This window comes from Boleophthalmus pectinirostris, unplaced genomic scaffold (assembly GCF_026225935.1).
Source record: "Boleophthalmus pectinirostris isolate CB_2022bp ecotype Guang Dong unplaced genomic scaffold, ASM2622593v1 HiC_scaffold_7, whole genome shotgun sequence".
Lineage (NCBI taxonomy): Eukaryota > Metazoa > Chordata > Actinopteri > Gobiiformes > Gobiidae > Boleophthalmus > Boleophthalmus pectinirostris.
Window position 1 is genome coordinate 38,430,007 of NW_026571473.1, and position 129,025 is coordinate 38,559,031.

The 129,025-nt window shown below is 41.6% G+C and overlaps 5 protein-coding genes and 1 pseudogene across 8 annotated transcripts; 1 reads left to right on the forward strand and 5 right to left on the reverse strand.

Annotated features, from left to right (window-relative positions):
- Nucleotides 1-640: 640 nt before the first annotated feature.
- On the reverse strand, nt 641-5,940 carry LOC129412125 (zinc finger protein 271-like; annotated as a pseudogene).
- A 352-nt stretch (nt 5,941-6,292) lies between these two features.
- On the reverse strand, nt 6,293-17,507 carry LOC129412133 (zinc finger protein 135-like). Its single transcript, XM_055165205.1, has 3 exons — nt 17,453-17,507; nt 13,751-14,365; nt 6,293-8,384 (listed from the first exon to the last, which is right to left on the reverse strand). The coding sequence occupies exons 2-3, from the start codon at nt 14,341-14,343 to the stop codon at nt 7,787-7,789; spliced, it is 1,191 nt and encodes a 396-aa protein (XP_055021180.1). The 5' UTR covers nt 14,344-14,365; nt 17,453-17,507; the 3' UTR covers nt 6,293-7,786.
- Nucleotides 17,508-23,020: 5,513 nt separating this feature from the next.
- LOC129412128 (zinc finger protein 84-like) lies at nt 23,021-32,124 on the reverse strand. Of its 2 annotated transcripts, XM_055165198.1 has the most exons (3): nt 31,771-32,015; nt 29,631-30,329; nt 23,021-24,154 (listed from the first exon to the last, which is right to left on the reverse strand). In XM_055165198.1, exons 2-3 carry the CDS (start codon nt 30,305-30,307, stop codon nt 23,389-23,391), a joined length of 1,443 nt encoding a protein of 480 aa, XP_055021173.1. In that variant the 5' UTR covers nt 30,308-30,329; nt 31,771-32,015; the 3' UTR covers nt 23,021-23,388. The 2 variants fall into 2 exon arrangements, with proteins under 2 accessions (XP_055021173.1, XP_055021172.1); XM_055165197.1 differs by lacking the exons at nt 23,021-24,154; nt 31,771-32,015 and adding an exon at nt 32,037-32,124 and having other exon boundaries at nt 27,863-30,329.
- A 660-nt stretch (nt 32,125-32,784) lies between these two features.
- On the reverse strand, nt 32,785-34,125 carry LOC129412131 (protein krueppel-like). The gene is made up of 2 exons (XM_055165203.1): nt 34,039-34,125; nt 32,785-33,533 (listed from the first exon to the last, which is right to left on the reverse strand). The coding sequence occupies exon 2, from the start codon at nt 33,509-33,511 to the stop codon at nt 33,077-33,079; it is 435 nt and encodes a 144-aa protein (XP_055021178.1). The 5' UTR covers nt 33,512-33,533; nt 34,039-34,125; the 3' UTR covers nt 32,785-33,076.
- Nucleotides 34,126-35,973: 1,848 nt separating this feature from the next.
- On the reverse strand, nt 35,974-46,941 carry LOC129412122 (zinc finger protein 239-like). 3 transcript variants are annotated; one of them, XM_055165185.1, is made up of 4 exons: nt 42,479-42,859; nt 42,210-42,287; nt 40,063-41,038; nt 35,974-37,071 (listed from the first exon to the last, which is right to left on the reverse strand). In XM_055165185.1, exons 1-4 carry the CDS (start codon nt 42,556-42,558, stop codon nt 36,217-36,219), a joined length of 1,989 nt encoding a protein of 662 aa, XP_055021160.1. In that variant the 5' UTR covers nt 42,559-42,859; the 3' UTR covers nt 35,974-36,216. The 3 variants fall into 3 exon arrangements, with proteins under 3 accessions (XP_055021160.1, XP_055021159.1, XP_055021157.1); XM_055165184.1 differs by lacking the exons at nt 35,974-37,071; nt 42,210-42,287; nt 42,479-42,859 and adding an exon at nt 46,870-46,941 and having other exon boundaries at nt 38,830-41,038; XM_055165182.1 differs by lacking the exons at nt 35,974-37,071; nt 42,210-42,287 and having other exon boundaries at nt 38,830-41,038; nt 42,479-42,869.
- On the forward strand, nt 37,924-89,880 carry tdrd5 (tudor domain containing 5). The gene is made up of 15 exons (XM_055165260.1): nt 37,924-37,979; nt 57,035-57,268; nt 60,857-61,047; nt 63,208-63,690; nt 67,357-67,440; nt 67,539-67,595; nt 68,895-69,060; nt 70,764-70,915; nt 74,048-74,253; nt 75,445-75,654; nt 78,805-78,871; nt 80,506-80,706; nt 83,105-83,200; nt 86,619-86,690; nt 89,635-89,880. Exons 2-15 carry the CDS (start codon nt 57,040-57,042, stop codon nt 89,878-89,880), a joined length of 2,460 nt encoding a protein of 819 aa, XP_055021235.1. The 5' UTR covers nt 37,924-37,979; nt 57,035-57,039.
- The last annotated feature ends 39,145 nt before the right edge of the window (nt 89,881-129,025 follow it).

Sequence of the window (129,025 nt, forward strand, 5' to 3'; positions counted from 1 at the left end):
TTCAGGTGGAAATTTGCTCAAAAATTCTACCCTTCAAATCTGAAGGCATGTTTCAAGGACTGTCGAACGTGCAATTTCAAAGACAGAGGTTTGATATTGAACATACACCTTCCCACACAGGCTGTGTACTTTATAGTTTAAAACTGACCCTCTGTGATGAACGCTCTACAAGATATTAAGTGTTAAAAATGGAAAAAAATAAATTTGGTGCCATCTTTATCACGTTATACCAAAAAAATGACAGCACCCACCAACTAGACCATTTTAGACAGACTAGGTATCAGTTTTTATTATATCCCAAAATTGTGATGGTGTTCTGCTTTAGTTTTGGAAAAAGTATTTTTTGAAAATGTGATGTCCGCATACATGCAGAGCATTTGTGACACACAAATTAAGCAGTCACATTTTATGTAATTTAGTCTTTTGGCTATTAGTATTTGTACTGATAAGAAGCTACCTTATTGATAAAATGCACTAACTCGTCATCGTAATGATTTGCTCACGTTTATTTAATTTTAAGGTACTCTTGCATTACCGAGGTGCGCCAGAAGGTGGCAGTATAGTGACTTAGTCGCATGTCTGAAACCACGGCCCTTCTTGAAAAGTCCAGTGCCGCTCCCCTTCATACAATGAAGCGATGCTGCACTAAAGCGAGGCTCACTGCCTGTTGTGTCTTTATTTTTTCCTGTTTTTTCAGGTTATCTAATGTGAAACACTTACAAAGGGGGCTTGGTTTATAAAAATGTAGATTTTTATTTTCTGAGAAAAATAGCGGGGTTTATTATAATTGAATGTTCATATTTTTAGTGTGTGTTGTATGTGATTATTTATCCTAATGCAGGGAGGGGTATTCATCTAAAATTTTAGGAGGTTGTAGAAAATCTCAAGTGAAGGTCCAGGACCTCATAGACTTACATTATGATTGTGATACAGAAGCAGCATAGTTTTATTATTGTCTGAATGTATGAACATCGGACTGTCAAATCAATGAAAATACAAGTGAAAAACATTTCAACACAATGTATTTTTAACACTGAAACACACAGTAGGTCTACATTATATACAGGGCTGCAGTTTAAAATGAATTAGAGAAAATAAATAAAATGGCTGAATTGTGCATCTTAAAACAAAGGGCTTTATTTCAGAAAAAAAACAAACAGCAGCAGCTTGAGTCTGGTCACAGCTGCAGCTTTTCTCTTCAGACTGGAAGATTTGGACATGTTTCAGACGGTTCCTCACAGACCTGAAAGCCTTCTCCTCTTTCTTCAGTCGTCTGGTTCATCTCCTCAGTGTGTGTTCTGTAGTGACTGGAGAGTTGCTGGGATGTTTTAAAAGCCTTTTCACACTGGTCACACTCATATACTATGTCCCGGGAGTGAGTTCTCATGTGTGATTTGAGATTGGATGATGCAGAGAACCTTTTCCCACACTGGTCACACTCGTATGGCTTCTCTCCAGTGTGGATTGTCATATGTCGAACAAGGGCACTAGATCGTTGAAACGCTTTCTCACACTGGTCACACTCATATGCCCTCTCTCCAGTGTGGATTGTCATATGCGACACAAGGTGGCCTGAAGCTGAAAATGCCTTTTCACAAACATCACATTTGTATGGTTTTTCCCCTGTGTGGATTCTCATATGTTGAACGAGAGCAGAAGAATTCGTAAATGCCTTCTCACACTGGTTACACTTGTATGGCCTCTCTCCAGTGTGGACTTTAATATGTGATACAAAGTGGCCTGGACGTGAAAATGTCTTTTCACAAAAATCACACTTGTATGGTTTTTCCCCTGTGTGGATTGTCATATGTCGAACAAGGGCGCTAGATATTCGAAATGCCTTCCCACACTGGTCACATTCAAATGGTTTCTCTCCAGTGGATTCTCATATGCTGATGGAGATTACTAGAGTGTATAAATGCCTTTCCACACTGGTCACATTCAAATGTTTTCTCTCCTGTGTGAGTTCTCATATGTGATTTAAGGCTGCTTGACTGTGAAAATGCCTTTTCACAAACATCACACTTGTATGGTTTTTCCCCAGTGTGGATTCTCATATGTTGATGGAGATTACAAGATTGTATAAATTCCTTCCCACACTGGTCACACTTGTATCGTCTTTCTCCCGTGTGGATTCTGTAGTGTCTTTTCAGTCCGTAAGGTTTTGGCCACTCCTTTCCACACTGGTCACATGTGAACCCCATTCTGTCAGTGGATCTTGTCGCTCTGCATTAGAACAAAAGAAAGGAAGTGTCAAGTAAAATTACTTTAACTGTTCACACAAAATACACATAAAATCACACATATTAAATCATATGTAAGAATGTAGCAATGTGTGTTTTACAAGCAAGTTACATTTCACTGAAAGCATCAACTAAGTTTGTATTTTATTTTAAAGGCACACTTTTTCTGTCTGTAGCAAAAGAAAATCAAATTACGGAAACATACACAGAGATATTTAACAACGTTTTTGTTCTGAATTGTAATCCACATGTTCAGTGGAAATGATAAATGTAACACACGTGACGACAGAAGCCTGGGCTTTGGTGTAACAGTGCAACTTTAATTCTGTAAGGACAGAAAAACAGCTCTGCTAAGTCATCGGGACCGACCGTTAACAACAGCTTACACTGAACTGCTTCTGCTGTATGACTACGCAGACTAATACTTTAGTAATTACACAGTTATTTCCAAAATTATTTGTTACAGATATTGTAGAAATTCATAAAAATAACCCTGAATGTATTTTCATGTACTGTTCTAATCAGTATCTTGTATCACCAGAAGGGATGGGCATGATCAGTCGATTAATCAATAATTGATTATTAAGAATTTCATCGATTACGTAAATTTTAATCGACAAACCAAATGAAGGTTGCTGTGACCAAACAGGTCTGTACATGTGTCTCTGCATCAGAAGGAGCGAGACACAAACAGTGGGTCAGTCTACAACGTACCAAAGCACAAATGTGTATTTAACGATGATTTGTACAAAAAATTCCACACTTTCCGTTGCGTTCGGGACAAGTGCGAGTCCATGTGCACAGTGTATAAAGCAGCACATATGTTTCGGTGTTCAGTGGGAAAAAGTTTTTCCAGGTGAGAGTCGCTCAATGTGGATGACAAGGCCCCGCCCCCCCTGCCCCCGTACGGTGTCCTGGTTTTGACAAACACAAATCTGGTCACACTAACCTGTATTCACCTGAGTCATGTCTTTTATAGGGGTGTCAAATTATCGCGTTAATTGCGATTAATTAATTACAGTCATATTTAGCGCGTTATGTTTTTTAATCGCGTTAATCTCATTTTTAATCTCTAACTTTACCGTTTCTGTATGCGAGTTGCTTTATTATAAAACCTGTTTTTATGTGTTGTTGGGACAACAACACACACACAAAAAAACACATTTATACATTTTTTTATTTATTTCGGTAATTCCACTCATTGCCGGAAACCCACACAGGCAGTAAGAGTGATGTAAACGTCTTGTTAACGTTGGCGGCGTCAGTCGCACAATGGACGAGGTTGAAGAGCCAGTAGAACAGAGGCAGCAGTGCACAGGGAAAAACACATTCGTGTCTTGGAAATTATTCTCCCGACGTGAAGTATAAAAGAAAATAACAAATATAAAATCGCCTACAACTTAAATGTCACTGGTGAAAACAACCTGCATAGGCTCATGATGTCTGCACTACTGTCCTATAGTGACCTGCCACATGAGGGGACACGCACACAAACAGACACAAACACACACCTTCATCATTGTCATTAACCTGAGAACGCGCGGACCACGTTTCCTTCCGTAGTTACTGCGCGGACACCGACCTGCTCCTGTGAGCCGCGTGTGGATCGTGTTTTCTCGCGTACGCTACGTAAACCGCGCTTCCTCCTGTGCGCCTCTAAACCAGAACTAACACCAAGACTAAAACCAGGACTTATCCAGTCCAGGACTAAACCAGGTCTAAACCAGGACTAAACCAGAACTAAAACCAGGATTAATTCATTCCAGGACTAAACTAGGACTAAAGTAGGACTAAAGCAGGTCTAAACCAGGACTAAAACCAGGACTAAAACCAGTGATCTCATATATAAAGCATTTCTATGTCAATAATATTTTTAATATGGTTAAGGAAAGACTGGACTTTTTATTGTCTTTAAGTAGACAAAAGTTATTATGTTCAGATTTCCTCGTCTTTGCTACTTTACAACAAACAGTTTCTTATTCATGGAGACTTGGGCTCAACAGCCAATTTGGAGAGATTTGTTACACAATAAATTACTTTATAAAGTCACTTTTTTTAATCTATATCAGTCTTTTGATCTGCCACAATAATGTAATAATGAATTTAAATGAAAATACCTCAAATTGAAGGCTTTTCTCAGCAATTTTTAGGTGAGATTAAAATGAGATTAATTAGATTAATTAATCTCTCAATTTTTTTTTATCGCATGACAGCACTAGTCTTTTAATCCGACAGAAGTTGAACCACATCAGTGACACATGAGCTGTAGTTTTATCTTCACGTTTATGCAAATTAGTGATGCGATTTTAAGTTTCGTTTCTGTGAGAGTTGCGCAAAACCGAATTAAACACATTATAATGTCAAACGGATTGATGTGACTCTAGAGTCGTTACGGTTTATATGTCGTAAAGTTGAATTTATTTATGCAGATTAGTAGTGCAGATAGTAATAATAATGATGATCATTTTAATATAAAAACATTAATGATTAATCGATAATCGATCGTTAATTCTTCCGACGATCGATTAAGAAAATTTCATCTAATGCCCGTCCCTAATCACCAGTACTTGAAATAACATATTATAATTGTACACAGCGGTTAACTGCGCATTAATAAACAAAAACATGGCTTATAAACATTTACAGAGCCATGCATTGGAAGTTCGGGCGGCTTTAGCATCTATGCTAGCGGCAGTTAACAGATAGTTTATAAAAGAATAACTTCAAAATACGACTTGGCTCAACAAAACATATTCCTAGATTTGCATAAACATTAAGGGTCTAACGATATCCAAGTCTCACAATACGATATCATCACGGTATGATATTTACTGTGATATCGTGGGAAAGTTCACAATATGGTGGGAAGGTTCACGATTAGGGATGTGACAATATCCAAATCTCTCTGTACGATATTTTCACAATATACATCTCATGGTATAATATTTATTGCAATATTTTGTGAAGGCTGCAAACAAAACGGTTAATATTCTACTTTTTCCTCTTGAAAATACCTTGACAAGACTTAATCCAAAGAACTAAGACTTAAAAGTGCTTAAAACTGTTATTTCTTGTCGTCTGCACTGAAATGGAGCAAAGGATCATGGACTATCTTAGGGCCCGACCGATATATCAGTTGGCCGATACCTGGAAACATATCGGTGATTGGCCTAAATCTTGCAGATATGGGCCGATATTTCATCGTGATAAAGCTTAAACTCTCAATATTATGTTCATTTAATCCAATTTACAGACAGATAAACGTCCTCATATGTGAGTCACTTGTGTGTGTCTGTGTCCGTACTGTCCCTGAACACACCCCCAGAGTCACGTCACTCACATGAGTCCTGGTTTAGTCCTGGTTCAGTCCTGGTTCAGTCCTGGTTCAGTCAGTCTGGGTGCAAAACACAATAACATTCAGTATCACTGACTTACAAAATAAAATCGTTCCTATGAAATGTTTTGCTTTGTTCTTTCGTCTTCTTACTCCGCTCGTTCGTCCCGCATCTGAAACTGTGAAAAACTTTACCTTAAACCAGGGAGACCCCGCACCAAGATGGCGGCTGTATTAACACATTTCAAGGGTCTGAAAACGAGACTCTAAATCTGTGAGTCTTGACACCAAAACATGGATAAATGTGGAGTTAGAACATGGATCTATATTTGTTAAAAGTGTAAAACATAGATCCATGAGTAAAACTTACCGATGGCGGCGGGCGGCTCGGACCAACTGCGGCGGCGTCTTCCAGGTGGTGTCTGCCAAAAGTGCACCGACGGACTTCACTCGGCTTATTTTGGTTCCGCGTGGGAACTTTGAAAAGTGGAAAGTGTGCGGGGGCTTGGTTTATAAAAATGTAGATTCTTATATTCTGAGAAAAATAGCGGGTATAAATGAATGTTCATATTTTTAGTGTGGGTTTTATGTGAATATTTATCCTAATGCAGGGAGGGGTATTCAACTAAAATTTGAGGAGGTTGGAGAAAATCTCCTCAAGTGGACGTCCAGGACCTCATAATGTCAGACTTACATTATGATTGTGATACAGAAGTAGGCAAGGCAAGGCAAGTTTATTTGTACAGCACAATTCGTACACAAAGTGCTTTACAGAATAAGAAATACATTAAAATCATAATAAAAACAGATCAAAACATAAATAATCATAAAGATTAAAATTAAAAAAGAGACACATAAATTGGAGGGAAGAGTGCGGAATGAAAACCTTTCAGTTATTTGCACAGTTAAACAGAAATGTTTTGAGCCTGGATTTAAACAGCGTCACAGAAGAGTCTGTCTCACATGTTCAGACTGTTCCAGGTTTTAGCTGCGTGAACCTGAAACTCTGACTCCCCTTGTTTAGTCGTGACTCTGGGCACCAGCAGGAGGCCGGTCCCTGAGCTCCTCAGAGTGTGAGATGGTTCATATGACACTAACATGTCAAAGATGTACCTTGGTGCTCGGCCATGGAGAGACTTGTACAAGCAGAGCTGCTTTAAAGTCTCTGAGGCACAGGAGCCAGTGCAGTGACCTGAGCACAAGACTTATGTGCTTGAACTTCCTAGTTTGAGTCAGGACCCAAGCTGCAGCGTTCTGGATGTTCTGCAGCGTCTCACAGCTCGTTTGGAGAGACCAGTGAGCAGAACATTACAGTATCTAACCTACTGGAGACAAACGCATGGATAAGTTTCTCCAAGTCTGCTTTAGACAGTACACCTTAGATTTTTGCTATGTTTTTTAGATGGTAAAAGGTTGCAGATGTTATTGATTTGATGTGGCTGTTAAATTTCAAGTCTGAGTCCATTATTACCCCTAGATTTCTTGCCTGATTTGAAAGTTTTAGTGTTTTCGTTTAAGTGTTTCGTTTCGTGATTGTAATTCTTTAAGTCGTAACTTTTCAATTCCTATTCTGATAGATGCTTCAGTTAGAATGATTTTAATCTGTGTGTGATTTATCACAGGCATGGGTGGGTAACAGGTGGAATGTTAACGGGTCCAGGCTGGTGTGGGTCTCCAAAAATTGACCCGAGAAGGACTCTAGGTCGGGTCACGTTGGTCACGTGGTGTGCTGGTGGTGGTCCAACATGCACCGCAGTGATTCATTTTGTGGTTATCACGACAGCCCTAAGTTGGAACACACCCTCCAGTCCCTCTTCTTAAACAGAGAGACCACCCCTGAGCTAAAGTTAGTTCATCTTATTCTTGACTGTAAAAACAATACAGTCTGTTTAAACCTCTGTCTAATAATAATAATAAAAAAAGAAACCTGTACATATCAGCTTAAGCTTTTAATTTTTCACACTACACAGAGCTCAACTCCACAGTCTGGAGTCTCTGAAGCCTGATCTGTACCTTTTTGAGTCTGACTTTAGGTTCACTTGATCCAGTCTCAGCAGCTCTTTCTCCTTTAGTGTGTTCAAGAGGGTGCAGCTTCAGATGAGCAGGTTTTCTCAAAGTCCTTCCACACTGGTCACAGCTGCAGCTTTTCTCTTCAGTCTGGAAGATTTGGACATGTTCCTCACAGAACTGAAAGCCTTCCCCTCTATCTTCATTCGTCTGGTTCGTCTCCTGTGTGCGTTTTGTAGTGACTGGAGAGTTGCTGGGATGTTTTAAAAGCCTTTTCACACTGGTCACACTCATATACTATGTCCCAGGAGTGAGTTCTCATGTGTGCTTTGAGATTGGATGATGTAGAGAACCTTTTCCCACACTGGTCACACTCGAAGGGTTTCTCTCCAGTGTGGATTCTCAAATGTGACATAAGGTGGGTTGACTGTGAAAATCTCTTTTCACAAATATCACATTCATATGGTTTTTCCCCAGTGTGGATTCTCATATGTTTACGGAGGACAGAGGGGCGTGTAAATTCCTTTCCACACTGGTCACATTTGTATGGTTTCTCTCCTGTGTGAGTTCTCATATGTTGACGGAGATTACCAGATAGTATAAACGCCTTTCCACACTGGTCACATTCAAAAGGTTTCTCTCCTGTGTGAGTTCTCACATGTTGATGGAGGCCACTGATGTTTATAAATCCCATCCCACACTGGTCACAGCTGTATGGTCTTTCTCCTGTGTGGCTTCTGTAATGTCTTTTCAGTCCGGAAAGTTTTGGCCACACCTTTCCACACTGGTCACACGTGAACCCCATTCTGTTGGTGGATCTTGTCACTCTGCATTAGAACAAAGGAAAGGAAGCATCAAGTAAAATTACTTTAACTGTTCACACTAAATACAAGTAAAATCACACATAGTAAATCGTATATAAGAATGTTTCAATATGTGTTTTACAAGCAGGTTACTGAAAAGTAACCGGCTGAAAGTATCAACTAAGTTTGTATTTTATTTTAAAGTCACACTTTTTCTGTCTGTAGCAAAAGAAAATCAAATTAAAGCTGCAAGCGGCGTCGAACGGCCCTCGCCCGCCGTGCCCGCAAACACTGCGCCAGCGAACGCCGCGCCTGCAAATGGTGCGCCCCGCCAACACCATACCCTAAATGCTGTGCCCGCAAACTCTGTGCCTACAAACAGTGAAATTACATAGTGGGCCTTAAATGTTCTTTGCGCCCCCTGCTGGCCAACCTTGAAAAATGCCCATGTCAGTAATATATGTTTTTGTTTCTAGTCATTAATTGAATTGAATTCCCAAATTTGGAACAAATCCGACAATGTTGACGTTTCATGTCTATGGTAAGGGGTGCTATAGTGTTCACTTTTCATATGTTTTATAGTGAATTATATTCAGGCTGAGATCATGCATTAGTGATTCAAATTTCAGCATGATCGGACTAAGCATGTGCGTGTAATATATTTTCTTACATTTTTGGGGGGAGTTTTTGCGCCCCTGCTGGCCAACAATGAAAAATTCCCCAGGACTGTAATATATTTTTTTGCTCGTAATCATACATAGAATGTAATTCCCAAATTTGGTGCAGATCTGACAATGTTGACGTTTCATGTCTATGGTAGGGGGCGCTATAGTGTTCACTTTTCATATGTTTTATAGTGTATTATATTCAGACTGAGATCACGGATTAGTGATTCAAATTTCAGCACGATCGGACTAAGCATGTGCGTGTAATATATTTTTTTCTATTTTTGGGAGGAGTTTTAGCACCCCTGCTGGCCAACGGTGAAAAATTCTCCATTTCCATAATATACTTTTTTGCTCGTAATTATGCATAGAATTTAATTCCCAAATTTGGTGCAGATCTGATAATGTTGATGTTTCATGTCTATGGTAGGGGCGCTATAGTGTTTTTTCATGTTTTATAGTGTATTATATTCAGACTGAGATCACGCATTAGTGATTCAAATTTCAGCACTAAGTCTGTGCGAACAGGAGCAAATAATGTCACCTTGAAATTAGGCGAAATTTTTACTGAAATTTGCGGCTTCGCCGCACGTAAACTGTGACAGTTATCAAAAAAAAATAAGCTAACTTTAGATGTTCCACTTCTCTAGATGATGTACGGTGATTTTCAGCCCTGTGGGTGAAGCGCCTTCAGAGGAGTTCGTTCAAATGCAACGTCAGCGAAAACGCAGACTCAAATTTCAATCCAAGATGGCCGCCTTCTGGTTTGTCAGGGGGAGTGGCCATAATAATATTTTTTGTTTTTTTTCACATGATGAATGTCTGTGCCGAATTTCGTGGCTCTACGACAAAGTTGACCGGGACATCTCCCATAGGCGCGAAATTTTTGACTTTTCCAGGTGGCGCTGTGTCGCCATTTTTTTATGCCCATGCACGAAACCTATATTTTATCGAATTTTTCGCCACTTCTGAATATTGTGCCAAGTTTGGTGAGTTTTTGAACGTGTTTAGGGGGTCAAATTAGGGTTTAAAGAGCAGAATAATAATAATAAAAAAAAAAATAAAATAATAATAATTCGAGCAAAAACAATATATACGAAAACATTAGAACAACATATTATACATTTTTTGAAAGCTCTCGACCTTCCCCACGTCACCATGGGGTCATTGGTGAGTGACGGGCGCGTCTGCACCATCTCGTCGGGGTCGCCCCCTGACCTCCCATTGACTTCCATTCATTTTAGCAGTAGTAAATATGAGCCAGGCCTTGGGCGTGGGTTACTGGGATACTGCTGTTCGTGCCGGGGGCGACCGTGGACATAGTTGCATGTCGTCTTGTCGCATTCGGACATGCGCACGTCGCTCCCCATTCGCTCCGCTTAGCGGAAGCAATAGGCCCTACGCCCTGTCGGGGCTCGGGCCTAATTAAGGAAACATACACAGAGATATTTGACAACTTTTTTGCTCTGAATTCTAATCCACATGTTCAGTGGAAATGACAAATGTAACACATGTGACGACAGAAGCCAGGGCTTTGGTGGAACAGTGCACCTTTAATTCTGCAAGGACAGAAAAACAGCTCTGCTGAGTGATTGGGACTGACCGTTCCACATGCACAGCATTAAATTCTGTTCCACCATCTATTTATCCATCTATTTACAGGTCTATGTACAAACATCATTTCAATCCTCAGGTGATGAGCAAAAGGGGCTGTTTAAGTTCAGTTGTGAGGAGAGATCTGATTATCCAACAGCCATGATTTAAGTTGATCAGAGAAGGAGGTGAGTAACAGCTCACGTATAGTCACTGGGATGGTGTTCCCAGATTCACCTGGGCGTAGCGCAGAGGGCTTAAGTCTACCTGGTGCCCTAGAGCTAATATCAATCAATCAATCAAACTTTATTTGTATAGCACTTTTCATACATTTGAAATGTAGCACAAAGTGCTTCACATGCAACAGAAACATTTTTAATACATTAATTAACACCCCCCCCACCCCCCCCCCCCCCCATACCACAATTTAAACAGAAACATAAAAACTACAAAACTAATAAACATAAAGCTCTTAAAAGTTATAGTAAAAATTAAAAGTGTATAGCTAAGACCAGATGGAGACAAAATAAAATAGTAATGATAATTTAATTTAAAACTACCATAATAATAACAATAATAATGATAATTTAAGTTAAAACAGGTAAAAGTTTCAGTTAAAAGCTAAATTAAAAAGATATGTTTTAAGTTTACTTTTAAAAATATGAACACTCGCAGCGGACCTCAGATCCTCAGGCAGACTGTTCCACAGACGGGGGCCGTAAAAGCTAAAAGATGCCTCACCGTGAGTTTTAGTCTGGACTCTTGGGACAGTTAAAAGAAGACTACCTGAGGACCTGAGAGTCCGAGAGGGCTCATATTATAAAAGCAGATCAGATAAATAAATAGGACTAAGACCATTAAGAGCTTTATAAACCAATAAAATAACTTTAAAATCTATCCTGAAGCTCACAGGAAGCCAGTGCAGAGACTTCAGTACTGGGGTGATGTGCTCTCTCTTTCTGAGTCCTAATATGGACTCATGTAACTTTCAGATTTAAGTGGCAAGTGGGATTAGGAGTAGTTTTACAACCAGCTCGTGCATTCAGCTCCAGGACCTTGTATCGCGGACCTGACTGGACCAGGACTTGGACCATGGTTTCATCTCTTCATGTTGGACACTAATTCACTTTTGGAGTCAGAACAGCAGATAGAGGACACACTCTGCTCCTCTGGAGAAGGTAAGAAGCTGGTTTTCATTAGTTTTGGACAAATGTGAGGACAGAGCCTCACAAAAGAACGTAAACATAACGTATTACGTAAATATATTAATACGTAAATGAGCTCGTGGGTGCGATGGAGCCGCTCCGGTGTTCTGCCGTGTGTGCAGACAGAACCCACTGAAAACCACTTCATCCTCATCCTTCAGATATAATATATAAATATATATATATATAATATAAATACATAAAAATATCTAAAAGTCTAACGAGCCAAAGATTTCGCGACCCCCCGTTGAAGACCTCTGCCTTAAACCAGGGAGCCCCCGCACCAAGATGGCGGCTGTATTAACGCATTTCAAGAGGCTGAACGCGAGATTCTAAATCTGTGAGTCTCGATTCCAAAAATGGATAAATGTGGAGTTAGAACATGGATCTATATTTGAGTAACATGAGTAAAACTTACCGACAGCAGCGGGCGGCTCGGACCAACTGCGGCGGCGTTTTCCGGGTGGTGTCTGCCAAAAGCGCTCCGACGGACTTCACCCGGCTTATTTTGGTTCCGGGTGGGAACTTTGAAAAGTGTAAAGTGTGCGGGGGCTTGGTTTATAAAAATATAGATTCTTAAATTCTGAGAAAAACGGTGTGGATTTGTATAATTGAATGTTCATGTTTTTAGTGTGTATTATATGTGAATATTTATCCTTATGTAGGGAGGGGTATTCAAATAAAATTCAAGGAGGTTGGATAAAATCTCAAGTGGAGGTCCAGGACCTCATAATGTCAGACTTGCATTATCATTGTGATACAGCAGTAGCATAGTTTTAACACTGTCTTAATGTATGAACATCGAAGTGAAAAACATTTCATCAAAAATGTATTTTTTACACTGAAACACACAGTAGGATTACATTATATACAGGGCTGCACTTTAAAATGAATTAGAGAAAATAAATAAAATGGCTGTATTCTGCATCTTATAAAAAAATAAAAATAAAAAATACGCAGCAGCTTGAGTTTCCCTTTTTCTTTACCTGTCACATCTCGACTTGATAGTCTCAATCAATTTTTCAACAGATATCTCAAAACATCTTTCCTCTGTGAAAAATATACTAGGGGGGTGTTGCCTGTATTGACCGGAAAAGAATCAGCAAAAAAGAATCAGCCAGATGTCTTAAAAATAAGTTTAACAAGCCATGGTAACATACTTTAGATTGTAAAATTATTAAACCAACGTACAGCATGTGTAGTTAAAATACATTCTCCCAGAGCGTCCCCCACAGGACGCCATGAGGAACACGGTCAAACACCTTCTTCAGATCCACAAAGCACATGTGGACTGGTTGGACAAACTTCCATGAACCATCGAGCACCTGATGGAGAGAGTAGAACTGGTCCAGTGTTCCACGACCAGGACGAATTCCACACTGCTCCTCCGGGATCCGAGGTTCGACTATCGGCCGGATTCTCCTCTCCAGTCCCCTGGAATAGACCTGACCGGTGAGGCTGAGGAGTGTGATTCCCCTGTAGTTGGAACACACCTTGCAGTCCCTCTTCTTAAACAGAGGGACCACCCCTGAGCTGAAGTTTGTCCATCTTATTCTTCACTGTAAAAACAATACAGTCTGCTAAAATCTCTGTCTAATAAAAATAATAATAAAAAAAGAAACCTGTACATATCAGCTTAAGCTTTTAATTTTTCACACTACACAGAGCTCAACTCCACAGTCTGGAGTCTCTGAAGCCTGATCTGTACCTTTTTGAGCCTGACTTTAGTTTCACTTGATCCGGCCTCAGCAGCTCTTTCTCCTTTAGTGTGTTAAAGAGGGTGCAGCTTCAGATGAGCAGGTTTTCTGAAAGTCACAGCTGCAGCTTTTCTCTTCAGTCTGGAAGATTTGGACATGTTCCTCACAGACCTGAAAGCCTTCCCCTCTTTCTTCAGTCGTCTGGTTCGTCTCCTGTGTGCGTTTTGTAGTGACTGGAGAGTTGCTGGGATGTTTTAAAAGCCTTTTCACACTGGTCACACTCATATACTATGTCCCAGGAGTGAATTCTCATGTGTGCTTTGAGATTGGATGATGTAGAGAACCTTTTCCCACACTGGTCACACTCGAAGGGCTTCTCTCCAGTGTGGATTCTCAAATGTGACATAAGGTGGGTTGACTGTGAAAATCTCTTTTCACAAATATCACATTCGTATGGTTTTTCCCCGGTGTGGATTCTCATATGTTTACGGAGGACAGAGGGGCTTGTATATTCCTTTCCACACTGGTCACATTTGTATGGTTTCTCTCCTGTATGAGTTCTCATATGTTGATGGAGATTACCAGATAGTATAAACGCCTTTCCACACTGGTCACATTCAAATGGTTTCTCTCCTGTGTGAGTTCTCATATGTTGACGGACGCCACTGATGTTTATAAATCCTGTCCCACACTGGTCACACCTGTATGGTCTTTCTCCAGTGTGGCTTCTGTAATGTCTTTTCAGTCCGGAAAGTCTTGGCCACACCTTTCCACACTGGTCACATGTGAACCCCATTCTGTTGGTGGATCTTGTCGCTCTGCATTAGAACAAAGGAAAGGAAGTGTCAAGTAAAATTACTTTTTTAACTGTTCACACTAAATATACATAAAATCACACATAGTAAATCATATGTAAGAATGTTTCAATGTGTGTTTTACAAGCAGGTTACATTATGGCTGAAAGCATCAACTAAGTTTGTATTTTATTTTAAAGTCACACCTTTTCTGTCTGTAGCAAAAGAAAATCAAATTAAGGAAACATGGCGTGCACCAGCTCGTGCATTCGGCTCCAGGATCTTGTATCGCGGACCTGACTGGACCGGGACTTGGACCATGGTTTCATCTCTTCATGTTGGACACTAATGCACTTTTGGAGTCAGAACAGCAGATAAAGGACACAGTCTGCTCCTCTGGAGAAGGTAAAAAGCTTGTTTTCATCAGTTTTGGGCAAATGTGAGGACAGAGCCTCACAAAAGAACGTAAACATATCGTATTACATAAATATATTAATACGTAAATGAGCTCGTGGGTGCGATGGAGCTGCTCCGGTGTTCTGCCGTGAGTGCAGACAGAACTAAGGATGGGCATTCGATGAAATTTTCTTAATCGATCGTCGGAAGAATTAACGATCGATTATCGATTAATCATTAACGTTTTTATATTAAAATGATCATCATTATTATTACTATCTGCACTACTAATCTGCATAAATAAATTCAACTTTACAACATATAAACCGTAACGACTCTCGAGCCACATCAATCTGTTTGACATTATAATGTGTTTAATTCGGTTTTGCGCAACTCTCACAAAAACGAAACTTAAAACCACATCGCTAATTTGCATAAACTCAGCGAAGATAAAACTACAGCTCTTGTGTCGCTGATGCGGTCAATTTCTGTTGGATTAAAAGACATGACTCAGTGGAATACAGGTTAGTGTGACCAGATATGTGTTTGTCAAAACCAGGACACTGTATGGGGGGAGGGACATGGGGGAGGGACGTGGGGACTTGTCATCAACATTGCGCGACTCTCACCTGGTAAAGCGTTTTTTCCCACTGGACACCGAAACATATGTTCCTGCATTGTACACTGTGCACATGGACTCCCACTTGTCCCGAACGCAACGGAAAGCCTGGAATTTCTTGTACAAGTCATCGTTAAATACACATTTGTGCTTCGGTACGTTGCAGACTGACCGAATGTTTGTGTCTCGCTCCTTCTGAGTGCAGAGAGACACATACGGACCCCTGTTTGGTCACGCTACGCACAGCAACCTACATTTGGTTTGTCGATTAAAATTAACGTAATCGATGAAATTCTTAATGATCAATTATCGATTAATCATACCCATCCCTAGACAGAACCCACTGAAAACCACTTCATCCTCATCCTTCAGAAATAATACATAAATATACATATAATATAAATTAGAGCCCGACCGATATGGATTTTGTTGTGGCCGATATGAAACGGATATAATGGGAGTTGGAGCTGCCGATAGCCGATATAATCACCGATATATTTAGTGATGTAAAAATTCACTTTAAATCTTGAATTGTTTAAAAAACTTTTTTAGGCAACATTTATTGTTATTCTGACTCTTTATATCATATTTATGTCATATTTACATACAGTAGATTGGCCTAATGGCATTTTTGCATCACATTCTAGCTACTAGTGATGGGGATTCCAGTTTTTTTTTGGAGAACCGGCTCTTTTGGCTCGGCTCACTAAAGCAGCTGGCTCTTTCGGCTCCCAAGTGACTCTTGAGATTGTTTTGTTGCAAGCAGGACTAAACCAGAACTGAACCAGGACTGAAAAAGGACTAAACCAGGACTAAAACAGATTTAAACCATGTGTGAAACAGGACTAAACCAGAACTTAACCAGGACTGAGTGTCGGGACTCGATTTCTATCTCTCTCCCTCACTCGAGCCCAAGATTAGTCCTGGTTTATTTATTTTATACTGAACTGCAGCCAAATATGCACTTTTTTTATCCTATGCACACGCATATTTCTGAAAGTTTCGTTTTCAGCCGCTGCTGCTGTCAAACTACGGGTCTACAAGCGGCTTGAAGAGAAAAAGTGAGAAAAAGAGAAAACACGGCTCCCAATAAGAAACATGCTCCCGTTGTTCGCTTCAAAGAGCCGGATCTAAGAGCCGCTTCGATCGTGACCGACCCATAACTCCTAGCTAGTAAACTATCGCTATTAGCCTTTAGCCGTAAAAACGTGCGCACAGCGGTAATTAATTATATGCATAAATGTGGATTCATTCACACGTCTATTCACAGCTCATTTACATATCAATGCTGGTCCAGTAACAAACGTACGGCCAATACAGTCACTTTACAATAGACCAATAGAAAACAGTCTGTTTATGTGCGGGAGCTACAGCAGCTAACCGCTAACAAAACCTAAACTAGCTTCAAAGTCGATGTATTTCCAACACTCACCGCTCACACAGGCTCCTCCTCACATCACAAGTCTGCACTAATAAATGTCCTTTTAATCCAGACTCAAACCGATTGTCCGTAAAAAGAATATAATCTCAGTGTTGCGCACGGCTGCGGGTGTAAACAAGAACACGTGAGTGAAGTGACGTGACTCTGTGGTGTGTTCAGGGACAGTACGGACACAGACAAATTACACCACAGATAAATACTGATGCGGAGCCACATATTAGGACATTTATCTGTCTGTAAATTGGATTAAATGAACATAATGTAGACAGTCTAAGCTTTATAACGAGGTATAACATGCCCACGTGAAATATCGGCCCATATCAGCGAGCATATCGGCCGATAGCCGATATGTCTCCAGGTGCCCATATTGGCCGATAATATCGGCCAGCCGATATATCGGTCGGGCTCTAATACAAATATATAAAAATATCTAAAAGTTTAATGAGCCAAAGATTTCGCGACCCCCGTTGAAGACCTCTGCCTTAAACCAGGGAGCCCCCGCACCAAGATGGCGGCTGTATTAACGCATTTCAAGAGGCTGAACGCGAGATTCTAAATCTATGAGTCTTGATACCAAAAATGGATAAATGTGGAGCTAGAACATGGATCTATATTTGTTAAAAGTGTAAAACATAGATCCATGAGTAAAACTTACCGATGACGGCGGGCGGCTCGGACCAACTGCGGCGGCGTCTTCCGGGTGGTGTCTGCCAAAAGCGCTCCGACGGACTTCACCCGGCTTATTTTGGTTCCGGGTGAGAACTTTGAAAAGTGGAAAGTGTGCGGGGGCTTGGTTTATAAAAAATGTAGATTCTTATATTCTGAGAAAAATTGTGGTATTTGTATAATTGAATGTTCATGTTTTTAATGTGTATTATATGTAAATATTTATCCTAATGCAGGGAGGGGTATTCAACTAAACTTTGAGGTGGTTGGGGAAAATTTCCTCAAGTGGAGGTCCAGGACCTCATAATGTCAGATTTACATTATGATTGTGATACAGAAGTAGCATAGTTTTATTATTGTCTGAATGTATGAACATAGAAGTGAAAAACATTTCAACAAAAATGTATTTTTAACACTGAAACACACAGTAGGTTTACATTATATACAGGGCAACAGTTTAAAATGAAGTAGAGAAAATAAATAAAATGGCTGAATTGAAGGGCTTTATTTCAGAAAAAATGGCAGCAGCTTGAGTTTCCCTAGGGTCATTCCACGCCATTTCACCAAATGGCCCACACACTTTGATCTCAAAAAAATTTGAAAAAAATACCAAATAGTCCCTTACTATCATGTTCCAACCCTGTGAGGTTTTAGTGATTTTTTATCATTGTTTTTCAAGTTACAGCTCATTTAGTTAGGGGAGTATGTGGCAATTTACGGCTCAACATCGCATAATTCTTTCTCAGCTGTTTTCACAGGTTGATATCTCCGTAAGTATCACACATAGAGGGCTGAAATTTTGTAGGCTTGTACTCCTCCACTCTGTGTTCAAATAACTTTTGAAAGTTTTGTATCTCAACTCATTGTCATTTTATATGAACTTAAAAATGAAAAAAAACAAAACTTGTTCATTTGTGTGGCGTACCATTTTTATCCCATTTTAAAACCTACTTGTAGGTGTCCGAGACTCTTAATTTTTTTTGAGAATCAAGATATGTACTAGGACTGTTAAAAGAAATCACCAAATGTTGAAAATTTGAAATAGGTTATGTGTGAGGGTCCTGTTAAAAACAAGAAAATGCAACATGGTCTGATTTTCACATGTAATTTATGGCATGTGGGTAGTGAAAATTTTTTTGAATAATTTTCTTTGAAAGACCAGAAAAAGACCTTTCATATGGTACCAAACATATGTATTTTATGAAGCTCCTTCAATTTTAATTGTATCTTGAACATTCACATTTGACACAATGACACGAGTATACAGTGACCATGTACTATGTTTTATTCCAGCAGCTAAGGTCACTAAACATTTAAAGACTGAATCAAATGGTTTCATAATAATTTTGATCTGACAAGTTATCTGACATCCAAGATAACAGCTGTCGCTTATTCTCATATTAAAGAAACAATCAAGTCATGTTCAACAATATGATATTGTCTTCTGTTAGTTGTGGACGGCACATTGATGTTCAAGACGATGCAAAACATGACAATAGATTTAGATTTAGATGCGCAAGGAACTCAAACATCCGGAAGCAGCCAAGAAGTGAGGAAACGGTTTCCTATCATGTTTGGATTGCCTGAGCAGGTAAAGAAAGTTTTATGGAGCCTTAAATGGAAAGTGTTAAGGTTGTCCATTTAAGGGAAATTTCAGGATTTGTGGGAATTTATCGCATATAAAAATAATATTCTTCTTTATTCTGGGGTGGACCTATATAGTTCCAAATGCACATTTGTTTTGAAGTTTTTTTTGTTATATATTTTAAGAGAGCCAGTACATGTTTGGATCACCATAGGACCAAGAGCCGACTCCCAAGAAATTAATGAAGTGCACAGATGACAAAGCGCCTGGTACAAGTTACAAGGCCACACCCCAGTCCACATGATCAACTGAACCATCTAAAACCAGTCCACCAGGGATGAAAAAGCCTCCACAGGTTGAGGAGAATTCTGGTGGTCAAGCTTGTGGGGACTGTCCATGCTGCCATGACCTCGGCCAGAAAATCCAAAAGCTTCAGCACCGACTGCGGGTTTATAAAGATGTGCCTACTGATACTGATGACAAATAAGATGTACGAGGTCTGTGTTCTGGGTTTTTAGATATCTTGTAACACATCCTGTTGATTAATTCTTGTTCATGTTTGGGAGCTTTAGCTGCTGGAATAAAACATAGTACATGGTCACTGTATACTCGTGTCATTGTGTCAAATGTGAATGTTCAAGATACAATTAAAATTGAAGGAGCTTCATAAAATACATATGTTTGGTACCATATGAAAGGTCTTTTTCTGGTCTTTCAAAGAAAATTATTCAAAAATTTTTTATCACTACCCACATGCCATAAATTACATGTGAAAATCGGACCATGTTGCATTTTCTTGTTTTTAACAGGACCCTCACACATAACACATTTCAAATTTTCAACATTTGGTGATTTCTTTTAACAGTCCTAGTACATATCTTGATTCTCAAAAAAAAATTAAGGGTCTCAGACACCTACAAGTAGGTTTAAAAAGGGGATAAAAATGATACACCACAGAAATGAACAAGTTTTTATTTCATTTTTAAGTTCATATAAAATGACAAATAGTTGAGATACAAAACTTTCGATAATTGTGATTTCAACACAGAGTAGAGGAGTACAAGCCTACAAAATTTCAGCCCTCTCTGTGTGATACTTATGGACATGCATACTCCCCTCATAAAATGAGCTGTAACTTGAAAAGTAATGATCAAAAATCACTAAAACTTCACAGGGTTGGTACATGATAGTAAGGGACCAGCTAGTATTTTTTTCAAAAAAAAAACATGATGCGTGAGATTTTATGGAAATTTTATGAAATGGCGTGGAATGACCCCCTTTTTCTTTACCTGTCACATCTCAACTTAATAGTAGGGGTGTGCAAAAATATCGGAATATCGATATATCGTATCATTTAATGTGATGATACAGTATCAATATCGTGGGCTACTGTATCGATATATCACCAAGAATATTTTTATGTGTGTTTTACTAAATTATTTTGTTACAATGCTACAGTTTTGTTGCTTGTGGAGTGAAAGGAAACTCATTTATGCGACACATTTGACATTTTGACTCTGTTTTGAGGATTTAAATGTTTGTGTTTCATATGAACTTTGCACAAGAAGTGGTTTAACAAAGACTTTTAGTATCACAGCCATGATTTAGCCTTTATTTTGTATTGAACTGTATCGAATCGATTTGAAATATATCATATCGAATCGAAAGTGCACTGTATCAAGATATGCATCATATCGTGGCCTGCGTATCGAGGTATGTATCGTACTGGCAACTTCTTAATGATACCCAGCCCTACTTAATAGTCTCAATCAATTTTTCAACAGATATCTCAAAACCTCTTTCTTCTGTGAAAAATATACTAGGGGGGTGTTGTCTGTATTGACCTGCTGCAGGGAAAAGAATCAGCACAAAAGAACCTGCCAGATGTCTTACAAAATTTTAATAAGCCATGGTAACATATATTTTATATTGTAAAATTATTAAACCATTGTACAGCACGTGTAGTTAAAATAAATTCTCCCAGAGCACCCCCCACAGGACACCACGAGGAACACGGTCGAACACCTCCAGATCCACAAAGCACATGTGGACTGGTTGGACAAACTTCTATGAACCATCGAGCACCTGATGGAGAGTGAAGAGCTGGTCCAGTGTTCCACGACCAGGACAAAAACAACACTGCTCCTCCTGGACCCGAGGTTCGACTATTGGCCAGATTCTCCTCTCCAGTCCCCTGGAATAGACCTGACCGGGGAGGCTGAGGAGTGTGATTCCCCTGTAGTTGGAACACATCCTTCAGTCCCTCTTCTTAAACAGAGGGACCACCTCTGAGCTGAAGTTTGTCCATCTTATTTTTCATTATAAACAGTGAAGAATAAGATGGACAAACTTCTCCTAAAACCTCCTTCCAGGGTATCCTCAGGTTTGACTACTCCAAATTTAAGACTTTTTAAAAAAACATTTTAAGACCATTCAAATGAAAATTAAGACCAATACTGCACCCATTATGCAGGCGAAAAACTCCAGATCCAATTCTAATAATGACCAACCAACTACTATCCCTACCCTTTTAAATCTTTACATGCTGCCACTAGGACAGGTCATCAGGAGACACGGTGTTAACTTTCATAGCTACGCTGATGATACCCAGCTCTATATCGCCATGTCTCCTGATGACCTGAGCCCGATTGATATCCTTTTAAACTGCATTTTAGATATTAAGTCCTGGATGGCAGCAAACTTCCTCCAGCTCAACCAGGGCAAAACCGAGGTTTTAATTATTGGTCCTGAAGCTCAGAGAGAGAGGCTCAAAGCTAAGCTCCAAACCTACTCACTGAACCCCTGTGAGAGGGTCAAGAGTTTAGGAGTTATTCTTGATAGTGAGCTTAGCTTTGAGCCACACATCAGGTCCATCACTAAATCTGGTTTTTATCATCTAAAAAATATTGCCAGAGTCTGACCATTTCTCTCTCAAGCCAATGCAGAGATTTTAATACATGCTTTTATTACAAATCGTGTTGATTACTGCAATGCTCTCCTTTCTGGTCTTCCAAAGAAATCTACAGCTCCATTGCAGCTCCTTCAAAACTCTGCAGCTGCTGACGAGGACCAGGAAGCGAGAGCACATCACCCCAGTACTGAAGTCTCTGCACTGGCTTCCTGTGAGCTTCAGGATAGATTTTAAAGTTCTTTTATTGGTTTATAAAGCTCTTAATGGTCTTAGTCCTATTTATTTATCTGATCTGCTTTTATCATATGAGCCCTCTCGGACTCTCAGGTCCTCAGGTAGTCTTCTTTTAACTGTCCCAAGAGTCCAGACTAAAACTCACGGTGAGGCGTCATTCAGCTTTTACGGCCCCCGTTTGTGGAACAGTCGACCTGAGGATCTGAGGTCCGCTGCGAGTGTTCATATTTTTAAAAGTAAACTCAATATCTTTTTAATTTAGCTTTTAATTGAAACTTTTATCCGTTTTAACTTAATTACATTTATTCTAAATTAAATTATCATTACTGTTTTGTCTCCATGTGATTTTAGCTCTCCATTTTGATTTTTATGATAACCTTTAGGAGTTTTATGTTTTTGTTTAAATGGTTGTATATATGGATGAAACACTGGGATGGGGTGGGGGGTTGCTCTTGTTTTTAATTATTGTATTGTAATTTTTCTGTTGCATGTGAAGCACTTTGTGCTACATTTCAAATGTATGAAAAGTGCTATACAAATAAAGTTTGATTGATTGATTGACTATATCTAGAATCTAAAAGCCACTGTGGATTAAACCTGCACTTCCCCATGATCCATCCAACGTCTTCCTCCACTCTACTGACTGTTTACTCATTGCCGCCGGCGCCAGAAATCCAAGTGTTTGCGCATACTCCAAATTAGACGTTCATTCATGTTACATGATTTCACATTGTTTTTTTCCTCCCTCCTCTGACCAGCCCAGTTGAGTAAACAAAAAAACAATCTAATGAAATTTAAGACCTTTGTGAATAACGACTTCGAAAACATAATTTAAAACTTTTTAATTTAGGAACATGACATTTAAGACCTTTTTAAGACTTTTAAGACCCCATGGCTGCCCTACTTTCTAATAAAAATCATACCATTTTAAAATTAAAATTTTTGAAACTACACTGTGCTCAACTCCACAGTCTGGAGTCTCTGAAGCCCGATTTCCAACTTTTTGAGTATGAATTTAGGCTCAATTGATCCAGCCTCAGCAGCTTTTTCTCCTTCAGTGTGTTCAAGAGGGTGCAGCTTCAGATGAGCAGGTTTTCTCAAAGTCCTTCCACACTGGTCACAGCTGCAGCTTTTCTTTTCAGTCTGGAAGATTTGGACATGTTCCTCACAGACCTGAAAGCCTTTCCCTCTTTCTTCAGTCGTCTGGTTCATCTCCTGTGTGCGTTCTGTAGTGACTGGACAGCTGCTGGGATGTTTTAAAAGCCTTTTCACACTGGTCACACTCATATACTATGTCCCAGGAGTGAGTTCTCATGTGTGCTTTGAAATTGGTTGATGTAGAGAACCTTTTCCCACAATGGTCACACTCGTGTAGCCTCTCTCCAGTGTGGATTGTCATATGTCGTACAAGGGCATAAGATCCTCGAAACGCCTTCTCACACTGGTCACACTCGTATGGCCTCTCTCCAGTGTGAGTTCTCATATGTGATACAAGGTGGGATGACTGTGAAAATCTCTTTTCACAAACATCACATTTGTATGGTTTTTCCCCGGTGTGGATTCCCATATGTTGACGGAGGCCAGCCGGGCTTTTATATTCCTTTCCACACTGATCACAGCTGTATGGTTTCTCTCCTGTGTGAGTTCTCATATGTTGACGGAGATGACCAGATTGTATAAACGCCTTTCCACACTGGTCACATTCAAATGTTTTCTCTCCTGTGTGAGTTCTCATATGTGATTTAAGGCCGCTTGAGTGTGAAAATTCCTTTTCACAAATTTCACATTTGTATGGTTTCTCCCCTGTGTGGATTCTCATATGTTGATTGAGATTACAAGAGTGTATAAATTCCTTCCCACACTGGTCACACCTGTATGGTTTTTCTCCCGTGTGGATTCTGTAATGTCTTTTCAGTCTGGAAAGATTTGGCCACACCTTTCCACACTTGTCACATGTGAACCCCATTCTGTTGGTGGATCTTGTCACTCTGCATTAGAAAAAAGGAAAGAAAAGTGTCAAGTAAAATTACTTTTTTAACTGTTCACACTAAATACACATAAAATTACACATAGTAAATCATATGTAAGAATGTTTCAATGTGTGTTTTACAAGCAAGTTACATTTCACTGAAAGCATCAACTAAGTTTGTATTTTATTTTAAAGGCACACTTTTTCTGTATGTAGCAAAAGAAAATCAAATTAAGGAAACATACACAGAGATATTTAACAACGTTTTTGCTCTGAATTCTAATCCACATGTTCAGTGGAAATGACAAAAAAAACACACGTGAGGACAGAAGCCTGGGCTTTGGTGTAACAGTGCAACTTTAATTCTGTAAGGACAGAAAAACAGCTCTGCTGAGTCATCGGGACTGACCGTTATCAACAGCTTACACTGAACTGCTTCTGCTGTATGACTACGCAGACTAATACTTTAATAATTACACAGTTATTTCCAATATTATTTGTTACAGATATTGTACAAGTTCATAAAAATAACCCTGAATGTATTTTCATGTACTGTTCTAATCAGTATCTTGTATCACCAGTACTTATGTTATTTCAATTGTACACAGCCGTTAACTGCGCATTAATAAACAAAAACATGGCTTATAAACATTTACAGAGCCATGCATTGGAAGTTCAGGTGGCTTTAGCATCTATGCTAGCAGCAGTTAACAGATAGTTTATAAAAGAATAACTTCAAAATACGACTTGGCTCAATAAAACATATTCCTAGATTTGCATAAACATTAAGGGTCTAATGTCTCACAATACGATATCGTCACGGTACGATATTTATTGCGATATCGTGAGAAAGTTCACGATATGGTGGGAAGGCTCACAATTAGGGATGTGACAATATCCAAATCTCTCTGTACGATATTTTCACAATATACATCTCACGGTATATATATTTTGTGAAGGCTGCAAACAAAACTGTTAATATTCTACTTTTTCCTCTTGAAAATACCTTGACAAGATTTAATCCAAAGAACTAAGACTTAAAAGTGCTTAAATCTGTTATTTCTTCTTATAGTCTCTCGACATTATGTTCATTTAATCCAATTTACAGACAGATAAATGTCCTCATCTGTGGCTCCGCATCAGTATTTATCTGTGGAGTCATTTGTGTGTGTCTGTGTCCGTACTGTCCCTCAAGACACCACAGAGTCACGTCACGGCACGTGAGTCCTGGTTCAGTCAGTCTGGGTGCAAAACACAATAACATTCAGTATCACTGACTTACAAAATAAAATCGTTCCTATGAAATGTTTTGCTTTGTTCTTTCGTCTTCTTACTCCGCTCGTTCGTCCCGCATCTGAAACTGTGAAAAACTTAACCTTAGACCAGGGAGACCCCGCACCAAGATGGCGGCTGTATTAACACATTTCAAGAGTATGAACGCGAGATTCTAAATCTATGAGTCTTGATACCAAAACATGGATAAATGTGGAGTTAAAACATGGATCTATATTTGTTAAAAGTGTATAACATAGATCCATGAGTAAAACTTACCGATGGCGGCGGGCGGCTCAGACCAACTGCGGCGGCGTCTTCCGGGTGGTGTCTGCCAAAAGCGCTCCGACGGACTTTGTTAGCAGGGTCCCTTTTACGCAGCGTTGTCGTGAGCATTAAAACACAGTACACTTCGTATTCTCTTTTTGTGTGGTTACCGCATTCCCCACGGGCACACACTTTTATTCACAGGTGCAGGCCATTCATAATTTTGTGCCTCACGTGATCAAGTGTTCTTACACGCCATTGGTTAAATCATAAGTCTCTATCATAATACAAATAATAAAATGAGGGCACAACACAACAGGCTTCACCCATCTTATTTTGGTTCCGGGTGGGAACTTTGAAAAGTGGAAAGTGTGCGGGGGGCTTGGTTTATAAAAATGTAGATTCTTATTTTCTGAGAAAAATAGCGGGTATAAATGAATGTTCATGTTTTTAGTATGTGTTTTATGTGAATATTTATCGTAATGCAGGGAGGGGTATTCAACTAAAATTTGAGGAGGTTGTAGGAAATCTCCTCAAGTGGAGGTCCAGGAGCTCATAATGTCAGATTTACATTATGATTGTGATACAGAAGTAGGCAAGGAAAGGAAAGGAAAGTTTATTTGTATAGCACAATTCGTAATTCACAATTCAAGAGACATATATTGGAGAGAAGAGTGCGGAATAAAAACTTTTCAGTCATATGCACAGTCAAACAGAAATGTTTTGAGCCTGGATTTAAACAGCGTCACAGAAGAGTCTGTCTCACATGTTCAGACTGTTCCGGGTTTTAGCTGCGTGAACCTGAAACTCTGACTCCCCTTGTTTAGTCGTGACTCTGGGCACCAGCAGGAGGCCGGTCCCTGAGCTCCTCAGAGTGTGAGATGGTTCATATGACACTAACATGTCACAGATGGACTTTGGTGCTCAGCCATGGAGACACTTGTACAAGCAGAGCTGCTTTAAAGTCTCTGAGCCACAGGAGCCAGTGCAGAGACCTGAGACCAGGACTTATGTGCTCGTACTTCCTAGTTCGAGTAAGGACCCGAGCTGCAGCGTTCTGGATTTTCTGCAGCGTCTTACAGCTCGTTTGGAGAGACCAGTGAGCAGACCATTACAGTAGTCTAACCTCCTGGAGACAAACGCATGGATAAGTTTCTCCAAGTCTGATTTAGACAGTAAACCTTTGATTTTTGCTATGTTTTTTAGATGGTAAAAGGCTGCAGATGTTATTGATTTGATGTGGCTGTTAAATTTCAAGTCTGAGTCCATTATTACCCCTAGATTTCTTGCCTGATTTGAAGATTTTAGAGAGAGAGACTGGAGGTGACTGCTGACACTGTCCCTTTGTTTCTGTGGACCAAACACTATGACTTCAGTCTTGTCAGAGTTTAGTTGGAGAAAGTTGTTCATCACACACTGATCTGTTGGATGCAATGGCAGAGTGAGTCCACTGGTCCATAGTCTCCTGCTGCCAGAGAGACGTAGATCTGAGTGTCGTCTGCATAATTGTAGTAGGACACATTATTGCTGCTTATTAACTGGCCTAATGGCAGCATGTAGAGATTGAACAACAGGGGGCCCAGGATTGACCCCTGAGGCACCCCACAGGTCAGGGCCATGTGATCTGAGACACAGTTTCCAATTTCAACATAATACTTCCTGTCTTCTATATAGGACTTGAACCAGTTTAGTGCAGCACCAGAGATGCCCACCCAGTCCTCTAGTCTCTGTAAGAGGATCCCATGATCGACAGTGTCAAAAGCAGCACTCAGATCTAACAGGATCAAGACTGAGACTTTGCCTGCATCAGTGTTCAGGCGGATGTCATTTGTCACCTTGATCAGAGCAGTCTCAGTGCTGTGGTGGGCTCTAAAAAAGGCTGGAAAACATCAAAGGAGTTGTTCATTTGGAGAAAGTTCGTAAGCTGTTGGTAAACAGCTTTTTCAAGGACTTTGCCAAAAAACGGCAGATTTGAGATGGGTCGGAAATTGTTCAGTACTGTGGCATCAAGACTGCTCTTCTTTAAGAGAGGCTTAATGACCGCAGTTTTCAATGCGTTTGAGAATGTTGATTGAAGTGACATGTTAAGTAGTAGCATAGTTTTATTATTGTCTGAATGTATGAACATCGGACTGTCAAATCAATGAAAATACAAGTGAAAAACATTTCAACAAAATTTATTTTTAACACCGAAACACACAGTAGGTCTACATTATATACAGGGCTGCAGTTTAAAATGAATTAGAGAAAATAAATAAAATGGCTGAATTGTGCATCTTAAAACAAAGGGCTTTATTTCAGAAAAAAAAACCCGGCAGCAGCTTGAGTTTCCTTTTTTCTTTACCTGTCACATCTCGACTTGATAGTCTCAATCAATTTTTCAACAGATATCTCAAAACCTCTTTCCTCTATGAAAAATATACTAGGGGGGTGCTGTCTGTATTGACCTGCTGCAGGGAAAAGAATCAGCACGAAAGAATCAGCCAGATGTCTTACAAAAAGTTTAATAAGCCATGGTAACATACTTTCTATTGTAAACTTATTAACCATCTTACAGCATGTGTAGTTAAAATAAATTCTCCCAGAGCGCCCCCCACAGGACACCACGAGGAACACGGTCAAACACCGTTGGACAAACTTGCACGTGATGGAGAGTGTAGAGCTGGTCCAGTGTTCCACAACCAGGACAAAAACCACACTGCTCCTCCTGGATCCGAGGTTCAACTATCGGCCGGATTCTCCTCTCCAGTCCCCTGGAATAGACCTGACCGGTGAGGCAGAGGAGTGTGATCCCCCTGTAGTTGGAATAGGGCTGTCGTGGTGAGGCAATTTCTCCTGCGGTGCATTATAACAGCTCAACAGCAAAACCACAACTAATCTTGGACTTAAGAGAGAGAACTCCGAGCTTGCGGAGCAGGGTGTCTGCAAAGCGCGATCGGGTGATGGTTGTCCTTATCTCCATGGGGCGTGGAGCTCTACACCGGCCCTTTCATCTGTGGTCACCCAACAGTCTCAATGGCCACAACTCTGAGCCCGTCCCAACAGTCAGTCCTGGGTCAGTCCAGGAATCAGTCCTAGATTAGTCCTGGTTCAGTCCATAGCGTGTGGTGGAAAAGTGCAGCATCTCGATGAGTGTTTCTTCTGCTCAGTGAAAAAAGCCTGTGAAGTGATGATTGTCGAGTCGTGTCTGTGAATTTGTATTTGTACTGAAGAAAACGTAAGTGTTTCCTTTCGTGATTGTAATTCTTTAAGTCGTAACTTTTCATTTCCTATTCTGATGGATGCTTCAGTTAGAATGATTTTAATCTGTGTGTGATTTATCACGGGCACAGGTGGGTAACAGGTGGAATGTTAACGGGTCCGGGCTGGTGTGGGTCTCCAAAAATTTACCCGTGCAGGACTCTGGGTCGGGTCACGTTGGTCACATAGTGTGCTGGTGGTGGTCCAACATGCACCGCAGTGATTCATTTTGTGGTTATCACGACAGCCCTAACTTGGAACACACCCTCCAGTCCCTCTTTTTAAACAGAGGGACCATCCCTGAGCTAAAGTTAGTTCATCTTATTCTTCACTGTAAAAACAATACAGTCTGCTAAAACCTCTGTCTAATAATAATAATAATAAAAAAAAAAGAAACCTGTACATATCAGCTTAAGCTTTTAATTTTTCACACTACACACAGCTCAACTCCACAGTCTGGAGTCTCTGAAGCCTGATCTGTTCCTTTTTGAGTCTGACTTTAGTTTCACTTGATCCGGCCTCAGCAGCTCTTTCTCCTTCAGTGTGTTCAAGAGGGTGCAGCTTCAGATGAGCAGGTTTTCTCATAGTCCTTCCACACTGGTCACAGCTGCAGCTTTTCTTTTCAGTCTGGAAGATTTGGACATGTTCCTCACAGACCTGAAAGCCTTCCCCTCTTTCTTCAGTCGTCTGGTTCATCTCCTGTGTGCGTTCTGTAGTGACTGGAGAGCTGCTGGGATGTTTTAAAAGTCTTTTCACACTGGTCACACTCATATACTATGACCCAGGAGTGAGTTCTTATGTGTGCTTTGAGATTGGTTGATGTAGAGAACCTTTTCCCACAATGGTCACACTCGTGTGGCCTCTCTCCAGTGTGGATTGTCATATGTCGTACAAGGGCATTAGATCCTCGAAACGCCTTCTCACACTGGTCACACTCGTATGGCTTCTCTCCAGTGTGAGTTCTCATATGTGATACAAGGTGGGATGACTGTGAAAATCTCTTTTCACAAACATCACATTTGTATGGTTTTTCCCCGGTGTGGATTCTCATATGTTGACGGAGGACAGCAGGGCTTGTATATTCCTTTCCACACTGGTCACAGCTGTATGGTTTCTCTCCTGTGTGACTTCTCATATGCTGACGGAGATGACCAGATTGTATAAACGCCTTTCCACACTGGTCACAGCTGTATGGTTTCTCTCCTGTGTGAGTTCTCATATGTTGATGGAGGCCACTGATGTTTATAAATCTCGCCTCACACTGGTCACACCTGTATGGTCTTTCTCCTGTGTGGCTTCTGTAGTGTCTTTTCAGTCTGGAAAGATTTGGCCACACCTTTCCACACTTGTCACATGTGAACCCCATTCTGTTGGTGGATCTTGTTGCTCTGCATTAGAACAAAGGAAAGGAAGTGTCAAGTAAAATTATTTTTTTAACTGTTCAGATGAAATATACATAAAATTACAAATAGTAAATCATATGTAATAATGTTTCAATGCGTGTTATACAAGCAAGTTACATTATGGCTGAAAGCATCAACTAAGTTTGTATTTTATTTTAAAGTCACACTTTTTCTGTCTGTAGCAAAAGAAAATCAAATGAAGGAAACATACTGTACAACCCAGTGCTTGGGACAAAGGAAAGTAACACAAACCAGATATGATGTAAAGTAAATGTTTTTTATAAAGTGAAGGTAAGTTAGAACAATAACACAATAAACTCGTTAAATCAAAAATTCCAAAGTTAATTAAACAACTCCTCAAATGGGATCTCTCTCTCTTTTTAAACGAGGCCGTTTCATTTATAGTTTGCTTCCGTCATGCGATCATTTTCCGCATGTAAGTGTTGTTTTGAGTAGGCTCACTCTACTCTCCCACATAGTACGTAGTGATCAAATGAGTAAAAGTTATTGTAGTAACTTCTAATTGCGCTGCTGAGCATTCCGGTGAGTGAGGTGAGTGTTTACGGAGAAGAAGCATGGCTCCATTTACCGCTGTTTTGAACATTAGTATGCTTATTGAGTCATGTTAGAGCACACAATAAAATTCTACAGCCTACAACAATTCATGACGCTTCTCCAATGCCAGTAAAATGTTATAAATATAAATATATCATTGGACTACATATTATCACTGGGTTTTTTATCAGCAAAATGTATTATTATGATGAACTGGAAGGAACGCAAACATAAGTGCTTCGAGATAGACAATTGGTACAAAGATTTTTTGGATTTAATTTCTATGGAGCAGGCGGCTCAATCGTTGGACACAAAAAACAAACAGACTGTTGACCTGTGGACTGCGGCAAAACCCTATTTGGACAAAGCACAGTAAAATAAGAACATCATACTCTTGGACAATGTCAAAAAATATGTGTATGTAAATATTTGTGTCACTGCATTGAGAAACTCTGTAGAGAATTGAGGGTCTTATTTATTTGATAAATGTAACCACTGAGTGTGACGTTTTAAATGAAACATGATCCCATTTGGTTTCTCTTTTTACATGTGTTACATTTTTTATCCACAAGATGGTGGAGTTGAACATATTGAATCACTTGGCGAGGCACTGACTCTTGTACAACTGCCTAAAAGCCTCAGATGGTTCGTGGGACTTCATTTGTCCATCACTAGCTGAACGCGAGATTGTAAATCTAATCTATCTATAAATTTAGTTGTAGCGACATCAGTCCATCAGGAACAGTGAGAAAGCAAAGCCAAACAATAAACACACTCTCGCGCTCTCTCTCTCGAGCTCTAAGTCCAACATTAGTCCTGGTTCAGTCAGTCTGGGTTCAAAACACAATAACATTAAGTATCACTGACTTACAAAATAAAATCGTTCCTATGAAATGATTTGCTTTGCTCTTTCGTCTTCTTACTCCGCTCGTTCGTCCCGCATCTGAAACTGAAAAACTTTACCTTAAACCAGGGAGACCCCGCACCAAGATGGCGGCTGTATTAACGCGTGCCAAGAGGCTGAACGCGAGATTCTAAATCTGTGAGTCTTGACACCAAACTTGGATAAATGTGGAGTTAGAACATGAATCTATATTTGTTAAAAGTGTAAAACATAGATCCATGAGTAAAACTTACCGATGGCGGCGGGCGGCTCGGACCAACTGCGGCGGCGTCTTCCGGGTGGTGTCTGCCAAAATCGCTCCGACGGACTTGACCCGGCTTATTTTGGTTCCGGGTGGGAACTTTGAAAAGTGTAAAGTGTGCGGGGGCTTGGTTTATAAAAATGTAGATTCTTATATTCTGAGAAAAATGGCGGGGATTTGTATAATTGAATGTTCATGTTTTTTAATGTGTATCATATGTGAATTTTTATCCGAATGCAGGGAGGGGTATTCAACTAAAATTTGAGATGCTTATAGAAAATTTCCTCAAGTGGAGGTCCAGGACCTCATAATATCAGACTTACATTATCATTGTGATACAGAAGTAGCATAGTTTTATTATTGTCTGAAAGTATGAACATTGGACTGTCAAATCAATGAAAATACAAGTGAAAAACATTTCAACAAAAATTTATTTTTAACCCTGAAACACACAGTAGGTCTACATTATATACAGGGCTGCAGTTTAAAATGAATTAGAGAAAATAAATAAAATGGCTGAATTGTGCATCTTAAAACAAAAGGCCTTATTTCAGAAAAAAAAAAAGAGCAGCAGCTTGAATTTCCCTTTTTCTTTAACCGTCACATCTTAACTTAAAAGTCTCAACCAATTTTTCAACAGATATCTCAAAACCTCTTTCCTCTGAAAAAATATACAAGGGGGGTGCTGTCTGTATTGACCTGCTGCAGGGAAAAGAATCAGCACAAAAGAATCAGCCAGATGTCTTACAAAAAGTTTAATAAGCCATGGTAACACACTTTATATTGTAAAATGATCAAACCATCGTACAGAATGTGTAGTGAAAATAAATTCTTCCAGTGCGCCCCCCACAGGACACCACGAGGGACATGGTCGAACACCTTCTCCAGATCAATCAGTGTCAAGAGGGTGAAGCGCTCAGATGAGCAGGTTTTCTCAAAGTCCTTCCACACTGGTCACAGCTGCAGCTTTTCTCTTCAGTCTGGAAGATTTGGACATGTTCCTCACAGACCTGAAAGCCTTCCCCTCTTTCTTCAGTCGTCTGGTTTGTCTCCTGTGTGCGTTCTGTAGTGACTGGTGAGTTGCTGGGATGTTTTAAAAGCCTTTTCACACTGGTCACACTCATATACTATGTCCCAGGAGTGAGTTCTCATATGTGTTTTGAGATTGGATGACGTAGAGAACCTTTTCCCACAATGGTCACACTCATATGGCCTCTCTCCAGTGTGAGTTCTCATATGTGATACAAGGTGGGCTGACTGTGAAAATTCCTTTTCACAAGCATCACATTTGTATGGTTTTTCCCCTGTGTGGATTCTCATATGTTGATTGAGATTACAAGATTGTATAAATTCCTTCCCACACTGGTCACAGCTGTATCGTCTTTCTACTGTGTGGATTCTGTAGTGTCTTTTCAGTCCAGAAGTGTTTGGCCACACCTTTCCACACTTGTCACATGTGAACCCCATTCTGTTGGTGGATCTTGTCACTCTGCACTAGCAGAAAGGAAAGGAAGTGTCAAGTAAAATTACTTTTTTAACTGTTCACACTAAATACACATAAAATCACAAATAGTAAATCATATGTAAGAATGTTTCAATGTGTGTTTTACAAGCAAGTTACATTATGGCTGAAAGCATCAACTAAGTTTGTATTTTATGTTAAAGTGACACTTTCTGTAGCAAAAAGACAGAACCCACTGAAAACCACTTCATCCTCATCCTTCAGAAATAATATATAAATATACATATAATATAAATATATAAAAATATCTAAAAGTCTAATGAGCCAAAGATTTCGCGACCCCCCGTTGAAGACCTCTGCCTTAAACCAGGGAGCCCCAGCACCAAGATGGCGGCCGTATTAACGCATTTCAAGAGTCTGAACGCGAGATTCTAAATCTGAGTCTTGATTCCAAAAATGGATAAATGTGGAGTTAGAACATGGATCTATATTTGTTAAAAGTGTAAAACATAGATCCATGAGTAAAACTTACCGATGGCGGCGGGCGGCTCGGACCAACTGCGGCGGCGTCTTCCGGGTGGTGTCTGCCAAAAGCGCTCCGACGGACTTGACCCGGCTTATTTTGATTCCGGGTGGGAACATGGAAAAGTGGAAAGTGTGCGGGGGCTTGGTTGATAAAATGTAGATTGTTATTTTCTGAGAAAAATGGCGGGGATTTGTATAATTGAATATTCATATTTTTAATGTGTATTATATGTGAATATTTATCCTAATGCAGGGAGGGGTATTCAACTAAAATTTGAGATGGTTGTAGAAAATTTCCTCAAGTGCAGGTCCAGGATCTCATAATGTCAGACTTACATTATGATTGTGATACAGAAGTAGCATCATTTTATTATTGTCTGAAAGTATGAACATCGGACTGTCAAATCAATGAAAATACAAGTGAAAAACATTTCAACAAAATGTATTTTTAACACTGAAACACACAGTAGGTCTACATTATATACAGGGCTGCAGTTTAAAATGAATTAGAGAAAATAAATAAAATGGCTGAATTGTGCATCTTAAAACAAAGGGCTTCATTTCAGAAAAAAACAGCAGCTGCTTGAGTTTCCCTTTTTCTTTTCCTGTCACATCTCAACTTAATAGTCTCAATCAATTTTTCAACAGATATCTCAAAACCTCTTTCCTCTGTAAAAATATACTAGGGAGGTGCTGTCTGTATTGACCTGCTGCAGGGAAAAGAATCAGCACAAAAGAATCAGCCAGATGTCTTACAAAAAGTTTAATAAGCCATGGTAACATACTTTATATTGTAAAATGATCAAACCATCGGACAGCATGTGTAGTTAAAATAAATTCTTCCAGAGCGCCCCCCACAGGACACCACGAGGAACACGGTTGAACACCTCCAGATCCACAAAGCACATGTGGACTGGTTGGACAAACTTCCATGAACCATCGAGCACCCGATGGAGAGGGTAGAGCTGGTCCAGTTTTCCACGACCAGGATGAAAATCACACTGCTCCTCCTGGATCCGAGGTTCGACTATCGGCCGGATTCTCCTCTCCAGTCCCCTGGAATAGATCTGACCAGGGAGGCTGATGAGTGTGATTCCCCTGTAGTTTATTAAAGATTGATTTCAACTGTGACTTTTGTTGTACCGAAATAGAAACAATCACTCACCTGTTTTACCACTGTACATACACTAAGAACATCTGGAACCATATACAACAACTCATCCAAACCAAAACCAAACACCTGATCAGCCTCCAGGAAAGTGACGCCCTATTCTCTTTCACCAGCCCCTCCAACCCCAAAGATCTCAGATTCCTCATCCAGACTCTCATGATGCTGGCAAAATATCACATGCACAAAACCAAATGGTCTCAAAATAAACCAAATATTCATCAATATAATAACGAAATACAACAATACTTTCAAACGATAAAACAGGTCCAAAACAAAAAAGCAGTTAAAACTTACAATATCTATAAAAAATCTAGTATAGCTTTATTTAATTTATAACATTGTTTTGTTTTGTTATTCTGTTGTTTAGTTTTGGTTTCATTCCTTCTGCTCCCCTGTATGTTAATTTGCAAACCACCCCCCATGTTGCAGTGTGTATATATGTTTATGTATATTTATGTGTATGAATGTATTTTCCATACCTCACTCTTGCCATAACTGACTTTGCATTGATGCAACAACAATCCAATCTGCACCTTATACTGTATATACATTTGTTGTTTTGTCTTGTTGTTATGTGTTTGTAATAAAAAAATAAAAAAAAGATCCCCCTGTAGTTGGAACACACCCTCCAGTCCCTCTTCTTAAACAGAAGGACCACCCCTGAGCTAAAGTTTGTCCATTTTACTCTTCATTGTAAACAGCAAAGAATAAGATGGACAAGCTTCTGCTCAAACCTCTATCGAAATAAAAAAAATAAAAAATCTTGACATATAATTTTAAGCTTTTAATTTTTGACACTGCACAAAGCTCATGTTCACAGTCTGGAGTCTCTGAAGCCCGATCTCCAGCTTTTTGAGTCTGATTTTAGGTTCACTTGATCCGGCCTCAGCAGCTTTTTCTCCTTTAGTGTGTTCAAGAGGATGCAGCTTCAGATGAGCAGGTTTTCTCAAAGTCCTTCCACACTGGTCACAGCTGCAGCTTTTCTCTTCAGTCTGGAAGATTTAGACATGTTCCTCACAGACCTGAAAGCCTTCTGCTTTCTTCAGTCGTCTGGTTCGTCTCCTCAGTGTGTGTTCTGTAGTGACTGGAGAGTTGCTGGGATGTTTTAAAAGCCTTTTCACACTGGTCACACTCATATACTATGTCCCAGGAGTGAGTTCTCATGTGTGCTTTGAGATTGGATGATGTAGAGAACCTTTTCTCACAATGGTCACACTCATGTGGCTTCTCTCCAGTGTGGACTCTCATATGTTGAACAAGGGCATTAGATCGTAGAAACGCCTTCCCACACTGGTCACACTTGTATGGCCGCTCTCCAGTGTGGATTCTCATATGTGATACAAGGCAGCCTGAAGCTAAAAATGTCTTTTCACAAACATCACATTTGTATGGCCTCTCTCCAGTGTGGATTCTCATATGTCGAACAAGGGCAGCAGAATGTGCAAATGTCTTCCCACACTGGTTACACTTGTATGGCCTCTCCCCAGTGTGGATTCTCATATGTGATACAAGGTGGGTTGGCTGTGAAAATGTCTTTTCACAAACATCACATCTGTATGGTTTTTCCCCAGTGTGGATTCTCATATGTTGATGGAGATTACTATAGTGTATAAATGCCTTTCCACACTGGTCACATTGAAATGTTTTCTCCCCTGTGTGAGTTCTCATATGTGATTTAAAGTGGGCTGACAGTGCAAATCTCTTTTCACAAACATCACATTTGAATGGTTTCTTCCCGGTGTGGATTATCATATGTTGATGGAGATTACAAGATTCTATAAATTCCTTCCCACACTGGTCACACCTGTATGGTTTTTCTCCCGTGTGGATTCTGTAGTGTCTTTTCAGTCCGTAAGGGTTTGGCCACATCTTTCCACACTGGTCACATGTGAACCCCATTCTGTTGGTGGATCTTGTCGCTCTGCATTAGAACAAAGAAAAAGTGTCAAGTAAAATTACTTTTGTAACTGTTCACACTAAATACACATAAAATCACAAATAGTAAATCATATGTAAGAATGTTTCAATGTGTGTTTTACAAGCAGGTTACAATTGACTGAAAGCATCAACTAAGTTTGTATTTTATTTTAAAGGCACACTTTTTCTGTCTGTAGCTAAACAAAATCAAATTAAGGAAACATACACAGAGATATTTAACAACTTTGTTGCTCTGAATTCTAATCCACATGTTCAGTGGAAATGACAAATGTAACACATGTGACAACAGAAGCCTGGGCTTTGGTGTAACAGTGCAACTTTAATTCTGAAGGACAGAAAAACAGCTCTGCTGAGTCATCGGGACTGACTGTTCCACATGTACAGCATTAAATTCTGTTCCACCATCTATTTACAGGTCTATGTACAAACACCATTTCAATTCTCAGGTGATGAGCAAAAGGGGCTGTTTAAGTTCAGTTGTGTGGAGAGATCTGATTATCCAACAGCCATGATTTAAATTGATCAGAGAAGGAAGTGACTAACAGTTCATGTATAGTCACTGGGATGGTGTTCCCAGATTCACCTGGGCGTAGCGCAGAGGGCTTAAGTCTACCTGGTGCCCTAGAGCTAATATGGACTCGTGTAACTTTCAGATTTAAGTGGCAAGTGGGATTAGGAGTAGTTTTACAACCAGCTCGTGCATTCGGCTCCAGGACCTTGTATCGAGGACCTGACTGGACCGGGACTTGGACCATGGTTTCATCTCTTCATGTTGGCCACTAATGCACTTTTGGAGTCAGAACAGCAGATAGAGGACACACTCTGCTCCTCTGGAGAAGGTAAGAAGCTTGTTTTCATTAGTTTTGGACAAATGTGAGGACAGAGCCTCACAAAAGAACGTAAACATAACGTATTACGTACATATATTAATACGTAAATGAGCTCGTGGGTGCGATGGAGCCGCTCCGGTGTTCTGCCGTGTGTGCAGACAGAACCCACTGAAAACCACTTCATCCTCATCCTTCAGAAATAATATATAAATATACATATAATATAAATATATAAAAATATCTAAAAGTCTAACGAGCCAAAGATTTCGCGACCCCCCGTTGAAGACCTCTGCCTTAAACCAGGGAGCCCCCGCACCAAGATGGCGGCTGTATTAACGCATTTCAAGATCCAAAACATCCAAAAATGGATAAATGTGTTGTTAGAACATGGATCTATATTTGTTAAAAGTGTAAAACATAGATCCATGAGTAAAACTTACCGATGGCGGCGGGCGGCTCGGACCAACTGCGGCGGCGTCTTCCGGGTGGTGTCTGCCAAAAGCGCTCCGACGGACTTGACCCGGCTTATTTTGGTTCCGGGTGGGAACTTTGAGAAGTGGAAAGTGTGCGGGGGCTTGGTTGATAAAATGTAGATTGTTATTTTCTGAGAAAAATGGCGGGGATTTGTATAATGGAATGTTCATATTTTTAATGTGTATTATATGTGAATATTTATCCTAATGCAGGGAGGGGTATTCAACTAAAATTTGAGATGGTTGTAGAAAATTTCCTCAAGTGGAGGTCCAGGATCTCATAATGTCAGACTTACATTATGATTGTGATACAGAAGTAGCATCATTTTATTATTGTCTGAAAGTATGAACATCGGACTGTCAAATCAATGAAAATACAAGTGAAAAACATTTCAACAAAATGTATTTTTAACACAAACACACAGTAGGTCTACATTATATACAGGGCTGCAGTTTAAAATGAGTTACAGAAAATAAATACAATAGCTGAATTGTGCATCTTAAAACAAAGGGTTTTATTTCAGAAAAAAACTGCAGCAGCTTGAGTTTCCCTTTTTCTTTACCTGTCACATCTCAACTTAAAAGTCTCAATCAATTTTTCATCAGATATCTCAAAACCTCTTTCCTCTGTGAAAAATATACTTCTTAAACAGAGGGACCACCTCTGAGCTGAAGTTTGTCCATCTTATTCTTCATTGTAAACAGTGAAGAATAAGATGGACAAACTTCTGCTAAAACGTCCTTCCAGGGTATCCTCAGGTTTGACTAAAAAAGTCTTAAATTTAGAGTAAAGACCATTTTAAGACCAATTAAACAAAAATTAAGACCAATATTGCACCCATTATGCAGGCGAAAAACTCCAGATCCAATTCTAATAATGACCAACCAACTACTATATCTCGAATCTAAAAGCCACTGTGGATTAAACCTGCATTTCCCCATGATCCATCCAACGTCTTCCTAAACTCTAATGATGGTTTACTCATTGCCGCTGGTGCCAGAAACCTAAGTATTGTTTGCGCATACTCCAAATTAGACGTTCATTTACGTTACATGATTTCATGTTGTTGTTTTTTTTTCCTGCCTCCACTGACCAGCCTGGGTGAATATACAAAAAACAATCTAATGAAATTAAAGACCTTTGTGAAAAAAATAAACATAATTTAAGACTTTTTAAGGACTTAATTTAGGAACATGAAATTCAAGACCTTTTTAAGACTTTTAACACCCCATGACTGCCCGACTTTTTCATAAAAAAGAAATAAAATCTTGACATATCATTTTAAGCTTTTAATTTATGACACTACACAGAGCTCAGCTCCACAGTCTGGAGTCTCTGAAACCCAGTCTCCAGCTTTTTGAGTCTGAATTTAAGCTCAATTGATCCAGCCTCAGCAGCTTTTTATCCTTTAGTGTGTTCAAGAGGGTGCAGCTTCAGATGAGCAGGTTTCCTCAAAGTCCTTTCACACTAGTCACAGCTGCAGCTTTTCTCTTCAGTCTGGAAGATTTAGACATGTTCCTCACAGACCTGAAAGCCTTCCCCTTTCTTCAGTCGTCTGGTTCGTCTCCTCAGTGTGTGTTCTGTAGTGACTGGAGAGTTGCTGGGATGTTTTAAAAGCCTTTTCACACTGGTCACACTCATATACTATGACCCAGGAGTGAGTTCTCATGTGTGATTTGAGATTGGATGATGTAAAGAACCTTTTCCCACAATGGTCACACTCGTATGGCCTCTCTCCAGTGTGGATTCTCATATGTGGTATGAGGTGGCTTGACTCTGAAAATCTCTTTTCACAAACATCACATCTGTACGGTTTTTCCCCAGTGTGGATTCTCATATGTTTACGGAGATTACCAGATTGTATAAATGCCTTCCCACACTGGTCACATTGAAACGGTTTCTCTCCTGTGTGAGTTCTCATATGTGATTTAAAGTTGGTTGACTGTGAAAATTTCTTTTCACAAACATCACATCTGTACTTTTTTTCCCCAGTGTGAATTCTCATATGCTGATGGAGATTACCACAGTCTATAAATTTCTTCTCACACTGGTCACATTCAAATGGTTTCTCTCCTGTGTGGATTCTCATATGTTGACGGAGGACACAGGGGCTTGTATATTCCTGTCCACACTGGTCACAGCTGTATGGTTTCTCTCCTGTGTGAGTTCTCATATGTCGATGGAGGCCACCAGAGTATATAAATCCCTTCCCACAAACATCACAGCTGTATGGTCTTTCTCCGGTGTGAGTTCTCTTATGTCGATAGAAGACACTGGAATGTCTAAATTCTTTACAACAAAAATCACATCTGTACGGTTTTTCCCCTGTGTGGATTCTCATATGTTGACGGAGATTATTAGATAGTGTAAACGCCTTTCCACATTGGTCACATTCAAATGGTTTCTCTCCTGTGTGAATTCTCATATGTTCATGGAGGCCACCGATGTTTTTAAATCCCTTCCCACACTGGTCACAGCTATATGGTCTTTCTCCTGTGTGAATTCTGTAGTGACATTTCAGTTTGGAAGCATTTGGCCACACCTTTCCACACTGGTCACATGTGAACCCCATTCTGTCGGTGGATCTTGTCGCTCTGCATTAGAACAAAGGAAAGGAAGTGTCAAGTAAAATTACTTTTTTAACTGTTCACACTAAATATACATAAAATCACACATAGTAAATCATATGTAAGAATGTTTCAATATGTGTTTTACAAGCAAGTTACATTTGGCTGAATGAATTAACTAAGTTTGTATTTTATTTTAAAAGCACACCTTTTCCTTTTTTTTAATTATTATTTTTTTTTATTATTTATAATTTGTCACATCCACAATAAGACGGACTTAACTAAACACGCATACAAAAAATAAAAATAAAAATAATAATAAAAATAAATAATAATAATAAGGATAAATAAATAAAATAAATAAATAAATCAATAATAATAATAAAAAATAAAGCACACCTTTTCTGTCTGTAGCAAAAGAAAATCAAATTAAGGACACATACACAGAGATATTTAACAACTTTGTTGTTAAATATTTCTACAATATTTATTGTGATATCATGGGAAAGTTCACGATATGGTGGGAAGGTTCACGATTAGGGATGTGACAATATCCAAATCTCTCTGTACGATATTTTCACAATATTCATCTCACAGTATAATATTTATTGCAATATTTTGTGAAGGCTGCAAACAAAACTGTTAATATTCTACTTTTTCCTCTTAAAATACCTTGACAAGACTTAATCCAAAGAACTAAGACTTAAAAGTGCTTAAATCTGTTATTTCTTCTTGTCGTCTGCACTGAAATGGAGCAAAGGATCATGGACAATATAGTTCCTTTGTCTTTTTGTTTTGTTTTTAGCCGTTGCTGCACCATAACTCTTAATTTACACAAAGAGACTTATAATTCTATATCTTGTGATGGTCCACGATATTATTGTGAGAACTTTGACAATACGATATCATGATATTTCGGTTACTGGTACATCCCTAATAAACATCATTACTGTAATTCCAGTGTCTGGTTTCAGGGTTTCTCTAGTGGCGTCGTGAAATATTGCTTTGGCTGTTTGCTTGTAGGTGCAGTTATCTTCACCAGACTTTAGTTGTAGCGACATCAGTCCATCAGGAACAGTGAGAAAGCAAAGCCAAACAATAAACACACTCTCTCTCTCTCGAGCTCTAAGTCCAACATTAGTCCTGGTTCAGTCAGTCTGGGTTCAAAACACAATAACATTAAGTATCACTGACTTACAAAATAAAATCGTTCCTATGAAATGATTTGCTTTGCTCTTTCGTCTTCTTACTCCGCTCGTTCGTCCCGCATCTGAAACTGTGAAAAACTTTACCTTAAACCAGGGAGACCCCGCACCAAGATGGCGGCTGTATTAACGCGTGCCAAGAGGCTGAACGCGAGATTCTAAATCTGTGAGTCTTGACACCAAACTTGAGATAAATGTGGAGTTGGAACATGGATCTATATTTGTTAAAAGTGTAAAACATAGATCCATGAGTAAAACTTACCGATGGCGGCGAGCGGCTCGGACCAACTGCAGCGGCGTTTTCTGGGTGGTGTCTGCCAAAAGCGCTCCGACGGACTTCATCCGGCTTATTTTGGTTCCGGGTGGGAACTTTGAAAAGTGGAAATTGTGCGGGGGCTTGGTTTATAAAAATGTAGAGTCTTATTTTCTGAGAAAAATACATGGATCTATTAAAATAACTGGATACAGTATTGCTAGCTTGTAGCTGCCTCGAGTTGACGTAGTGGCCACTCAGTGGTTCTACAGTCGAAAAAATCCCATGGGCCGAGAGAAGATTTTTCTCATAGAGCGCAATGTAATCACAACCTGCTCGTGTTCGGCTGACAGGGCACCTACAACTTTCAAAAATGTCGGGTTTTGTGGCGATTTTTACCTACTTTTAGATTATAAACTTTTTCTCGCTCAAAATCCTTCAGTTGTCTTAAAAAACGCTTTATATTCGTTAGCTCCGGCTCCGCTCTGCTCACGTTCCTCTCGCTCTGATTGGTCAAAGCGATCACGTGATACACGAGCCCGCGCTCCGTGCGTGTGGTCGCGTGTGCCCATGGGAGAAAAGAGCACTACTGCGCATGCTCGGTCGGCCCCCGGCCACCGGAAGTACCTAGCCGGGCTAGGCTAATCTGGGATCATGCGCCATTGAGCTCAGCCCATTGACTTGAATGCGCGGCCATTTTGGAACCTGGGGGCTTGGAAAAATAGCGGAGATTTGTATAATGGAATGTTCATGTTTTTAGTGTGTATTATATGTGAATATTTATCCTAATGCAGGGAGGGGTATTCAAATTAAATTTGAGGTTGGAGAAAATCTCAAGTGGGGATCTAGGACCTCATAATGTCAGACTTACATTATGATTGTGACACAGAAGTAGCATAGTTTTATTATTGTCTGAAAGTATGAACATTGGACTGTCAAATCAATGAAAATACAAGTGAAAAACATTTCAACAAAAATGTATTTTTAACACTGAAACACACAGTAGGTCTACATTATATACAGGGCTGCAGTTTAAAATGAATTAGAGAAAATAAATAAAATGGCTGAATTGTGCATCTTAAAACAAAGGGTTCTATTTCAGAAAAAAACAGCAGCAGCTTGAGTTTCCCTTTTTCTTTACCTGTCACATCTCAACTTTTAAAAGTCTCAATCAATTTTTCATCAGATATCTCAAAACCTCTTTCCTCTGTGAAAAATATACTTCTTAATCAGAGGAACCACCTCTGAGCTGAAGTTTGTCCATCTTATTCTTCATTATAAACAGTGAAGAATAAGATGGACAAACGTCTGCTAAAACGTCCTTCCAGGGTATCCTCAGGTTTGACTACACCAAATTTAAGACTATTTGAAGACCATTCAAATGAAAATTAAGACCAATATTGCACCCATTATGCAGGCAAAAAACTCCAGATCCAATTCTAATAATGACCAAACAACTACTATATCTAGAATCTAAAAGCCACTGTGGATTAAACCTGCACTTCCCCATGATCCATCCAACGTCTTCCTCCACTCTACTGATTGTTTACTCATTGCCGCCGGTGCCAGAAACCTAAGTATTATTTGTGCATACTCCAAATTAGACGTTCATTCACGTTATATGATTTCACGTTGTTACCTCCGCCAAGGAGGTTATGTTTTTGCCGGCGTTTGTTTGTTTGTTTGTTTGTCTGTCTGTTTGTTTGTTTGTCTGTTAGCAACATAACTCAAAAAGTTATGGACCGATTTTGATGAAATTTTCAGGATTTGTTGGAAATGTGAAAAGGAAGAACTGATTTCATTTTGGGGGTGATCCGGAAGAAATCCTGGATTCTGGATCACTTTGAAATTTTAGTTAACACTGTGGTAAATGGGGCCAAAAATTTTGTTTCTCAATATCTCGGTTAATTATTGACCAAACCCCATGAAATTTGACTCAGGGATGGACAATCGGATCCTCTTTCATATTCCAAATTGAAAGATACGAGACAAATATTTATGGAAAACACAATTAATATGAGGGGGACTGTAGTCCTTGGCGGAGGTCTGCGCTCTCTGAGTGCTGCTCTAGTTGTTTTTTTTTCCTGCCTCCACTGAACAGCCTGGGTGAATATACAAAAAAACTATCTAATGAAATTTAAGACCTTTGTGGAAAAAATAAGACTTGGAAAACATAATTTAAGACTTTTTAAGGCCTTAATTTAGGAACATGAAATTCAAGACCTTTTTAAGACTTAACACCCCATGGCTGCCCGACTTTTTAATAAAAAAAGAAATAAAATCTTGACATATCATTTTAAGCTTTTAATTTTTGACACTTCACAGAGCTCAGCTCCACAGTCTGGAGTCTCTGAAGCCTGATCTCCAGCTTTTTGAGTCTGACTTTAGGTTCAATTGATCCAGCCTAAGCAGCTTTTTCTCCTTTAGTGTGTTCAAGAGGGTGCAGCTTCAGATGAGCAGGTTTCCTCAAAGTCCTTTCACACTAGTCACAGCTGCAGCTTTTCTCTTCAGTCTGGAAGATTTAGACATGTTCCTCACAGACCTGAAAGCCTTCCCCTTTCTTCAGTTGTCCGGTTCATCTCCTGTGTGCGTTCTGTAGTGACTGGAGAGTTGCTGGGATGTTTTAAAAGCCTTTTCACACTGGTCACACTCATATACTATGTCGCAGGAGTGAGTTCTCAGGTGTGCTTTGAGATTGGTTGATATAGAGAACCTTTTCCCACAATGGTCACACTCGTATGGCCTCTCTCCAGTGTGGACTCTCATATGTGGTATGAGGTGGCTTGAATCTGAAAATGTCTTTTCACAAACATCACATCTGTACGGTTTTTCTCCTGTGTGAGTTCTCTTATGTCGATAGAAGCCACTGGAATGTCTAAATTTTTTACAACACAAATCACATCTGTACGGTTTTTCCCCTGTATGAATTCTCATATGTTGACGGAGATTACCAGATAGTGTAAACGCCTTTCCACATTGGTCACATTCAAATGGTTTCTCTCCTGTGTGAATTCTCATATGTTCACGGAGGCCACCGATGTTTGTAAATTCCTTCCCACACTGGTCACAGCTGTATGGTCTTTCTCCTGTGTGAATTCTGTAGTGACATTTCAGTTTGGAAGCATTTGGCCACACCTTTCCACACTGGTCACATGAACCCCATTCTGTCGGTGGATCTTGTCGCTCTGCATTAGAACAAAGGAAAGGAAGTGTCAAGTAAAATTACTTTTTTAACTGTTCACACTAAATATACATAAAATCACACATAGTAAATCATATGTAAGAATGTTTCAATGTGTGTTTTACAAGCAAGTGACATTTGGCTGAATGAATTAACTAAGTTTGTATTTTATTTTAAAGGCACACCTTTTCTGTCTGTAGCAAAAGAAAATCAAATTACAGAAACATACACAATATTTATTGTGATATCATGGGAAAGTTCACGATATGGTGGGAAGGTTCACGATTAGGGATGTGACAATATCCAAATCTCTCTGTACGATATTTTCACAATATTCATCTCACAGTATAATATTTATTGCAATATTTTGTGAAGGCTGCAAACAAAACTGTTAATATTCTACTTTTTCCTCTTAAAATACCTTGACAAGACTTAATCCAAAGAACTAAGACTTAAAAGTGCTTAAATCTGTTATTTCTTCTTGTCGTCTGCACTGAAATGGAGCAAAGGATCATGGACAATATAGTTCCTTTGTCTTTTTGTTTTGTTTTTAGCCGTTGCTGCACCATAACTCTTAATTTACACAAAGAGACTTATAATTCTATATCTTGTGATGGTCCACGATATTATTGTGAGAACTTTGACAATACGATATCATGATATTTCGGTTACTGGTACATCCCTAATAAACATCATTACTGTAATTCCAGTGTCTGGTTTCAGGGTTTCTCTAGTGGCGTCGTGAAATATTGCTTTGGCTGTTTGCTTGTAGGTGCAGTTATCTTCACCAGACTTTAGTTGTAGCGACATCAGTCCATCAGGAACAGTGAGAAAGCAAAGCCAAACAATAAACACACTCTCTCTCTCTCTCTCGAGCTCTAAGTCCAACATTAGTCCTGGTTCAGTCAGTCTGGGTTCAAAACACAATAACATTAAGTATCACTGACTTACAAAATAAAATCGTTCCTATGAAACGTTTTGCTTTGTTCTTTCGTCTTCTTATTCCGCTCGTTCGTCCCGCATCTGAAACTGTGAAAAACTTTACCTTAAACCAGGGAGACCCCGCACCAAGATGGCGGCTGTATTAACGCATTTCAAGAGTCTGAACGCGAGATTCTAAATCTATGAGTCTTGATACCAAACTTGGATAAATGTGGAGTTAGAACATGGATCTATATTTGTTAAAAGTGTAAAACATAGATCCATGTGTAAAACTTACCGATGGCGGCGGGCGGCTCGGACCAACTGCAGCGGCGTCTTCGGGGTGGTGTCTGCCAAAAGCGCTCCGATGGACTTCACCCGGATTATTTTGGTTCCGGGTGGGAATTTTGAAAAGTGGAAAGTGTGCGGAGGCTTGGTTTATAAAAATGTAGATTCTTATTTTCTGAGAAAAATAGCGGAGATTTGTGTAATTGAATGTTTTTAATCTTTTTCTTTCTCAGAGGGACAAAGAAAGAAAAAGATTCGGTCCGTGTGGCATGGTTTAGTCCTGTTAAATCCTGGTTTCGACCTAGTTTAGACTTGGTTTTAGTCCTGGTTTAGGCCTGGTTTAGACCTGGTTTAGACCTGGTTTAGACCTGGTTTAGTGTCCGGCAATTAGTGGAATTACGGGGAAAAAAAGAGATATAGCCCAGTGTAATCCATTTATTTCAACAAAGTAACTGTAATCCAATTACCACTCTCTGAAACAGTAACTGAATACAGTTACTCATAATTTGTACTCTGATTATGTAACTCCGGTACATGTAATCTGTTACTCCCCAACACTGGTCATATGTTGGGTAGCGCAGTATTCTTGCGTCCCTTTCGACAGACTCATGTTTGAGCTCTTTAAGACAAACATTCAATTTGTTTATTCCAAATAAAATCTGAAATCATTCTGTTCCATTCGGTAAACTGCCTGGAGGGCACTTCAACCGGTAATGCCAGAAATAAATAAAGAAGTTTTGGTAATACAGTCATTTTTATCAGTTCAATTCTGTTGTGTAGATTCATTGGGAGTAGCAGCCATCGCTCCAAATCTGCTTTCATATTAGATGTTATGTTAGGTACATAATTGTTTTTAAAAATTGAGGCAGATTCTTTGGGTATTTGGACTCCTAAGTATTTAATTATGTGGTTATTCCAATTACACTGTAAACATTTTAAAAGATATTTGTTTGGTTTATAATTATAGGCAAGGGTTTTATGAAAATTTAGTTTGTAACCAGAGTGCTGACCAAATGTGTTAAGCAAAGATAATAATGCTGATAAATAAACTGGTTTCAGTTAAGGGTAAGTCATGATCAGTGTTGGGAAGGTGACTTTTAAAATGTAATCCCCTACAGATTACAGATTACATACCCCAAAATGTAGTTTGTAACGTAATCCATTAAATTACTTAAAGTGACAAACGTAATCTGAATACTTTGGATTACTTGATATTGTTATGCTTTTGAAAACAACATGAATGTAACAACCACATCCTGAAAATTCTTGTTTGTTCTCTTCAAACAGACGACTGTTTACTGTAGAGAAACAAAGACCAGGAAATCTGAACATGAGATATTTGTTTTGTCTGATAAAAGAAAATAAAAAGCCCCGTCTTTACTTAAGCATTTTAAAAATATTATTGATAGAGAAATGATTTCTATATGAAATCACTGCTGCCTTAAATTATGTCCACCTACTGTTAGTGTCATATTGTCTAGACCAGGTTTAGTCCTGGTTTAGTCCTGGTCTAGTCCTGGTTTAGTCCTGGTTTAGGCCTGGGTTTAGTCCGGGTTTAGTCCTGATGTAGTCCTGGTGTAGTCCTGGTTTAGACCTGGTTTAGTCCTGGTGTAGTCCTGGTGTAGTCCTGGTTTAGTCCTGGTGTAGTCCTGGTTTAGTCCTGGTTTAGGCCTGGGTTTAGGCCTGGGTTTAGTCCTGGTTTAGACCTGGTTTAGTCCTGGTTTAGTCCTGGTGTAGTCCTGGTTTAGTCCTGGTTTAGGCTTGGGTTTAGTCCAGGTTTAGTCCTGGTTTAGTCCGGGTTTAGTCCTGGTGTAGTCCTGGTTTAGTCCTGGTTTAGGCCTGGGTTTAGGCCTGGGTTTAGTCCTGGTTTAGACCTGGTTTAGTCCTGGTGTAGTCCTGGTGTAGTCCTGGTTTAGTCCTGGTGTAGTCCTGGTTTAGTCCGGGTTTAGTCCTGGTGTAGTCCTGGTTTAGTCCTGGTGTAGTCCTGGTGTAGTCCTGGTTTAGTCCTGGTTTAGGCCTGGGTTTAGGCCTGGTTTAGACCTGGTGTAGTCCTGGTGTAGTCCTGGTTTAGTCCTGGTGTAGTCCTGGTTTAGGCTTGGGTTTAGTCCGGGTTTAGTCCTGGTTTAGTCCTGGTTTAGTCCTGGTTTACTCCTGGTGTAGTCCTGGTTTAGTCCTGGTTTAGTCCTGGTTTAGGCCTGGGTTTAGTCCTGGTGTAGTCCTGGTTTAGTCCTGGTTTAGTCCTGGTTTAGTCCTGGGTTTAGTCCTGGTTTAGTCCTGGTGTAGTCCTGGTGTAGTCCTGGTTTAGTCCTGGTGTAGTCCTGGTGTAGTCCTGGTTTAGTCCTGGTGTAGTCCTGGTGTAGTCCTGGTTTAGGCCTGGTTTAGTCCTGGTTTAGTCCTGGTTTAGTCCTGGTTTAGTCCTGGTTTAGTCCTGGTTTAGTCCTGGTTTAGTCCTGGTTTAGGTCCTGTTTAGTCCTGGGTTTAGTCCTGGTTTAGTCCTGGTTTAGTCCTGGGTTAGTCCTGGTTTAGTCCTGGTGTATTCCTGGTTTAGTCCTGGTTAGTCCTGGTGTAGTCCTTGGTTTAGTCCTGGTTTAGTCCTGGTGTAGTCCTGGTTTAGTCCTGGTTTAGTCCTGGTGTAGTCCTGGTGTAGTCCTGGTGTAGTCCTGGTGTAGTCCTGGTTTAGTCCTGGTGTAGTCCTGGTTTAGTCCTGGTTTAGTCCTGGTGTTGTCCTGGTGTAGTCCTGGTTTAGTCCTGATGTAGTCCTGGTTTAGTCCTGGTTTAGGCCTGGTTTAGTCCTGGTGTAGTCCTGGTTTAGTCCTGATGTAGTCCTGGTTTAGGCCTGGTTTAGTCCTGGTGTAGTCCTGATGTAGTCCTGGTTTAGTCCTGGTTTAGTCCTGGTGTAGTCCTGGTGTAGTCCTGGTTTAGTCCTGGTGTAGTCCTGGTGTTAGTCCTGGTTTAGGCCTGGGTTTAGGCCTGGGTTTAGTCCTGGTTTAGTCCTGGTTTAGGCCTGGGTTTAGGCCTGGGTTTAGTCCTGGTGTAGTCCTGGTTTAGTCCTGGTTTAGTCCTGGGTTTAGTCCTGGTTTAGTCCTGGTGTAGTCCTGGTGTAGTCCTGGTTTAGTCCTGGTGTAGTCCTGGTTTAGTCCTGATGTAGTCCTGGTTTAGTCCTGGTTTAGTCCTGGTTTAGTCCTGGTGTAGTCCTGGTTTAGTCCTGATGTAGTCCTGGTTTAGGCCTGGTTTAGTCCTGGTGTAGTCCTGGTGTAGTCCTGGTTTAGTCCTGGTGTAGTCCTGGGTGTAGTCCTGGTTTAGTCCTGGTTTAGGCCTGGTTTAGGCCTGGGTTTAGTCCTGGTTTAGTCCTGGTTTAGGCCTGGGTTTAGGCCTGGTTTAGTCCTGGTGTAGTCCTGGTTTAGTCCTGGGTTTAGTCCTGGTTTAGTCCTGGTGTAGTTCCTGTTTAGTCCTGGTGTAGTCCTGGTTTAGTCCTGGTTTAGTCCTGGTTTAGTCCTGGTGTAGTCCTGGTTTAGTCCTGGTTAGTCCTGGTTTAGTCCTGGTTTAGTCCTGGTTTAGTCCTGGTTTAGTCCTGGTTTAGTCCTGGTTTAGTCCTGGTTTAGTCCTGGTTTAGTCCTGTAGTCCTGTAGTCCTGGTGTAGTCCTGGTTTAGTCCTGGGTTTAGTCCTGGTTTAGTCCTGGTCCTGTTAGTCCTGTAGTCCTGGTGTAGTCCTGGTGTAGTCCTGGTTTAGTCCTGGTGTTGTTTAGTCCTGGTGTAGTCCTGGTTGTAGTCCTGGTTTAGTCCTGGTGTAGTCCTGGTTTAGTCCTGGTGTAGTCCTGGTTTAGTTCCTGGTTTAGTCCTGGTTTAGTCCTGGTTTAGTCCTCCTGTAGTCCTGGTTTAGTCCTGGTTTAGTCCTGGTTTAGTCCTGGTTTAGTCCTGGTGTAGTCCTGGTGTAGTCCTGGTTTAGTCCTGGTTTAGGCCTGGTTTAGTCCTGGTGTAGTCCTGGTTTAGTCCTGGTTTAGGCCTGGGTTTAGTCCGGGTTTAGTCCTGGTGTAGTCCTGGTTTAGGCCTGGGTTTAGGCCTGGTTTAGTCCTGGTGTAGTCCTGGTTTAGTCCTGGTGTAGTCCTGGTGTAGTCCTGGTTTAGTCCTGGTGTAGTCCTGGTTTAGTCCTGGTTTAGGCCTGGGTTTAGTCCGGGTTTAGTCCTGGTTTAGGCCTGGGTTTAGTCCTGGTTTAGTCCTGGTTTAGTCCTGGGTTTAGTCCTGGTTTAGTCCTGGTGTAGTCCTGGTTTAGTCCTGGGTTTAGTCCTGGTTTAGTCCTGGTGTAGTCCTGGTTTAGTCCTGGTGTAGTCCTGGTTTAGTCCTGGTTTAGTCCTGGTGTTAGTCCTGGTTTAGTCCTGGGTTTAGTCCTGGTTTAGTCCTGGTGTAGTCCTGGTTTAGTCCTGGGTTTAGTCCTGGTGTAGTCCTGGTGTAGTCCTGGTTGTAGTCCTGGTTTAGTCCTGGTGTAGTCCTGGTTTAGTCCTGGTTTAGTCCTGGTTTAGTCCTGGTGTAGTCCTGGTTAGTCCTGGTTAGTCCTGGTTTAGTCCTGGTTTAGTCCTTGGTGTAGTCCTGGTGTGTTTAGTCCTGGTGTAGTCCTGGTGTAGTCCTGGTTTAGGCCTGGTTTAGTCCTGGTGTAGTCCTGGTTTAGTCCTGGTTTAGGCCTGGGTTTAGTCCTGGTGTAGTCCTGGTTTAGGCCTGGGTTTAGGCCTGGTTTAGTCCTGGTGTAGTCCTGGTGTAGTCCTGGTTTAGTCCTGGTGTAGTCCTGGTGTAGTCCTGGGTTTAGTCCTGGTGTAGTCCTGGTTTAGTCCTGGTTTAGGCCTGGGTTTAGTCCGGGTTTAGTCCTGGGTCCTGGTTTAGTCCTGGTTTAGTTCCTGGTGTAGTCCTGGTGTTTAGTCCTGGTTTAGTCCTGGTGTGGTTAGTCCTGGTTTAGTCCTGGTGTAGTCCTGGTCTAGTCCTGGTTTAGGCCTGGGTTTAGTCCTGGTTTAGTCCTGGTTTAGTCCTGGGTTTAGTCCTGGTGTAGTCCTGGTTTAGTCCTGGTTTAGGCCTGGGTTTAGTCCGGGTTTAGTCCTGGTGTAGTCCTGGTTTAGGCCTGGGTTTAGTCCTGGTTTAGTCCTGGTGTAGTCCTGGGTTTAGTCCTGGTTTAGTCCTGGTGTAGTCCTGGTTTAAGTCCTGTTGTAGTCCTGGTTTAGTCCTGGTGTAGTCCTGGTGTAGTCCTGGTTTAGGCCTGGGTTTAGTCCTGGTGTAGTCCTGGTGTAGTCCTGGTTTAGTCCTGGTGTTAGTCCTGGTTGTAGTCCTGGTTTAGTCCTGTAGGTGTAGTCCTGGTTTAGTCCTGGTGTAGTAGTCCTGGTTTAGTCCTGGTGTTTAGTCCTGGTGTAGTCCTGGTTTAGTCCTGGTTTAGTCCTGGTGTTAGTCCTGGTTTAGTCCTGGCGTAGTCCTGGTTTAGTCCTGGTGTAGTCCTGGTTTAGTCCTGGTTTAGTCCTGGTGTAGTCCTGGTTTAGTCCTGGTTTAGCCCAAAATGTGAAAACAGTAAAATCCCTCTGTGTAATCCATTTATTTCAACAAAGTAACTGTAATCCAATTACCACTCACTGAAACAGTAACTGTAACTGAATACAGTTACTCATAATTTGTACTCTGATTACGTAAGGTACATGTAATCCGTTACTCCCCAACACTGGTCATGTTGTTGTTTTGATGGAGTTTTCTCCACGACGCTCGCGCAACTTCCACATCATTATTATTATTATTAAAGTCGTGTTCACTTCCTTTAACTTGTGATGACATTTTGGCTTTACATTTCTGAGGTGCAAAGTGCAGTTTTGCAGGTTTAATCAACTAATTTCCGTCCATTTGTATTTTTCTAGTGGAAGCAAGAACTTTTATCTATTTAGTTCTGCGATTGATCGGACTTCCCGGGTCGCCATCTTGTTGCCCTCCCCGTTTGTCTGGAGTTGGTGAGGAAATATTCTCGTTTTAAATTCATACTCGTTGTTTTTTTTTGTTGTTGTTGTTGTTTTTTTTAATTTTACGGATGGGATTCAATGCGTAGATGTGTTTTAATTTGTTGCGTTTAGTTTAGCAAAGCGTTGTCCGTGTTTGAAGATCGTGGAGAGTTGTTTGACCGCTGCAAAATCCGGAACAAAAAAAAAAAAAAAAAAAAAAAAAAAGTCAGGTGTTTGTGTAGTTTTACAGAGCGACGCTGGACAAAACACGAGGTAAACCAGGACTAAAACAGAACTAAACCAGGACTAATCCAGGTCTAAACCAGGACTAAACCAGGACTAATCCAGGTCTAAACCAGGACTAAACCAGGACTAATCCAGGTCTAAACCAGGACTAAACCAGGACTAATCCAGGTCTAAACCAGGACTAAACCAGGACTAATCCAGGTCTAAACCAGGTCTAAACCAGAACTAAACCAGGACTAAACCAGGACTAAACGAGGACTAAAACAGGACTAAACCAGAACTAAACCAGGTCTAAACCAGAACTAAACCAGGACTAAACCAGGACTAAACGAGGACTAAAAACAGGACTAAACCAGAACAAACCAAAACCAGAACTAAACCAGAACTAAACCAGGACTAAACCAGGACTAAAACAGGACTAAACCAGAACTAAACCAGGTCTAAACCAGAACTAAACCAGAACTAAACCAGATCTAAACCAGAACTAAACGAGGACTAAACCAGGACTAAAACAGAACTAAACCAGGACTAAACCAGAACTAAACCAGGACTAATCCAGGTCTAAACCAGAACTAAACCAGAACTAAAACAGGACTAAACCAGGACTAAAACAGGACTAAACCAGAACTAAACTAGGACTAAACCAGGACTAAACCAGGACTAAACCAGAACTAAACCAGAACTAAAAGAGGACTAAAACAGGACTAAACCAGAACTAAACCAGGTCTAAACCAGAACTAAACCAGAACTAAACCAGATCTAAACCAGAACTAAACCAGAACTAAACCAGAACTAAACGAGGACTAAACCAGGACTAAAACAGAACTAAACTAGTACTAAACCAGAACTAAACGAGGACTAAACCAGGACTAAAACAGAACTAAACCAGGACTAAACCAGAACTAAACCAGGACTAAACCAGGTCTAAACCAGGTCTAAACCAGAACTAAACCAGGACTAAACCAGAACTAAACCAGGTCTAAACCAGGACTAAACCAGAACTAAACCAGGTCTAAACCAGAACTAAACCAGGTCTAAACCAGAACTAAACCAGATCTAAACCAGAACTAAACCAGAACTAAACGAGGAATAAACCAGGACTAAAACAGAACTAAACCAGGACTAAACCAGAACTAAACCAGGACTAATCCAGGTCTAAACCAGAACTAAACCAGAACTAAACCAGGACTAAACCAGGACTAAACCAGGACTAAAACAGGACTAAACCAGAACTAAACTAGGACTAAACCAGGACTAAACCAGGACTAAACCAGAACTAAACCAGAACTAAACCAGGACTAAACCAGAACTAAACCAGAACTAAACCAGAACTAAACCAGAACTAAACCAGAGCTAAACGAGGACTAAACCAGGACTAAAACAGAACTAAACCAGGACTAAACCAGAACTAAACGAGGACTAAACCAGGACTAAAACAGAACTAAACCAGGACTAAACCAGAACTAAACCAGGACTAAACCAGGTCTAAACCAGGTCTAAACCAGAACTAAACCAGAACTAAACCAGGACTAAACCAGAACTAAACCAGGTCTAAACCAGGACTAAACCAGAACTAAACCAGGTCTAAACCAGGTCTAAACCAGGTCTAAACCAGAACTAAACCAGAACTAAACCAGGACTAAACCAGAACTAAACCAGAACTAAACCAGGACTAAAACACGATTAAAACAGAACTAAACTAGGACTAAACCAGGACTAAAACAGAACTAAACCAGGTCTAAACCAGGTCTAAACCCGAACTAAACGAGGACTAAACGAGGTCTAAACCAGGACTAAACCAGGTCTAAACTAAGACTAAACCAGGTTTAAACAGTATGACACTAACAGTAGGTGGACATACTCTAATCATGTACGTTTCTCATTTCTCATATAAAAATAATTTCTCTATCAATAATATTTTTAATCTGGTTAAGGAAAGTCTGATCTTTTTATTTTCTTTTAAGAGATAAAACTTCTTATGTTCAGATCCTCGTCTTTGTTTCTCTACAGTAAAACAAAAGTCTGTTCATGGAGACTTGGGCTCAGACAATTTGAAGAAAACAAGCATGAATTTTCAGGATGTGGTTGGTACTTTCATGAAACAAATTTACCTACGGGTTTGAATAATTAACCCAACCGAACCTAATCTAACCTATACATTTAATGCTGTACTGTGGAACATTCTAGGCAAAGCAATAACATCTCCATGGAGACAAGCAGGCGATGGATTCACACCAGAAAAATTAAATGAAAGTGAAATGAATGTTTAAACTAGGGATGGGCATTCGATGAAATTTTCTTAATCGACCGTCGGAAGAATTAACGATTGATTATCGATTAATCATTAACGTTTTTATATTAAAATGATCATCATTATTATTACTATCTGCACTAATCTGCATAAATAAATTCAACTTTACCACATATAAACTGTAACGACTCTAGAGCCACATCAGCTGTTTGACATTATAATGTGTTTAATTCAGTTTTGTTCAAATCTCACAGAAACAAAACTTAAAACCACATCACTAATTTGCATAAACTAAGTGAAGATAAAACTCCAGCTCTTGTGTCGCTGATGTGGTTCAGTTTCTGTTGGATTAAAAGACATGACTCAGGTGAATACAGGTTAGTGTGACCAGATTTGTGTTTGTCAAAACCAGGACAGCGTACGGGGGGAGGGGGGCGGGGCCTCGTCATCCACATTGAGCGACTCTCACCTGGAAAAACTTTTTCCCACTGGACACAGAAACATATGTGCTGCTTTATACACTGTGCACATGGACTCACACTTGTCCCGAACGCAACGGAAAGTGTGGAATTTCTTGTACAAATCATCGTTAAAAACACATTTGTGCTTCGGTTCGTTACAGACTGACCCACTGTTTGTGTCTCGCTCCTTCTGATGCAGAGACACATGTACACACCTGTTTGGTCACGATACACAGCAACATACATTCAGTTTGTCGATTAAAATTAACGTAATCGATGAAATTCTTAATGATCAATTATCGATTAATCGACTAATCATGCCCATCCCTAGTTTAAACCGTTCCTTTTTTATATTAAACTTATAAATTAGGTATGGGCATGATTAATCGATTAATGGATAATTGATCATTAAGAATTTTATCGATTACGTTAATTTTAATTGACAAACTGAATGTATGTTTGTGTGTGTCGTGACCAAACAGGTGTGTACATGTGTCTCTGCATCAGAAGGAGCGAGACACAAACAGTGGGTCAGTCTGTAACGAACCGAAGCACAAATGTGTTTTTAACGATGATTTGTACAAGAAATTCCACACTTTCCGTTGCGTTGGGACAAGTGTGAGTCCATGTGCACAGTGTATAAAGCAGCACATATGTTTCTGTGTCCAGTGGGAAAAAGTTTTTCCAGGTGAGAGTCGCTCAATGTGGATGACGAGGCCCCGCCCCCCTCCCCCCGTACGCTGTCCTGGTTTTGACAAACACAAAATCTGGTCACACTGACCTGTATTCACCTGAGTCATGTCTTTTAATCCGACAGAAGCTGAACCACATCAGCGACACAAGAGCTGGAGTTTTATCTTCACTTAGTTTATGCAAATTAGTGATGTGGTTTTAAGTTTTGTTTCTGTGAGATTTGAACAAAACTGAATTAAACACATTATAATGTCAAACAGCTGATGTGGCTCTAGAGTCGTTATGGTTTATATGTCGTAAAGTTGAATTTATTTATGCAGATTAGTGCAGATAGTAATAATAATGATGATCATTTTAATATAAAAACGTTAATGATTAATCAATAGTCGATCGTTAATTCTTCCGACGATCGATTAAGAAAATTTCATCGAATGCCCGTCCCTATTATAAATAGAGACAAGACCCTCACAAAATCCTTCTATTCAGTAAAAATATTGTCTGTGTTTTAGACCTTTTTTTTTTCACAAACTGTTACTTGAAAAACACTAAAATGTTCGTATTGTTCAGAGGAGATGGACCAGGAGGAGGTGTTGTCCAAACTCAAGAAGGACGTGCGCTCTCTGCTGCTCTCGTCCAAAGTGGGACTGGACCCAGAGCAGCTGAGGAGAGACTACGGCGCCCTGCTGGGACACCCCATGCCCCTGCGCTCGCTCGGCTTCAGAAACGTCCTGGACATGATCAGAGAGATGCCAGACGTGGCCTCCATCCAGTACAGACCGGACGGATCTCTGTATCTGAAGAGTGAGCAGTGCCATGTCTAAACCAGGACTAAACCAGGACTAAACCAGGACTAAACCAGGACTAAACCAGGACTAACCAGGACTAAACCAGGACTAAACCAGGTCTAAACCAGGACTAAAAAACCAGGACTAAACCAGGACTAAACCAGGTCTAAACCAGGACTAAACCAGGACTAAACCAGGTCTAAACCAGGACTAAACCAGGACTAAACCAGGTCTAAAACCAGGACTAAACCAGGTCTAAACCAGGAAACCAGGACTAAACCAGGTCTAAACCAGGACTAAAACCAGGTCTAAACCAGGACTAAAACCAGGACCTAAACCAGGTCTAAACCAGGATAAACCAGGACTAAACCAGGACTAAACCAGGACTAAACCAGGACTAAACCAGGACTAAACCAGACTAAACCAAGACTAAACCAAAACTAAACCAGGAGTAAAACCACTAAAACTTAACCAGGACTAAACCAGGTCTAAACCAGGACTAAACCAGGACTAAACCAGGACTAAAACCAGGACTAAACCAGGACTAAACCAGGTCTAAACCAGGACTAAACCAGGTCTAAACCAGGACTAAACCAGGACTAAAACCAGGTCTAAACCAGGACTAAACCAGGACTAAAACCAGGTCTAAACCAGGACTAAACCAGGTCTAAACCAGGTCTAAACCAGGACTAAACCAGGTCTAAACCAGGACTAAACCAGGTCTAAACCAGGACTAAAACCAGACTAAACCAGGACTAAAACCAGGTCTAAACCAGGACTAAACCAGGACTAAAACCAGGACTAAAACCAGGACTAAACCAGGACTAAACCAGGACTAAAACCAAAGGACTAAACCAGGAGTCTAAACCAGGTCTAAACCAGGACTTAAACCAGGACTAAACCAGGTCTAAACCAGGACTAAACCAGGACTAAACCAGGACTAAAACCAGGACTAAACCAGGACTAAACCAGGTCTAAACCAGGACTAAACCAGGACTAAACCAGGTCTAAAACCAGGACTAAACCAGGTCTAAACCAGGACTAAACCAGGACTAAACCAGGTCTAAACCAGGACTAAACCAGGTCTAAAACCAGGACTAAACCAGGACTAAACCAGGTCTAAACCAGGACTAAAACCAGGACTAAACCAGGACTAAAACCAGGACTAAACCAGGTCTAAACCAGGAGTAAAACCAGGTCTAAACCAGGACTAAAACCAGGACTAAACCAGGACTAAACCAGGACTAAACCAGGACTAAACCAGGACTAAACCAAACTAAACCAGGGTAAAACCAGTCTAAACCAGGACTTAACCAGGACTAAACCAGGTCTAAACCAGGACTAAACCAGGACTAAACCAGGACTAAACCAGGACTAAACCAGGACTAAACCAGGGCTAAACCAGGTCTAAACCAGGACTAAACCAGGACTAAACCCTAAACCACTCTAAACCAGGACTAAACCAGGACTAAAACCAACTAAACCAGGACTAAACCAGTCTAAACCAGGACTAAACCAGGACTAAACCAGGGACTAAACCAGGACTTAAACCAGGACTAAACCAGGACTAAACCAACCACTCTAAACCAGGACTAAACCAAGTCTAAACCAGGACTAAACCAGGTCTAAACCAGACTAAAGGACTAAAACCAGGACTAAAACCAGGACTAAAACCAGGACTAAAACCAGGACTAAACCAGGACTAAAACCAGGACTAATCTAAACCAGGACTAAAACCACAACTAAACCAGGACTAAACCAGGACTAAACCAGGTCTAAAGCAGGACTAAAACCAGGTCTAAACCAGGACTAAACCAGGATTAAAACCAGTTCTAAACCAGGACTAAACCAGGACTAAACCAGGATTGAACAGGACTAAACCGTGCTGTGTGGACGTGTCTCCTCCTCTTCTATTAATAATATTTTTAATAAGGTTTAGTAAAGTCTGGGCTTTTCATTGTTTTTTTAGCAGACAAAACATCTCATGTGAAGATTTCCTCGTCTTTGCTTCTCTACAGAAAATCAAGTAATCCGTAGTACTCAGATTACGTTAGTCACTTGAAGTAATTTAATGGATTATGTTACAAACTACATTTTGGGGTATGTAATCTGTAATCTGTAGGGGATTACATTTTAAAAGTAACATTCCCAACACTGCAAAAGTATTAATGTAAAAGGGTTAGGGTTTTTCGCACTTCTGGCCGTTGTGAAAAAGGTTTATATTAGGGACGGGCATGATTAGTCGATTAATCGATAATTGATCATTAAGAATTTCATCGATTACGTTAATTTTAATCGACAAACTGAATGTATGTTGCTGTGTGTCGTGATCAAACAGGTGTGTACATGTGTCTCTGCATCAGAAGGAGCGAGACACAAACAGTGGGTCAGTCTGTAACGAACCGAAGCACAAATGTGGATTTAACCATGATTTGTACAAGAAATTCCACACTTTCTGTTGCGTTCGGGACAAGTGTGAGTCCATGTGCACAGTGTATAAAGCAGCACATATGTTTCTGTGTCCAGTGGGAAAAAGTTTTTCCAGGTGAGAGTCGCTCAATGTGGATGACGAGGCCCCGCCCCCCTCCCCCCGTACGCTGTCCTGGTTTTGACAAACGCAAATCTGGTCACACTAACCTGTATTCACCTGAGTCATGTCTTTTAATCCGACAGAAATTGAACCACATCAGCGACACAAGAGCTGGAGTTTTATCGTCACTGAGTTTATGCAAATTAGCGATGTGGTTTTAAGTTTAGTTTCTGTGAGATTTGAACAAAACTGAATTAAACACATTATAATGTCAAACGGGCTGATGTGGCTCTAGAGTCGTAAAGTTGAATTTATTTATGCAGATTAGTAGTGCAGATTGTAATAATAATGATGATCATTTTAATATAAAAACGTTAATGATTAATCGATAATCGATCGTTAATTCTTCCGACGATCGATTAAGAAAATTTCATCGAATGCCCGTCCCTAATCCAGGGTATCTCCAGGTTTGACTTCCCCAAATTTAAGACTTTTTTAAAGCCCTTTTAAAGACCACTTAAATGAAAATGAAGACCAACATCATTATGCGGGCGGAAAACACCAGATCCAATTCTAACAATGACCAACCAACTACAGCACTGTATCTAGAATCTAAGAGCCACTGTGGATTAAACCTGCACTTCCCCATGATCCATCCAACGTCTTCTTCCACTCTACTGATTGTTTATTCATTGCCGCCGGCACCAGAAACAAAAATATTGTTTGTGAATACTCCAAATTAGACGTTCATTCCAGTAACATGATTTCATGTTGTTGTTTTTTCCCTCCCTCCATTAGTTTTGTTTCTGTGAGATTTGAACAAAACTGAATTAAACACATTATAATTTCAAACAGCTGATGTGGCTCTAGAGTCGTTACGGTTTATATGTCGTAAAGTTGAATTTATTTATACAGATTAGTGCAGATAGTAATAATAATGATGATCATTTTAATATAAAAACGTTAATGATTAATCGATAATTGATCGTTAATTCTTCCGACGATCGATTAAGAAAATTTCATCGAATGTCCATCCCTAGTTTATATTAAGTTCATGTTTGTGTTTCCGTGCAGCTGTGAGCGACGAGACGACGCGTGACCTGGAGGAGCTGGTGTCCCGGCAGCGCACGTCTCCGGCCGACAGGAAGCGACTGCAGAAGAAGTTGGGGAGCTTCTTCTCCTCTCGATACGACCCCGGCCCCAACCAGCTCCTGCCGCTGCCCAGGAGGGGGCGCACTCCTCCCGCTCTGCCCGCACAGCTCCGGGCACAGCTGCGCACACACACACGCTCACACGGACTCTACACACACACACGGACAGATACACACACACACACACACACACACAGCACGGACAGATACACACACACACACGGACAGACACACACACGGACAGATATACACACACACACACACGGACAGATACACACACACACACGGACAGATACACACACGGACAGATACACACACACACACACGGACAGCACACACACACACACGGACAGATAACACACACACACACACGGACAGATAACACACACACACACACACACACACACACGGACAGATCGGACAGATACACACACACACACGGACACACGGACAGATAACACACACACACACACACACACACACACACACACACACACGGACAGATAATACACACACACACACACACACACACACGGACAGATACACACACACACACACGGACAGATACACACACACACGGACAGACACACACACACGGACAGATACGGACAGATACACACACACACACACACGGACAGATACACACACACACACACACACACACACACGACACACACACACACACGGACAGATAACACACACACACACGGACAGATAACACACACACACACGGACAGATACAGATACACACACACACACACACACACACACACACACACACACACACACACGGACAGATAACACACACACACGGACAGATAACACACACACACACACACACACACACGGACAGATAACACACACACACGGACAGATACACACACACACACACGGACAGATACACACACACACACACGGACAGATACACACACACACACACGGACAGATACACACACACACACACGGACAGATACACACACACACACACACACACGGACAGATAACACACACACACGGACAGATAACACACACACACACACACACACACACACACACGGACAGATAACACACACACACACACGGACAGATAACACAACACACACACACACGGACAGATACACACACACACACACACACACACGGACAGATACACACACACACACACACACACACACACACACACACACGGACAGATAACACACACACACACGGACAGATAACACATACACACACGGACAGATAACACACACACACACGGACAGATAACACACACACACACACACACGGACAGATAACACACACACACACGGACAGATAACACACACACACACGGACAGATAACACACACACGGACAGATAACACACACACACACACACACACACACACGGACAGACACACACACACGGACAGATACACACACACACACACGGACAGAACACACACACACGGACAGATACACACACACACACACACACACACACACACGGACAGATACACGGACAGATACACACACACACACACACACACACACACGGACAGATACACACACACACACACACACACACACACGGACAGATAACACACACACACACGGACAGATGGACAGACGGACAGATACACACACACACACGGACAGATAACACACACACACGGACAGATAACACACACACACACACGGACAGATAACACACACACACAGGCACACACGGACAGATCACACACGGACAGATACACACACACACACGGACAGATCACACGGACAGATACACACACACACACACACACACACACGGACAGATAACACACACACACACGGACACACACACACACACGGACAGATAATACGGACAGATAACACACACACACACGGACAGACACACACACACGGACAGATACACACATACGGACAGATAACACACACACGGACAGATAACACACACACACACGGACAGACACGGACAGATACACACACACACACACACGGACAGGTAACACACACTATCGCAGTGATTTTAGTGAATTTGCATGAAGAAAAACGAAAAACCCACCACTTCAATCCAGGTTAAAAAAGCTTTGTAACACGTGTTACTCACATTTGTACCGAGTAAAATATTACATTTTTCCCCCTGTAATGCCACATTACTGCGTTACAGCAAAAAGCAACACATTACAGTAATTTGTTACTTTTATAACATGTTACTCCCAGCAGTGTTAAGCAATACGATATATCGATATTTAGATAATTTTGCAAACCCTTAATCCTCTTTGCACAGGGCCCGGTTCTTCTCTCTCAGCTGGAGTCCTGTTTCCTGTTGCGTTTTGGTCTCCCCCTGCGCCTCCACTCTTACGGCTTCTACTCCACGGCCGAGATGCTGGAGGCTGCGTCGGACCTGCTCGCCGTCAGCCAGAGCCGACTGGGCTCCATGGTGTCGCTGCGGGGACAGATGCTCCCCAGGCCCCTGTGCGTCGTGAACACACCCACCCCACCCAAACCGGCGCTGGGGAGGGTCCTCAAACCGCAGCCAAAACCTCCAGGAACCAAAGCACCCGTCACAGACTCACAGGTGTCCGAGGCCCGACCCGGTGCCGCGGAGACAGCGCCCGCCCCCACAGAGTCTGAGGGGGTGGAGCCGGAGAGGGCGGGGCAGGCGAGGTCGCTGAGTGAGCCGTCGTCCGGAGGCGGGTCCATGCCTGAGCTCATAGAGAACATCACAGAGAACCAGGAGGAGCCGTGCTTCAAGGACCGAGTGCTCAAGGTAAGAACCAAACTACTTCCTCATTTTCAGCTCTGAACATACACACTATAGAGGCTTTGCACCGTCACGTGTCCCCTATAACAACAGTACCTACACCGCCATGACACCGGACAACACTATGTCATTGACTTCAGCAGCATCGGAGAAACATGGGCAGGTTTTGTTGTGTATTTGGTTGTTCTAGATCTCAGGTGTCAAACATGTGGCTCGGGGGCCAGATCCGGCCTTTAATCTGGCCCTCGGCTGATTTTCTACTAAAATATTTTAATTCTATTTTTTCTATTAAAATCTTATTATTTTTCTGTGGTGTTTATCACAGCAGCGTCTCCAGCGTCTCTGTACGTGGCCCCTCCCACCAGAGCAGCACAAATGAAGACTTGTCTCTTTCCAAACGCTCTTAAAGGACGATCGTTTTGACTGTTGACCGTGACACCCTCATCAGAAAAATGTCCAACATGAGAAAAGTGGAGCCGAGTGCAGGATTTTATAAGAAAAATTTACTTATTCCTATTTATACAAGTTAATGTTAAACAAGTTCATGTTAAAACTTTGTGTTGAAATTTTATTTTTCTTAAAGTTTCAGGTTGTTCATAATATTATAATATTTTGTAAAAGAAAGAGTTCATCAATTAAAAAAGATTTCTGTAATAGATTTGTGTTTCTCTGCACAAATATTTGAACTTACTGTTATTTTTGGGGTTTATATGACATGAGTTTTCTGATCCGGCCCCTTTGGGATCAAAGTCGGTTGGATACAGCCCCCAGACCAAAATGAGTTTGACACCCCTGTTCTAGATGCTCTGAAAGGGATAAAATGAATTGTTTCTTCACTGTTCCTCTGGAAACGACTCATCAGGATCAAACAAGGGAATTATCGAAAAAAAGACGCGGATTATAGCTAGCAAATGTAAACCGCAAAGAGATTTCCTATTGTACCATCAAGACACCCGAAGTTTCATCAAGGTATTTGTTATTTAAATAGTTTCATAACTTATTTAATGAAAGAAGCACATTTACTGAACTAAAATGTCATTAATTTATCCAGGAAAACTCGCACTAGTTTACGATTCAACGAACCCACACTGGGCTCCTGTGATCAACATGACGCACGAGTCGAAGAGTCTGAGCTGAACCTCGAAAGAATCGGCCATGAAAAGATCCTCGCGAACGTTAGAAAGATCCACTCGCAAAAAACAATTAATTCTAGAAGACATAGTTGTGGATAAACAAGACAATAAAGAAAACATGGGTCCTACAACGAGTGACATGTTTATATGTGCGCTGGAAGATACAGTTTCTACTGCCACTCACACTGCAAATGTTTTCTTTTTACATTTTAGTTCAGTAAATGTGCTTCTCTCATTAAATAAACTATGAAACAATTTAAATAACAAATACCTTGATGAAAGTGACGTGAGTGTGTCTTGATGGTACCATTGGAAATCTCTTCACGGTTTATGTTCTCTAGACATAATTCCCATTTTTTTCCCCAATAATTCCCTTGTTTGAGCTCCTGATGAGTAATTTCCAGAGGAACAGTGAAGAAACGAATCGTTTTTATCTCGTTCAGAGCGTCTAGAAGAACCAAATACACAACAAAACCTGTCCATGTTTCTCCGATGCTGCTGAAGTCAGTGACATAGTGTGCCCGGTGTCATGGCGGCGTAGGTACCGTTGCTGTAGGGGACACTTGAAGGTGCAAAGCCTCTATTCACCTGTGGACGTTTGGTGATTTGTAACAATTGTGGAGGATGCCTGAGATCTTGTCCAAAATCGCCATGTCTGTAATTTGTAAAGTAGAAATTCTGTCGCAAATTATCTACTATATTTCACCAAAAGGCCTATTCATACAGGATAAGTACAACCTGGGGACGTCTGGTCATTTGCAAATTACCGCCTCACCTCTGTGCTAAACAAAGTCCGTGAATTACTCTTTTTTTGCTGACATTGACACAGAGATTGAAAAAGAAAAGAACACAGAAAGAAAAGAAAGAGACAGAAAAGGCGCAATTACAACAACAAACACTGAGATACAGATTCACACAGGACTCGTATTATCACCGGACGTCTGTGTTTGGCGAAATGCAGCGGGTCATTTGCAGCGGAATTTTTACTTTACAAATTACAGACATGGAGCATTCGCACGGGATTAAGATCTCAGGCGTCCTCCGCAATTATTACAAATCACCAAAAGTCCACAGGTAAAACTAATCCCAGTGCAAATAGGGCTTATGTTTTCTTTCAGTCTCAGTCAGTGTCAGTAAAATAGAATGATTTACAAACTTTTCTTATCCCGTGGAAATGTGCTGCAGGCGTTCCCCCGTGCAAATAGGGTTGTAGGCTGTAAATCTAAGTGGTCATCTCTAACCCGCTAGTCGCCGCGTTCCATATAGAACATGAGCATGGGCGCACCTCCGGCTCCACCGATTCTGGTACCAATTTACTTTACACTGAAAAACCATCGCCTCATTGGTCGATTTATAACAGAATGAGAACTTCACGCGTCAGTTACTTGAGACGGGTGCGTTGGAGGAGAAGGAGCAGCCCAAGAACAAAGAGAAAAATCCCTCGCTCCGTCTTACTTGCAAAGACGGTGTGTGGGATCTTTCTCTATGTTCGATTTACAACAGACCAACAAACGTTTCCGGTGGAGGGTCCGCTACCTACTTGTCTCCAAGGAGGTGTTATTGCTTTCCCTGGTATGTTCCATGGTATGACTTTAAACACTTCCATCTAGGACTGTCGCAATAACCGCAAAAATGAATCACATGACCAACGTGACCTGACCCAGAGTCCTGCACGCGTCCATTTTTAGAGACCCGCACCCACACGGACCTGTTAATATTCCACCCGTTACCGCCCGCGCCCGTGATAACCCAGCACTAACCTAGGACTAACCTAGGACTAACCGAGGACTAAGGTGCACCCGCGTAGACCGCCAGGTGACCGCAGGCGAAAGGACCGGCGTAGAGCTCCGCGCCGCACGGAGGTAAAAGCTGCTATCACCCGATTGCACTTTGCAGACACACTGCTCCGTGTGCTCTTTCAAGTCTGCAGGTACCTGACCTGGTGCAGGACTCTGACCCGAACCGCTGCAGGACCCGAGCTGCCACTGTGAGAGCTGGAGAGATGCAGCAGCACTTGTTCCAAAGCCAAATGTTACTTCTCCCACACACACACTACACACACTGTATCCACACGACAACCAAGGTACATGTGCATCTGCAACAAGCGCAACATCAGAGCCACTGAAAATATTACAACTCCGGGGGATGTGGGGTGGAGGAGGGGTGCGATATCACCGCATACCGCGCTGTTGAGCCACAATACTTCACCGCAGGAGAAATTCCCTAACCGCGACAGCCCTACTTCCATCTAGCATTTATTTATTACGGGTGTTTCTATTGTTCAAATAATACAGTCATCCCTTCTATGAACAGGCACGACTCTCCACAGATTTGAACTGTAATAGATGGGTTTAATTTATACTGTGGAACATTCTCTAGAAAGCAATAACATTCCATGGAGACAAGCAGGTGGCAGATCCTCCACTAGAAATGTTATACGGTGCACCTCTTAAGAAAGCAAAGTAAATAAAAGCTGATTATAATAACACTGAACAAACAGGAATATTGAAAACTCTGATCCGTAACGTGTTTGTTTCAGCTGGAGGAGGAATTTCGCAAACAAATCCAGGAGAATGGAGTCGCCGGAACCATAAGTCAGACTTTAAAAGACAAACTCCAGAAGGTGACAGCAGCTGACCTTTTAAAATAACATTTACGTAACAAAAAAAATGCAGGAGTAGAGGAGAGCGGCGACCGTAATCTGAAACACGACTGTTCCAGGTGGTAGCGCAGTGTCCCGGCGGAGTGTCCGTCCACGACCTCCCGGCGAAGTACCAGGTAACTCCTCCTCTGCCCCACTCTGTGCCCGAATGTCTCGCCCAGCCCTAACCCCCTCGCTCACTACACAGACCTGAAGACCTACACAGAACATTCACAATTGAGCCTCACTCGCAGAGAGATTCAGACACGCAGCTCACCTGCAGTCAGGTCACGAAAGGCTAAACTCTGATTAAACTTAATTTCTAACTGACAGCGAAGATGACCGAGCTTGTAGTACAAAAGCTTACTGCAATAGAGTAAAAAGCAGTAAAAAAAAAGTCTGAGGCAATTATAATAAAAGTCATAATTACATGGGATTGCATTAACATTGTTTGTGCTTTTAAAACTTTATTTCTGTCATAAATAATCATTAGTTCAGACACAAGTGTTTATGGACTAATAATAACCAGACAGGTTTTTGTCATGATGGATTTCACGTAAACCGACTTGATTATTTGCTTTTAGACCATCGGGGGTGACCGCAGGGTTCACTGTTCAGTCCAGTTCAGGGTTTCCAGGGTTCAGTCCTGTTTTAGTCTTGGTTCAGCTCTGGTTCAGCTCTGGTTCAGCTCTGGTTCAGCTCTGGTTCAGTCCTGTTTTAGTCCTGTTTTAGTCCTGGTTCAGCTCTGGTTCAGTCCTGGTTTGGTTTTGTCCTGGTTCAGCTCGTTTTCAGTCCTGGTTCAGTCCTGGTTCAGTCCTGTTTCAGTCCTGTTTCAGTCCTGTTTCAGTCCTGTTTTAGTCCTGGTTCAGCTCTGGTTCAGTCCTGGTTTAGTCCTAGTTTAGTCCTGGTTTAGTCCTGATTCAGTCCTGGTTTAGTCTTGGTTCAGTCCTGATTTGGTTTAGTTCTGGTTCAACTCTGGTTCGGTCCTGGTTCAGCTCTGGTTTAGTCCTGTTAGTCCTGCTTTAGTCCTGTTTTAGTCCTGTTTCAGCTCTGGTTCAGCTCTGGTTCAGTCCTGGTTCAGTCTTGGTTCAGCTCTGCTTCAGTCCTGTTTTAGTCCTGTTTTAGTCCTAGTTCAGCTCTGGTTCAGTCCTGGTTCAGTCACTCTGGTTTCAAAATACAATAACATTTAGTCTCATAGTCCTTCAAAATAAAATCGTTCCTATGAAATATTTCGCTTTGCTTTTTCATCATCATCACCTTCATCTTCGCTGAAACTGTGAAAAACTTTACCTTAGCCCAGGGAGCCCCCACACCAAGATGGCGGCTGTATTATCACATGCAAAGAGACATTTAGATATTTAATGTGACTGTAAGACACTCCGCCGGTCTCTTTTCAGTCTGTGGATCATAAACTGTGTTAAATCTGCGCTCCTCAGATGCTGTTTGGAGAAGAGCTCCCCCTGCTGGAGAGCGGCTTCGTCAGCGTCACAGAGATGGTGGGGGCCATGACGGACGTTTTTCACCTCCGGTCGGTCGGAGAGAGAGGAGTTTCACACAGCTGGACGGTGACGATACAGGAGGAGGAGGAGGGCGCTCGCACAGGTAACAGCTGAGAAACTACTGAAAATGGATCGGATTAGGGGTGTGCAAAAATATCATGGGCTACTGTATTGATATTAGGGATGGGCATTCGATGAAACTTTCTTAATCGATCGTCGGAAGAATTAACGATTGATTATCGATTAATCATTAATGTTTTTATATTAAAATGATCATCATTATTATTACTATCTGCACTACTAATCTGCATAAATAAATTCAACTTTACGACATATAAACTGTAACGACTCTAGAGCCACATCAGCTGTTTGACATTATAATGTGTTTAATTCAGTTTTGCACAACTCTCACAGAAACAAAACTTAAAACCGCATCGCTAATTTGCATAAACTAAGCGAAGATAAAACTCCAGCTCTTGTGTCGCTGATGCGGTCAATTTCTGTTGGATTAAAAGACATGACTCAGGTGAATACAGGTCAGTGTGAACATATTTGCGTTTGTCAAAACCAGGACAGCGTACGGGGGGAGGGGGCGGGGCCTCGTCATCCGACATTGAGCGACTCTCACCTGGAAAAACTTTTTCCCACTGGACACAGAAACATATGTGCTGCTTTATACACTGTGCACATGGACTCACACTTGTCCCGAACGCAACGGAAAGTGTGGAATTTCTTGTACAAATCATCGTTAAATACACATTTGTGCTTCGGTTCGTTACAGACTGACCCACTGTTTGTGTCTCGCTCCTTCTGATGCAGAGACACATGTACACACCTGTTTGGTCACGACACACAGCAACATACATTCAGTTTGTCGATTAAAATTAACGTAATCGATAAAATTCTTAATGATCAATTGTCGATTAATCGATTAATCATGCCCATCCCTAATCGATATGTCACCAAGAGTATTTTTACGTGTGTTTTACCAAATTATTTTGTTACAGTGCTACAGTTTTGTTGCTTGTGGAGTGAAAGGAAACTCATTTATGCAACACATTTGACATTTTTACTGTTTTGATCATTAACATGTTTGTGTTTCATATGAACTTTGCACGAGAAGTGGTTTAACACGCACTTTTAGTATCACAGCCATGATTTAGCCTTTATTTTTTATTGAACTGTATCGAATCCATTTGAAATATATCTTATCGAATCGAAAGTGCACTGTATCGAGATATGTATCTTATCGTGGCCTGTGTATCGAGGTATGTATCGTATCTAGGGCTGGGTATCATTGCCGATACGATACACACCTCGATACACAGGCCACGATACGATACATATCTCGATGCAGTGAGCTTTTGATTCAGTATGATATATTTCAAATCGATTCAATACAGTTCAATAAAAAAAAAGGCTAAATCATGTCTCTGACACTAAAAGTCTTTGTTAAACCGCTTTTTGTCCAAAGTTCACATGAAACACAAACATTTTAATCATCAAAACAGTGAAAATGTCAAATGTGTTGCATAAAAAAGTTTCCTTCCTCTAAACAAACAACAAAACTGTAGCACTGTAACAAAATAATTTAGTAAAATATACCAAAAAATACTCTTGGAGATATATATTGATACAGCAGCCCACGTTATCGATACTGTATCATCACATTAAGCGATACGATATATCGATATTTCAATATTTTTGCACACCCCTAATTGTATCGGCAACTTCTTAATGATACCCAGCCCGAGATCGGACGTTGAAGTTATTATTTATTCTGTCCCTGATTTCCCTCTCCTCCAGCGTCTGAGAGTGAAGGGTTCGAGCTGCCTCCCGTCAGTTACTACTTCAGCAGTGGAGCGTCTCTGTGGGAGGCGGAGGAGGGCGAGGAGGTCCCTGCTCTGGAGCCAATCGAAGACCAGGACACAGACCGCAGCGCTAAGCCTCTCGAAACAGTTAAGGATTCAACTTTATACCTTTATAAACAGTGATGGGCGAATGGAGCCTCGTGAAGCATTGACACCTCAGTCGCAATAGGCGAGTTTCAGCTGACGTCATTGTTATTAAAAGCCCGCGTTGCTGCTGGGAAATATTTTGGTCGGAGGCAAGAAACACGGTAGTGGTCAAACACAGTGCGTAACCTCGCGTATTTCTCCCCGATAATGGTAAATTCCTGCTGCATTATCGGATGCACAAATAGAAGCACGGAAGAAGGAAAATGTCTTTTTCGTATTCTGAGTGAAAAGAACCGCTAACGGTGAATTAAACGACTTTCAAACATCCGCAGAGCAAACGTAGAAGATCCTAACAAACCGTGGACTCCAACAAGTTCAACAACACATCGAGACTCTTGGAGGTTTTCATCTTTTCTGCTGTGAATGGCCCAGGAGTTTCCACCAAGTCATTGAAGTGAATATTTGTCCAGGTAGTTGGCGATTCTGACCAGAAATTTGGTTTGGTCCACCTTTTGTCGGCGTTGAAAAGGGTGATTTGTCGTCCGTCGATGCTTATGACCAATTTCTGGTCAAATGGTCTTGGGTCCTCTGCCGTTAGAGTGGATAAATAACCGGGATCAATACCCTTTACGTGCTTTCTCGCTCCGTCCGTCATGTTGAATTAGTGTTTATTGCCGCCGACCAAAATAATTCCCAGCATGCAACGCGCACTTTTGTCAACAATGAAACTCGCCTATATTGTCTCAAATGGTTCGACGTGTCTGAGGCCTTGGAGAAACACTGACCTCTAGTGGACAAATTTAACCATTGTCACGCAGGTGTCTCAGCGTCGATGAAGTATTGTTAGTGTAAGACAATACACCGTACCTAACAACAACAATAATAATGATGATTTAAAATAATATGTAAAGAGCAACATAAATATCATGCTGTAAATAAGAAAATAGGTGTGACCTTGTGAGGTGGAATTAGATCAAACTGATCCCAAACCATGGATCGCTTTTTTCCACTTGTAGATGCCATCGAAAATGAAACAAATGCCAAAAGTCGCCAAAATCAGCACAAACGTCACACAATACTCCTCACTACCCAACATTTTTTATAAATATTGGTGCATCTTTTATACTGTAGCAGTTTAGCGCTCGTCAAACCACGGAAGTGCGCCGAACACTCTGAAGCACTCTGAACCAATCACAGAGCGGAACATTCACCGAGCCAATGAAACGCTTCGATACACTGAAGCATTGATCGACACGCAGAGCGAAGCAGTAGGGGGAGGGACCGACACTTTCACACTTTGGTGACGTGAGCGGCTGCTGCGAGACGAGCTCCGAGGCAGCGCTCCGGAGCAATTTGTTTCAGAAAGAACGAGACGTGCTCTGGAGCTCCGTCTCATTTGCCCGTCACTAGTTATAAACAGTCCCGTGTCTCTAGAATAGCTCGCATTAACCAACAGTTTTTCACCGTAATTTCTGGACTATTAAGCGCACCTGAATATAAGCCGCATCAACTCAATTTTAAAAGGAAAAAAAAAAGTACATATACTGTCCGCACTTGTCTTTAAGCCGCAGGTGTGTCCACGTCTTCAAGAACGTTTTCAAGTTCGGTCGTCTGCTTTTATCGTCCCTGAAGCTTTTGTCGTCTTTTTGCGTTGAGTCAGTTCGTCACGCTGCCGTCGCCAAAGTCTCACCATCGACTCACTGATGCCGAGCTCACGTGCAGCGGCTTCTTCCACAGCCACATCAGTCGCCATTAACTTCAAAGGTGTATGAAGAGAAAAAGAACTGTTCAAAACACAAATCAAACGAGCATCTTCCTCTGTGCATCACCCTGTCTCTCCCCGCGCTCTTCATGTCCTCAATCATGTCAGTGTCTTGGAGGATTTCAGCAATTTTAGGCTCTCCAGGGGGCGGGGATAGGTGCATGAATCAGGTCTGAGTGGACGTCCGGCTACTGAAGTTTGAGACGTTTCTTTTTGTGATTCACGCGCTCACCTGAGTTAACATAAACAGGTCATTAAGACGTGTCCCACTCACTAATGTTCATTTAGCATCAGGACTTATTTAATCACACGATGAACTGTTTTAGTGCTGACAACAGAGCAAGCCAACACTGCAACTTGATGTTAAGTGCAACGACAGCGGTGCTTTCTACTCATCCACTGTGTTGATAAACAAATAATCCGTCCTTATATTCACCGCATCTTTGTATAAGCCGCAGAGTTCAAAATGTGAGAAAAAAGTAGCGACTTAAGGGCCGTTCAGCCTCCAGTTTATGTGTAAAGTCTATGTGGACACGCGTCTATGGCCTTCCGTGTTTTTGCTGCGCGAATCTGGTGTCGTCAATGTCAGAAGTTGAAAATGCTGAACTTTTCGCGTCAGATGCGTCACGTCAACCAATCAGGGACGAGTATCCAGGGACCTAATGACGTTATTATCAGGAAGATAAATAAAGACCCAAGAACCAGAGCGAGAGCCACAAGCATTAGCAGAGTTTAAATATATACGCCACAATCACCGAGCCGCCAGAGCTAGACCAAGACGGGACCAGGACTAGACCAGGACTAAACCAGGACTGGAACAGGACTGAACCAGTGTCATTAGCGGAGTATACATATATATACACCAGAGTAGTCGACCCGATCCCCTCCGCTGATGGTTTTATGTAATAAAAACACTAAAGTCTCTCTCAGTCTGGTCCGCCATCGTTTCGGGAAAAGACCGGGACCGGGCTCTTGTTTCCAGGGCAACGGACGCGTATCAAGTGTTTTTCTCCCATTCGTCCACGGCGTCCAAGATGCACGTCGGGGGTGTCTAAACTCAAATGCAAAGGTGTCCAAATAGAGGCGTATAGGTTTTTTTTTGACACCCTGGTCTGAACGAGCCTTTGGAGTTCGAAATTAAGGTAGTCACTCTCACCATGAACCAGGACCATGAACTGGACTGATCACACGCTCCTGAAAATGTTTTAATCCACTGTTGAATTTTCAGACTATCTTAAAACTTTTTAGCAGTGTTCGCTGCCTGTTGTCACCATTAGATATACATGCAGAACAGCCCCAGCATGATGTCACTGCAAAATATCAATATGACCCATCCCTGTTTAACCCCACCGCCTCTCTCTCTGCTGTAGCCCTACCCCTCCATCCAGGTGCACAGTTGCCCCCTGGTGCCGCTGGACGCCCTGCAGTGCCAGCGCCTGCGGCCGCCCACGCCCCACGCCCCTCGGGAGCTGGCGGCCGTGTTCGTGGAGGAGGTGGAATCTCCCGGAAACTTCTACATCCGCTTCAGTGACACGGAGGAGGCCCGCGCCTTGGAGGACATGATGATCGAGATGAGGTGAGGACACGAGAGGAGGCGGCCGTGCTCTGTGTGTAGAGAACATGTGAAAGTACAGGTCCAGACTGGAGACACACACCAGGAGACGATGCAGTTAATAACATTTAATCCATAATATTGTGACCAGATTTTCTTTTTTTATGTATGATTTATTTATTCTTTTTCAAAATATAAAAGACAAATTACATAAAGGTGTATAATATTCAAGGCTGGTATACAATGTAAATAGTTCACAATTTACACACCTTGAAAAACAAAAACAAAAAAAAAACAGAAAAAGGGCCTACAAAAAAGGCCAAAGACAAAAAAAAAACAAAAAAAAACACAGCATATGTGCTACTAAAACATTTATCTTAGATTATATCAATCACTTGATACCCATGAATACATGCTATAGGACAGCACAGCTCATCGGGTCACCTGTCAGAGACATTACATGATCAATAAAAGGTAACCAGGCTTCAGTAAATTTAGAGCCAGAGCCTTTGAGAGAGTGTCTTATTTTTTCCAGTTTCATAAATGAAAGGGCGTCTTTTATCCACTGGGAGTGAGTGGGTGGGTGAGGGTCTTTCCAGCGCATTAGGACAAACCGCCTGGCCAACAGCGTAAGAAAAGCCACCAGGTCAACAAAACAGGGTGACAAGGAGTGACCGGCTGGAAGAATCCCAAAGAGAGCAGTCAGTGGGGACTGGCAAACTCTAGCATTGCAAACAACTGATAGAGACTCAAAAATAGTTTTCCAATATGTTGATAATGCAGGACAGGTTAGAAACATGTGAGTGAGATTAGCTGGGCCCGATTTGCATTTTACACAGTTAGGATCAGTGCCTGGGAAGATTCGGGCACGCTTACTCTTTGACCAGTGCACTTCACTCTATGGACCACTTTACATTGAATGGTGCAGTGTTGGGCGCAGATTGAAGAAGAGTGGACGTGCCTGAGGACGGACCTCCACTGTTCCTCATCAATCTCCACACCAAGTTCCTCAGACCAGACCACACGAAGATGATCAGATGTTACTTTGAGAACGGAAAACAGTAGGCTATATATTTTGGAAACTGGTGACCAGATTTTCAAAATAAAAAACTGGGACATGCGTGGTTTGGGTTGGTTGGGTTGATGGGGAGAAAGAGGCGAGTGTGCTTAACGGCCTCTGACCAGCAGCTGTCCCGTTGTACTCCCCTGTTGCAGACGGTGCTACTCGTATACGGAGGTGTCCAAGCGTTACCGTCTCCCTCCTCCGTTGGTGCGTCGGGGGCAGGCGTGCTGCATCTCGCCCAAAGGGATGTGGTTCTACCGCGTGGTGATCCATCGGGTGCTCAGCTCGTCTCAGGTCGAGGTTTATTACGTCGACTTCGGGGCCATCATGGCGGTCCAGACCTCGCAGCTCAAACTCCTCAAGTGAGAGAACGGGGAAGACAACACAAATACACAACATCTGTATTCAGAAACACATTTAAATACAGTTTATGTGATGTATTAAAATAAACACAGCCTTTACTCACAAACACACGGGTCAAATACGGGATCTGTGATGTATTAAAGGTCCAATAATACACAAAACTGATTCTTATAATGTCAATACCTCCTCAAAAACAGACCTGGAGTTGTGTTTTGTTTCATTCACACATGTCTGAGTAATCATCTTTTATTAGTCTGTCTGCACCTCCAAAACTCAGAATGCTCTGTTCAACCTTGTGATGTCATGAAGTGGTAGTCTTCAAGTGAACAGCTCCTTTTTTACCTGTAGTTCAGTAGAGATTCCAGGGATTCCATTAAGAAGTTGCTGATTCGATACGTATCCCGATACACAGGCCTCGATATACCGTATTTTCCACACTATAGGGCGCACTCTTAAGCCTCCAACCGCATCAAAAAACGACTGCGCGCCCCACAATCCAGAGCGCCCCATACACGAATCCACTCAGGCGTCCCAGCACGACTTCTGTGAACTACAAAGCCGCAAACACACACGGAGCAGACAGCGACCGCGCGGCGAAACACACCCACAGACGCACTCATCACTCCACGCCGGTGAGAAACAGAACGGAGGAACGAACCGAAAAAGCGAGCGCGATGTGCCGCTTCTAGACACAACTGAACAACTGAGTCACTGCGTACACGCCGACAATCCGTTGGTCCCAGACGGCACCCTCCCTACACGCCACAACTGAACAAAGCCCAGAGTCACCGTGAACGAACAAACAAACAAAACCACTCACCCATCACACTGTTGTGTTTCCTTTAAAGTCCCACGTGGTTTATTTGTGAAAAAAGTTCAAAAACAGACCATTCTATGACAGTGCGCCATATAATCCAGAGCCCCTAATAGTGCGGAAAATACGGTAATACATTTTTCGATACAGTGCACTTTCGAATCAGCACGATTCGTTACAATATAGTATTTCAAATCGATTCGATACTGTTCTGTGAAAAACAAAGGCTAAATCATGGCTGTGATACTAAAAATCTACAAAGTCTGTGCAAAGTTGATGTGAAAAACACCCATTTTCTCATCAAAACAATGATAATGTCAACACAATTGTAGCTCTTAGACAAAATAATTTAGTCAAATACACCTAAAATTATTCTTGGAGCTATATTGACACAGCCTATGGAACCTTTTTTATGCGACACCTTTGACATTTTCACTGTTTTGATGATTAAAGTGTTTGTGTTTCATGTGAACTTTGAACAAAAAGTGGTTTAACAAAGACTTTTAGTATCACAGACATGATTTAGCCTTTATTTTTATTGAACTGTATCGAATCGATTTGAATTATATCGTATTGAATTGAAAGCTCACTGTATCGAGATATGTATCGTATCATGGCCTATATATCGAGGTATGTATCGTATCGGCAACTTCTTAATGATACCAGCCCTAAACGATACGATATTGGGGTAACTGCGGGGTCTTAAAAGTCTTAAAAAGGTCTTAAATTTCATGTTCCTAAATTAAGGCCTTAAAATGTCTTAATTATGTTGTTCAAGTCGTATTTTTTTCATAAAAGGTCTTAAATTTCATTAGGTTATATTTTGTTTACTCAACTTGGCTGCAGTGCAACGTTAAATGGAGGGAGGGAAAAAACAACAATATGAAATCATGTTACTGGAATGAACGTCTAATTTGGAGTATTCACAAACAATATTTTTGTTTCTGGTGCCGGCGGCAATGAATAAACAATCAGTAGAGTGGAAGAAGACGTTGGATGGATCATGGGGAAGTGCAGGTTTAATCCACAGTGGCTCTTAGATTCTAGATACAGCGCTGTAGTTGGCTGTAGTTGGTTGGTCATTGTTAGAATTGGATCTGGTGTTTTCCGCCCGCATAATGAGTGCGATGTTGGTCTTCATTTTCATTTAAGTGGTCTTTAAAAGGGCTTAAAAAAAGTCTTAAATTTGGGGAAGTCAAACCTGGAGATACCCTGGATTAGGGATGGGCATTCGATGAAATTTTCTTAATCGATCGTCGGAAGAATTAACGATCGATTATCGATTAATCATTAAAGTTTTTATATTAAAATGATCATCATTATTATTACTATCTGCACTACTAATCTGCATAAATAAATTCAACTTTACGACATATAAACTGTAATCACTCTAGAGCCACATCAGCTGTTTGACATTATAATGTGTTTAATTCAGTTTTGTTCAAATCTCACAGAAACAAAACTTAAAACAGCATCGCTAATTTGCATAAACTCAGTGAAGATAAAACTGCAGCTCTTGTGTCACTGATGTGGTTCAGTTTCTGTCGGATTAAAAGACATGACTCAGGTGAATACAGGTCAGTGTGACCAGATTTGTGTTTGTCAAAACCAGGACAGCGTACGGGGGGAGGGGGGCGGGGCCTCGTCATCCACATTGAGCGACTCTCACCTGGAAAAACTTTTTCCCACTGGACACAGAAACATATGTGCTGCTTTATACACTGTGCACATGGACTCACACTTGTCCCAACGCAACGGAAAGTGTGGAATTTCTTGTACAAATCATCGTTAAAAACACATTTGTGCTTTGGTTCGTTACAGACTGACCCACTGTTTGTGTCTCGCTCCTTCTGATGCAGAGACACATGTACACACCTGTTTGGTCACACTACAGCAACCTACATTCAGTTTGTCGATTAAAATTAACGTAATCGATGAAATTCTTAATGATCAATTATCGATTAATCGACTAATCATGCCCGTCCCTACCCCGGATATATTGATATTTCAATTTTTGTGCACACGCATAAGGATGAAATAATCCAAATGATTCTAGTGAAGGTGTATGGAGTCTAAAAACACAGTGGAGCCCTTCCTGTATCGCCCCATGACCCCCCATGATCCGAAGGTGGGGTTTGTGTATTAAACATGTGTGAATGAAACAAAACAAAACTCCAGGTCTGTTTGTGACATTATAACAAAGATCAGAAAATAGAGTAATATGGGACATTTATTAAAATAAACACGAACTTTACTCACAAACACAGAGGTTAAATACGGTTTATCTGAAATATTACAGACAGTATTATAACGCAGAGTTCTGGTGTGTGCTCAGGTCGTGTTACTCGGTGCTTCCCGCTCAGGCTGTGCCCGCTTCACTCGTCGGAATCAAACCAACAAACGTGAGTCGGAGTCGTCTTTTCTCACTGTAGCAGCCTTTGCTGAATAAAAGTTCATACAGACAGACGAATGTGCCTTTTACATGTATTTATTTGCCACGCACATAGTCACCGTAAGAGCTAAAAACAAATACCGTGATTAATTTACATCAAAGTCACAATATATTTATAAGTCATATCAACATACAGCAAACAAACACCTTTTTTCCCCGATATATTACTTGACAGATTCTGTTTTTAGTTAAAGTACAACAACAGACAAGACAATAAATCAATAATAATAAATCAATAATAATAATAATAAACACAAAAGAGAAAAAAAACTAACAAAAACAAATTTACGTAAGTGAGAAAAAACTGAAAAAAAGAAAAGAAAATTTAATAATAATTTAATAATAAAATGAAAAAAAAAAAAGATATCATTGGATGGTAAAGCTGTTTAATGTCACACTGTGGAACATTCCAGGCAGCGCAGTGACGTATCCACAGTGTTGGGAAGGTGACTTTTAAAATGTAATCCCCTACAGATTACAAATTACATACACCAAAATGTAGTTTGTAACATAATCCATTAAATTACTTAAAGTGAGTAATGTAATCTGAATACTTTGGATTACTTGATATTGTCATGCGTTTTAGTTTAGTTCTGGTTTAGTTCTAGTTTAGTTCTGGTTTTAGTCCTGGTTTAGACCTAGTTTACTTTTAGTTTTAGTCCTAGTTTAGTTTTAGTCCTGGTTTAGTCCTAGTTTAGTTCTGGTTTTAGTCCTAGTTTAGTCCTAGTTTAGTTCCAGTTTAGTCCTAGTTTAGTTCTAGTTTAGTTCTAGTTTTGCCCTGGTTTTAGTCCTGGTTTAGTCCTAGTTTAGTTCTGGTTTAGGTCCTGGTTTAGTTCTAGTTTAGTCCTAGTTTAGTTCTGGTTTAGGTCCTGGTTTAGTTCTAGTTTAGTCCTAGTTTAGTTCTGGTTTAGGTCCTGGTTTAGTTCTAGTTTAGTCCTGGTTTAGTTCTAGTTTAGTCCTAGTTTAGTTCTGGTTTAGGTCCTGATTTAGTTCTAGTTTAGTCCTGGTTTAGTTCTAGTTTAGTCCTAGTTTAGTTCTGGTTTAGGTCCTGGTTTAGTTCTAGTTTAGTCCTGGTTTAGTTCTAGTTTAGTCCTAGTTTAGTTCTGGTTTAGGTCCTGATTTAGTTCTAGTTTAGTCCTAGTTTAGTTCTGGTTTAGTTCTAGTTTAGTCCTGGTTTAGTTCTAGTTTAGTCCCAGTTTAGTTCTGGTTTTAGTCCTGGTTAAGCCCAAAATGTGAAAACAGGAAAATCCCGCCGTGTAATCCATTTATTTCAACGAAGTAACTGTAATCCAATTACCACTCACTGAAACAGTAACTGTAACTGAATACAGTTACTCATCATTTGTACTCTGATTACGTAACTTTGGTACATGTAATCTGTTACTCCCCAACACTGCGTATCCATAGAAACAAGCAGGTGATGACCCCCCCCCCCAACGAAAGCACCTTTTCACAGCAGTTTTTAAGATGACGTGATAATAATGGCGACACTGCCCCCTCCTGGTCTCTAGCATCAATAATAACTCAACTCCAGCTGAAATTGTGTCTTCTCGTCCCTCCTCTCCCTCTGCGTTTCTGTTTCAGGGGGTCTGGAGCTCCGAGGCCACGGAGTACTTCGAGAAGCTGTGCTCGGACAAGAAACTAGTGGGCGCTCTGGACGGCTACAGCGGAGACGTGCTGCTGTTGTACCTGTGCGACACGAACACGGACCAGGACCTGTACATCCACTCGGCTCTGCTGGAGAAGGGCCACGCGACGCCCTGCAGCCTGTCCGTCAGCGCCGCGGTAAATATCTACTTGATACGAAGTGAAAATTAAACTTATCAAAACTAGAAACTGGAGTGAGCTGGTATCGATACGGAAAGAACATTACGTAACTAATAATTATTTTGTGAATTGATGGTAATAATACCGTGGGCCAACACTAGGGATGCACCGATATCACTTTTTGAAAACCGATATGAGTACGAGTATAATCATTTCTATACTTGCCGATACTGAGTATTAGGGATGGGCACGATGAGTCGATTATTCGATAATTGATCATTAAGAATTTCATCGAGTATGTTCATTTTAATCAACAAACTGAATGTAGGTTGCTGTGTGTATCGTGACCAAACAGGGTCTGTACAAATCCGTGTATCATTCCTTCATTCGTTTTTCAATATAAAACCAAAAATAAGAAAACGAAAAAAGAACAGTTTTCTTCGTTATTTGTCTCCAAAACCAAAATTTAAAAAACGGATAACGATTCGTTTTTTCAGTTTTCGATTTTGTGTTTAAATGAAGAATGGAAAAAACGGATAACGGCCGTTTCCTGTTTACGTGACTTGTGTGACGGCGATGCCGGACTTTTGCACCACATACGGACTGAATCAGGACGGATCCAGGTCTGAGACCAGAGCGGGACTGAGACCGGGACCAGACCGGAGGCTCAGAGCCCACGGCAGGGCCGGAGATCGAAGCTGAGGCTCGGACCCCGTCGAGACTCGGAGTCAAAGCTCGGAGTCCGCTCTGATCTCGGTCTGGTCCCGGTCTGTCCCGGTCTGGGTCCCGGTCTGGTCCCGGTCTGTCCCAGTCTGTCCCGGTCTGGTCCCGGTCTGGTCTCGGACCTGGATCAGTCCTGGTTCAGTCCGTATGCGGTGCAAAAGTCCGGCATCGCCGTCACACAAGTCACGTAAACAGGAAACGGCTGTTATCCGTTTATTCCATTCTTCATTTAAACACAAAATCGAAAACTGAAAAAACGAATCATTATCCGTTTTTTCATTTTGGTTTTGGAAACAAATAATGATGAAAACTGTTGTTTTTTCATTTTCTTATTTTTGGTTTTATATTGAAAAACGAATGAACGAATGATACACGGATTCGTACATGTGTCTCTGCATCAGAAGGAGCGAGACACAAACATTCGGTCAGTCTGCAATGTACCGAAGCACAAATGTGTATTTAACGATGACTTCTACAAGAAATTCCACACTTTCCGTTGCGTTCGGGACAAGTGTGAGTCCATGTGCACAGTGAATAAAGCAGCACATATGTTTCAGTGTCCAGCGGGAAAAAGTTTTTCCAGGTGAGAGTCGCTCAATGTGGATGACGAGGCCCCGCCCCCCTCCCCCCGTACGGTGTCCTGGTTTTGACAAACACAAGTCTGGTCACACTGACCTGTATTCACCTGAGTCATGTCTTTTAATCCGACAGAAATTGAACCACATCAGCGACACAAGAGCTGGAGTTTTATCTTCGCTTAGTTTATGCAAATTAGCGATGCTGTTTTAAGTTTCGTTTCTGTGAGAGTTGAACAAAACTGAATTAAACACATTATAATGTCAAACAGCTGATGTGGCTCTAGAGTCGTTACAGTTTATATGTCGTAAAGTTGAATTTATTTATGCAGGTTAGTAGTGCAGATAGTAATAATAATGATGATCATTTTAATATAAAAACGTTAATGATTAATCAATAATCGATCGTTAATTCTCTCGACGATCGATTAAGAAAATTTAATCGAATGCCTGTCCCTACTGAGTACCGATACCGATACTTTAACCCCCACCCCCATGAACATACGAGTGTGTTTACATGCACATCAGTGTCCCGGTTATGGCAGTATTCTGGATCTGCTGTTTATGTGTATAGATCTGTGACGATAACAGAATTTGCTGGACGATTAATTGACAAAGAAATTATTGCTATAAGCGATCATACTGACATTTTAAGACCAATTTCAACTATTATAATGACCATGTAATAAAAATGCAAATAAACCCTTTCAAAGATCAATAAACCTTTCTAAAGAACATTTAACACAGGAACTGTAAAACAACCAAACAACAGGTCTAAATAAAATAGACTTAAAATTAAAATATATATATTATTAAGTCTCTAACAAAATTGCCCTTAAAAGTGATTTTAATCATTGACTTGCATAAGAATATTGTGTCTCGTCTCTCTGTGGCTGCTGCTGTTGCCTCGTCATGTTGGTCTTGAAGTGTTCATATTAACCCGCGACACAGGATCCTATTTTGCTATTTTGTCAGTTTATTGATCTTGCAAATCAATAAAATCTGTCAAAGTCCAAGTTTACATTTAGTTTATCTCCTCTTGTGAAATCAGCACCTGATTTCAGACCTACATGTGTTTACTCTGTATTACTGTTAAGTTTTCCTCGTGTTTCTTCCAGCTGCGTCCCCCCGTCACACCTGTGAGTCTGTACCTGGGGGAGGGGATGGTGGACCTGCCCGAGCCTGAGTTCACCGAGCAGCCGGGACCCGCCCAGGTAAGTCCATAAGTCTGTGTTTAGAACGAGAGCCCGTATAAGAACAAGAGGAGAGCCAAATGTTAAAAAAAAAAAAAAAAAAACATTTCCGCATGTGCACGGTTTTGCAATGTCCAGTGACACAAGACCTTGTCCCATCTCCAGTGTTTAGAGCACTGTTCTGTTATGTCCCCTCAAGTCTCCTTTTATTTTTCTGTGTATGATTCTGAAATATGTACTAGGGGTGGGCGATATTTCGATATTTTAAATATATTGAGATAGTTTTTAAACTCGATATGGATTCTGACATATCGTATATATCGATATAATGCTTATATTCAATTCTGATTTCACCGCTTCGCTTGTTTACCTTCTTTCTCGTCACCTCTGCGCGTCCCCGCCTCCCTGATTTTATTCTCTCATGTCTCCTTCTCTCCTCACTATCGCCGTGAACGCCGAAAATTGGTGCCAGTGAAAAGCTTCAAGCACCACGAACCTTTTCCACCATTTACAGACAAAACCATCAGCAGCACATCCTCATATTCCACCGAGTCGCGTCCTTTAGTCCGAAAGAAGCTTAATGAGCTGAGCTGCAGGAGAAGTGCACTGTTTATGCAAATGAGCCATGCACTTAAGTTTAGTTTCTGTAAAATGTAAACACACGTGCGCAAAACTGCATTAAACTGCATTATGTCAAACGGGCTGATGTGGCTCTAGAGTCGTTATGCTTTATATATTGTAAAGTTTAGCAATGTAAAGTTTATTTATGCAGAAGATTTTAATGAATAATCTGCTGCAGTGTAATTTGTACAATAGTGTTTGGAAACGTTGGGTTTGATCTGCAGTGGATTGTGGGATTAAACCTCAGAGCTCCTCACTGCTGGATAAGAACATGGATCTATTAAAATAAGGAACATCCTGAGCTTCTTCTGCTGAAGGAGTTCATGGTTCTGTTTATGGTTTGGATAACAGAGTTAATGCAAAGATGAGCTTGAGTTGAGTTGTTTTATTTATGAATGAAAAGAAGGAAATATGTATTATTTATTTCATTTTACAGTTAAATTATTATTTATGTAATTAGGTTTTTTTGTAATCTTAAATGTTCCTGTATGAACTGCCGACCTCTGACACTTTAATAAAAAAAAAGACCTTGTGGAATTTGGCAGATTTGTTTTTGCAGTTTTCAGTTTTAGAGGGTTATTTTTTCTTGAACATAATATCGAGATATATATCGTATATCGAGATATAGCAAAATATATCGAGATATATTTTTTGATCCATATTGCCCAGCCGTAATATGTACTGTATTTTCCAGACTATAAGTCGCTCCGGAGTATAAATCACACCAGCCAAAAAATGCATAATAAAGAAGAAAAAACATATATAACACTTGACAATAAGAGACTAAGAACAGACATTTCATCTCGTAATGTGTATATGTCATGTAGTAATAACAGTAGAAGAGAGAAGAACAGACTGTTAACGTCACATATGAACAGTTCTTCAGATAAATTATAACATAAACAACAGAACAGAACAAGTTTAACAAACTCTCCATCTCACTCCAAATCACTAAATCCATTCAGTTCTTCATCCTCGGTGTCACTTCTGAACAACTCTGCCAAGTCGAGCTAAATCTCGCTTTTAGTCTGCGATGAGCTTTTGTTTTTTTTGTTTTCTTCATTGCAGTTAAAGTTTCCTCCGCTTTTCTCCAGTCCCACACACGTTTCTTTGCTCACTCCAAACTTTCTTTCTGCTACTCGATTTCTGTTTTCAGCTGAATATTTCACGACTTACAGTTTGTTAATCTGCAGAATATGATTAACAGTAGGGTGACCAAACGTCTGTTTTTCCCTGGACATGTACGTATTTTGCATCATGTCCTGGGCGTCCGGGTTTTTTTTATAAAGTGATGCAAATGTCCGGGTTTTCAGTACCGTTCATTGGGGCATTAAACTGAGCGTCTCTCGTAGCATCTGTGACTCAGAAGGAGCGAGACACAAACAGTCGGTCAGTCTGTAACATACCGAAGCACAAATGTGTATTTTACAATGACTTGGACAAGAAATTCTCCGTTTTCCGTCCCGGTCGGGACAAGTGTGAGTCCATGTGCACAGGTTGTGAGGTGAGAGTTCACTGGTCCCTCGTTTATTGCAGGGTTACGTTCTAAAAATAACCCACGATAGGTGAAATCCGCGAAGTATCAACTTTATATTTTACAATTATTATATCTGTTTTAAGTCTGTAAAACCCCTCACCACAAACTTTATACACTTTTCTCACACAGGACAGTTACAACACTTTTTACATCCTTCTTAAAACTTATTGCTGCTGTCGTCCTTTTGTTATTTTCCTCCTTCTTTATGTAATGAACTGAAGATTCATTTATTCCGTAATGGAGTCTGCAGCGCAGAGTCCTGCATGAGTCCATTTCTGGAGACCTGCAGTACAACACCGCACCCGCCAGGACAGGACCGCACCTGCCTGTTAACCCTAGATTATATCAAGCTTTTGCACTGCCTACACCACGGACTGAACTAAGACCAAACCAGGACTAACCCAGGACTGATTCCAGGACTGAAGAGGAGGACTAATCCACGACTGAACTAGGACAAAAACCAGGACTAAACCAGAACTGAAACAGGACTCACCGTCAGGACGGACTTGGAGGTGACCGCAGGAGAAAGGACCGGCTCAGCTCCGCACATCACGGACGTAAACGCGGCAATCGCCGGCGTTCTCTCTCTTAAGTCCAAGATTAGTCCTGGTTTAGACCTGGTTTAGTCCTGACTCACACATGTGTAATACACAATACGCTTTCATACACTGTAAAAAAAAAAAAAAGGTGACCTGCCCCCTTTCCCCCCAAGGTGTCCGGGTTTTCATAAACGGAAATATGGTCACCCTAATTAACAGTTTATCACCGTTAGTGAGTGGGGATTCGTCTTGATGACTCGTATGTGTTAAATGCAGGTAAGTGTGTAAATGACGAGAAAAAATGTGTCAAACCTCAGTAGCCGGACATCCAACTTATAGTCTGAGCCTGAAAAATACTGTAATTTATTGTGTTGAGATCAGGTCTACTTCTGTCTAAGGCTCATCTCTGCGTTTGACTTTGTGTATTGTTCCAGTTTGGAGGTCAGTGTCTGATGTTGGTCCATAAATTACACGGTGACCAAACAGAAGCACTTTTAATGAGCTCAGATATTTATTCCACGGGTGATGAACGGACCTGAGCTCAAAGGCCACTGTGTAGTGCAGAGGAACTACAAAGTACGAGAGGTTTAGCCAAAAACTGGACTTGAGGTTTTGTTCATTGCCAAGTTTCTGTGAGCGTTGCCTTGCATCTCCACAAACCCGAGGTGTAACATTTGTATTTTATTATGTCGGTGATGTGGACGTGAGTTTCTGTTGTACTGATTTATCTGTTTCTTCTCAGCAGGAGGAGGAGGACGAGGAGGTTCCAGGTCTGGAGTTAATTGAAAACAGTGAGATCGTCTGTCCAGTGCAGGTCTCTGTACCCACATATTTATTGAATATACTCAATTTACAACATTAGATTAATTGTTTTATTAGTTTAATCTTAAAGCTCTGTCTCTGGGTTTGTGATCAATAAAATACTTAATATTTATGTGCAGATTATTAGCACTGATGCTTCAGCCTTGTACAATGCATCTCTCCTGCTAAGGTTAATGTAAAAATTGTGCGCTGTCCCTGTCTGAAATAAATAAATAAATAAAATAAAATAAATAAGACAGAGGGGCGTTTACAATATAAAGGTCCATTCATACTGAAGCGTCAAAAAAATGCACTGGGCGCCTTTGCATTTGAGTTCAGACGCCCCCAACCCGCGTCTTGGACATTGTGGACGTCGTAGAAAAATACTTGATGCTCGTCCACGGCGTTCGTTGCCCTGGAAACAAGTGCCCGGTCCTGGTCTCGAATGATGGCAGGTCACGTTGAGAGAGAGACTTTAGTGTATTTATTACTTAAAACCATCAGCGGAGGTGATCGGCTCAGCGGCTGCAGTGTGTTTATATTTATACTCCACTAATGACACGCTAATGACTAGGGATGGACATGATTAGTTGATTAATCGATTATTGATAAGTAAAAATTTCATCAATTACATTAATTTTAATCGACAAACTGAATGTATGTTGCTGTGTGTCGTGACCAAACAGGTGTGTACATGTGTCTCTGCATCAGAAGGAACGAGACACAAACAGTGGGTCAGTCTGTAACGAACTGAAGCACAAATGTGGATTTAACGATGATTTGTACAAGAAATTCCAGGCTTTTCTGTTGCGTTGGGACAAGTGTGAGTCCATGTGCACAGTGTATAAAGCAGCACATATGTTTCTGTGTCCAGTGGGAAAAAGTTTTACCAGGTGAGAGTCGCTCAATGTGGATGACGAGTCCCCGCCCCCCTCCCCCCGTACGCTGTCCTGGTTTTGACAAACACAAATCTGGTCACACTGACCTGTGTTCACCTGAGTCATGTCTTTTAATCCGACACAAGTTGAACCACATCAGCGACACAAGAGCTGTAGTTTTAGCTTTGCTTAGTTTATGCAAATTAGCGATGTGGTTTTAAGTTTTGTTTCTGTGAGATTTGAACAAAACTGAATTAAACACATTATAATCTCAGATGGATTGATGTGGCTCTAGAGTCGTTACGGTTTATATGTGGTAAAGTTGAATTTATTTATGCAGATTAGTAGTGCAGATAGTAATAATAATGATGATCATTTAGTATAAAAACGTTAATGATTAATCGATAATCAATCGTTAATTCTTCCGACGATCGATTAACAAAATTTCATCGAATGCCCATCCCTACTAATGACACTGGTTTAGTCCTGGTCCAGTCATTGTCCAGTCCAGGTCTTTCTCTTTCTTCTCCTTCTTCCAGCTAATAAAGTCTTTTAAGTCACTGAATACTCATCCCTGATTGATCGACGCAGCACATCCAATGCCAAAAGTTTTTGACTTTTGATGCCGATGCCCTGGACACGTGTCCGGAGCACTGACGCCTGACGTCACATTCACGCTGCGCTGATGCCTGAAGACGCGCCACAAAAAAGCAACACGCCCTAGATGCTCGTCCACATAGACTTTGCAGATAAACTGGACGCCTTGACACTGCGATCTGAACGGACCTTAACCCATGAAGGAAAAAAAATACATGTTTTTGTTTACAAGAATAAAGTCAGGTGTCCTGCCTTTGAACGCATGGACCTTGATAAATAAAATAATTTAAAGCATTCCTTTCATCAGACCTCATATTTCTTTTCTTAAATTGGTCAATTTTCAAATTTTGTTGATCTAAAAAACATATACCGTATTTTTCGGGCTATTAGGGGCTCTGGATTATAAGGCGCAATGTCATTAAATGGTCTATTTTCAAACTTTTTTCACAAATAAACCGCGTGTGACTTTAAAGGAAACACAACAGTGTGATGGGTGAGTGGTTTTGTTTGTTTGTTTCGTTCACAGTGACTCTGGGCTTTGTTCAGTTGTGGCGTGTAGGGAGGTGCTGTCTGGGAGCGCTGGATTGTCGGCGTGTTCGCAGTGACTCAGTTGTTCAGTCGTGTCTAGAAGCGGCACGTCGCGCTCGCTTTTTCGGTTCGTTCCTCCGTTCCGTTCCTCGTCGGCGTGGAGTGATGAGTGTGTCTGTGGGTGTTTGTCTCTGTGCGGTCGCTGTCTGCTCCGTGTGTGTTTGTGTGTTCTGCCGGTGGTGCGGCTTTGTAGTTTACTGAAGTCGTGCTGGGACACCTGAGTGGATTCGTGTATGGGGCGCTCTGGATTGTGGGTCGCGTGCAGTCGTTTTGGAGGCTTAAGAACGCGTCTAATAGTCCGGAAAATACTGTAAAAACTTGCCTGGGACCCAGAATAGACACCTCTTTAATACTTTACAAAGATATGAGTCTGGTCACCGCTGAATCTCTGAAGTTCAGATTGGAGTGATTGACAGGTGGATCGGCCAATCAGGGACATGCACTGATTTCTGTTGAATCAGTGTACGAAGCATTAAACCCTGTTAATCTTGGGTGTGAATGTGAATTTGTTTGTAAATGAAGGTGACCAATGAGCTCCTTTGTTTCACATGCGTCACCGAAATAAACAAATCTGATTGGACGGTCTCGTTTGGTTCTGGCTCGAGGTGCGACAGAGGGACGGGGGACCAGAGTAAATATACAAATACTGTATAAATCTGTATAAAAATTTGCCTGGCAACAGTAAGAAAGCTTTTTTATAACATACCTATAAACATTTTAAATCTGTGCTCCAAACCATATACTTTTATTGACAGAAGATTGGCTGTAGAGCTCTGCATTAAAACGACCCCTTAACGACAAACCGTTACAGAAATACTTTTGTCAGCTGGTGAATAAAACGCTGTGTGTGGATTTCCTCTTGTTGAATCTAAACTCCTGTGTCTCTGGTTTCAGTCCTCTGTGTTGAACAGTCTGCTGACCGAGCAGACTCTGGCCTGTTCGGAGCTCCGCTGGGCCCTGAAAGATGAACTGCCCCGTGTGGACCCCCCCACGTCCCCCTCCACCCGCCTGCCCCCCCTGGACCTGATCCTCACCCAGACCCCGCCTCCTCACGGCGCGACCAAGGACAACAACAATGTAAGGGACAGTAGACAGGAGTGTGCGTCGATCTGTAGAGAGCACGCTGAAGAAACACTGTGATACTGACAAAAGTGACTCAAAATGAAACGCTGGTGACATGTTTAGTTTCCCAATAACAATATTTAGATCATTTCACAACAATCTAACACAGAGGTGGGCAAACTGCGGCCCTTTAATCTTCTTAATCCGGCCTGCCGAACTTGATAATATTCAGTGTTTTTCAAAGTAACTTCAATAAATAGTAAATATCGTGGGACCTGAAAGACAGATATTTTGTTATAATGCTTTGTGATGATTTTCATTTATGCGATATTTCAATAACATGGGATATATTTTCTACATATCCCATGTTATTTTTTTCTCTTATGAGGTGGATTACCAAAAAACTCCATCCATCTGCTCCCCTTTGTGGCCCTCGAGTCAAAAAGTTTGCCCACCCCTGGTCTAACAGAAATGTGCTGAAGCTGTAAGCAAAAGACGTGAGGGAAGTTTAGGGATCAAAGGTGAAATTACTGTAAAATTACATACTGTATTTTCCGGACTATAAGTTGCACCGCAGTATAAACCGCACCAGCAAAAAAAAAAAGCACAGTGAAGAAGGAAAAAAACATATATAAGCCGCACTATATGTCGGAAATTTATTTTACAAAATCAGAGACCAGGAATCGACATTTCCTGTGTAAAGTGAAGTTGTAGTAATAAGAATAGAAGAGAGAACAACAGACTGTTAACGTCACATATGAACTGGGGATGAGACATGATTTTCGAATAGTCGAATATTCGTCATACGTGCAAATATCAAATAGTAATTTCGAATAAAGACGTTTCCTAACCAATATTTCATGTACGGCATTCGGCCAGAAGGTGGCGCTAACAGACTGTAAAACTCCCTGTAGGTAGACTAGGCCGAGTGTAGAGGCTGCTCCGGAATAACAGAAGAAGAAAACTTATCGCGCGGCATTAGCAATGCAGAAAGCAAGTAAAAGTTCCGTATGGTCATTATTTACTTTGTTAAATGACAAAGAGGTTCAATGTGAAATCTGTCAGGTGAAGCTCGCAAACCATAGATCAACCACTACCATGCAGAGCCATCTGAGAGCCAAACACGCCCAAACACGCCCAAACACGGGAACATGCGCAAATGAACTCAGTACTGCCAGGAGATATGCCCACCGCTCCACACTGACCCGATGACATGGTGGAAAACAAACAAACAGAAAAACCCCCGACTGGTAAAGTTAGCGAGCGCTTACTTAGGTGTGTGTGCGACGTCTGTGCCATCGGAGCGAGTCTCTGCAGCGGGCAGTTCAATGAAAGTAGTGCAGTGGGCTACAGTATGTGCAGTGGGCTACAGTATGTGCAGTGGGCTACAGTATGTGCAGTGGGCTACAGTATGTGCAGTGGGCTACAGTATGTGCTTGGTCATGCGTTTTTAAAATTGACAGAGCCTTGAATATAATTTCATATTGTTTCATAGGTGGGTTGCTCAATTAAGATGTTCATTTCTGATTTGGAAGGTTGTTGTTTGATTAAACCTTTTGCGCTTAAATACCCCATCTGTCATCTCGTATATGTGCGTGCGTGTGTGCGGGTGGGGGAAGGGAAGGAGGGGAGGGGTCGATTTTCGAATAATATTCGAATAGCTGTTATTGATTTTCGAATAGTGTTTTTGCCAAATATTCACATCCCTAATATGAACAGTTCCTCAGATAAACAAACAGCATAAACAACAGAACAGAACAAGTTTACCAAACTCTCCATCTCACTCCAAATCACTAAATCCATTCAATTCTTCATCCTCGGTGTCACTTCTGAGCAACCAACTCTAACTAAATCTTGCTTTTAGTCTGCGATGAGCTGTTTTTTTGTTTTGTTTTGTATCCTCTGCTTTTCTCCAGTCGCTCACAAGTTCCTCGCTCGCTCCAAACTTTCTTTCTGCTGCTCGATTTCTGTTTTCGGCCGAATATTTCACGACTTGCAGCTTGTAACCTGCAGAATACGATTAAACAGTTTATCCCCGTGTGATAAAATAAGTTCTGTCGCTAAATGAACATTAGTGAGTGGGATACGTCTTAGTGACCCGTATGCTGGGTGACGAGAAGAAACGTCTCAAACTTCAGTAGCCGGACATCCACTCATACCTGGTCCATGCACCTATCCCCGCCCCCTGGAGAGCCTGAAATTGCTGAAATCCTCCAAGACACTGACATGATACAGACAGGACAGAGGCTCTTTCTGCAGGAGACATGCGCAGTAGAGCCAAGTGACAGTGGTACAGGAGGAACAGGAGCAGCAGATACTCACACACAAGACTAGAGCGCCCCCTCGTGGCTTCAGTGTGAAAATAATGAACATGAGAAATTATGTATTTTAATATAAAAGTTGCACCTGAGGATAAGTCGCAGGAAAAGCACAAACCATGAAAAAAGTGCCACTTATAGTTGGAAAAATATGGTACTTAGAAGCGCAGAAATCAAATTTTGAAATCTCTATTTTTAATTTAGAATCAGCTCTTTTTGCTTCATTTTGTGCTTTATTTTATTGTGTTTTTATTATTATAAATTATACACCTGTTATCATTGTGGACTTTTAAAATGTATTCCCCTACAGATTACAGATTACATATCCCAAAATGTAGTTTGTAACATAATCCATTAAATTACTTAAAGTGAGTAACGTAATCTGAATACTTTGGATTACTTGATATTGTCATAATTTTTAAAACTACATGAAAGTATCGACCACATCCTGAAAATTCTTGTTTGTTCTCTTCAAATTGTCTGTTAAGCCCAAGTCTCCATGAACAGACGTTTGTTTACTGTAAAGTAGCAAAGACCAGGATCTGAACATATCTGCTTAAAGACAATAAAAATTCCAGTCTTTCCTTAACCTTATTAAAAATATTATTGATAAAGAAATGCTTTTTATATGAGATCACTGCTGCCTGAAACTATGTCCACCCTAATGTTAGGTATCATATTGTTTAGATCTGGTTTAGTCCTGGTTTTGGTCCTGGTTTAGTCTTGGTTTTAATCCTGGTTTTAGTCCTGGTTTAGTCCTGGTTTTGGTCCTGGTTTTAATCCTGGTTTTAGTCCTGGTTTAGTCCTGGTTTTGGACCTGGTTTTAGTCCTGGTTTTGGTCCTGGTTTTAATCCTGGTTTTAGTCCTGGTTTTAGTCCTGGTTTAGTTCCTGGTTTAGTCCTGGTTTAGTTTAGTCCTGGTTTAGTCCTGGTTTAATCCTGGTTTTAGTCCTGGGTTTAGTCCTGGTTTAGTCCTGGTTTTAGTCCTGGTTTAGTCCTGGTTAAGTCCTGGTTTTAGTCCTGGTTTTAGTCCTGGTTAAGTCCTGGTTTTAATCCTGGTTTTTGGTCCTGGTTTTAGTCCTGGTTTTGGTCCTGGTTTTGGTCCTGGTTTTAATCCTGGTTTTAGTCCTGGGTTTAGTCCTGGTTTACTCCTGGTTTAGTCCTGGTTAAGTCCTGGTTTTAGTCCTGGTTTAGCCCAAAATTTGAAAACAGGAAAATACTGTCCTGTAATCCATTTATTTCAACAAAGTAACTGTAATCCAATTACCACTCACTGAAACAGTAACTGTAACTGAATACAGTTACTCATAATTTGTACTCTGATTACTCCGGTACATGTAATCTGTTACTCCCCAACACTGCCTGTTATTCAAATTTCAAAACTACTGTTGTGTTGTAGGGAGTGGTTGATATTGACGCAAAATCACACTCAAATTAAGGGATGGAATCATATTTTATACAACTGTGTTTTACAAAAAGTTAATTGTTTCAGATTTTTTTTATCTATTCAGGTTTAATCAACTCAAAATTATGAATACAGTTTCCGTTTTGAGTCTGAACGAGCCCTTATCGACCACAAACGTGCCACTGATTTCTCTTTTTAAAACGGTTCTTTTCTCTCTTTTTCTTTCAGACTTTGATCCCGGCCTCTCCCTTCTCCGCCCCAGCGTCCAGCCCGAGAGGTCAGGGGTCATCGGGGGTCACGGTGTCGCCCCTGGTCCCTTCTCTTGTTCCGCACGCTCAGTCTGCACACGCCTGACCTGGGACAGATACTGACCAGATCTCCAGGTAACGCCACAGAGCAAACATCGCCGTGGAAACTAGGGTCTGGACATGTTATATGATTTTTAAAGAACACATTTTATTCATTATTGCGGCTTCAGTTCGCTTTTAAACATGTTTTTTGGTCACTTTGGGGTAAGTAATCTGAAATGACGTCACATTTTCTAACTTGAAATAATGTCTACTGATGGAAAAATTTACTTTACAAACTGTTTCCAATGAGGTACCGTATTTTCCGCACTATAGAGCGCACTTAAAAACCCTTTAATTTAATCAAAAAACGATATTATAATCCAGAGCGCTTTATATATGAATTTATTGGGGTGTCTTAGTACGACTTTAGTAAACTACAAAGCCGCTCCACGTGCAGCGTTACGGCTCTCATAGTCAGGGCATCAGGAGTAAAACATACTGTCAAGAGACACGCTCACAACGCCCACTTTAAACTCAAGGCTGTTATAAAGTGAAAGAGCGTTTAGCTGCGTGGGAGCAGTGGATGAGAGAAGGAGAACACACATTCACCGAGACAGAGAGACAGCGCCGAGCGACTTACCCCACGATCTGCCGACGGATCGTGGACGCCCGGGCTAAGGATCAGGATCAACTGTGGTCCGAACTTTCACCAAGACCAGAATCATCATTGAACTGAACTCCAGGGAACAGTAACCACACTGACTCGGATATTGACGAGAGGGATGCTGCAATCGCCCAACTGTTTGAAAATTCTGACTTATTGTGAATACTCAACAATTTAGCGTCTCAAACAGGATTTTTTTTTCACGTTACAATTGAACAAAGTTGACAGTTATTGTGAACTTGTTAAATAAAGTTTGACTGACTGATCTAACTGTTGTGTTTTCGTTTAATCCGCCTTATAGTCCGGTGCGGTTTATTTGGGAAAAAAGTTCAAAAATAGACCATTCAATGCGCCCTATAGTGTGGAAAATACGGTAATTAAGCGTTAGAGCTCCCTCTGCTGTCAGCAACGAGAACGAACAATAGAAAAGTAAACAAACCCTCGTGAATGCAAAAAGAGCCGTGCATTTGCCGTGAACACAATTTGACCACAGAACGAGCCCGATGAGCCCAGACAAGCTTAAAAACGGCACAGGAGAGGTTCAATCCTGGCCAAATGTGAACAGATAAGACGACTCTGGATTAATGTATTAAAGAAATAAGTGTGAATGAAGCAAAAATATAACTCCAATGTGTGTTCTTTAATTCAAAAGTCAGATAAAACCAAGAATAGAAGAAGGTTAATTTAGGACTTGGAGAATAATGAATAAAATCTGCCTTTTTTAAAACATTTTCATTGAGAGAAAACCACTGCCCGCTGTGTCCAACTCTGTGTCCCCCTCTGTGTCTTCACTGGTCAGAGAGCAGCTCAGTGTTCCGTGCACACAGAGGACTTATCGATTTTTGCCGTGTCTCACAGTTCGGTGGATGTTGCTGCTCTAAGGACCCGACGTGGATTCAATTAGACCTGTTAGCGGAGCAGTTCCAGCCAAACACAGCCTCCCTCCTCTGTCCGTCCTTCTGTCTCTGAATACAGTGTCCTTTATGTTTTATAGCTACAAAACTCCAAACCACAGCTAACATCATGGCTCTTTTCTAAAAGTTGGTTTTATACAAGGGTGGAAAGTAACAAATTACATTTACTGACGTTACTGTAACTGAATACCGTATTTTTCAGACTATAAGTGGCTTTTTTTTCATGGTTTGGGTATTTCTTGCGACTTATACTCCGGTGCAATTTGTATATTAAAAATTTTCAGACCAACAGCCAGGAGAGGGCGCACTAGTCTTGTGTGTCAGTATCTAGTACGACTATTACTCCTGTACCACTGTCACTTTGCATTCTACTGCGCGTGTCTCCTGTAGAAAAAGCCGCTGTCCTGCTGCAAAAAGTGAAATATTCAGCCGAAAACAGTAATCGAGCAGCAGAAAGAAAGTTTGGAGTGAGTGAGAAACTTGTGAGGGACTGGTGGAAAGCGGGAATGGAGAACACAGCTTCACAGGAAACAGGAGGATGCACCATGACACTTTCCTGAAGTCACTGGATGGATGGACAAAGCCTGGACTTCAGTGACACCGAAACCATCCTGTCGGGATTCAGAAAGGCCCGAATAATTCTAACTGGAACTGATGCTGAGTCTGACGACAGCGACGCAGAAGAGGAAGCGGTGCATCTTGGATCTATGGTTTATCTTCGGAGGTCGCGCAGAAGTGACACCGAGGATGAAGAATTGAATGAATTTTGTGATTTGGAGTGAGATGGAGAGTTTGTTAAACTTGTTCTGTTCTGTTGTTTATGTTATAGTTTATCTGAAGAACTGTTCATATGTGACGTTAACAGTCTGTTGTTCTCTCTTCTATTGTTTTTACTGCAACTTCACTTTAACACTCGGTTCCTGGTCTCTGATTTTACAAAATACATTTCCCCAAAAAGTGTGACTTATATATGTTTTTTTCTTCTTCATTGCGCATTTTTTTGGCTGGTGTGACTTATACTCCAGAGCGACTTATAGTCCGGAAAATACTGTAGTTTTATGAGTAATTTGTAATTTTTTAAAGTAGTTTTTGAAATAGCAATTTTACTTTTACTCGAGCACATTTTGACCCAGGTATTTTACGTCATTACATTGGAACCCACCCTCGTCACAGAATAAAATCAGACCGATAGAAAATTTAAATTAAAATTAAATCTGAAAAAAAAATAAAATAAATAAATCTGCCGGAAATGAAAGGAAATTGTCCGGGTACCGTCCGTCTGTCTTGGCTCAACTTGGATGATGCTGGTGCCGAGCCACAGATCGAGGTCGACGAGGACAATCTTAAAGAGGAAGGTGCATTGAATAATTCTCCAGAGAGTAACATAATAATGCAAGTGTTAAAATAGTAAGTGTTCGGGAGCTCAGTTTTTCTTTAAAATGTACAAAGTTTACGCTGTATCACCTAAAAGTTGATTAAAACTGGAAGTGAGATTTATCAGGACATGCAGTAAGTCCTAATAAATCTCACATTTTGCAAGTAAGACGGGATTTTTCTGTGTGGAAGTTTACGGCGACGTCAGCTCACTTCTTTTTACGAAATTGTGACTTTTTTTTTAGATCAATATTGCGATTTAAAATGTCCAAACTGTAACAAAATGATTCACAGGGGTCATGGATTAGAGCTAAGCAGCAGATAAACATGACTGACTGGTGTTTTGTGTTTTGTGTTTTGCTCCAGGCTCTCTGCTCCAGCACAAGGGCTTCCAGTTCCCCGTGTTTGGCAGCAGGTAGGACCCTCTCATCCGCCTCGCCCGCTTCACCCGCTTCACCCGTACCCTCCAGGATGCCGCTCGTCACCGTTTTATCCTCTTCAGTCAGTCTTTTTAACGTGGTCTGCGTCCAGTTTGTTTTCATGCGGACGTATCTCGGTTTTACCACGCGTACGGCCGTTTTTATTTAGTACAATGTGATGTTTGATTTGATTTTAATTTTTTTTTACGCCGTGTTTTTCTATGAAACTGTTAAAATCTGTTGTGAACTTAATGAAAATCTAAATATTGTTTTAAAGACACGAGCAGCAGACTGTTAAAGCGCTTTGTAAATAGTTTGATTTGCAAATAAACGGATTGAATTTGTTATGAACGTTTTTTTTTTACTCACTACTCAAACTGTCAGCTTCCCCAGAATCGTTATAACATGAAAATACGGTGGAAATAGGAAAGAAATAAAGAGGCGTTTTTGTAATTTAAGGCTGCGGTATTGAACGATTTTTAAATGTGGGACAAAAAGCCCATGAGGAGAATCTTACGAGACTTAAAATCTCCGATCGCAAAGACTGCAGTGGGATTTGTCTGCGGACCACAGGATGAAAGGTTTTGAGCCTGATCACATCTGTTGTTTCCTGTCGAGTAAAACCACTCGCTCTGAGACTCTTAAGTGTTCACTTTTAGTTTAGACACGAGTCAAAACTGTGTTATTATTATTAGTGCTGTCAAGTGATTAAAAAAATTTAGAGATTAATTAATTACAGATCATAATTAATTAATCTAATTAATCTCTTTTTTAATCTTACCTAAAAATTGCTGAGAAAATCCTTAAATTTGAGGTATTTTCATTTGAATTCATATTACATTATTTTCATACTATCATTAACGTTTTTATACAAGTATCATCATTATTACTATTACTAATCTGCATAAATAAACTCAACTTTACAACATATAAACTGTAACCACTCTAGAGCCACATCAGCCCGTTTGACATTATAATGTGTTTAATGCAGATTTGTGCAAGTCTTACAGAAATTAAACTTAAAACTGCATGACTAATTTGCATAAACTAAGCGGAAAAAAGGAGAAAAAAAAAAACGCTCTTGTGCACTGATGCGGTTCAGCTTCTACTAAAGGACACAACTCAGTGGAATATAGATGTTCTTTCTGTGACAGGGGTGTTCTGATGAAGGTGAGTCTGTTCTGTGTCTGTGTCGCGATGTTTTCAGAGATCAGACGTGTGCAGGATTATCGCAAATGCGGCGAGAACGGGAATGAAAATTAGGCTACAATTCTTTGCGGGAGCGAGCGGAGCAGGACTGCACAGTGCGGGACTGTGTCCTAACAACACATACAAACAGATTTTATAATAAGGCAACTCAAATACAGAAACAGTAAAGTTAGAGATTAAAAATAAGATTAAGGTGATTAAAAAACATAACGCGCTAAATGACTGTAATTAATTAATCACAATTAAGGTGATAATTTGACACCCCTATTAAACTTATCCATAAAATACGTCCACTCCTCATTATTTCTAAAACTGTGTGGCGCGGCTCCACAGTCTTTCCATTGCTCGTGTTTCGTGTTGTGTTTTTTCTGTAGGCTACAATCATCACTACTTCGATTAACTTCGGAAAAAATCGGCGAAAACATATCCTTGAATCCTATTGGTCAGTCTGGTGTGGGTTGTAGTGGCCCCCACCTATCGCAGACTCTGTTTAAATGTGAAAAACCGAGTAATTTCTAATGGTCGTCAACTCACGTCTTTAGTGAAACAGCGGAGGTGTCAAAAGACGTCATTAAGGAGACAAATGTCAAATGTCGAGGGAAAGAGTTAAAACGCTGCTAAAACAGCTGAATAAACATAAAACTAAACCAGGATTTGCAGTGTTTCCTTTCAGACAGGGGGGTAAAGAATTATATTTTTGCACTTTCTGTTTAATTATAGAGACAATTATTCATCAGAACCCAAATCTGCACTTTTAAATCTGAATGTATAACAATAAAACAGTCCAACCAGAATACAGAGGAATGTATTTGTACGTGTCCCAAATAAAACAGTGTGATGTTCAGGTCTCTCTCCAGTGTTTTCCAGTAAATTCTCTTCTTATTTTAGCCTGTTCTCCGAGCTGAGTTCACTGTTGGCCTGTAGTTCTTGTGCTGAAGTCAAACTCTTTGCTCAGCTCCGAGTCTTTCATTATAATTAATTAAACATTGATCACATTGAACCGAGCTCCACCTTAAATCCCAACAGTGAAGTGTGAGGGCTGCATCCTGATCTGTGCCAAACAAAAGGAGACAGCACAGGGCCGGCCGCGAGAAGGCAAAACAGAACCTACAAATACGCTGCAATTTCTATTAAACCTCCCTCTGTAAATAACAAAAAATATGCGTGTGTCTTAAAGCTGCTAACCGCGTATTTAAACCTCTACAAACATGCTCTGAAATACATGAAACACATACAATTATTAGATTTCAGTCTTCTCTCAAATCTTTAAGCTGGGAACAAAAAAATATCACTTCCATCATGGAGACAGCAGATGCCTATAACATCACAAACTCAAAAGAATCCATCCTGAAACGGTCAGTGGGCCTGAGACTGGATCTATTCTCTATTCACATTTACGTCACAAACCAGGAAGACGTTTGGAAACATGTGACGATGAGCAGTGTTGGGATTAACGTTTATAAAAGTAACAAATTACTGTAATGTGTTGCTTTTTGCTGTAACGCAGTAATGTGGCATTACAGGGAATAAAAAATAGTAATATTTTACTTGGTACAAATGTGAGTAACGCGTGTCACAAAGCTTTTTTAACCTGGATTGAAGTGGTGGGTTTTTCTTCATAGAAATTTGCTAAAATCACCGCGATATCAGCAGCGATGAAACACTGGAGATGCGGCCGTGTAGACCTTCAGGTAACCACGGGCGAAAGGACCGACGCAGAACTCCACACTGTTTAGACCTGGTTTAGACCTGGGTCAGTTCTGGTTTAGACCTGGTTTACAGTCGTCTCTCGTTCTATCGAGCTTTCACCTTTCGTGTTCTTGCTGTTTCGCAGATTTTTTTTTGTGCAATTTTGTTTTTACAGTGTATGAACACATATTGCGTACCTCCCGCTGCGTCCTGATTGGCTGAGGGACGCCTGTCTCCTGTACAGTACAGAATGTGTTCAACTGCCAAGTTTAAATAAATGTTGGATCTGTATCAGTGTGATTCTGAAGTGCTGTTTGTTTGCAAGTTTTCTCCTCGACAAAACCCACAATGTCGACGAAATGTTCTGTACTGACAAAGGCTCCTGTGGTCACACCCAAAAGTCAGAGGAAGATGTAACCATCGCACAAAAAGTTGGACTTCTGGACACGCTGAAAGAACGGAGAAGTTACACGGCTGTAGCAAGAGTCTTGCACCGGGTTGAGTAGCCACAAATATTTGCTGAAACCAGGACTTAAGAGAGAAAAACGCGAGCCCACGCAGCTCCTGGTTTAGTCTCGGTTCAGCCCGTGATGTATGCAGTGCAAAAGTTTGATATAATCTCAGGTTATTGGGCAGGTGCGGTCCTGTGCTGCGCGGATGCTGGTCTCCAAAAATGGACTCGTACAGGACTCTGCTCTGTAGGACTCCATTACGGAATAAATGAATCTTCGGTTCGTTACATAAAGAAGGAGGAAAATAACAAAAGGACGACAGCAGCGATAAGTTTTAAGAAGGATGTAAAAAGTGTTGTAACTGTCCTGTGTGAGAAAAGTGTATAAAGTTTGTGTTGAGGGTTTTACAGCCTTAAAACAGATATAATAATTGTAAAATATAAAGTTGACTACTTTGCGGATTTCACCTATCGCGGGTCATTTTTTGAACGTAACCCAACGCGATAAACGAGGGACCAGTGTACAGCAAAAAGAAGGATGTTCCCCGAGGTCACACGAGTACCTCCTGGGATCGCACCACTATCTGAGAAGGACTCGTGCAGGAAAAGAAGTTTGTGCTTTTCTCTCAACTGGAATGAACTCAAGTTAGTCAGACTGGAGTTTTCTCAGATGGATCAGGACCTTGAAGAGAAAGGTTTACACATTGCACCATTAATGCTCCCGGACGTGTTTGAAATGTAATTCAGGGTTTTTCAGAGTCGTGGTTTTATCGGTGTCCAAAAACCTCAGGCCTCTTGCTTTCGTTTCATCTTTTCTGTGACCGTGAACTCCCGTCTGCTCCACGCCGACCTCCACTCTTCAGATCAGGTTTAATTAGCGTCAGATTGTTAGCTCCCGGTGTTCTGCTGTGACCTCTGACCTTTACACACCCAGCCCATTAGCTCTTTGAGGCTCGAGCTAATGACGGCCCTCCCTCCTGTCGCCCCCTGCTGGTCGGACTATTCTGAGTTAACCTTTTCTGTCACAGCTCGGCTAATAGACTATAAATGAGTCTAAATGATTTCAGAAGTGTTTTTTAGAAACTGCTGGAGTCACGAGCAAATGGTGTTGTAGTCAAGACCAAACTAATCGAGATCGAGACGAGACCAAGACCTGAGACCACGGCCCATCGAGACCAAATCGAGACCATCTTTGTAATTTTAGACATTTATTTGTATTTTACAGTTATTCTGGCACAAATATATCAATGTTTTTATAAATCTATCTCCATTTTATCACTTGTAAAATGTCAGACCTCGAGACCGAAACAAGATCGAGTCCAAGCACCTTCAAGACCGAGTCCAAGCACGTTCAAGACCGTGACAAGACCGAGTTCGAGCATCTTGAAGACCAAGACAAGACCGAGTTCAAGCGTCTTGAAGACCAAGACAAGACCGAGTTCAAGCACCTTCAAAACTGAGTCCAAGCACCTTCAAGACTGTGACAAGACTGAGTCCAAGCACCTTCAAGGTCGAGATAAGATCGAGTCCAAGCGCCTTCATGACCGAGACAAGACCGAGTCCAAGAGCTTTCAAGACCGAGTTCAAGCGCCTTCAAGACCGAGACAAGACCGAGTCCGGGCGCCTTCAAGACCGAGACAAGACCGAGTCCAAGAGCTTTCAAGACCAAGTTCAAGCGCCTTCAAGATCAAGACAAGTCCGAGTCCAAGAGCTTTCAAGACCGAGTTCAAACGCCTTCAAGACCGAGATAAGACCGAGTCCGGGCGCCTTCAAGACTGAGACAAGGCCAAGTCCAAACACCTTCAAGATCAAGACCAGACCGAGTCCAAGCGCCTTCAAGACCGAGACAAGACCTAGTCCAAGCGTGTTCAAGGCCGAGTCCAAGCACCTTTAGGACTGAGTCCAAGCACCTTCAAGACCGAGACAAGACCAAAATTATAAAAAAGACGAGACGAAGACCGGTCTTCAACACTCTGAGCCAGTGTACGCTTTATGCTGCTTTCGGACGGAAGGGCATCTGATATAAAACCTACAACAATTTTTGAGCTCAAGTAAAGTTTTTTGGGTTTTTTTCTCAACCATGCAGGTTATTAAAGGTCCATTGTGTAACTTTTCTGGTGGAAGGATCCATCAAACGCTTTTCTTCATGGAGATGTTATTGCTTTGTCTGGAATCAAAACTTTTGTCTGGAATCAAACCTTTCTATCTTCATGGAGACCAAACCAGACCCAGTTACAGGTCGGGTCTGTGGAGAGGTGTTAAAACCACAGCTCCTGAAAAAGGGGGGTAAAACTTGAGTAAATAAAACTGCGGTCGTTCAGGTCTAAAGTCGTTGGTTTTAATGACCCGAGACTGAACCAGAGCCCCTCCTGCTTTATGTTGATTACTGCTGGAACATAATGCAATTTATCATTCATGCAATATCCGAATAAACGTATTATTCTTATTTAATTTTACACTGTGGAGCACTGAACATCTCCATGGAAACGAGCAGGTAGCGGACCCCCTGCAGACGCACACAGAGCACAGATGTGTAGAGGGCTGTGTTTGTGCAGACTGGCAGCAGGTCTGTGTCGTCTGCCGCTCGCTGTTTGTGTTTTGTTTACAGAAGTTGGGAGGGAGTCGGGTCCAAACGTCGTTACGAGCAGCTCTAATGTGGTTGTGTTGAATTAGCCTCAGACAGAAGAGGGCATCTGCACACGGACCGCTCACTGTGAGCTCCACACGGCAACACGACAGAGAAACCACAGATCTGGCTTCACTGCAGTATGTGTTTTTGTTTTGTTTTTTTAATTGTAAAACCTGTTCACCTGTTTTTCTCAACCTTGCATGTTATTAAAGCTTCATGTAACTTTTCTGGCGGAGGGTCCATCAAATGCTTTTCTAATTATAGTTTTCAAATGATAGCGTCGACTCAACGCACGCTGCCGCCATTATTTTTGATTTATGGATCTGCGTTGAGGTCTATGCGCCACGAAGTAATTCAACGCCACAATACGAGGAGGTTAGGATTTAAAAATGGTGTCCGTGTTTACAAAATGAATAACCAAAAAAAACAAGTTGGAGAATGGAATAAATTAAGTAATGTTTAATCAACAGGAATATTAAAGGGTAACTTAAAGGTTGTATGGAGGATTTTTTTTTTGTTTCAAACTGTCAGTGAAAGATTAAAATACCATTACAGAAACGCAGCAGCTTTGTAATTATGATGACCAAAAAAAAAAAGAACGAAAATCTATCAACTGTGGACGTGTTGAGGCCAGATAAACATCAGCCAATAGAAAACGAGGCTCCCTCATTTTTTATTGGCTGTTAGGTTGTCAATCAAACTCCCTAGTGTAACTGACTCGTCGGAGCGCGGGGATTACGTGGTTTACGCAGCGGTTCTTAGAGGCTTTTTCGAACTGTCGCTTCCTCGCATTTCGCACAAAGTTTGTCGCGACGGCGGACGAGAATCCACGACCGGTTCGCCGCAAAAGAAAGTCCGTTTTTGAGGTCGCTGAAAGAAGAAGAAGAAGAGAAGAGAAAAAGGAGCAAAGCCAAACTGAGGTGATTCTTGGAGATCTCGTCCAGCGATGGCGCGACCGAAGCAGACGAAGGGTCTAAAAACTGACGCGTCGGTCGCTGAATTACTTCTAGACAGGAAACTTCAACAGTGATTCTGAACGCGCACAAGGACTGTCGCTGTATTTCTCTTCCCTTAAAAAAATCCTCTATACAACCTTTAACAAAACTTAAAAAATAAAAAATGTACAGAAAATAACCCAAACCTAGAAACAAAATAACATGCAACCAGTTTTGTACCAAAAAACACGCAGGTCTATACAAAAACTGATTACACTAAGGAACATACAACAAAACTAACTCACAAGTGTCCCAAAGTAAAACCACAAACAGAATCAAGTGACAAAATTAAAAAAGGCACAAAACAGAACTAAACTAAACAAGTGTCTCAACAAAACAAACAAAGTCAGACACGTACAAGTACAAAAACTGACACCAAAGAGATGCACTGAAACACAAAATGGCGGACTGGGCACCAAAGCCAGCAGCCCCGAACACGTGTGGAGTATTTTAAATCGAGGGAGGAGGCTGGAGGTGAGGCAGGATTGGCCCAGGTGTAGAATAATCCACCAACCAGGGACCGAGGATCTCACAGCAGATCAGAAGAAACATTAAAACACGCACAAAACAAGTCCGAAGTGGAGACCTGGGGCCGTAACAGCAACGCAGATGCAGACGATTTGACGCATACCATAAACTGGGCATAAGAAAGTTAGTTTTTAGGGACTTGTTAATGTTAAAATGTTAAAAAGTTTATGTTGGGAAAATAAAAAAGACTGAACACGGGCAGTTTGAATTCCCAAAAAATGCAATGTGCTTCTACGGGAGAATTCTTTCTGGACTGGCATGGTTTGATCAGAAAGCTGCAAATTTACCTAATTTGCACTAAAATGGTTAAAGTGAGGAACAGCAGTAGTGATGGGCATTCGATGAAATTTTCTTAATCGATCGTCGGAAGAATTAACGATCAATTATCGATTAATCATTAACGTTTTTTATATTAAAATTATCATCATTATTATTACTATCTGCACTACTAATCTGCATAAATAAACTCAACTTTACGACATATAAACCGTAACGACTCTAGAGCCACATCAGCTGTTTGACATTATAATGTGTTTAATTCAGTTTTGTTCAACTCTCACAGAAACGAAATTTAAAACAGCATCGCTAATTTGCATAAACAAGCAAAGATAAAACTCCAGCTCTTGTGTCACTGATGTGGTTCAATTTCTGTCGGATTAAAAGACATGACTCAGGTGAATACAGGTTAGTGTGACCAGATTTGCGTTTGTCAAAACCAGGACAGCGTACGGGGGGAGGGGGGCGGGGCCTCGTCATCCACATTGAGCGACTCTCACCTGGAAAAACTTTTTCCCACTGGACACAGAAACATATGTGCTGCTTTATTCACTGTGCACATGGACTCACACTTGTCCCCAACGCAACGGAAAGTGTGGAATTTCTTGTACAAATCATCGTTAAATCCACATTTGTGCTTCGGCGTGTTTCAGACTGACCGAATGTTTCTGTTTGTGTCTCGCTCCTTCTGATGCAGAGACACATGAACAGACGCTGTGTGAAAGAATTTCTGTGTTAAAAACATGTTGATTTAGTGTTGAGTTTATGTATTTAAATAAACAGAGATACCTAACCTACAAGCCGCCCATCCCAAATAGGAAGTGTTCATGGGGACACTTCCCGGCTCCATCGACTCTGGTTCCAACTCACACTGGCCATGTTTCATTCCGAATTAATTGCTCTGAATTAAATAGTTCTACTTTATAATATTCTCCTTTGAGTTTACATGGAAGTAATAATTCTGAATTGAGGTTTACATGGAAAATTCGTTAAATCGTCCTTATTTAATTCCGTTCAGCGTCTGGGGGTGGGGAAGGTTCTGATTGGACAGAAACACCAACGTATTTACATCGACCGGAAGAAAACACACACTTCAGCTGCTCCCGGCTTTTCTGTCATCTCGGTTTGTCGTTACTCCACGGACACAAACACGATCCAAACTTTTCCCGCGGTGGTTCCGATGATAAGTGCGAAGCGGCAGCTGGAGAATTGTCTCATCACGCTTTACTTTACGTCTGTGGGCTGAGGAGGAGAAGGGAAGAGTGTCGGAGAAGAGAGGAAGAAGACAAACCTCTACCTCAGCCCACTCCCACATCCCGCTCACAAATCCAAAGACACGTGGAGGAAAGTCCGAAGCCAGGACTGGTGGAGCCGGATCAAACAGCGACACAACGAGCATGCGTAGAACCACAGACATTATTTTAAGAAGAATAAATGTTTACATGATCGAGGAATGAATTAATTTGGCTTTAAACTCAGAATAAACCACCCACTTAATTCAAATAATCATTTTCAACAGGAATTAAGTGTTTACGTGGTTCTTTTTAAAGCAGAATTAATTTTTATTCAGAATTAAATTATTTTTATCTGAAATTAAAGCTCTCATGTAAACGTGGCAAATGAAAAATGTCTCTGTAACGTCATTTTGGTCTTAAACTGTTCGTATTAACCCGCTCTACGTGAATCCTGGAGTTTTTATTTCAGTATTTTCAGTTTTGTGGTGGAGTTCCACTTTAAATCTGCAGGGTTCGTTCCTCCTGACAAAGCCGGCGTCTCTCTCCTCTGTGCTCCTCTGTGCTCCTCTGTGCTCTTGTGTGCGCTGGGCCATCCGGGGATAAGGGTGAAACCAGGCTGCAGCTCCGCCTCTGGCCCTCTAAAGGAGACGTTCATCCAAACCCATAAATCTCACGTCCACAAACTGCCCCGAGGTTTTAAAACGCTCCGAGTCACGAGCTCAGCGCCGTCTTCAGCATCTGATTAAACACCGGCAATAACAACGGTCCGTTTGGTTTCTGTTCAGTTAATGACCCTAGCTGTGTGCAGTTGTTGGAGGTGTTACGAATAATATGAAGCTACTTGATAGTTAATGTTAATATTTGGTCAGTTGATGGGCTTTATTCAGGCTTGCGTCGCAAAACCAGTGTGGTATATGATTTTGACCACACAGTGATGTGACCCCGGGGTCAACATACCATATAGTATTTTGACCCCGGGGTCAGAGTCTCTGCCTCAAGTGGAGGAGTTCAAGTATCTCGGGGTCTTCTTCTCGAGTGCGGGAGGACGGAGCGTGAGATTGACAGGTGGATCGGTGCAGCGTCGGCAGTGATGCGGTCGCTGTATGTTGTGGTGAAGAGGAAGCTGAGGCAAAAGGTGAAGCTCTCGATTTACCGGTCAGTCTTCGTTCCTCCCCTCACCTCTGGTCATGAGCTCTGGGTAATGACCGAAAGGACGAGATCACTGATACAAGCGGCACAAATGAGTTTCCTGCACAGGGTGGCTGGGCGCTCCCTTAGAGAGGGTGAGGAGCTCAGTCACACGGGAGGAGCTTGGAATAGAGCCGCTGCTCCTCCATGTCGAGAGGAGCCAGTTGAGGCTCGGGCGTCTGTTCTGATGCCTCCTGGACGCCTCCTCGGGAGGTGTTCCGGGGAAGACCCAGGACAGGCTGGAGGGACTATGTCTCTGGACTGGCCTGGGAACACCTCAGGGTTCCCCCGGAGGAGCTGGAGGAAGTGTCTGGGGTGAAGGAAGTCTGGGAGTCCCTGCTTAGACTGATGCCCCCTCAACCCGACCCTGGATAAGCGGAAGAAAATCTATATTTTATTAATAAACAACTTGAATTCTATAGAAAAACTTTGAATATTAATACTATATCTGCAAATTAAAACATATTGACATATTTAAAAGTGTTTTTTGAAGAATATATAAGCTTTTATGACTTTTGAATGTTAAAAATGACTTAGTTGTTTAAACACATATTTGTGTTTATTAATGAGTTATGTAATCAAAGTGATGTATAATGATTAGAATCTTGTTCAAATAAACAGGTCTGATCAGTTGAATAGTTAAATAGGGGAAACCTATGACTATAATAATCTGACCCCCAATATGTTTATATAACACAACATGACTAAATTCAAGGTCGTTATTCTTACAAACCGTTGCCTAAATTGTTCATTTTAAACACGTCCAGAAGAAGTGATGAAAAGACTGAAATCTGAAGTGTTCCTGTAAAAATCTAATCAAAACTTGTCGTATATTTGCCCCCGGTTAGAGTCGTGCCCGTGCCTCCTGCCCCTCCTGCTCCGGCGGCCGCTCCGATTGGCCCGGAGCGATCACGTGACCGCATTGTTTGCCAGGCTCTGCAGCTGAACTGTGTTAATATGCGATGGGCGCGGTGACACTTCCATTAAAGCATATTTATGGAGCCAAAGAGGTTTGATCAGCCCCGGGCCTCTTGAATCCTCCGAGTCCTCTGTCCTCACTGCGCCACGAGCAGAACCACTCCTCTGTCCTCACGTCCAGACACGGAGCGTTTGGACCAGACACTCTCACCGTGCAGGACAAAATGAGACAAAAAAGGATCAAGACTTAAGTAAAATAAAACGTCATAAATCAAACAGAGCGCAGGAGTTTTTATTAACTCTAAGATTAAGACATTAAGCTCGTCCATCCAGGCAACGTGAGGCGAGAGAAATGAATCTTCTGCATTTCATCCAAACCAGGAGCAGTGAGTTTCTCCTGAACAGCACCCAGGGGACCCATCCTGAGCTCGTCTTGGTCAGGACCGTAAATGAGTGAGACGTCAGCACAGCGTTCAGCTCCAGTCAAATGAAGCTCAAGAGGACAGAGGTTACAGGGGGCCATTCTACATATAAGTGACAAAATAGTGAAATAAAAAACCTCAGGATCATGTCGAGAGGGTTAAAACGAACATTTAAAAAAACAAAATGACAAGATTCACGCTGCAGTTACACAGAGAGGAGCCACAATATTCCATAATTGAATGTAAGTCGATGGGAGCCAGGGTCAGTAGGAGCCGGAAGCGTCTGCATGTGAACTTCCTATTTGGAATGTGCCGGTTCTGGCATTAACAGTGTTGGGGAGTAACAGATTACAAAGTCAGAGTACAAATTATAGTAGAGTAACTGTATTCAGTTACAGTTACTGTTTCAGTGAGTGGTAATTGGATTACAGTTACTTGGTTGAAATAAATGGATTACACTGCGGGATTTTCCTGTTTTCACATTTTGGGGTATATCGATTTTTTTTTTTTCTTTTTTTTTTTTTTTCGGTAATTCCACTCATTGCCAGACACTAAACCAGGTCTAAAACCAGGTCTAAACCAGATCTAAAACCAGTTCTAAACCAGGTCTAAAATCAGGTCTAAAACCAGATCTAAAACCAGTTGTAAACCAGGTCTAAATCAGGTCTAAAACCAGTTCTAAACCAGGTCTAAACCAGGACTAAACCAGGTCTAAACCAGGTCTAAAACCAGTTCTAAACCAGGTCTAAACCAGGACTAAACCAGGTCTAAACCAGATCTAAACCAGGTCTAAACCAGATCTAAAACCAGTTCTAAACCAGGTCTAAAACCAGTTCTAAACCAGGTCTAAACCAGGACTAAACCAGGTCTAAACCAGGTCTAAAACCAGTTCTAAACCAGGTCTAAACCAGGACTAAACCAGGTCTAAACCAGATCTAAACCAGGTCTAAAACCAGTTCTAAACCAGGTCTAAACCAGGTCTAAAACCAGTTCTAAACCAGGTCTAAACCAGGACGTGTCTCTTCTTCTTCTATCAATAATATTTTTAATTTGGTTCAGTAAAATCTGGACTTTTTATTTTCTTTTATCAAACAAAACATCTTGATGTGAAGATTTCCTCGTCTTTGTTTCTCTACAACAAATCAAGTAATCCAAAGTATTCAGATTACATTACTCACTTTAAGTAATTTAATGGATTATGTTACAAACTACATTTTGGTGTGTGTAATCTGTAATCTGTAGGGGATTACATTTTAAAAGTCACACTTCCCAACACTGTCAGCGGACGAGAACAAATATTTGCTGTATGTGTGTTCTCCTGGTGAGGTTACATGTTGACGATGTTGTGAGATGTGATCCATGATTGTTATTTTCCGCTTTTGTTTGGCCTTGTTTTTATTCTGTGGTAAATCCACTCTCTCTGTCGATGACACATCGTGAGTTCGCTTAAAAAGAACTTCGGTTCCCGGTGTAACTGGAGCGGGAACTGGCACGGTTCTGGCTGGTCTGAAAACACCTACAGAGAGGAAACATGTGAACTCCACTGTTGACGTCACCAGGCCAAATTAAGGGTAAAAAAAAAATACTGTAAGAAAATGTGTGTAGAGAAATGCAGTTTGCCTTAGTTCAAACTGAGAGAGAGAGAGACTTTATTATTGATTTGAAGAGAGGAGGAGCCAAAATTGTCCCTTCCTCTTCTCTGTGTCCTGCAGTATCAGAGCAGCCTCCAGGGGGCGCCAGGGGAACACAACAGGAAAGACCTCGTTTTTATTCTGCTCTGGTGTTTCAGTTTGTCCGTATCAAAACAAATATTGCTTCTTACGAGGAAAAAAAGAAAGAAAAAAGGCACTGAACTCTGACAATCTGAGGTGAGAGAATTTTGTTTTTGTTCAAAATGACGAGTGACCAATGAGCTCCTTCGTTTCACACGCGTCACTGAAATAAACAAATCTGATTGGATGATCTTGTACGGTCGGACTCGAGGCACGACGGAGGGAGTGGAGACCAGACTGTGAGGACCAGACTGCGGAGACCAGACTGCGAGGACCAGACTGCGGAGACCAGACTGTGAGGACTAGACTGCGGGGACCAGACTGTGGAGACCAGACTGCGAGGACCAGACTGCGGAGACCAGACTGCGAGGACCAGACTGCGAGGACCAGACTGCGGGGACCAGACTGCGGGGACCAGACCAGACTGTGAGGACCAGACTGTAGGGACCAGACTGTGGAGACCAGACTGCGGAGACCAGACTGTGAGGACCAGACTGTGGAGACCAGACTGTGAGACCAGACTGTTGAGGACCAGACTGTGAGGACCAGACTGTGGAGACCAGACTGTGAGGACCAGACTGCGAGGACCAGACTGCGAGGACCAGACTGCGGGGACCGAGACCAGACTGAGGGACCAGACTGTGAGGACCAGACTGTTGGGACCAGACTGTGAGGACCAGACTGTTTGGAGACCAGACTGTGAGGACCAGACTGTGAGGACCAGACTGCGAGGACCAGACTGCGAGGACCAGACTGTTGGACCAGAGGACCAGACTGTGAGGACCAGACTGTGGGGACCAGACTGTGAGGACCAGACTGCGAGGACCAGACTGTTGGACCAGACTGTGAGGACCAGACTGTTGGGACCAGACTGTGAGGACCAGACTGTGACCAGAGAGGACCAGACTGTTGAGGACCAGGACCAGATGCGAGGACCAGACTGTGAGAGGACCAGACTGACCAGACTGGAGACCAGACTGTTGGGACCAGACTGACTTGAGGACCAGACTTGAGGACCAGACTGACTGAGGACCAGACTGTGAGGACCAGACTAGACTGTGAGGACCAGACTGCGAGGACCAGACTGTGGAGACCAGACTGTAGGGAGACAGGACAGACTGAGTGAGGACCAGACTGTGAGGACCAGACTGTGAGGACCAGACTGATGTGAATCTCATTAAGTTTTTCTGGACTTTTTCCTTGTGAAGCCAAAACTGCTGCTGACGGAGAGAAAGAGTCCAGCCAAAAACAGACGAGTGAAGAATCTCTCCTCCTCCTCCTCCTCCTCCTCCCTCTCTCTCTCTTTCCTTCTCTGTCTTACTCTTTTCTCTCACTCTCTCCTCCTTTTCTCTCTTTCCTTCTCCCTGTCCTCCCTCCCTCTCTCCTCTGTCTCCTTTTTCTCTCTCTCCTCCTTTTCTCTTCTCTCTTTCCTCCTCCCTTTTCTCTCTCGTCTCTCTCCTCCTCTTTTTTCTCTCCCTCACATTCCTCACTCCTCCTCTCACTCTCTCATCCTCTCTCTTTCCCCTCTCTTTTTCTCTTCTCCCTCTCTCTCACATCTCCTCTCTTTCTTCTCTGTCTCTGTCCCCTCCTTTTCTCCTCCCTTTCCTCTCTGTCTTCTCTCTCTCATCCTTTTCTCTCTCTTTCCTCTCCCCGTCTCTCTCTCTCTCCTCCCCTCTCCTCTGTGTCTCTCTCCTCTCTCCTTTTCTGTCTCTTTCCTCCTCCCTTTCTCATTCTCTCTCTCTTCTCTCCCTCTCCTCTGTGTCTCTTTCCTCCCTTCTCTCTCTCTCTCTCTCTCTCTATGTCTCTCTCCTCTCTGTCCTCCTCCTCCTTCTGTTCTCTCGCTCTCTCTCATCCCTCATCCTCCTCTCTTTCCTCACTCTCCTCTCTCGCTGTGCTCTCTCTGTCCTTCTATGTCTTTCTCTCTTTTTCCTTTCCCTCCTCCCCTCTCTCCTCCTTTTCTCTCTCCTCCCTTTTCTCTCTCTCGTCTCTCTCCTCCCTCTCTGCTTTCTTTCTTCTGTTTCGCTCTCTCCCTTTCCTCTCTTTGTCTCCTCTTTCTTTCCTCTCTCTCTCCTCTCCCTGTCTCTCTCATCTCACCCTCTCCTTTGTGTCTCTCTCCTCTGTCTCCTTTTCTCTCTCTCTCTCCTCCCCCTCTCCTGTCTCTCTCTCCTCTCCTTTCTCTCCCCCTCCTCCTTTCTCTCGTGCCTTGTCCCTTTCTCTCTCTTCTCCTCCTTTTCTCTCTCTTTCCTCCTCCGTTTCCTTCCTCCTTTCTCTCTCTCCTCCTCCCCTCTTCTCTTTCTCTCTCGTCTCTCTCCTTTCTCTCTCTTCCCCTTTTTTCTCTTCTCCCTCTCTCACTTCTCCTTTCTCTCCTTCCTCCTCCTTTCTCTCCTTCCTCCTTTCCCTCTCTCCTCCCTCGTGTCCAGTGGATTTGGACAGAACAAAAGCCGCTGAGCTCGTCCACATATCTGCAGCTCACAGACGCGGAGTCTCTGTCACAGAAACAAAACATCAGCGTCCAGAGCGTCCGTCACACATCAGGACCGCGGCGGCGCGAGCGGCGGCGCGAGCGGCGGCTTTAAAACCCGCACTGTAAATGCCAGAGCACGAAACCGTTCTGATGTCGCTTCCTCGTCACAAACAGACCTGGAGCTGGGGTTTATTTTTGTTTCAGTCGCACGTTTAAAACAAACAGCTTCAAGAAATGAACAGAAACGATGCAAATTCACAAACTCAAACGCGAGATTAAACGACACACAAACAAAGAACGTGTGTGTGGGGAAAAGTGTCACAAATCAAAAGTGTGTGGAATCGAAAGAGCGTCTTTGGACATACAGAAGTTTTCACGTCGCCCACTTTAAACTCAAGGCTGTTATAAAGTGAAAGTGCGAGAAGGAGAACACACATTCACCAAGACGAGACGAGACGGCGCCGAGCGACTTACCCCACGATCTGCCGACGGATCGTGGACGCCCGGGCTAAAGATCAGGATCAACTGTGGTCCGAGCTTTCACCAAGACCCAAATCATCACTGAACTGAACTCCAGGGAACAGGAACCACACTGACTCGGATCATGACGAGAGGGATGTGGACGTGTGGACGCCGGAATCACCCCAACTGTTTGAACTTTTATGACTTATTGTGAATACGAAAACAATTTAGATTCTCAGACAGAATATTTTTTTACACGTGAAGGCTGTATCAAGCGGTGGTTTGAATATTGTTTAATGAAGTTACACATTGAGTTGAAGCTGTTGAACAGTACCATTGTGTTTCCTATATAACCTATGTGCTTCTAAGCAATTTCCTTTGCAGAACTGGGACCGTGGAGATAACCAACTGGCTTATCTAAACAGACTTGGTGTGATTTACAATGGTTTGGAGGGGGTTGTCACTTCCCCCTGTGGGTTTTTTCGGAAGGTTCAATGCGTGTCCTAAAAAGAAGCACGAGAGATGGAGAATCCGAGAGAACAGGCCACTTTATTTCGTCATTTTCCATTGAGAGGGATTCAAGTTGATTACCAAGTACAACTGCCACCCCGGAACGACACCTCATGACCAACTCAAAATCAGGGGTAGCTTTATACTACATCTTGACAAAACATTAACTTGTTGATTTAGCATATACAGCAAGAAAATGAACAATACTGCTGACCCAGTGCACCTTATCATGGGTGGAAACATGCCACGGGGTCCACATATGTCAGTTTTGCTGCTCCGTGGCATCTCAAAGTCCAGAAAAACATGTTCTTTATGGCACTCCAAGTACAGAAATAACATGTTATATAGACCTATAGATAATCATACGTGTTTTCCACCCTGTTGTCATTCCAAAGTCCATAATATTAGGTGAATTTAACATGATCAAACACACACCCCAAAGAAGAAATGCTGACACTTCAAGGCAACGATTCAAGGCGGGAACCTGCTCCACTGGATTGAAGTATTCAGAAGGGGTCAGATGCCTGATGTAAGCCCCATGTAACTTTGTAGGCAGTTAGGGACAACGATCTGACCCAGAGCTCTGTATTAGAATTGTATTGTCAAGGGAATAAATTTTTGTAACTTAAATTGATTGAGTCTAGTCATTTTTTATAGAACGGGCCTAACACACGTTACAATTGAACAAAGTTGAGAGTTATTGTGAACGCGTTAAATAAAGTTTGACTGACTGATCTAACTGTTGTGTTTCGTTGAATATGCCTTATAGTCCGGTGCGGTTTATATGTGAAAAAAGTTTGAAAATAGACCATTCAATGACAGTGCGCTTTATAATCCAGAGCCCCTATAGTGCAGAAAACATGGTAAATGATACGTACCAAAAGTATTTTTGTCGCTGGTGTACCTAGTTCCCACATGAACACCTAAACAAAAGCGACAGCATAAGCTCATTGTTCTACACTGCACTGAACACAATATAATAAGTTTATCTACTAGTGTTTATTAAAACTTTACCAATCAGTCATGTTCAGTTGATGTGGACGCGGTGCTTGAGCTTCGTGTTCCTCAAAGTCCTCGTCCGATTCCGGGTCCAACACATGCGGCTGAACGCGCTGTATCTCCATGATGAATAAAAGTTTATTCCTGCCGCTATCAGGGTCACGTCTGTCTCCCCCTCCCTCCCTGAGACGGCAGAGGAAGGGCGGCTCACTCGTCGCCTACGTCACGTTTGGAGGGCGGAGCCTGTGTTTTCTCAGGACGGGCGGGGGGAGGAGCAATAGTCGGACTTTCATAGTTCCTGGTCTGTGACGCCTCCAAGAAATCAGTAAGATTTTAGAACTATTGTGTAATGGATGTTGCAAAACCCAAATTGTGCTTGTTTATGTGCAGAAGATACAATGTGAAAAGAGTTATTTTACATCAGATGGGACCTTTAAATCACGTGACAGACACAATATGCACTAACATACCAAAATAAGGCCAGGGATAAGTGCACGCGTCTATTTTAATGGTTCTAGTGTTTAGTGGCTCTTTAAGACAGAGCAGTGCCTACAGTTAGCACCCCCACTCCTTCAGGGAACAGCTTTTATGTATATTTTTGATAACTGCGTTCGTTGGTTTTGTGTGTCAGCGACGGCGGACGTGCAGACTCAGCACTGAGCCCCGCGAGCCGAGCGGCAGATCTCTATCAGATCACTGTAATGCCTCACGGAGCAGGAAACAGCATTAGCCTCCACCGCCGTTGCCGCCGGCCCGCACGCTGACCTCGCCGTGACCTCCGCAAGGCCGGGAAGCAGCGGGTTACCATGGCGACGGGCTTCTCATCAGACGCGCGCGGAAATGAATTGCGTGTTGTATTGTGCGTTCGCTCGTTCTCCACCTGGGACCTGCCGTCAAAATGCAATAAAAAAACACTGTTTGTCTCAATGTTCTGCCTCCTAACCGATATTTGATGATGTCATTTAAAGCTTCACTGCGTAACTTTTCTGGGTCTTCCCCAGGACCACCTCCTCTATTATTAATAATGATAGTAGTATATTGATTATCATTTTATTATTATTATTATATTATGTGACGCTACTTGTATTTCTTCATATTTACTCAAGGTTTGGGTGATTTAAAATAAAAACATGTTTAATGTTTTTTCTACATAAAACATGTCTTTTACTTTAACTCATGTATATAAATGTAGTTAATATGATTACGTGAGATTCAGCCGCCCTCTCCTCTCACCAACGAACCACAACTCACCTCGACCGCGCCTCGAATTTCCCAGAAGTCTGTATGTAGCAGCATTTCCCATCATCCCAGTTTGTCTCGGTGAACTCGACCCCACCCTCCCATCCCCTGTTTTGTCTTTCAGTCATAAGACGCCTACGAGGACGGTCCCGTTTGAAGATTGAGACGGAGCCGTCACCCAGAGTCTCAACCATCCATCTCTGCCTCGCTTCGTACATTATCAATAAACTTCTTAAACACTATGTCATTGTTGGCTTGGTCCTAGCTCGTGAAGTAACATTTATTTGCTCAATTCAAGGCAAGATGAATTTACTCTTCTAATCTACCAAACTTTTTTCTCTGTCGGGGTCGGGGTCGGGTCAGTCGTATAACAATTGTTTGACCCTGACGACTCAGATTATATTCTTTGAAAACCGCGACGTCAGACAAACTGCACGCTCCAAAGACTGAAGAAAAAAATAATCGGTCGTCCACTGTTCTTTGAAAACTCTGCACCCTCTGTCAACTTTTTGTACTTTAACACAAGTCATTTTTCTGTCTTTAACTTCACTCCAGAACTCTGCACGTGTCGCTGTTTGATCTTGAGTTTGTCAAGTGATGAAAATTCAGCATCAAATGTAAATATGTCATATAAACAGTGTCAGGAAGGTGACTTTTAAAAGGTACAGATTACAGATTACACACACCAAAATGTAGTTTGTAACATAATCTATTAAATTACTTAAATGGGTAATGTAATCTGAATACTTTGGATTACTTGATTTGCTGTAGAGAAGCAAAGACGAGGAAATCTTCACATAAGTTTTGTCTGATAAAAGAAAATAAAAAGCCCTGAATTTACTGAACCGTATTAAAAATATTATTGATAGAAGACGAGGAGCATGATTTAGTCCTGGTTTAGTCCTAGTTTTAGTTCTGGTTTTGATCTAGTTTACGACCTGCTTTTAGTCCTGGTTTTGTCCTGGTTCTAGACCTGGTTTTAGACCTGATTTTAGACCTGGTTTTAGACCTTTTAGACCTGTTTAGATCTAGTTTAGATCTAGTTTAGATCTAGTTTAGATCCTGGTTTTAGTCCTGGTTTACTGGTTTTAGACCTGGTTTAGATCTAGTTTAGATCTGTTTTAGTCCTGGTTTAGTCCTGGTTTAGACCTGGTTTAGACCTGGTTTAGTTTCCGGGAATGAGTGGAATTACAGGGGGAAAAAAAAAAAAAAAAGAAGGGGTTTAGCCCACAATATGAAAACAGGAAAATCCCGCCGTGTAATCCATTTATTTCAACAAAGTAACTGTAATCCAATTACTGAAACAGTAACTGTAACTGAATACAGTTACTCATCATTTGTACTCTGATTACGTAACTCCGGTACATGTAATCTGTTACTCCACAACACTGCATATAAATATTTCATATAAATATAATTTTAAATGGTGAGGAGAAAATTCAGTTTGTCGACTGGACAAAAGTTAGTTTGGTTGAAGATGTTTCTCAGATCATCCAAGCTGCTTCTTCAGTTCTGGTCAGACGCTGGTGGACACTTCCTTATATCAACAGGGAGGAGCTAACTACACTGAAACTACACTGAAACTAACACACACACACTTGTTAACAGAAGCCATTTTTGTTAAGAAAGAGAATCCTTCTCTAAACAGAAATGGAGACTCAGACACCATCTGTCTCCTGTTTACACGTCCGTCCTCAAACCTAAAACAAAACAAACAAGAGAACAACAGGTGTATCCAGGTCAGGTCCAGACGTGTGGAAGCTCCATGAATTGTTCTGTTAATTAGACCCCACACCCTGCACAGATCAATAGGCCGAACTAACAAACACAAACTGTAAACAAGTGTGTGTGTTAGTTCCAGAGTAGTTTCAGTGTAGTTAGCTCCTCCCTTCAGGCAGATATAAAGAAGTGTCCACCAGAACCAGAACTGAAGAAGAAACTTGGATGATCTGAGAAACATATTCGACCAAAATAAACTTTTGTCCAGTCGACAAATTGAATTTCTCCTTTTTCAATATTTTCTACCTGAACGACTGAGGGATTTTACACACAGAAGTATATTAATTATCATTTTATCGTTATTATATTATTGGACACTACTAATATTTCTTCATATTTACTAAAGGTTTGGGTGATTTTTATTTATTTTTTTCTCCATAAAACCAGTTTTTACTCTAACTTGTGTATATAAGTAACATTTGCTCATTTCAAGACAGTCGGTTTCCATGGTTTTATCAAATGAGATGAACTTACTCTTGTAAAATTAAAAGTTACGACATGTTTCAGATTCGAGGAACTGACTGATTCGTTGGCTCGGCTTCGCAAAATGATTCTGTGAAGGAAAACTAAAGTTCACTTCACTTCCTGAGCCGAATTTGATGAAAGAGAAATTGACTGAGGAATGATTTACAAACTCAGCTTCCACTTCAGTCGGATTTTTCAAGGCGATCGGGTTTTCCTGGGTTTTCTTCAAGTGAGTTCGACTTATTACATTTACTCAAACATGTGTGAACGAAGCGAAACGTGAGTCCAGGTCTGTTTGTGACGACGTTCGGACATGGTTTAAATCTCTCGGCCGCGTACACGACCTGCAAATGATCTGGACTCTTTTATTTCCCGCTGAGTAAATCCGAGGTTTATTTTTTACGTGTTTTGTTTTGGTGCAGATAAAATCCACTCGTCTGTGAAACGAGTTTTTCCGAATGATTCTAACCCCACAGTCACACGCTCCCTCCCTCCCTCCTTCTCTCTCTCTTCTCTCCTCCCTCTTTCCCTCTCTTTCTCTCCCTTGTGCATGCCCCTATATCCTCCTCTTAATCCGCCCTCTCTCTTTTCTCTCTTTCTTCTCTCTCTCTCTCTCTTCTCTCCTATCACTCCCTCCTCTCTCTCCTGTTTATTCCCTTCTCTCTCTCTCTCATCTCTCTCCTCTCCTCCCTTCTGTCTATTCTCCCTTCTTCTCCTTTCTCCACTCTTCTCCCATCTCTCGCTCCTCCTCCTCTCTGTCTCACACTCTTTATCTCTCTCCTCTCTCATCTCTTTCCCCTCTTCCCTCCCTTTTCTCTAACTCAGTTCCCCTCTCTCCATCCTTCTCCTCTACCTCATCCTCCCATCTCTCTCCCTGTTTCCTCTCTCCTCTCTTTCCTCTCTCTCACTCTCCCTTTATCCTCTTTCTCTCTCTCTCTCTCTCTCCTTCCATTCTCCTCTCTCTATCCTGTTTATTCCTTTTTCTTCCTCTCTCCTCTCCCTTTCCCTCTCTCTCTCCCCTGTATCCTCCACTCACTCAATATACATCTCTCTCTCTTTCTCTTTTCTCTCTCTTTCTGCTCTCCCATCTCTCCTCCTCCTCTGTCCCTCCCATCTCCCTCTTTGTTCTCTCATCTCTCTCTCTCTCTCTCATCTCTCTCTCTTCTCTCTCTTTTCTACTCTCTCTGTCTCTCGTCTCCCATCTCCCTTTCTTCTCTCTCTCTCTCATCTCTCTCTTCTCCCATCTCTCTCTTCTCTCATCTCTCCCTCCCATCTCTTCTCTCTTCTCCCATCTCTCTCTCCCTTCTCTCTCTTTCTCTCTCTCTCTTCTCCATCTCTCTCTCTTCTCTCTCTTCTCTCTTCCTCTCTCTCTCGTCTCTCTCTCTCTCTTCTCCCATCTCTCTCTTCTTCTCTCTCTCCTTCCATCTCTCTCTCTTTTCTCTCTCTCTCTCTCTCTCTTCTCTCCATCTCTTCTCTCTCTCTCTCTCCTTCTCTCGCTCTCTCTTCTCTCCATCTCCCTCTCTTCTCTCATCTATCTCTCTTGCTCTCTTCTCCAATCTCTCTCTCTACCTTCTCCCATCTCTCTCTCTTTCTCTCATGTCCATCTCTCTCTCTCTCTCTTCTCTCTCTTCTCCCATCTCTTCTCTCTCTCTTCTCTCTTCTCTCTCTCTCTCTCTCTCTCTCTCTCTCTTCTCCATCTCTCTCTCTCTCGCTCTCTCTTCTCCCATCTCTCTCTCTCTCTCTTTTCTCCCATCTCCCTCTCTTCTCTCATCTATCTCTCTTGCTCTCTCTTCTCCAATCTCTCTCTCTCTTCCCATCTCTCTCTCTCTCTTCTCTTCTCTCTTCTCCCATCTCTTCTCTCTCTCTTCTCCTCATCTCTCTCTCTCTCTCTCTCTCCTCTTCTTGTTCTCTCATCTCTCTCTCTCTCTCTCTTTCTCCATCTCTCTCTTCCTCCTCTCTCTCTCTCTCTCTCTCTCTTCTCTCTCTCTCTCTCTCTCTCTCTCTCTCTCTCTCTCTTCTCTCTCTCTCTCTCTCTCTCTCTCTTCTCTCTCTTCTCTCTTCTCTCTCTCTCTCTCTCTCTTCTCTCTCTCTCTCTCTCTCTTTTCTCTATTTGTTCTCTCATCTCGCTCCCTCTCACTCTTCTCCCATCTCTCCTCCTCCTCCTCTCTGTCCCGCTCTCTTCATCTCTCTCTCCTCTTCCCTTTTTCCTCTCTCTCTCTCTCTCTCTCTCTCTCTCTCCTCTGCCCGTGCCTGCTTCGGTCTCCTCCTCCTCCTCTCACTCCGCCCCTCCCTCTCCCTCTCTTCTCTCTCTCTCTCTTCTCTTCTGTCCAGCTGCGCTCCATCACTCCACATCCTCGCGCTGAACTTGTTGGATGCTTTTCCTCTCCTCCGTTTCCACTTGGCACCGCTCCGACGCCCTCGAACTGTTTCCGTCTCTCCGTGCGTAAAAGCGAAATCCTCTCCTTCTCTTTCTCTCTCATTCTCTCTCTTTTTTTCTCTCCGTGTCTCCACTCCTCCTCCGCCGCCTCTCTCGTCCCATCCCGGGCTCGTTCCCCTTTCTATCGGACTCCAAACTCCTCGCATCGCCGCCGTTTCGCCCCGTGCCAAAAAAAAAAAAAAAAAAAAAAAAGGATACTGTTGGTTTTACGCACGACGCCACGGGGATACGCGCTCGGACGCACGGACCATGTAACCAAATGAGGTACGTGTTTGCTTTTTTTTCCCCTTTTACGCGTTACCCAAGGCTTCACCACGAGAGCTTGCGTGACATTTGAAGACTTTTGATCGTGTGTGTTGATTTTGTGGTCTCGCGAGGCCGTCCCACGAGGCTGCCAGAGCCGAGGAAAAAAAAACAACAAAAAAAAAAACAGCGACTCAGCACAAATTGCATTCTGGGATATATGGCGAATTCTTGATCGGTTGTTCTGAGGGTTTGGTCGCAGAGAACTCGTCCTGCTGACACGCTGTAGGTCACGTTTGTTGGCATGTCTGTAGTTATTAAGTCATTTGCATCTTTATTAATTAGTCAGGGTGACCAGATTGACCCGGGACAGTCCTAGTTTTGAGCTCTGTGTCCCCTGTCCCGGCAGATTTATCCAAAACCACTGATTTGTCCAAGTTTTATGCAAGAAATGTCCCTATTTTTGACCAGTTTGATCTAAACCAGGACTAAACTAAGACTAAACCAAGACTACATCAGGTTTAAAACAAGACATAATCACATTTTTTGACTAATCTGATCCCTGCCAACAGTAAAGAGGAGCATAAATTGTCAAAATTGTGTTTCCGAATGACCATAAAGCAAAACAATTGTCTGCTGCATGTAAGTTAACGTGACCAGGCGACGCTTTTACCCGGGACAGTTCTAGTTTTGAGTCTGTGTCCCAGCAGATTTATCCAAAACCATTAAAAATGTCTCTGGTGTCTCTGTTTTTTGACACATTCGATCTGAACCAGGACTAAACTAAGACTAAACCAGGACTACATCAGGTTTAAACCAGGTCATAATCACAATTCTTGACTAATCTGACCCCTGCCAACAGTAAAAAGGAGCATAAATTGTCAAAACTGTGTTTACGAATCACCATAAAGCAAAAAAAAAAAAAAAAAAAAACGACAAAATGACGAAAGTTCCTCAAGTCATGACTGACATGAGAATGCACAATGTTACATGTTCTTTTCACAATTTTATTTATACCAACCGTCCCAACGCGAGTGTGTCCCAGTTTAGAATTTTGAAAATCTGACCAGGCGTCACATTTTATCCAGGACAGTCCCAGTTTTGAGCCCTGTGTCTCCTGTCCCAGCAGATTTATACAAAACCAGTGATTTGTCCCAGTTTTATACAAGAAATGTCCAAAGTGTCACTAGTTTTGGACACACTTGATCTAAACCAGGACTAAATTAAGACTAAACCAGGACTACATCAGGTTTAAAACAAGACATAATCACATTTTTTGACTAATCTGATCCCTGGCAACAGTAAAGAGGAGCATAAATTGTCAAAACTGTGTTTGCGAATGACCATTAAGCAAAAAAATATCTGCTGCATTAGGGTGACCAGACGTCGCTTTGACCTGGGACAGTCCCAGTTTTGAGCTCTGTGTCTCCTGTTCCAGCAGATTTATACAAAACCAGCTGATTTGTCCCAGTTTTATGCAAGAAATGTCCAAGGTGTCCCTATTTTTGGACACATTTGATCTAAACTAAAACTAAACCAGGAAAACATCAGGTTTAAAACAAGACATAATCCATTTTTTGACTAATCTGATCCGTGCCAACAGTAAAAAGGAGCATAAATTGTCAAAATTGTGTTTGCGAATGACCATAAAGCAAAAAAATTGTCTGCTGCGTGTAAGTTAGGGTGACCAGATTTATCAAAAACCATTAATTTGTCCAAGTTTTATACAAAAAAAAGGTCTCTGGTGTCTCTGTTTTTTGTCTCATTCGTTCTAAACCAGGACTAAACTAAGACTACATCAGGTCTAATCACAATTTTTGACTAATCTGATCCCCAAAACCATGTTTGTGAATGACCATAAAGAAAAAAAAATGCAGCAACAGAAGTCACTCAGATCATAACTGACCTGAGAATGTGCAATGTTACATGTTCTTTTCACACTTTTATTTATACCGACCATCCCGAGGTTTTATCCGGGACAGTCCCAGTTTTGAGCCTCTGTCTCCTGTCCCAGCAGATTTATCTAAAACCAGTGATTTGTCCCAATTTTATACAAGAAATGTCTCTATTTTTGACCAATCTGATCTAAACCAGCACTAAACTAAGACTAAACCAGGACTACATCAGGTCTAAACTAGGACTTGACTTCTTGACTTTGATCCCTGCTAACAGGAATTATTTGTCAAACCGTGTTTGCGAAAGGACCAAAAAAAACCTGTCTAATTGTGTGTTGATTTCAAGTTTTTAACTAGAAGTTCCCTGTCCCAGCAGATTTATCAAAACCACTGATTTGTCCCAGTTTTATGCAAGAAATGTCTCTATTTTTGACCAATCTGATCTAAACCAGGACTAAACTAAGACTAAACCAAGACTACATCAGGTCTAAACCAGGACTTAACCACAATTCTTGACTAATCTGATCCCTGGCAACAGTAAAGAGGAGCATAAATTGTCAAAACCCTGTGTTTTAAAATGAGCATAAAGCAAAAAAATGCAGCAACAGAAGTCACTCAGATCGTAACTGACAGGAGAATGCACAATCTTACTCGTTCTTTTCACAGAATGGTCTGTCCCAGTTTAGAATTTTGAAAATATGACCAGACGTCCCATTTTACTTGTGACAGTCCCATTTTTGAGCTCCCCTGTCCCAGCAGATTTATCCAAAACCACTGATTTGTCCCAGTTTTATCCAAGAAATGTTTCTATTTTTGACCAATCTGCTCTAAACCAGGACTAAACCAAGATTACATCAGGTCTAAACCAGAACTTAACCACAATTTTTGACTAATCTGATCCCAGGAAACAGTAAAGAGAAGCATACATTGTCAAAACTGTGTTTACAAATGAGCATAAAAAGCAAAAAAATGCAGTGACAGACAGACAGACACACAGCTCTTTTCACAGAACGGTGTGTCCCAGTTTAGAATTTTGAAAATCTGGTCACTCTAAGTCTGATGCGTGGAAGTTTGAGTGACCAGACTTCACTTTTACCCGGGACAGTCCCAGTTTTGAGCTCCCCTGTCCCAGCAAACAGTAAAGAGGAGCATAATTTGTCTAGTTTTTGTTTTGTTTTAGGTTTTTGTTCAGGTAAAATAACGAAAAACACAAAGAAAATCTGACTATACTGACTCATGTTATTGTGAATAAGTCATGACTAGTCCGAGTGCGTAACAGTTTTCTTTAATTACGCACTCGTTTCATAGTTTTATCATCACCAACCGTGACTAATCCTGATTCTGAAAATGTGCTCACCCTGTACTTAGTGTAAATGTATCTTACCAGTTTGTATTGGTTGTGTCCGACGCCGTGTTTATGTTTGATTAATTTATCAAAGGAGCCGTATTACGCAATTTATCTGATCTGTTCTAATGTCGTTTGTCGTCACAAACAGACCTGGAGTTGTGTTTTGTTTTGTTTCATTCACACGTTTAACACATAAATCCTGCACATTTAGGCTGAGCTCTTCTCTCTTTTATTAAACATGTAAGTTTCATGTGTATCATTGTTATTGTTCTGCAGTTTGAGTAATTGTTCACTTTAGTACGCAGTAATCTTGTTCGTTCCATTGTAGCTTTGAAACTGAACCATTAGATCGACACATGTTTGTATAAATTCTTGGGTTTGAGCGGCTCTCGTCTCTTCTGCTGCAGGATGTGTACAGTTTGTGTTTGTCAGGGAGCAAAAACAAGTGCATTTGGGAAGTTTAGCCCTGACGTGATTTGTGACGCCAGCATCAAACTGGATCACGCATTTGCATTTGTGTGAACAGTGTTGGGGAGTAACAGATTACATGTACCGGAGTTATGTAATCAGAGTACAAATTATGAGTAACTGTATTCAATGAGTGGTAATTGGATTACAGTTACTTTGTTGAAATAAATGGATTACACAGAGCTATTTTCCAGTTTTCCTGTTTTGACATTTTGGGCTATATCCCCTTTTTTTTCTTTTCTTTTTTTTTTTTTCGTCTCTGTAATTCCACTCATTGCCAGAAACTAAACTAGATCTAAACCAGGTCTAAACCAGGACTAAAACCAGGTCTAAACTAGATCTAAACCAGTTCTAAACAAGGACTAAAACCAGGTCTATACTAGATCTAAACTAGATCTAAACCAGGTCTAAACAAGGACTAAAACCAGGTCTATACTTCATCTAACCTAGATCTAAACTAGATCTAAACCAGGTCTAAACCAGGACTAAAACCGGGACAAAAAACAGGTCTAAACTATTTCTAAACTAGATCTAAACCAGGTCTAAAACAGGTCTAAAACCAGGGCTAAACCAGGTCTAAACTAGAGCTAAACTAGATCTAAACCAGGTCTAAACCGGGACTAAACCATCTTAGTCTTTGCTTCTCTACAGCAAATCAAGTAATCCAAAGTATTCAGATTACATTACTCACTTTAAGTAATTTAATGGATTATGTTACAAACTACATTTTGGTGTATGTAATCTGTAATCTGTAGGGGATTACATTTTAAAAGTAACTTTCCCAACACTGTTTGCGTGTGATCAGTGCACGTCACGTCGGCATCACTTCTGTAACTGACAGTCGTGATGTTCTATGTTTCAGCAGCTGGACGTGTTTTTTGTTGTCAGTTTTGTCAGTGCTTCTGTAAACGGAGCAACAAACAACTTTAGCCCAGAAACAGTACAGTAACAGTAACAGTAACAGTAACAGTAACAGAAACAGAAACAGAAACAGTAACAGAAACAGTAACAGTAACAATAACAGAAACAGTAACAGAAACAGTAACAGTAACAGTAACAAAACAGTAACAGTAACAGTAACAGTAACAGTAACAGTAACAGAAACAGTAACAGTAACAGTAACAATAACAGAAACAGTAACAGTAACAGAAACAGTAACAGTAACAGAAACAGTAACAGTAACAGAACAGTAACAGTAACAATAACAGAAACAGTAACAGAAACAGTAACAGTAACAGTAACAGAAACAGTAACAGTAACAATAACAGAAACAGTAACAGTAACAATAACAGAAACAGTAACAGTAACAGTAACAGTAACAATAACAGAAACAGTAACAGTAACAGTAACAAGTAACAATAACAGAAACAGTAACAGTAACAGTAACAAAACAGTAACAGTAACAGTAACAGTAACAGAAACAGTAACAGTAACAGTAACAGTAACGCGTTTGTGTTGGATCAACCCGCTTTGAATTTCGAGGGGAATTTAGAATGATATTATTTATTTAAAGCAGGTCATCAACCTAAGGCCCGCGGGCTGACTCCGGCCCTCCACACCCCTTTGTCCGGCCCCTCTGCCCCCAACACTTGAACTAACCCTATGAGACAATCCTTAAAAGTGTCATGGCTCATTTTTTAAAATTACTTTTTGGCAAAAAATAACACTGCATCTTGTATTTTCTTGATAAAAAAAATTCAAATTCAAATTCAAATTGATTCAACTAAAAATTATATTTATATGAAGTATTTATATTTATATCTAAATAAATATATGACGTATTCACATTTACCGCCAAATTTTTGTCACGTTACAAACTCGAGATCAAACAGAGACACGTGCAGGTTTCTGTAGTGAAGTTAAAGACAGAAAAATGACTTGTGTTAAAGTACAAAAAGTGAAATCGCACACTCAGATGGCCAAAAAAACGTTTTGGTAGTTTTGCAGAAAGGTTATTTGGTTTCACTTTTGTCTGGCTGCTGCTTGCGTTTGCAGCTCTGCAGGAATTTTGGTGTGTGTTTTCTGTTCCTTTTGAAAGTACAAAAAGTTGACAGAGAGTGTCAAGTTTTCAAAGAACAGTGGACGACCGATTGTTTTTGTGTTCAGAGTTTGGAGCCTGCAGTTTGTCTGATGTGTAAAGAAACCGTGGAGGTTTTCAAAGAATATAATCTGCGTCTTCAGGGTCAAACTATTCTGTTCTACGACCGACTCGACCCCGAACACGTCACAGTCAGGAGCGAAAATGTGGAGAAAAAAGTTTAATGACCCTTAATTTAAAGAGTAAAATAACATTACCCACCTGAGACGTTTTGTTGTGTTCAGTGTCACCGACTTTGTGGTGGGGAGAGTATTTATGACATGTGTGCATTTTCACAAACGACCTGTTGGGGGAGCTCTACTGCTGAAGTGACTTAGTTCTGCTTTAAATTATCAAAACAAATATGTAAATAAAACCGTGTTAAATCTGTTTGGTTTTATTTCTATTCTGAACCCGTTGTAGGTTTTAGATTCACTACAAATAAAGTTTTCTTTCTCAAATGAACGACTGAAACAGAGAATGAAAAAAAAAAAAACATGGTCTGTGTATCGTTTGTTCATTCGTTTTGCAATACAAAACCAAAAATAAGAAAATGAAAAAACAACAATCATTATTTGTCCCCAAAACCAAAATGAAAAAACAGATAATGATAAAAAAAAAAATTTTTTTTTCAGTTTTTGATTTTGTGTTTAAATGAAAAATGGAAAAAAAACGGATAACGGCCGTTTATGTGACGTCCGTGACTGCGCCAGGACTGATCCTGGTCCGGGACCAGACTGGGACCAGACTGGGACCAGACCGGGACCGAGACCGGGACTGAGACCAGACTGGGACCAGGACCGAGACCAGACCGGGACTGAGACCAGGACTGAGACCGGGACCAGAGCGGGACCAGACCGGTCTCTGTTCCGCTCTGGTCCTGGTCTGGTCCCGGTGTGGTCCCGGTTTTGGTCCCGGTCTGGTCTCGGTCTCGGCTCCGGTCTGGTCCCAATCTGGTCCCGGTCTGGTCTCGGTCTCGGTCCTGGTCCCAGTCTCAGCCCCGGTCTGGTCCCGGTCTGGTCTCGGTCTCGGTCCGGTCCCCGGTCTGGTCCCGGTCTGGTCTCGGTCTGGTCTCGGTCTCGGTCCCGTCTCGGTCCCGGTCTCAGTCCCGGTCTCGGTCTGGTCCCGGTCTGTCTCTCGGTCTCGGTCTGGTCTCGTCTCGTCCCGGTCTCGGCCCTGGTCTGGTCCCGGTCTGGTCTCCGGTCTCGGTCTCGGTCCGGTCTCGGCCCCGGTCTGGTCCCAGTCTGGTCTCCGTCTGGTCTCGGTCCTGGTCCCAGTCTCAGCCCCGGTCTGGTCCCGGTCTGGTCTCGGTCTCGGTCCCGGTCTCGGCCCCGGTCTGGTCCCGGTCTGGTCTCGGTCTCGGTCCCCGGTCTCGGTCCCCGGTCTCAGTCCCGGTCTCGGCCCTGGTCTGGTCCGGTCTGGTCTCGGTCTGGTCTGGTCTGGTCTCGGTCTCGGTCCCGGTCTCAGCCCCAGTCTCGGTCCCGATCTGGTCCCCGTCTGGTCCCGGTCTGGTCCTGGTGTGGTCCTGGTCCCGGACCTAACAGTCCAGGTTCAGTCCGACATCACAGTCACAGACGTCACGTAAACAGGAAACGTCCGTTATCCGTTTTTTTCCATTTTTCATTTAAACACAAAATCAAAAACTGAAACAAAAAAAAAGAATCATTATCTGTTTTTTTTTCATTTTGGTTTTGGAGACAAATAATGAAGAAAATTGTTGTTTTTTCATTTTCTTATTTTTGGTTTTATTTTGAAAAACGAATGAACGAACGACACACGGATTTTCTTCAGTTTTATTTAACGAGAAGTTGTTTTATTGTTTTATTGTTTTATTGCGTCGGTGTCTGGGGTTTTTGTGTAAATATGTCTCTCTTCTCCCAGATGTGTTCCCTCAATCTACGTCTTTCTCTCCTCCATCCCTCCATCTCTTTCTTTCTCTATCGTTTTTTTTTAGCTTTATTAACTAAATTATAGCACCGTTCTTAAAATGTATCACTTCCACTGACCAATCACAGCAGAGCGTCCCTCCGGAGCTCACTATCCAGCACCCACTCAGTCTCCTTCTCCTCCCTCATCCCTCTCTCTCTCTCTCCCTTTCTCTCTCTCTCTCTCTCTCTCTCTTCTCTCTCTCTCTCATTCTAT

What these genes read in the sequence shown, in the direction of transcription:
- LOC129412133 (XM_055165205.1), bottom strand. Translation starts at nt 14,343, where the DNA reads ATGGGGTTCACATGTGACCAGTGTGGAAAGGTGTGGCCAAGACTTTCC. An exon ending in ACGCACACAGGAGACGAACC is followed by an intron (nt 8,385 to 13,750) that starts AGACGACTGAAG and finishes CAACAGAATGGG; the next exon opens with GTTCACGTGTGACCAGTGTG.
- LOC129412128 (XM_055165198.1), bottom strand. Translation starts at nt 30,307, where the DNA reads ATGGGGTTCACATGTGACAAGTGTGGAAAGGTGTGGCCAAATCTTTCC. An exon ending in ACGCACACAGGAGATGAACC is followed by an intron (nt 24,155 to 29,630) that starts AGACGACTGAAG and finishes CAACAGAATGGG; the next exon opens with GTTCACATGTGACAAGTGTG.
- LOC129412131 (XM_055165203.1), bottom strand. Translation starts at nt 33,511, where the DNA reads ATGGGGTTCACATGTGACAAGTGTGGAAAGGTGTGGCCAAACACTTCT.
- LOC129412122 (XM_055165185.1), bottom strand. Translation starts at nt 42,558, where the DNA reads ATGAAGTCCGTCGGAGCGCTTTTGGCAGACACCACCCAGAAAACGCCG. An exon ending in CGAGCCGCTCGCCGCCATCG is followed by an intron (nt 42,288 to 42,478) that starts GTAAGTTTTACT and finishes AGTTTTTCACAG; the next exon opens with TTTCAGATGCGGGACGAACG. An exon ending in CATAGGAACGATTTTATTTT is followed by an intron (nt 41,039 to 42,209) that starts GTAAGTCAGTGA and finishes GTTCTAATGCAG; the next exon opens with AGCGACAAGATCCACCGACA.
- tdrd5 (XM_055165260.1), top strand. Translation starts at nt 57,040, where the DNA reads ATGGACCAGGAGGAGGTGTTGTCCAAACTCAAGAAGGACGTGCGCTCT. An exon ending in TAAAAGACAAACTCCAGAAG is followed by an intron (nt 67,441 to 67,538) that starts GTGACAGCAGCT and finishes CGACTGTTCCAG; the next exon opens with GTGGTAGCGCAGTGTCCCGG. An exon ending in TCGGAATCAAACCAACAAAC is followed by an intron (nt 78,872 to 80,505) that starts GTGAGTCGGAGT and finishes TTTCTGTTTCAG; the next exon opens with GGGGTCTGGAGCTCCGAGGC.